The sequence below is a fragment of the Miscanthus floridulus genome, chromosome 17 (genome assembly GCF_019320115.1).
Source record: "Miscanthus floridulus cultivar M001 chromosome 17, ASM1932011v1, whole genome shotgun sequence".
Classification (NCBI taxonomy): Eukaryota; Viridiplantae; Streptophyta; class Magnoliopsida; order Poales; family Poaceae; genus Miscanthus; species Miscanthus floridulus.
This window is the reverse complement of record NC_089596.1, coordinates 13,882,480-14,025,129: the sequence shown is the minus strand read 5'-3', so window position 1 is coordinate 14,025,129 and position 142,650 is coordinate 13,882,480. Positions and strand designations below refer to the sequence as shown.

General features: G+C 45.7%; 7 protein-coding genes and 1 pseudogene across 12 annotated transcripts; 4 read left to right on the top strand and 4 right to left on the bottom strand.

Moving 5' to 3' along the window:
- The first annotated feature begins 5,430 nt into the window (after positions 1–5,430).
- On the top strand, positions 5,431–10,796 carry LOC136516364 (CBL-interacting protein kinase 17-like). 2 transcript variants are annotated; one of them, XM_066509747.1, is made up of 13 exons: positions 5,431–5,510; positions 5,610–5,908; positions 8,409–8,480; positions 8,577–8,684; positions 8,786–8,866; positions 8,958–9,011; positions 9,088–9,213; positions 9,312–9,521; positions 9,622–9,726; positions 9,889–10,005; positions 10,086–10,157; positions 10,247–10,321; positions 10,422–10,796. In XM_066509747.1, the coding sequence occupies exons 2-13, from the start codon at positions 5,672–5,674 to the stop codon at positions 10,545–10,547; spliced, it is 1,383 nt and encodes a 460-aa protein (XP_066365844.1). In that variant the 5' UTR covers positions 5,431–5,510; positions 5,610–5,671; the 3' UTR covers positions 10,548–10,796. The 2 variants fall into 2 exon arrangements, with proteins under 2 accessions (XP_066365844.1, XP_066365843.1); XM_066509746.1 differs by having other exon boundaries at positions 5,475–5,908.
- A 1,506-nt stretch (positions 10,797–12,302) lies between these two features.
- On the top strand, positions 12,303–15,439 carry LOC136518448 (peptide chain release factor 1, mitochondrial-like). Of its 3 annotated transcripts, none has more exons than XM_066512104.1 (11): positions 12,303–12,518; positions 12,696–12,796; positions 12,911–13,009; positions 13,098–13,281; positions 13,383–13,431; positions 13,508–13,586; positions 13,714–13,788; positions 13,871–13,948; positions 14,055–14,213; positions 14,670–14,765; positions 14,841–15,439. In XM_066512104.1, the coding sequence occupies exons 2-11, from the start codon at positions 12,698–12,700 to the stop codon at positions 15,027–15,029; spliced, it is 1,107 nt and encodes a 368-aa protein (XP_066368201.1). In that variant the 5' UTR covers positions 12,303–12,518; positions 12,696–12,697; the 3' UTR covers positions 15,030–15,439. The 3 variants fall into 3 exon arrangements, with proteins under 3 accessions (XP_066368201.1, XP_066368203.1, XP_066368204.1); XM_066512107.1 differs by having other exon boundaries at positions 12,482–12,518; positions 12,907–13,009; XM_066512106.1 differs by lacking the exon at positions 12,911–13,009.
- Positions 15,440–39,430: 23,991 nt separating this feature from the next.
- LOC136517052 (uncharacterized) lies at positions 39,431–43,848 on the bottom strand. 2 transcript variants are annotated; one of them, XR_010774187.1, is made up of 10 exons: positions 43,413–43,848; positions 42,437–42,620; positions 42,081–42,331; positions 41,856–41,970; positions 41,604–41,696; positions 41,086–41,229; positions 40,886–41,000; positions 40,669–40,724; positions 40,081–40,112; positions 39,431–39,768 (listed from the first exon to the last, which is right to left on the bottom strand). XR_010774187.1 is itself a non-coding variant. In XM_066510565.1 (8 exons), exons 1-7 carry the CDS (start codon positions 43,778–43,780, stop codon positions 40,887–40,889), a joined length of 1,269 nt encoding a protein of 422 aa, XP_066366662.1. In that variant the 5' UTR covers positions 43,781–43,848; the 3' UTR covers positions 39,431–39,768; position 40,886. The 2 variants fall into 2 exon arrangements, 1 of the variants encoding a protein (XP_066366662.1); XM_066510565.1 differs by lacking the exons at positions 40,081–40,112; positions 40,669–40,724.
- Positions 43,849–48,433: 4,585 nt separating this feature from the next.
- Positions 48,434–108,412, top strand: LOC136515273 (uncharacterized; annotated as a pseudogene).
- Positions 107,469–113,669, top strand: LOC136518333 (nuclear envelope-associated protein 2-like). 2 transcript variants are annotated; one of them, XM_066511983.1, is made up of 6 exons: positions 107,469–107,770; positions 110,888–111,325; positions 111,401–111,508; positions 111,937–112,404; positions 112,520–112,621; positions 113,107–113,669. In XM_066511983.1, exons 2-6 carry the CDS (start codon positions 111,128–111,130, stop codon positions 113,272–113,274), a joined length of 1,044 nt encoding a protein of 347 aa, XP_066368080.1. In that variant the 5' UTR covers positions 107,469–107,770; positions 110,888–111,127; the 3' UTR covers positions 113,275–113,669. The 2 variants fall into 2 exon arrangements, with proteins under 2 accessions (XP_066368080.1, XP_066368081.1); XM_066511984.1 differs by having other exon boundaries at positions 107,724–107,770; positions 111,180–111,325.
- LOC136516533 (uncharacterized) lies at positions 108,464–109,082 on the bottom strand. The gene has a single exon (XM_066509949.1). The coding sequence runs from the start codon at positions 108,857–108,859 to the stop codon at positions 108,500–108,502; it is 360 nt and encodes a 119-aa protein (XP_066366046.1). The 5' UTR covers positions 108,860–109,082; the 3' UTR covers positions 108,464–108,499.
- Positions 113,670–114,622: 953 nt separating the features above from the next.
- On the bottom strand, positions 114,623–118,351 carry LOC136516784 (pto-interacting protein 1-like). Its single transcript, XM_066510267.1, has 8 exons — positions 118,073–118,351; positions 116,809–116,910; positions 116,440–116,687; positions 116,234–116,360; positions 115,701–115,974; positions 115,485–115,617; positions 115,298–115,384; positions 114,623–114,946 (listed from the first exon to the last, which is right to left on the bottom strand). The coding sequence occupies exons 2-8, from the start codon at positions 116,888–116,890 to the stop codon at positions 114,827–114,829; spliced, it is 1,071 nt and encodes a 356-aa protein (XP_066366364.1). The 5' UTR covers positions 116,891–116,910; positions 118,073–118,351; the 3' UTR covers positions 114,623–114,826.
- Positions 118,352–131,271: 12,920 nt separating this feature from the next.
- Positions 131,272–135,082, bottom strand: LOC136518763 (S-adenosylmethionine synthase 1-like). The gene is given in 3 exon segments (XM_066512454.1): positions 131,272–132,744; positions 134,884–134,957; positions 134,960–135,082. Coding segments are annotated over 3 exon segments (1,383 nt in total). The 5' UTR covers positions 135,068–135,082; the 3' UTR covers positions 131,272–131,543.
- Positions 135,083–142,650: the final 7,568 nt, after the last annotated feature.

The following is a 142,650-nucleotide window of genomic DNA, read 5'->3' as shown; positions in this document are numbered from 1 at the left end:
TCGTTTTTTTCTGGGAGCATTTTCCTTATTATACCTAACAACTGATCGAAACCTTTATCGCTCAATCCGTTTATTGATTTGAACTCTAACAGCATGATGTTGGCTTCTAGTTTGCTCATTGAACAATTCCTATACAATGGTGTTTTGTCATCTTGTCTTATTTTCTCTAGCTTTCTCAGCTGTCTTTCACTAAGACATCCGGTCTCTATATTACGTAGCAGCTAAGAAATGCCATCGTTATCTTCGGTGTCGTCAGCTAGCGTGTTCCTAAACACATTATTAACTATGGCCATAGGTTCTATGTTGACACCGGGTTCCTCGTCAGCATCGTGGATGGCTACGTTAGGCATGTCCACATCATCATCGTTTTCCCATAGAACATTCACACTAACCTCGCCATGCATAGTCCATATCGTATAGTTTGGCATGAACTCCCTGGTAATCAAGTGCGATCGTATAGACTCAATTTGACGAAAGTTCCTATGATTCTTGCAATCTTTGCATGGGCAGAAGATATGGTTCCCATTTCCAGCATGGGCTTTGGCATCGATGATAAACTGGTTGACGTCATACATGTACCGCTTGTCCGTTCAGGACAGATGCATCCACTCTCGATCCATCTCTGTATAAAAAATACTGAGACAGTAATTACAAAGAATTAATAAGAAATCGAGCTTCATGAACAACAATTATAGCTCGAAAGTAATATTTTTTGAAAACATTATTGTACACTAATTATTGAAAAATTGAAATTGGTAGCCCCGGCCCTGTAAATTGAAAATCGTAGTAAAAAATAATTATTGCACAATATTGAAGAACAACTATTCTACTCTACTTCTAAGAACTAATTATAGCATCACATACTAACAATGATGATCTTGACCACCATAAAATAATTAGCTAGGAATTTAAATGTGTTCATAGACACCAACCTTTTAGATGATGGATTCACCATAATTTGAGCCTTGCATAAATGTCTAATTGAAAAAGTACTCTCTAGAACGGAGAAAGAACTAGAATAAGAATCAAGCAATGTAGCCATCAAAACGAAGCTAATTAAGCAACAAAATTAAAGGAGTAGATGTTTGTTACTAACCTTAAAGCAAAAAGATCAAGCCATTGTTCAAAATCCAAACACTAGCTTTATGGTGAAGAACAGCCGCAGCAATCACTACTACAGAATATTTATCCGTGTCGGGCGTTTTGTGTTTTCCGCGGCGGGCAAACCGGTCCGCCGGCGTCGAAAGGCCACGGTAAATCGTGGCTTCCCGCGGCGGACAGCTTTGCCCGCCGCGGTTATTCGATTTACCGCGGCGGCCACATAAGAACGCCCGCCGCGGTTATTCGATTTACCGCGGCGGCCACATAAGAACACCCGCCGCGGCAAATCGTTCAGGAAAAACAAAAAAAAAAGAAAAAAAGCCCAAACGGGCTTGGATCCGGGCCGCACTGAACCTAGATCCCGCCGCCGCCGTCGATTGGATCCGCCGCAGCTCCAACCCGCCGCACCGCCGGAGGGAGAGGAAGGGCCGGGGTGGGCGCCACGCCCACCGGATCTGCGCCGCCGTCGATTGGGTGGGAGGGAGACGACGCCCCGCCGTGGATCCGCCACGCCGCTGCTCGCCACCGTGCGCGGAGGAGCACCCGTCACCCGCTGCTCGCCACCGTCGTCGGGGATCTGCAAGGGTGCGAGTGTGAGAGGGACAAGATCCACCATTGATCTGAGAGAAGAAAGAGGGCTCCACACCTTGCGTCGGATCCGCCGCTGCCACCGGGGCCTCCATGCCGGCGTCGGGGCCTCCACGCCGGCCGGAGGAGGGAGAGGAAGGGGCGCCGTCGGGGCCTCCACCGGCGGCCGAAGGAGGGAGAGGAAGGGGCGCCGTCGGGGCCTCCACCGCCGCCGTCGGGGCGGCCTGACCTGGAGCGCATGGGGAGGAAGAGAGTGGGGAGGAAGAGAGGCCGACTGCGCCTAAGTGTACCTATATATACGTGTAGGGCTTTTCCGTGGCGGGCTTTCAACGTTGTCCGCCACGGTAAATTGATTTACCGTGGCGGACACCTTACGATGTCCGCCACGGTAAATAGGGTATTTACCGCGGCGGGCATCTTAATATGTCCGCCACGGTAAATCGATTTACCGTGGCGGACACCTTACGATGTCCGCCACGGTAAATAGGGGTATTTACCGTGGCGGGCATATTAAGATGCCCGCCACGGTAAATCGATTTACCGTGGCGGGCAAAAGTGACCGCTGCGGTAAATAAAAAATGCCCGCCGCGGTAAATCGTGGGATTTACCGCAGCGGGCAAAAATAGGTGCCCGCCACGGAGTGCAAAAGTGCAACGCTGCGCATATTCGTTTGTGTAGTAGTGAATGGAGGGAAGGGTCCAAACACGCGCCTCTATTCTCGGGATGGAAGATAGGAGAAAGGAGAGGACGGCTGCAGCCTTTTTGTGTTGTAGGCTTATCACCGTCGGTTCTTGGCTAGAACCAACAGTAATAGAGCACAATCACTGTCGGCTCTTGGCTTAAACCGGCAGTGATGAGTGGCCGCAAAAACACTGCCGGTTCAAACCACACACCAGCAGTGATGTGATCCTTCACTGCCGGTTTTAGCCCAACCCTAATCATTTTTTCATTTTCAAGCTCATAACCGGCAATGAAGGTACATCACTGTCGGTTCTCACAAATCTGGCAGTGATGATGCTAGCAGTAATGTGCAAATCTGACGTAGTGGTTGGATAAAGTTTTTTTTTCTAGCCCTAAAAAATAGTACAATGCCCTATTTAAGGTCCCTATTAAAGATGCTCCCAGATCGATCGGAGTAGCTATTTGTTGTCACCGGCATATTATAAACAACAACAAAAGAAAAAAAAGAAGAAGATTCAAGCCAAGGGTTCAAAAATGGTCGGAGCATGGCATATTTTGTCAACTTTCATAATATAACACCAGCATCATCCTTCTGATTACTAGAAATGTGTGTGACTACTACTTAAAGGCAGCGACATTGGATATCGTTGCATCATGGGTACGATACATTTATATATTAGAGCATGTTTCGATACATAACCTATACTATTATAAGTTATTTTGATTTTTTGTATATCTATTTTACTATATATCTAGATATAATAATATGTCTACATACATAGTAAAATGGATGAACAAAAAAGTCAAAGTGACTTATAATTTGGAACGAAGGGGGTAACGAATTAGGTCTAGTACACCAAAACATGAGAGCTAATATATGAGCTAATTTTAGCCAAGTTTTCAACTGGTTGTTAGCCAACTAGTTAGCTAACTATACTTAGTTAGGTTAAATGTTTAGCACTAACTAGTAACTACTCCCTCTATTTCAAATTGTAAATTATTTTGGCTTTTTCTAGATTCATACTTTGATTATGCATCTAACTGTTTGTATCATCTAACTGTTCGTTATTAGTGTCCGCATGAACTAACCGCGCACCTTGGATTATGGTTTAATTTCTGGATGAACCACGCACCTTAATTGGCTTAAATTAGGTTTGACAGGTGACGTGGAAGAATTAGATGTTCTCGTACGAAGCAAGATTCATCTGAAGTAACTTTGATGGAGTCTCTGTCACCTTTTGATCGATTCTCACTGCCTCTTCGATCGTTCTTGGAGCCTGACACGATCGTTGGTTAAACAAAAAAAACTATGTCGTGTGCCAACAAGTACTGTATTTGATTTACACGATCATCTGAACTGTCGACGCGCGATTTCCACAATGGCGCGTCACCCGTCCTAAAGTGGATCGTCCTACGTGGCCGCCTCATCTCGAGCCGCCCAAGCTAGCGGCCGCAGGATTACTAGCTAGTGGATTAGCGGCAGTCCGTGAAAAATAATGTGCGGCGCCGACGCAATCGACACAACCGATGCAGATGCGATGCGATGCGATGCGATGATGCGCACCAGACAAGAGGCATGCAACTTGCTCTTGCTACGTGTGCAATCAAACGGTGACGAGATGGGTGGACTGGTGACACGGGAAAGCCCACCTCTTTCCGGGTAAGAGCCCGGCCGCTCGGATTCGGCCACGTGGGATGTGGGGCTGGACGGCTGCTGGGCCCCGTCGGTGACATCGGCGTCCCGTCCATCTGTTGCTTTCTCCCCCGGAACGCCAAAGCCAAGCTTGCCCGCTTTGGTATGGCTACCCTCATTCACACACAAAAAAAAAAAGAGTGTGTGCTCCTCAACACACGCAGGAATTTTGCTCCGAGTTTTGGTTTTGGAGGATTCTACGGGAATCTGGGGCTGCGTCTAATTGCAAGTATATTTGCTACACGTAAATAGTATCACGAGACAATTCATACACGTAAAAAAAAGTTTTCGTAGACTCTCTGCACTCTCTATCTTCTTCGCTCTTCAAAACTTCTTTACTCGCTCTCGATTATTGGAGAGGCTGCATCGATAGTACTCTCATATTTTTTTTTGGCACAAGAAAATTGCGATGAGATATTGGAGTATAGAGAACAAAAAATTAGAGAGTCGGTCAGAAACAAGAGTATATAAAGAGAAATATTCATGTAAGGGCTCTCGAAATGTTTGGCGGTGTTCGGACTCCTCTCAAAATAGCTCCAGCTTTAGATCCTTCAGAGAAGTGGCTTCTATGGTGGAGAAAAAAGTCCAAATTACTTTCCCTAAATTTGGCCTATGTTCAAATAATCCCACAAACTAACATTTGGTTCAATTTACTCCCTCCAACTATTCCAGTCTGTCCAATTTACACCTTAAAAAAATTCTTTTTTGTTTCTCTATGTATAAATTGTGTTTTAGTTTCAAATTTAGAAAAAAAATATCTTAATTTTATCAACTATTTTGTTAGCTTAGGAAATTTAATAATAAATTAACACTAGAGATACATGTTCCCTTCTAAGAATATGTGTGCCGTCATGTCGTTGTGAGTTAGAAATGGATGTATAAATAATTCAATTTATTTAACGTGTTTCCTCCTTCCCAAAATAAATTCACATCTCGCACTATAAGGAGTCAACAAATTTTAAGTTTAACCAAATAGTACAAAAATCATTAATGTTTATGATTCCAAATAAACATCATTAAATGAATCACATCATATATTTTCATAGTAAATCTATTTAAAGATATAAATATTTTTTAAAAATTTTAGTTAAACTTGAGAATATTTGACTTCTCGAAATGTGAGATATGCACTTATTTTGGTATCGAGGGAGTAAATATAAGGAGATGCACTGCAATGCAATAACATTTCAAAAAGAAAAATACTCAGATTCACTTGGGAGGCATCATGGGGCATGTCCTTGGGTGCACATTGCGCAACTGCACAAGTGGAGTGGATGGGGAACCCAAAAAAAACGCAGAGAAGAGGAGCGAGCACGACGGCTGCAGCCTGCAGGAGGTATAAATACGATGGGGTCGCCGTTTCCCAATCCCCTTCCCCGCCTCCCCTCCACGGCTCCACCTTCAACTCCGACCCGCCCGGCGCGCGGCGCGGCAGATTCCCTGCCCTGTTTTCCATTCCATTCCATTCCAGAGATCAACTGATCGACCATTCCAGAGATCAACTGATCGACCATTCCAACCGTCTGACGGAAGTATCGAGGTCCAGGAATCCCGGCGGGCGAGGTGTCCGCGGAGGCGGCTCCGTCCGATCCCGACCGGCCGCCGGACATGGTGAGCCGCGGCGGCGCGCGCGGGCTGCTGGGCGCGTACGAGCTGGGGCGGACGCTCGGGGAGGGCAACTTCGGGAAGGTGAAGCAGGCGCGGCACCGCGGCAGCGGCGCGCAGTTCGCCGTCAAGATCCTGGACCGCGCCCGCGTCGTGTCGCAGCGCGTCGACGACCAGATACGCCGCGAGATCGCCACGCTCAAGCTGCTCGCGCACCCCAACGTCGTCCGCCTCCACGAGGTCCGTCCGTCCGTCCGTCACACACCACCCCCTCCCCTGCCTGCTCATCTCGTCGATTCGGGTTTTTCTCCGTCTCTAGATGATTCGGTTCAGTTCCGACTTCCGAGCCGAGCGTTTCGTTTCTCCGGCCGGGAAGAAATGGGATTTTCTTCCAGAAGCTACTAGTCCGTATTTACTATTTCAACGGCACGTTCGGGAGACCGTAAACGATCGTGGATTATTTATTACGGGCCGGTTTGGTGTGAGAGAAAAATATTGTTTCTGGCTGAAAATTTACGATCGTTTACGAGCCAGCGAACATGCTCAAATCTCAAATCGATAGTTGCTGATAAGCCTGAAAGCACTGTGTCTGATTTCACGCGAGAGAAAAATATTATTGGTTAGCCGGGCGTTATATATCCTGCGCGCGGTAATTTGCAGCCGCGTTAAGGTAACATAGATTTGTTGCGTGTTCAAACCAAGTACTACTTCACCATTTCTAGATTCCCTTCTCCAAATTCCACCCATTTCTACCCCAGTTCGATCCATTTGAATAAGTAATAAAAGTGCCTGTTCGCCGTGATCCATTTGCCCCGATTCCTTGATTTGCCTCACTCGGTTTGTGTGATCGTTTCTGTGGTTTATAAGTGGACTAACGCTATTTTGTTATGAGAAAAAAAACACTATATCTTAGACTAAGTTGGTATGATCAAGCCAACAGGGTGCTGACCACAGCTGCCGCAACTTGGCCACTGGCCGCTGCGCCCCCTTTCTCTATTGGCTCGCTTGTCTTCTTCATCTACGTCTACCGCACGTGCACGGTGCACCCACCCTCTCACGCACCATTTTCACCGCTAGGGATTTTTGGAACGTGAAAATTGTACTGAAATTTCATGAAAATCTGTTTATATTCAAGGTAAAACGTAGGGGATATGAAAAACCACGCATTCCAAAGTGGGCCTAACTTACCTGCACGATTTTATATTTTACTTGGGCTTTATCATGTAGGAATAGGATTGTAATCAGTTTTTTTTATGAAATATACTGTAGTTCCCATTACAATTGTATTTTTCCTCTGATTTTATTTAGTAATACAAATACGTGCTCGAGATGCCTCAGCCTCGCCTGTACTTACTAATTGGTACTACAGCATGTACAATTTACTTACAAAAATGGTAGATCTCGAGAGTGATAAATAAATTAAGATTTACAGATATTTTAGTACATCAATTTAAACTAAAATTTTCAATGCCTTTCTCTCCGTCTCAAAATAACTACACGATTTCTTAAAATTTAACTCGTATTCAATGAAATATTATCAATATTTATATTTCTAAATAAATTTATTATTAGAACATATCTCATAATTAATCTAATGATACTTATTAATATTAACTATTAGTATTTTTATATTTTTTATTAAACTTAGAAATATTTGTACTAACTACTTTAGTACAATACTCTCTCCGTCCACAAAAGAACGCAATCCTTGAATTTTAAGGAGTCAAACGGTAAATTTTGATTAAAATTATATAAAAATATAATAACACTAATGAAACAAAATAAGTATCACTAGATTAGTTATAAAATATATTTTTATAATAAATTTATTTAGAGATATAAATACTAATACTTTTTGTTAAAAAATTGATCAAATTAAAACTAGTATGACCTGCATGTTTTCTATAATTATATTCTTTCGGCTAGAGTATTTTGGAACGAGTGAGTAGTAGTCAATACTACTGGTATATTCTCCCTACCCATGGGCCCATACGGCCATACCCATGCACACGACAGAGACAGGCTCGTGGGTCCGCCTCGGCCTAGCCCATATATACGGTCTGTTCGGCTGGTGCTGATACGATCGTATACGATCGTGGATTATTACTGCTGGCTGGTTTGGTGTGAGAGAAAAATACTGTTCTGACTGGAAATTTATGATCGCGCGCTGCTCCGGGTCCACCAATTATTGGCACGACCCAAGTACCCACTACCCAACCCTGATGCCCACTACCGCCGCGGTCCCCCGCTTCTTCTACCTGCATGTGAGGCTGAGGTGAACGGCCGCGCCTCAGTAGTCAGCAGAGACAGTGATTGCTTCTTCGGAATGGAAACAAGGCCTACCTTGTTATTTCATCTCTTAACTCCGGCCGTTTCTGCATCTTTGTTGGTTTCTAGAAAGGATGATCTTTTCAGAAAGTATCCGGCTTGCAAGTTGCACCGAGTGTAGTATCTGGGTATGGGGCCTTCGTCTTTTATCCGTCTTGCAACCCGTAGCTTGCATGCCATGGGTTGCTATCGGTGACTGCGACATTCAGTGCCGACTAGCTAGCCGTAGCAGCTCCCCTGTCTTTAGTCTTTACCCAATCCGTGACCTCATTTTTCTTTCCTCCGGAAGTGGGAAAGAATCCTGTAGTTTTCCAAAGGGATTTCCTGATGCGCATGCCTTTAGAACCCAACCTGTTAATCTATGATATGGTGACGTTCCTGATCATGTATTTACTACTACCTCCTGATTCAGATCGCTGCTAGCAAGACCAAGATTTACATGGTGCTTGAGCTCGTGAATGGGGGCGAACTGTTCGACAGGATTGTAAGCCCACGAATGAAACTCTCTCTTTTCTCATGCTGTGACTTCTATAATAGGCATCTGATTCCCCCTGTTGCTTTCTTTGCTGCAACTGAACAGGCCAGTAAGGGAAAACTACCGGAGCCAGAAGCAAGGAGGCTCTTTCAGCAGCTGATTGATGGTGTCAGCTATTGCCATGAAAAGGGCGTCTATCATAGAGACCTCAAGGTGCCAGATGTTTCTCATTCTGTTCCCGTGATGCCACTCCTATCAATTCTGTTTTGTTATTCTGTGGCCCTGTTTTTTTCTAACCCGCTCCAATGTTACAGCCGGAGAACGTTCTTGTTGACCGAAAAGGAAACATCAAGATCTCTGATTTTGGTCTAAGTGCTTTACCGCAACATCTCGGGGTATATGATGGAATAGTTCTTTAAACTGAGCTCTCTCAAATGATTTCCACAAGTTGATCACTCATCGAATTGCATGATATCTAACTTTCAGAATGATGGATTGCTGCATACAACCTGTGGTAGCCCCAATTACATTGCCCCTGAGGTGAAAAGCCTGACTACTCCCAGACGAAACAGTTCCTGTTGTGCAGTTGCTAACTTCATGTGCCAAATGCCTGCAGGTTCTGCAGAACAGAGGATACGATGGATCATTATCGGATATCTGGTCTTGTGGAGTGATTCTTTATATAATGCTCGTAGGTTATCTTCCGTTTGATGACCGAAACATTGTTGTTCTTTATCAGAAGGTACTCATTCAGATAAAAGTGAAGTGATCTTTATAGTTCAGTTCCAGTACTTCTCTAACACCATTTTAACTTTTCTACTTTTACCTTGCCGGGTCTAGATTTTTAAGGGTGATACTCAGATCCTAGAGTGGCTTTCTCCTGGTGTACAAAATCTTCTTCGGAGGATTCTTGAACCCAACCCGATGAAGCGGATCACCATGGCAGAGATCAAGGCACACGAATGGTTTCAGGAGGACTATGTTCCTGCTCTTCCGTACGACAACGATGATGAAGATTCAGAGCTTTATATAGCTCATCAGGTCAAAGAGGTACATACATATGGACAAACTGCCTGAAAAGTAGGAGTATGTATGTCGTGAAAGTAAACACCCATCATTCATATTTGGTTTCCCTTTTTTCCACCTGAAGCAAATCAGTGAAGCACCTGAAGATAAAACTACTCATCAGATCAACGCGTTTCAGTTGATTGGAATGGCATCATCCCTAGATCTTTCAGGTTTTTTTGAGGAAGAGGTATGGGAAACATCTTGGAAATTTCTTTCCAGCACAGTGATTGCCTTGCTCAAAACAATTTAAGGCAAAAAAAGAAGTTTCATCATCACAACTGCAGTAATGATCTACACACTGAATTCTACCTCATGAGCTCAGAGTAATTTTTTTTTAAACTTGCTGCAGGACGTGTCCCAAAGGAAGATCAGGTTCACATCAACACACCCACCTGAGGATTTGTTTGACAAGATCGAAAATTCTGCAAGTGAAATGGGCTTCCATGTTCACAGAGGCCACAGTAAGGTCAGTACAGACTTTCCATCAACCACAACATTATACACATACTGACATTACATTCAACGTTGATGTGTGTGATTTTTCAGCTTAAGATGACGCAAAACTGCAACGGATCAGTGAATCAAAAGAATCCTGTGTCGTTTCTAGTCTGGACTGAGGTAAAATGCAACAAACTGCACTCCTGTTGTCAGGAAAAGTCTCTGACAGGTCGGCTAACAATGAAGTGTTGTGCTATTTGTGATCCCAGGTATTTGAGCTTAGCCCCTCTTTGTACGTCGTAGAGCTCAAGAAGTCCCATGGTGATCCTGCATTGTACAGACAGGTAAAAACAGCTGCACTTGTCACTTTCATGGCTTCATAACCGAACAAACATCAACAGTTCAAGTGACTAAGTGACCCTGCTTCTTGAAATGTGTCTGCAGATCTGTGAGAGGATCTGCAGTGACCTGGGTGTGCTAAAGATGGATCAGATCTTTGGGACGAGACCGATCGCCGATGATCTTGCAAGCTTGGACAAACGATCTGTGAGGCCTTTGGTTGCATTGTGACGAAGGCTGCCCCCCTGACGTGATGTAGCGTGAGATTTAGTGAAGACGAAGCAGTTCAGCTGTAACGCAGCTAGGAACGATTGTATTGTAAGTAGGATCATAATCCACCAGAAATAGAGAAGATAAAAGAGTGTAGCCTTGTAGGATCATACTCCAATGTAAATAAAGTAGTAGTCACCGATGTAAAACAGAATGTAAATTCTAAGAAATAAATTGTTTTCGGTGGCATACACAATCTCCACATTCACTGATTACCGTGGCTCATTTCTTTTTAACGTGGATGCAATGTATGTACTTCCTCTCTTCCAAATTATAAGATGTTCAGTTTTTTTCTGGATACATAGTTTTTACTACGCACCTAGTAGATATATATTTTGTTTAGATACATAGTATTATGTATCTAAAAAGGTCAGAACGTATTATGATTTGAAACGGGGGACTATTTCATCAAGATGGAATACAAAAATAAAATTAACAACGTATTTCATTAATAATGAATGGTGGGTGCACACCTCACAAAAATTGTCTTTGGACTCCTTTGGATGGTAGGATTCTCAATAGGATTTTGGAGAATTCTAACCCTTAGGAAATTTTCCCTTAAATGAAGAGCCCTTTCGAACAAATGAGCATGGTTGTCAAATTCCTATGAAATTTCTATTTAGTGACTTGTTTCATACGAATTTTAGAGGATTCCTAACAGGATGCCCAACCTCTTGGGAACTTCCCATTGTGTCTATCTCTTGCCAACCCTATATTAGGTATAGTTTTCTTGTGCTTTTCCATTTGCATTAGATCCAATACTATTTTTCCTATCCATTTGTTTTTGAGAATCATAGGTTCTAAAGAAACCCTTGTCTGAAAAAAGTATATTTTGTTACCCGACTAATCTCTCTGTCCGTAGATGTTACTAGTTCATAGCAGCCCTGTGTTTTTCTTATTAACTTGTTCTAAGAATCATTCGTTCAAAAAAACTTATCTAAAATAGATGAATTAAAATTTTAACACCTCAATAATATCTTAGCTTGTTTCACCGTGAACAAAATTTGGACTCAATTTTACTCCCCTTAATTATTTAAATCGGTCTTTAAGAATTTTTCATTCGCTCATACCTTAGTGTGAAACTAGCATAGAAGTGCTCCTAACATATGAAAATACACCCACAAAAAACATGCTATATTTTTGTAGTAATGACAACATGCCATCGGTGAACTGCTGTGAATTGAACCTAGCTCAGCTAGTTAGGTTTCTTATGTTGGAACCTGTCTATCCGGGTAAGTCATCGACTTGGCACAAGTGCTTGTATTTTTCTATTTCAGAATTTAATGGCGTTGTGCTTTAAGTGGTAGGCGACGTTTCCGTCGATAACGAGGCGTGTGTGGTGATTTCGTCAATCTCGAAATGTGTCGGCACAATATTTCGGAGGTGCTCATAGGGGTAGAATTTACATACGTGTGTTCGTAAGGGTGAGTGTGCGTACGTGTTGAGCATCTGCATCTATACTTGTGGAATTAAAAAAATGCCCTCTACCATCCTAAAAAACTGAACTTAAATTTCAACTATATGAGGAGAAACAAAAACAAAACAGAAAATTTTCTTTGAAGACATATTAGATTAGTTCAAATAATTGGGTAAAATGATCCAAAGTTTGTTAGTGTCAAACCCAAAATTATATTATTTGTATTATAAAATGAATGTTTTACCGTTTTAATAACAAAAACCATGACCAACAGTAGAAATACCAACAGAAGGCGGGATTTGAGAAATTCGTAAACATCAGGTAAGAGGCGCTTTCTAGCGCTTTACTCAAACGGCCGGACCCGAAGGCAACAAGCACTGGTTGTCACACTTCCGCCGCCGCCGCCTGCCCCCGTCGCCTGCGACGGCTCTGCCACAACGCTTCCTCTGCCGCAGCGTCGCCTCCTGCGGCCTGGAGGCGCCCCTGCCCTACTCCCCGGCTATACTCCACCGCCGGTGAGCACATCACCTCTCCCTCCTTGCTTCATCCCCTCTTTCAGCTTCGAGTTCGGGGGAGATAGTATGATTGCGCTGTTTATCACTTGATAACTTGGCTATTTAAAAAAAAAATGCTGCAAGAAGAGCAGAACGCTCTGGAAATCTTGATTCAGTCCCCTTGTTTTTTTGCATCAGAGATGAGCCAGCAGTTGCCTGCGAACCTAGTGGGGATCATGGAGCAGAGAATGAAGTTGATCGAGCAGAGGAGCGCGTACCTCCAGGAGCAAATCAACCAGGTAATTTCAGATGGGCAAAGCTTCTCTTTGAGAATGGCATGGTTTACCATTGTGTAAGAATTAAGATAGCCTTGCTGCAATATCCTTGATGTGAGTTGGTGTTAATGAAGACAGCCAGCCGCCTCGCCCGAAGAGTACTCGAGGGCTAACAAGGAGTTCCGCAAGCTGGAGAGCACCATGGAGTTGATCAAGGAGCTGAGATCGAAACAGGAGGTTGTAATCTTGTTACATTTTTGCAAGACACAACCTATTGTATGAACTATCAAGGATTTAGAGGAGTCTATATATGTTTGTATTGTAGGAAATTGAGGGTCTCAAATCTTTGGTAACAAATGCTCGTGAAGAGAAAGACATGCGTGAGATGGCAGATGAGGAGCTTCTTGAGGCTGTCGAGGAGGAGAAACGATTGCAGCATGAGCTGTTTAGATCAATGCTTCCAAAAGATGAAGCAGATGAAAGGGATTGTATATTGGAGGTGCGGGCAGGTAAACCAGATCTTGCCCTTGCACACACATGAGCACAATTCACCTTCCAGTTTTACTCTGTTATTGGACAACAAGTGATTGACGTGGTGTCGTATTTGCAGGAACTGGAGGAGAAGAGGCATCTTTGTTTGCAATGGATATATTTAGAATGTTGGTTATCTTGCTCTGCAGTAAGTGTATGTGATCCTCAGTCAGTGTTGCTAAACTCGATTCTTCTATGTTATAGGTACGAGAAATATGCTCAGATGAATGGGTGGAAATTTGATGTCATTGACATTATGGAGTCTGCTGTGAAAGGATACAAGGTACAACCTTTGTTTGGATATATGCACATGGTTTTTCACTGTAGCCAAGATATTGTCACTATTTTAAGATTTGGAAGCTCAGAAACTCTTAATTCATATTTTCCTATTGTTATTCATTTGTATGAAGGAAGCTAGTGGAACTATATCAGGTCCTGGGGCGTTTGGCAAACTAAAGTTTGAGAGTGGCATTCATAGAGTTCAGGTACAATAATGGACCCACTTACCATATCAATCATATTAACCTATTTGGACATTTTATAATTGGACCTGTCTACTCATGGCAGCGAGTGCCAGTGACTGAGAAATCTGGACGAGTGCACACTAGTGCTGTATCAGTTGCTGTTCTTCCGCAAGCTGATGAGGTTGCGATACGATACAACTTTTTTTTGGCATATTCCTCTCAAGTTTGTTCATCTGGACAGTTGCATGACTATAACAGTTATAAAATCGTTTCTTCTGAAAATGCAGGTTGATGTCCAGCTGCAGAATGAGGACCTGAGAATTGATACCTACAGATCAGGTGGCTCTGGAGGTCAGTCTGTCAATACAACCGATAGTGCTGTTAGGATAACTCATATTCCAACCGGAACAGTGGTTGCAATCCAAGATGAGAGATCACAGCACATGGTAAGGGTCTCGGTTTTACAAAGTTCATGAAAGAATTTTTTTTATGTGCACATTGAATGCCATGAAGGGCAGGCCTGGTGCAGTGGTGAGAGCTGTCTCACTGAGTCACCAGGTCACGGGTTCGAAGCAGCCTCTCCGCAGATTTTGCGGGGGGAGGCTTGCCTCGTTTTTTCCCTTCCCTAGACCCCACTCATATAGGAGCCTCCGACACTGGGTCTACCCTTTTTTATTAAATGCCATATCTTTGGGTTTCCCTTTTAAAACCTGGAAAGCAGTAGTTCCTAGAGCTCATTTCACGCATTCTCACTCATGTTTCATCCATATTTACTAGTTTATTCATAGCCTTGTTGTCATTAGTACAATCGCATTATTCGTAGCTTTCAAGTCCAATGAACTTAGTCTGCGCAAGTCCCCTGCCCATTATAAAGAAACTAACGTGCTAATCTATCCCTATAGAACAAGGCCAAAGCTCTGAAAGTTCTCCGAGCGCGACTGTATGAGTTGGAGAGGCATAGACTCCATATGGACCGATCAAAGCTTCGATCAGAACAGGTAATCTAAAATCGAAATTTCTATCTCACATGTTAGTTGTTAGCTACTGGCTTCCTGGGCCTAACTTTTTAGCAGATTGGAAGTGGTGACAGGTCTGAGCGAATCAGAACATACAACTTTCCACAGGGCCGTGTCACCGATCATCGTGTTGGAATCACACACCACTCCATAGCAGATGTCATGGAGGGGGAGAGCCTGGACGTATTCGTTGATGCACTCCTGCTTCAAGAAGAGATGGACGCCATTGCTTCATTTGGCGCATAACTAGATCAAACCTTGCAACAATGAACCATGTCATGAACAAAGTAGAGGTCAATGAAAACAATACTGAGTAGTCCACACTCCACAAGCAAAGACAAGATGAACTTCCGGATTTGCCTGTGCATCGTGTCCTGTTTTGGCGTCTGCTAGTTTTACATAATGCTGAATTTTAATGTAGGCCTATGTTGTAGTTGTAGCCCATAAGTGTGTCGCTCATCCAATTCTTTCCAAACTACAGCTGTGCTGGCAAAGTTTGGTTCTTCATTCTTTCCAAACTACAGTTGTGCTGGCATATAGTTTTGTTATTCATAAACATGGTGCGCCTGACTTATCTATGGGCAAACATGTTTATAAGTGATCCTCACTTCAGCTTCAGTAAGATGTTCTGGGATATACATGACATGTTGACATTTGACGTGCTGTTTGGTTGGTTAAGTAACGGAAAAAAGGGTGTACTCAGTGCAGAGAGTTAAAACGTATATCCCGCCGGTAACGTCCGCAGCTTATTATCATTTACGTTTGCGTTACATTTCTCAACACCAAACAGCTAGTGAGTTCTGTTGGAAAATGGAGATCTCCATTGTGATAATATGGCACTGAACCATCAAATCTCCATTGTGATAATATGGCAATGAACCATCAAATTTCTTTATGGGACTTGGTAGCAGCGCTTGACATGTAGAATGTGGTTAACGAGAACGGATCCATTCTGATGTAAATTCTCTCTGTTGTCTAAGACTGCAAGCTTTAGGGTAAGAACAGAGATTTTGAACAGCACAGTATATACAAGTGGCACATTGAAATGGGAGATCTGTATGCCCACACAATTGCATTCCACGAATAACATCAAGCTCTGTTTTCTTAACAAAGCAGTGAGCTCCAACAAAACTGGCATATACCGAATGGGTGGGATATCTGCATAACACACAATTGTGTTCCATGAATACGATCAATCTCACTTTTCATGACACTTTTAACAATGCAATGAGCTCTAGCATTCACTTATGAAGGAGATTTGTTTGAAGGTAACTTGAGAGCCCCATGGACCAATCAACCAAGCACTTGTTCCAATCCACAGTGCAACAAGAACGGATGAGCAATAGGGATGTTCGTCGTTCTAAAACCCTGCTGCCCGACTAGAGCATAGCGTTTGAGTGTCCCTCCTGAACCTAGCTCCGTCGGTAAACAACCAAAGCCATCAGTGACACAGTTTCGAAGCTGGAGAACCTGGTTGCATTTCGTCTTGCAAAATATATCTGCCAGCAGAACATTTCACTACAAATGAGAGAACAAATCGGAATACAGGATGCAGAACAGCTACGATGGAAGGATCATCTAGCATGTCAAAGAGTAGGATTTACGGTGAGGAGACTCTGAAATGGGGATCCTAACACTCTGCAAGACCACTACACTAAGAAATTTCAGTCTCTCCTCGGATTGTTTCGCTGCACAGAATCGCAATGGAATAGGGGACCAAGAAGCAGATTACAGCACCAACAATCTCACGATTGCAAGGTCCCAAACAGCGGGGGGCGATCCTTATCCTCCCTCGGTGCTGGCGCAGAACCTGCAGGAATGTCACAGCAATCAGTAAACAGAGAGTAACAGATTGGCTTCCCATCTACAGTGTTCAAAGTCGCCCACCTTGCGCTTCCTGTTTCACGACAGGCTGCTTCTCCTCCTTGAATGAGGGCGTAGGCAATGGCACCGAGGTGGCTGCTGCCGCAGCAGCAGCAGCCGCGGCGAACGCCAGCGCAGGCTGCTGCATGGCGTTGAGCTTGAGCAGCTTGTCCCTGTCCCTATTGGCCTCGGGCTTCTTCTTGGGGGGCGGGGGCGGGGGCAGGTTGGCCTCGGGCTTCTTCTTCGGGGGTGGTGGCGGCTGGGCGGCCGCGGCGGGCTTCATCTTGGCGTCCCTGGCCTCCGCCTCGAGCGCGCGGAAGGCGGCGTCGAGCATCTCGCGGGAGCGCTTCCTGGCCGCAGCGGCCTCGGCGACGCGGCGCTCCGCTTCCTCGCGGGCGGCGGCCGCGGCGCGGCTGACGGAGTCGTGCGCGAGGCGCGCGGCGACGAGGAGGACCCGCGCGTCGCGCTCCTGGAGCGGGAGGCGGCCGGGCGCCGGCGCGAAGGAGAAGGCCCTGCCCTCGGCGGTGGCGGCGCAGGGCGGGCAGACGAAGGGGTGACGGTCCGCCCCCGGGACGCAGGAGAGGTGCGCGACGGAGACGCCGCAGGCGGAGCAGGGCGCGGTGGGCCCGGGCGCGGCGACGGCGGGGTCGCCCGGGGGAGCGGTGGCGGCGGCCGGGGAGGAGGAGAGGATGTGGAGGCAGGCGGCGCAGAAGGCGGACGGGCTGTAGAGGAGCACGCAGGAGGAGCAGAGGAGGCAGAAGACCCCCTCGTGCCGGAAGTGGTGGAGCGGCCAGGCGTCGCGGCCGGAGGCGCAGCGGTCGCCGCCGCAGCCGCCCTTGGCGGACGGGGCGGGCGCGGACGGGCGGAAGGGGGTCGCCATGGCGATGGCGGCTTCGAGGGGAGGGGGAGGGGGAGGGGGAGGGAGGGGACGAGGATTAGGGTTTCTCTGATGGGTGGAGACGCGACCAAACGGCTCGCTCGACGATCAGAGGTTTCCTTCAGCTATCGACAGGATTCGACATTGTGGGGAAAAAAAATCGAGCGAGCGAGCGAGACAGAGAATTCCAAGAAGAGAACATTTCTCTTTTATAGTTGTTCAGCGCATACATAAAAGTACAGTGTTTATTTTTATGAACTGGTTCCAGTTTTACTAGCCGTTTTGTTGATTTTTGTAGTATGGAGTAAACATAGAACAGGTAATTTCACACTGATTTGAGGTAATATTCAGAAACCAATTCTATTCTAAATTTGAAAAAAAAAATTATCCAATACTGAAAACCATACTCCCTTCGTCCAAAAGAGTGTGCATCTAGATTTGGTCCAAACCAAACTATGTAAAATTTAACTGAGTTCATGAAAACAGTATTGATAATTATGATTCTAGATAGAAATACTAAGAAAATATGTTTCTTGGTGAATCTAAAAAAAAGTATGCCTCTATTACAAATTATAAGATATTTTAGTTTTCTAGATATAATGTTTTTTTTATCTAGACATAATGCATACCTAAGTACATAGCATAAGGGCAGTCCCAACCTATAGCTTTCATAGATAGTTTCTAGGGAAGAAATAGAACAATTAATATCTAGTAGAAACTATTCTTTCTAACCCATGATTTCCATAGCAGTTTCTATATATAGAACAAAAACATAAACGCACAAAAAAGAGGTTCATCGTGCTAAAAAAAAGAGAGGTTCATCGGTTGTGACAAGCAACCAGCAAAATACTAGATTTCACAAGATCATCGACAATGAAATTAATTTCTCGTAAACTATCAAATCTCTCCGAGGAACTAGGTTTTGAAGAAAACAAGGGGGCCATACCAATCCGTTCTCCTAGGGGACGAATCACACATGAATGAGGTGGTATTTGACAACAGTACACGATTTCAAACAGGAGCAGGAGCGCCGCCCAAATTCTTACTTGGCGCCGACGCACACGCGAGGACGCCGGCAAAATCCAAAGGGAAGAGGCGGGTGATGGGCGGGATGGTCGGTGGCATGATCGCTGCGGGCCGAGGCGGTGGAGAAGGAGGCGACGATTAGGGTTTTAGATTTTTAGGGGAGCCTCCCATGGCCAGCAGGATTAGAAAAGGGAAGAGCCCGACAGCGGCGACCGCCTAGGTGATGGTGGCGGATTGAGGGGCGAAGAGCGAGACGGCAGCGGCGCCGCCGAGCGGGCGGTAGGAGACAACCGGATTGCGCGGTGCCGGCGGCGGGGCGAGGAGTCGCCGACGAATTGTCCGATTGAGATTAGAGAAAGGCGGGATGGTCCCGTGTCGGTGGTCAAGGCGATGAGAGGAAGGAGGAACATGGGTACGAGGAAGGGAGGAGGAAGACGATGGGGGGAATAAAGTAGGAATACAATAGGTGTGTTGCGTGCGATGCTATCCATCCTGACGTGCCCGTGTATTTAAGGGAGTCAAAGCACCGCAAGCTTCACGCAATGGGTGCAGATGCAACTAGACCTGAGCAAATTGAGCCCGGCCCTCAGGCTCGACCAAAGCCCGATGGGTTTTGGCCCGTCCACGAACCTTACTGGACAGGGCCTGAGCACAGTTCCATTGTCTAGGGAAAAAAATTATTGGCCTAAACCCCGCTCGAAAAGTTGCTTTTAGCTATTTTACACTGTAAAAATACGTGGGTGGCCCGTCCAGACCCAGCCCTGGTCCAAAAAAATGAGGTCCGACTTGCCTAGGTCAGACTGGGTAGTGTGGTTCATGTTCTGGTACCGAGGTGGGACAAATGCAGCTTGCGGCAGACAGCAGACCGCTAGCTCTTGTGTGGTGCTACCGGTCTCCTGCGGACCAAGAACGCTGGTGTCAGGTTTGGCCCAACTCTATTCACGATCCACCTGGGAGTTCGCTCATGTTCTATCTCATGTTGAGACTCATGATTCTTATCGCTAATAGTTAGCTGGCTAATAGCTCATATTTTATGTTAGCTAGCTAATTATTAGATATCTATTAGCTAGAGAGTGGATGCACAGCTAATAAAAAATGTTACTAAGGTCCGGTTTGGATCCCTTTAGACGATAATAACTATCTACTAATAATTGTCTCTTTTGAATCCAAATAGATGAAGCTATTAACATAGCTAATTGTTAGCTGGACCTCTAGATAATAACTATCTTACTAGTTGACCAAATAAGATAATAGCAACTAATAGTTATGTTAATAGCATTTTTTATTAGCTGTGTATCCAAACACTCTCCACCTAATAGGTAGCTAACAGTTAGCTAGCTAATGTTAGATATGAGCTATTAGCCAGCTAATTATTAGCAGATAATGAATTCAAATAGGGTCGAAGATAACTATTAGGTGTTATTATCTCATTTGGTTCAACTAGTGTGATTGTTATTATCTATAGGTCCAACTAACAATTAGCTATTTTATTAGCCGCACCTGTTTAGATTTAATAGAGATAACTATTATCTACATGCATGTCGTTAGCATTTCTTTCCTTTTCCATCTTGTTTTAAAAGAATTTGGATTCTAAAGTAAATAATGAAAATCAAAACAAATATTCTCTAATCGTTTTTTCTAAAAAAAAATAGGCATTGAATAAGTTTACCATACCTCATGTTCTGTGGATTTGTACCATCTTATGTAGTTGGTTTGTGGCCACCAAAAACATGAAGTCGTTAGTCTTGACTCTTGACCACGTTGTTTAGTGTTCCGGATTTAAATTATCAGTTCTCAACCATTACAGACACGTTTCTGACCATATTATTTCGTTTTTTTATTTCTCGATATAACCGTTTCCGTTTCTCGACCGGAATTTCCATTTCGTTTCCGTTTTCACGTAAAAATATGAAATATTATATTAAAAGTAGTTCAAAGGTTTTTCCTGACTATTCCCGACCATTTTCATCCCTGCACTGATGCAGTGTTGTTACTCATACGTACAATAGTACAATACAATGTACACCTCGCTACACGACACTGTCGAAAGCCCTCTATCGAGCCTGCACTAGGCATTAGTACTCGTGACATGGCTACCTAGGTGGCTAGGCACTGGGCGACTGCTGTTACAGTTTCGCGTCAGCTCCTCCCCCAGAAAACATGGCCACGTCGCTCTAAATTCGTTCGTCCGTCGGATCTTCGAATCAATGGCTCAGATCTCTTGAGGCCGATTCCCCGGGAGCAGCTCCTCCTGCTTCTCATGCACTTCTCCGGCTTCGTCTTCGAATCCGGTGAAACAAATATATATCGTGGCTCCAACTTCTCCTTCCAGCTCCTTCCCCTTCTTGACCTCGACACCCTCCTCCTCTCCGCTCGCTCGCTCTCTGCCTCTCTCGATCCATGTGGCCAGGGCGACGGCAGACGGAGCGCACGGGCGGGGCGGCACAGCTGCGGCCGCCCTCCTCCTCCTCCCCCTCCCCCACCTCTCTTTCCTCTCCGCTCGCTCCCTCTCTCTCCTGATGTGGCCAGGGCGACGGCAGCCAGTGCGCGCAAGTGGGGCGACGCGGCTGTGGCCGTAATCCTCCTCCACCCCCGTCATGTCGGTCGGGCAAGCATCGCCGGCATGGCTGCCTCCCCAACGTCGCCTCCTCCCTCTGCTCCGTGTGTGATGTTGTGCTACAGGAACCCCTAGGTTCCTGTTGTGATTGGAGCGGTGCCTTCATGGTTGCAGCGGCACGAACAGAAAATGTTCGAGTTTTTTTTGCATTCATCTATTAAGAGATTTATTAGTTTTACAATAAGATATTGGTCTTCCCTGATTTACTACTTCACCAAGTAGGATATTGGTCTTCTCTGATTTGCAATTCTAAAGCTAAGTATATTACTCACATGCATCGTTTGCTTTAGTTTCATCATGTACATATGTTAATTCAGACAAATAGGATATTGGTCTTCCCTGATCTGCAGTTCTGAAGCGAAGTAGATTGCTCACATGCATCGTTTGATTTAGTTTCAGCATGTGCTGAAATGTATTCCCCCCCCCCTCACGCTGTTGTGGTCATATGTGTTTACTAGAGTACGATTCATGCTGCACCACGTCAGATTTTGCTCAGCGAGCTTTCTACGAAATTAAACCCCTTTAACTTTGTTCCTAGATTTGTGCAGGTTGTCACTGAGTTCTGAATCATTTTTTGTTTAGTAAATAAAGCCCCTGCCTCTGGCTCCATGTGTGGTACTCTACCCTTTCTTGGCTTGCTAATTTCTATTCCGGATCTTCCTTATAATGATATAGTTGAACCTATTAGCATAATTTTTTGGGCCTTTTGCATCTGTCGATGTTTCACCACCGATAGCCTACCACGGGGGTACCCGGGGCAGTATGTTCGGGTTTCAGCGTATGCAGAACTCGACGGTAAACGTAAGAGACAGTTGATTTATCCTGGTTCAGGCCCTCGATCGTAGATCGAGTAATAGCCCTACGTCCAGTCGGTGTTAGCCTTTGCGTTGGATTGATTGTGGAGTGCTGTGTCCTACAATTGTTCTGTTGAACTCCCAATCTAAGGAGCCCTGCCCTCCTTTATATAGTCAGAAGGTCAGAGTCCTAGTTGGTTTACAATGAGAATTCCTAGTAGAATTACAGAGTAACACTGCTACTAAGATTACATGGGAAGAATCCTAATTAGACTAGGTCTTCTCCCTTCCTTGCGGGGTATCCCATAGGTCCCGCTCCGACAAGCCTCCGAGCACTTCATGGTTGAGTTCTGGAAGCCTCGTCTTGTTCCTTCAAGCCTTGTTGAGTAGGAACAAGCGTCGTCCGAGTGCTTTCTTAAGCGAAACCGTGCAGCGCTCTGTGAGATCTTTGCGTGGTTGTGCATCTTTTTGAAGAAAAAAGTACTCCCATATGGATATAACCCCTGAGCCTCTTGTTGTTTGGTACAAGGAGCTTGAGGGCCTTTTCTTGTAACCTTCCTGATTCTTTGTCGAAAGGCTCCCCGGCTTCTTTGTTGAAAAGGGCTCTGATTTAGCTGTGTTCGGGTTCTTTTTGTCTTGTGGCCCTAACGCCGTCTGTCTTGAAGAAGCATTCTGAGTGGTGTGCGCTTTTTTGGAGAAAAAAGTGCACTCACTGAGTGTAGCCCCCGAGCCTCTTGCTATTTGGAACAAAAAGTTGGTGGGTCTTGAATCTGAGTTGTTTGATAGAACTGTATACCTCTTCTTTTGCAGCCCCCGAGCATATATCTAGGTTGTTTTGTTCAGGAAGAACTCGGAAGCAGGGTTTTGGCATATTCTTTGATGGTCTGCTGTTGTCAGATGTAGTTGTATGGTGGTGGTTGAGTGTGAATGCCTTTTGTTCACGGGTTGTACTGTGTCGGTATATTCTTCCGAATATGCCCGTCTTCGAGTACTGTTCCCTCTCGCCTGAGTCTTCCGTTATTGAGTCCTATCTTTTCACTGTGTCCTTTGTTAGGCTTATTTTGTTGGTACTCCTAGTCCATGTGCACCGCTCCTTTGATCTATAAATGCCCTTCTTAGAGTGTTTGTTTTTATCCATTGAATATTCTGTTGAAACCTTTGTGGTCATGAACATGGTAGTTTATGAAGTAGAGCAGCCCCCGGGCGTGTTTTGTAGTTCCTGTGTGTCTTGTCGTAGCTGGAGGAAGTCTTGTGATAGGGATTAGAGATAGGCTAATCCCGCAGCAGTATTGTACCAGGATGTACGTGGCGGTAGTTGGAGGAAGTCTTGTGATGTGGACTTTATTCCTTCATCTGACAGTTCTGGGTTGATCCTCGTCGCCTATCTTGAGACTGTCCGGTGCAGATCAACACCATATCCAGCATCACATCGGTCTTGGGTAGACAGATGCCTGCCGGCCTTCTCTACTCCATGTTGTCCTGCCGTGCTGCTGATTTCCACCTTGGATGCACTGCGTCCATCCTTTGAAGAAAACAGTGTAGCCGATGGTGGTTTGTCCTTCCGAGTAGCAATTTGGGACACGTAGTCATTCTAGAGCCTAGCCATGCCCGTGTTCTTTGCTACTTTGCTTTTCGTGGTACCGAGTATGTTGGGTCTTGTAAGATTTGTAATCTTCTATTTTTGAAGTCGCTTGTAATGGAAAGAATCTTGTCTTCTGAGTTGTTATTTACTTTTCTGCTGTAGTTCTGGTTGTTTATGATATTCCCGAGTTCTTTCCGTAAGAACCGAGTTCTTATGTTCCTTGTGAAGTTGCCCTTCTTTTCTTCTTTGTTGACGGGTTGTTCTTGCAGTTATCTGATAACTCCGCAGTAGTGCTGGATGGATGAGTCTGAAATCTGCCCATTGAATTGTACCGTTGTGTGGATTTGTGCCCTCCGTCATTTTAGTTGTGTCGGTAAATGGACCATTGCGTTTTCACACGGTGCTTTAACGGGCCTGGTGGGCCGTTTTTATCACTGTAAAAATCTATTTAAGGACCTTTCATCTTCTTTTTCTTTACTGCCCTTCTCATGTCTTCAAACCCTAGCTCTCAGTCATCCGCCATCGCTATTGCTGCCACCGTCTTTAGCGCCGTTGTCTAGGCTTTCTTTTCCCCTAATTGCTTTTTGCCTCCGTTAGTTCATGGGTAAGAAGAAAACCGCAAGTAAGTCCTAGTCTTCTTTCGTGGACGAGGATTAGTATGCTGAAATAGCAGGGTTTAACCGATTTTGGTATTGTCTCGAGTTTTCTTTGTCACCAAGTTTAGCCTTTGAAGGAGCGAGAGCACCTCGGCTTCGAGTACTCTAGGGCTGAGGATCCTTCATGCATGGTTCGAGCTCTTGAGCTAACTGATGAGGAGGTACTCGAACGTCTTCAGAAGATGCTGAAAGGAGCAAGCGTTGTCCCGCTTACTGTCTCTGAGTTCTCTGCCAGCAACCCGCCTCCAGCTGTAAGTTGTTTTTCTCTTTGTTTGGGTGCTTTATGTATTCTTGTTGTATCCATTTTTGTTTAACTTTTCCCTGTCTTGTTGTTTTATTCTTTTTCGTAGGAGCTTGGGCGCAACTTTGTTGACCCGATCCCTCTTGATGTTCTCCCTGCCGTGGCGAAAACTGGGGAGAAACTTGCTGGAGCTTCTGTAACCAGTAAGTTCCCAATCTCCACAGTGCTTCCTAGAGTTTCTTCTAGATTTGTTGATGTATATGAAGAATATGTTCCTTGTCTAGTCCCCCGCGGTCCTCATAGTGTCTCGAAGAGGGGGCGAATGGATGGGTCTTCATCTGGCCTTCCTGCTTCCAAGAAGTCTTATAAGCCAAGTACTCTTCTAGGTACTCCAGTTGTAGCTAGCATGCTCTTAGGTGAGCATATTTTATACTCTCTGTCCCTTTGTTTTCTTGTTTTTATCTTGAACCGAGTACTTTTATTCTTTTTTCAGCGGGTGCTTTGGTGGCCTTGGTTGAGACCAAGGGGGAAGAGGATGATGAAGTACACCTCATCATGCGGCGGTGAGTTGTTTTCATATTCCCCTTCCATTGAATTTCTCCTCTTTGTCTTGACTTTTAGTCTTGATCTTTCTAAAGTAACCGGACGTCGGGTATGGGTTCTTCTGAGGCTCCCGCGTTGGCTTCTTCTGAAGCCCCGGTGTTGAGTTCTTTGGTAGCTTTGGTACCGAGCTCTTCTGCACCTCCGGTGCCGAGTTCTTCCATGGCTCTAGCCCTGGCTTCTTCCAGGGCTCCGATATCGGCTATACCGCTCCTGTCGCCAAGTGGCGGGGATGTTTTTGCCGCCGTGGTCCCCCCTACGAGGTCTTCTTTTGGCTTTGCGAGGAAGAAGGTGGATGAGTGAGTAGATTTTGGCTTCATCTTTCTGCTTCTGTTCTCCTTTTTTCTAGTTCTCATCGGTGATTTCTTTTATCAATTTTCAGTCCTTCGTCTTCTCTTGCTTCTTCGTCGACTTCTTCTCAGCCCTCCGTCATGCCACCGAGTACCGAGCCTCAGGACTCGCAGCGTACTATTGGTGAAGTGGCTATGGGGGCGACGAAGCTTTCTGGCGATGGTGCCGCTGTAGACTTGGTCGCCCTGGAGGTGATTGTGGCCATTGCGTCGGGTCCTTCTGAGGGATTGGCATTGGCTTCCTGGGAGGTCGCTCTGGTCGTTCCTTCTTCATCTCGGTCGGCTTCCCCTTCTCCTTCTCTTGCTTCCGGTGGTTCACCTTTTGTCGATGATGTGGTGCAGCAGTTTGATGCCACACATCGGCTATCGGAGTTAACTACAGCCTAGGGAAGCTTGTCTTCCCTTGCGACTTCTTTTGGAGAAAAGCTCCAAGTAAGCTTTTTCACCGTTCCTTCTTTGGATGTTCGCCTTTCTTTGGTCCTCATTTTTTGCTTTTTTGTATCTTTTTTGCTCAGTCCTTCTCTCATGATCATACCGGCTTCTTTTTCTCATCTGAAAACGAGAAAAAGTTGTCTTCAGAAGTGAGCGCCCTAAAAGCTGATCTTGACCTCCTCCGAGCCGAGATGGAGGCTGAGCGTCAAACGCATCAGGATGAAGAAAAATCTCTTCGTGCTCGGGCTGTTGAGATTGAGAAGTAGAGGGATGCTGCTCTTCAGGAGGCTCGAAAGAACTTAGAAGCCGTGAAGAACTTGGAGGCCGTGAAGGAGTGCAACGGTATTGAGGGTTCTTTTTGTTTCTTTCTGTATTCAAATTCTCTTTTCTGCTGACTTGTTGTTTGCTATCTCGTTCAGCTCTTTGGGTTGAAAAGCAGAAGCTCTCAGAGGGCGTTGAAGAAATGAAGACTCTTGTTCATACAAGTCACAACAAGGCTGAGGAGGTAATTACTCATGCTGAGGAGGAACTCACGCTTGCTAAGTTGATTAGGCGTGGAGCTGATAGAGATCTTGTGTAGGCCCAAAAAACATTGAAGACTTGTCTGGCAAGTTGGCGACAACTACTGAAAATTGGAAGGCTTTGTGGAAATCCTTTCGTTCAGTAGCCAACGTTCTTTGAACTCCAGCGGATGACGGGCAATCTTGGGCTCAGTTGATTCCTCGAATTTCGACTCGTTTCTAAGAGTTTGTGAAGAGGTGCGCTCAACTGTGTACCAAGAATGTTCGGGCCCAGGTCCGGGTTCTTTCTCCAACGGCTCCTTTGTCCAAGATAGCAGAGGAAGCTGATAGTCAAGAGTACATTGATGCCGTTGAGAGGATGGAGCCTGAGGCTGAAGACTTAGCTAGCAGAATAGTAGATAATCTCAACATTGTTCTCTCTTCTCCTAATGATGAGGCTTGATGTATTTGACCTTTAGGCCCGTGCCTTGTAATATGACATTATGCCTCTTTTGAATGAAGATTTTTGTTGAGGGTCTTCTCTGCCCTGATGCCTTGTTTATTCCTTTGGATGATTTGTCGAGTACTTTTCTGTTTAAGTAAACAACTCGTGTTGACGACCTTTCTTGATCTGTCGAGTGCTTGTCCGGCCTTCTCTTGTGCCCTGTAAACAACTCGTTATATGTATGTCTTTGTGTTGATGACCTTTCTTGATCCGTCGAGTTGTAAACAACTCGTTATATGTAGATCTTTGCGTTCTTGGGTATCTCTAGTATAGCCCTCGAGCCTCTTGCTATTTGGTGCAAGTAGTTGGAGGGTCTTGCTTTTGATATTGCTCTGGTCTATGCCCAGGCTTAATTTCAGTTGTTTTGATTTTATTTCGGGTTCTAGCTTGTTAGCTACCCTCATCAGTGAGCTCAAGCATCTTTTCAGCTATTTTGCTCTCGGCCGGGATGCTCAAGCGTATTTTCAGTCATTTTGCAATTTATTTCGGGTGTTAGTTTGTTAACTACCCTCATCGATGGGCTCAAGTGTTTTTTCAACTATTTTGCTCTCGGCCGAGATGCTCAGGCATCTTTTCAGCCATTTTGCATTTTATTTCGGGTGTTAGCTTGTTAGCTACCCTCATCGGCGGGCTCAAGTGTCTTTCCAACTATTTTGCTCTCGGCCGGGATGCTCAGGCGTCTTTTCAGCCATTTTGCATTTTATTTCGGGTGTTAGCTTGTTAGCTACCCCCATCGGCGGGCTCAAGTGTCTTTCCAACTATTTTGCTCTCGGCCGGGATGCTCAGGCGTCTTTTCAGCCATTTTGCATTTTATTTCGAGTGTTAGCTTATTAGCTACCCTCATCGGCGGGCTCAAGTGTCTTTCCAACTATTTTGCTCTCGGCCGGGATGCTCAGGCGTCTTTTCAGCCATTTTGCATTTTATTTCGGGTGTTAGCTTGTTAGCTACCCTCATCGGCAGGCTCAAGTGTCTTTTCAACTATTTTGCTCTCGGCCGGGATGCTCAGGCGTATTTTTAGCCATTTTGCATTTAGGAAACAACTCGGATAGAGCCATGAGACATGTTTGTCGAGAAATAATCATCTTTATTGATCATGAATATTGATGTGTTACAATGATACATTGCGGTATCTTGTTGATCATGAACGTTGACCTCTTGTGTCTTGTATACATATTCTCCCTTGAGTTATTTTTATGCGTAGAATCTTCGTAGCTGACTGATGTGCCATGTATTGTTGACTTCTTTTCCATCTTCAATTATGAGCTTGTATGTGCCTGGTCCGATGACTTTTGCGATGATAAAAGGACCTTCCCATGGACTGAGTAGTTTGTGTCGTCTGTTGGTTTTTTGTATTCTTCTTAGTGCTAGGTCTCCGACTTGTAATGATCGAGACTGTGTATTCTTGTTGTAGTGGCGCCTTAGTCCTTGGAGGTATTTTGCTGATTGCAGGGTAGCGTTTACTCTGACTTCTTCTGTGTTGTTGAGTTCTAATCTTCGGGTGTGTTCTGCTTCTCCTTCGTCGTATTGTTCTATCCTTGGTGACGTCCAGATTAGGTCTGTGGGTAGTACGGCTTTTGATCCATATACCAGCAAGAAAGGTGAGTATCCGCTGGCTCTGCTTATTTGAGTCCGTAGCCCCCATACAACTTTGGGTAATTCTTCGATCCATTTTTGACCCATAGTCTACTAGTTCTTCATACAATCTTAGTTTTAATTTGGCTAGTATGAGTCCATTAGCTCTTTCTACCTGTCTATTGGCTTCTAGATGTGCGACTGATGCGTAATCTATACTGAAGCCACAATCCTGTGCCCAACTTTTGAATTCTATAGCTGTGAAGGGAGAACCCAAATCTATGATGATTCGATTGGGCATGCCGAAGCGGTGCATAATATCTTGGATGAACTCGACCGCTTTGGCTGCGCTGTATTTTACGAGTGGTTTGTATTCGATCCACTTGGTGAACTTGTCGATTGCTACAAAGATGTATTTGAAACCGCCCTTTGCTTTCTTGAGAGGTCCCACTTGATCCAGCCCCCAGCAGGAGAAAGGCCAAGTGGGTGGAATGCAGATGAGGTTGTGGGCTAGCACATGAGCTTGTCTTGCGAACATCTGACAACTTTTGCATCTTCTAACGAGTTCTTCTACGTCTTTCAAAGCGGTTGGCCAGTAGAAACCAGTGCATAATGCTTTGCCGACTAGTGTTCTTGAAGTGGCGTGATTTCCACAGCAGCCTGAGTGTATTTCATCTAGGATTTGTTTGCCTTCTTCAAATGAGACGCATTTTAGGAGTACTCCTGATGATGCGGCTCTTCTGTATAGCTTGTCTCCTACTAGGACGTAATTCTTGCTTCTGTGGACGACTTGTGTGGCTTGCTATTTTTCCTCCAGCAACTTATTCTCTTTGATGTAATCAATAAAAACCTGTGTCCACGAAGTGTTAATCACCAGAATCTGGTTGCCTTTGGCTGTGAGTTCTGTGATTTTCTCACCGGGTTGTTTGATAGAAGGAGCAGATAACTCCTCTATGAATACGCCGGGTGAGACCTCTGCCCTGTCGGATCCAAGCTTGGCAAGAACATCTGTTGTAATGTTGGAATCCCGCAGGACATGTAGAATTTCTAGTCCTTGGAAGTGTCTTTTGAGTTTTTGGATTTCAGCATAGTAAGCACCCATGTTTTCTTTGGTGCAATCCCAATCTTTGTTGACTTGATTGATGACTACTGCTGAATCGCCGTATACGAGTAGTCGCTTAATTCTAAGGGTAATAGCCGCTCTTAGCCCGTGTATGAGAGCTTCATATTCTGCTTCATTGTTGGTGGCTTGCCATAATATCTGAAGGACATACTTTAGTTATCTTCCGTCTAGAGAAATTAGGAGGACGCCTGCACTAGCTCCGCCTAGCTTAAGTGATCCATCAAAGTACATCTTCCAATGATCAAAGATGGCGCTTGATACGGGTTGTTGAATTTCTATCCATTCGGCAACAAAATCAGTAAGGGCTTGAGATTTAATTACTTTCCGCGGGGTGAAATCGATATTGAGAGCACCGAGTTCAACCGCCCACTTGGATATGCATCCTGTTGCGTCTTTGTTGTGTAAGATGTCTCCTAGTGGGAAATCTATCACCACGGTAATCTTGTGGCTTTCAAAATAGTGACAAAGCATGCATGAAGTGATCAGTAGGGCATAGAGTAGTTTTTGCACATGCGGATACTGAATTTTTTATTCTAATAGCACTTCGCTGATATAGTATACTGGGTATTATACTTTATATACGCGCCCTTCTTCTTCCCTTTCCACTACTATTGCTGTGCTGACTACAGTAGTAGTTGCTGCAATGTATAGCATTATGTCCTCGTCTTTCTTTGGAGGTGTGAGGACTGGTGAGGAGGTGAGGTATGCTTTAAGTTTCTTGAAAGCTTCATTGGCTTCTTCCGTCCACTCGAACTTGTCTATCTTCTTTAGTAGTTTAAAGAAAGGCAACCCTTTTTCGCCGAGTCTTGATATGAAACGGTTGAGTGCTACCATGCAGCCTGTTAGTTTTTGTACGTCTTTGATGCTTCGAGGAGGGCCCATCTCTGTTATTGCTCGAATTTGCTTGGTGCTTGCTTCGATTCCACGATGACTGACCAAGAATCCGAGTAGTTGTCCTGAGGGAACTCCAAATACACACTTATTTGGGTTTAATTTCCACCTCCACCTCTTCAGATTCTTGAAGGTTTGTTTTAAGTCTTTAATCAGTGTATCTGGGTTCTTTGTTTTTACAACCACATCATCCACGTATGCTTCTACGTTTTCACCGATCTGATCACCGAGGCATGTTTGGATGGCTCTTTGGTAAGTGGCTCCAGCATTCTTAAGTCCAAACGACATGGTCCTGTAGCAGTATGCGCCGAACGGAGTGATGAAAGATGTCTTGCTTTGGTCCTGTTCTTTTAATGCGATCTAGTGATACCCGGAATAGCAATCAAGAAAAGATAATAGGGTAGATTCTGCTGTTGAATCAACTATCTGATCAATGCGTGGTAGCCTGAACGGATCTTTTGGGCAGTGTTTGTTGAGATCTATGTAGTCAACACACATGCGCCACTCGTCTGTGTTCTTTTTCTGTACCAGAACTGGATTTGCTAGCCAATCCGGATGTAGAATTTCCCTGATGAATCCAGCTACCATTAGTTTTGTAATTTCCTTTTTAATCGCTGCCTTCTTGTTAGGAGAGAATCGTCGTAGTCGTTGCTTCACAGGCTTGGAGCCTTCATTGATATCAATTCCATGCTCAGCCAACTCTCTTGGGACCCCTGGCATATCGGCCAGCTTCCAAGCGAAGATATTCTTGTTGTCCTAAAGAAAATTGGTGAGCGCGAGTTCTTATTTTGCCGATAGGTGGGCACTGATAGTTGCTGTTTTTGTGGGATCACCGGTGCCTAGGTCGATTTACTTCACGTTGGCTTCTTTTGGTGGTGCTAGGATGCTTGATCTCTTAGCCGATATCTCTAGTTCTTCTTGGCTTGTTTCTGCGGCGATAGTGGCTATTTCTTTTCTTCCATCGTTTGCCTATGCCTTTGCTGTAATTTGGATCGCCTATACGTCGCAGTCAAATGCGCGCTTTAAATCGCTCTAAAGAGAAAGAACTCCGTTAGGCCTTGGCATCTTAAGCAATAGGTATAGATAATGCGGTATTGCCATGAATTTTGCTAGTGCTGGGCGCCCAAGAATTGCATGATATGAGGAATCGAAATTTGCGACTTCAAATTTGATGAACTCTGTGCGGTAGTTCGAGGGAGTCCCAAAGGTAACCGGTAGAGTGATTTGTCCAAGTGGCATTGCTGCCTTGCCGGGTACTATGCCTTAAAAAGGTGTGCTTGTTGTTGTGATCATCCCGGCGAGTTGTAGTCCCATCTTCCTTAGAGTTTCTGAAAAGATGATGTTGAGTCCTGCTCCTCCGTCGATTAGTACTTTCGTGACAGTCATGCCGGCGATGGTTGGATCTAGAACCAATGGGTAATGACCTACGTTTCCTACGCTGGTCCACTGGTCTTCTCTTGAGAATTGAATTGGGTACTCTGACCAGTTGAGATATCTTGGAGTAGCGGGTTCTGCGGCCATAATTGTTCGTAGCGCTAGCTTTTCTTGATGTTTGCTTCTGGAGTCTGGAATCTCGGCAAAGATTACTACTACTGTTCCTCTGGATTTTTGGAATCCCTTGTTATCATGGTTGTCTCCTTCTTTTTTCTGATTGTCTTCTTTATTGTTTCCCTTGCTATCTTTTCTAGTGTACCTTTCGTTGAAGGTGTAGCAATTTCCAATGGTGTGCCTCCCATTGGGGTGCAAAGGGCAGCGCATGTTCTCGATGTTGTCATATCTTCTGGGCTTGGTAATTTTCTTTGGTTTGTCAGCCATCGCTACCGTGTTGTCTGGACCTCGCTTTCTTTCCTGATGTCTGTTGTTTCGAGGATTTTGCCTGTCCGGGTTATCTCTGTTGTTCCTTTCCAGGAATCTTTCTCTTGTTTTTTCTTCTGCAGTAATCATCTTTTCTACTGTTCTACTGAATTTTTCGTTATTTCTTGGGTTTTCTTTGTAGAAGTCTTGGAATTGCCACCTAGCCATGATTTCGTGAGAGAAAGCTTAGATTACTTCTCGTTGTGTGATGTCATATACTTGAGCTCGTAGTTCACCAAATCGTCGATAGTAATTTCTGAGACTTTCACCTCCTTTCTGCTTGAGTCCTTTTAATTCTGCGCGGGTGATTGGATGTGTAATAATTCCTGCAAAATTTTCATAGAAAACTCTTTGTAAGTCTTCCCAATTTCTGATTGATCCGGGATTTAATTTGTCAAACCATTGAAGCGGCATGGTTTCTAGGGCCATGGGGAAGAACAAAGTTTTGATGTCATCGTCTCCTCCGGCTAATTCAATCGATTGTGAGTAAATCCTGAGCCATTGCTTCGGTTCGGTCTTGCCATCGTATTTGGAGTGGTTGGACGGTTTGAACTTGTGAGGTAGCCAAATCGAAGCGAGTCTGTTTGCAAAACAGGAAAATCTATCGTGTGTTCTGGCTTCTGTATATTCTGATTCTGCGCCCCCTTCTTGCCAACTGTCGTCTTGGTAAGAGTAGTTTTGTGTGGCTGTCCGAGTAGGTGCTCTGCTTCTGTCCTTTCTTGGTTGCTCGACTCGGTTATTTTGACTGTGATTTCTCTGGCTTTCTCCGTTGTGACTTCCACTTGGTCCTAGTCTTTCGAAAGCAGACTTCCTTTGATTTTGATCTTCCTGTTCATGAGATGTTGTTTTTCCGTCGTTCATTTTAAAGATTGTTGATCGAAGAAAATCTTGAAGCTGTTCTTGTTTCTCATTGGGATGTGAGGTCGTCCTGAGTTCTTTTAGTGCTTCCCGGATCTTATCGTAGGGAGTACTCGCTGCTCGTCCTTCTTCGATTTCTCGTTCTGACTTTCTTCTATTGTACTCGGCTAGGTCTGATTCATATTTGATCCAAGTGTCTTTCCGCTGTTTCGCATGGCGTTGTCGTCCTTGCTTCAATTTGTTCTTTCTTTCTCTTGCTTGTCTGTGGCTCTTAGTCTCACCATCGTATCCCTGGATAAATGGTGATATATTGGACTCGGATTCATCTAAAGACCTTACGTCAGGTGCTTCTGGGGGGATCAATGGTGATCGAGGATGACGAATCATGAGTACTTCTCTAGCATGAGTTGTTCTATCACCGTCGTTGATTTCTGTACTGGCAGAGCTATTGATGACTTTAGTAGAGGTCTCAAAGTCGTAGATGGAATCTCCTTCTTGGTAGGGCAGAATTACTGTTGTCGTGTCATCGACCAGTTGGGCGTCGTCATCCTCAGGAATGGTATCTGTCTAGTGAATGATGCAATCTTGAGATGTTATGGTTAAAATGAGACCTTCCTGGGCTCCCTTCAGTGGCATTCTAAGCATGGGATAAGTGGATCTTTCGTGCCATGTCTGATAGGATGTTGCCATGTTGTGAAGTCCGAACGAAAAAAGACCCGACTTCTTTGAAGTATTCTGGGTGTACTCCGAATAGTATTCTTGATAGGTTGACGTCATGTCCCGGGGCTTTGTCAGAAAAGAACTCAGAAAAGACTTCGTTTCGGAAGCGGAACTTGAGTTTAAATCGGACACGTGAATTTGCAAGAACTGAGTCGGATTGAGCCGTGCGAATCTTCCGGCAAGCTGATCTGTCATTATCGTCGAAATAGGATGGTCCTGATGATGATCTAAATCTTCAAGGAGATGGCCTTGGAGCTTGCCATCGTCGCCTGCCTTGCAGATCCATGAACCGAAGATGAAGGTCGATCCCTTCGAGAAGATCATGTTGTCGAGGTCCATCAAGCTCTCGGATGCAAAGTCGCCGAAACCCCCTACTTGGCATGCCAGCTGTCGATGTTTCACCACCGATAGCCTACCACGGGGGTACCCGGGGCAGTATGTTCGGGTTTTAGCGTATGCAGAACTCGACGGTAAACGCAAGAGACAGTCGATTTATCCTGGTTCAGGCCCTCGATCGCAGATCGAGTAATAGCCCTACGTCTAGTCGGTGTTAGCCTTTGCGTTGGATTGATTGTGGAGTGTTGTGTCATACAATTGTTCTATTGAACTCCCGATCTAAGGAGCCCTGCCCTCCTTTATATAGTCAGGAGGTCAGAGTCCTAGTCGGTTTACAATGAGAATTTCTAGTAGGATTATAGAGTAACACTGCTACTAAGATTACAGGGGAAGAATCCTAATTAGACTAGGTCTTCTCCCTTCCTTGCGGGGTATCTCGTAGGTCCTGCACCGACAGTATCCTCCCTCTAATTATTCATATACTGAGCTCCTTGTAACTTTGTTCTGCCTTCCTTAGTGAAATAGAAGCAAACCTTCTGCTAAAAATGCGCCTCATTAAAAAATAGACTGTTTAATCTCCTATTTATTTCTGAATTTTGATATATTATAGGAGACCTCAATGAGAGTTTCTACATTGGCCCTATTGATGATGGTGATACGCACAATGATGTAAACCAGCGGCCTTTAGAAGGTACTTATTTGCTTTGTCATCTCTTAACAACCGATAGGTTTGCTACCTCTATCAGGATAATTTTTTGGACTTTGTAATTTTGTTCTGCCTTCCTTGATGAAACACAAACGGATCTTCTGCTAAAAATACACCTCATAAAAAATGTTAAATCTCCTATTTACCTTTTGAATTTGGATATATTATAGGAGACCTCAAGGAGAGCTTGTACATTGGCCCTATTGATGATGGCGAAACGATAACGATGTAAACCACTGGCCTTCAGAAGGTAATTATCTGCTTTGTCATCTCTTAACAACCGATAAATTTGCTACCTCTCATCATGCATTATCTAATTGTCTATGGATATCATCAGATTCCATTTTTTTTCTTTGAACAATTGTTTCTTTTTTTCTATCTTTAGAGCACTTGCCATCTTCTAAGGACACAATGAAACTATACATTGCAGCTGTTATGTAAGTATTAGAAGAACATTGATCCCATAACATGAATGAACTTGAAATTTCCTTGCGCAGGTTAGATTGGGTGATTCTACCTGCGAGCAATGAAATACAGAGCTAAAATGCATCAAGGTATTTATTTCTTCTGCCTATTATTCGAATCAGTAATATTTTACATTTTGAACCTCTGATGCCCGTTATCTACTTACTGTTTTAGTGGTTTTTGCACTTACAGGAACTTTAGGTGTGGCACTATACAAAACGTATCTTTCCAACAGAGCTTGCTGCCTATTCTTGACTGATGTTACTTACCTTCCCTCTATTTTTCCAATTTCGTTGTGTGCTTCTGTTGCGCAGGCATACCTACCTTTTCTGGTAACACCTACCCTGATTGGTGCAATTTTACATTTCCAGAGGACCATGCCTTTTTTAACTGTGTTGTCCTTCATCGGTTCACAACGGTCGGTTGGTATGCTGATTCTAGGTTGGCCATCCCAGTCAGCCCCTAAAACTCTTAGTACTTCTTTCAATTCACTTCTTCCTCACTTGCAGCTTCTGTGTAGGTCCATGTGCTTTGTCAGCGCGATTATCCATATTCAGTGTGTTATGAAATATTGCTTCTTCGCGGTTTAGAGTCCCATGTTTTCTTTTCCTCCAAATTCTAAGGGAGCTTCCATCGAGCAACGGGTGTTTGGGCAGGCGAACATTCTTGCCATTATCCCCTACTTTTCATACTTTGTCACTTTTGTTTACTCAGGTGTACACGTGTTGTTTGGGCAGTGGACGTTGTTGGCATTTCCCCCTTTTAGGTATCTTTCTTTAGGTTGGTACTAATCTGAGTTTTCGCACTCATATGAGTCTTCGCCAGGTAATATGCGTTGTAATCGGGTGTTCTGAGATGTGACCCCGACAGGTAAAGGTTGCATCTATTTTTCTTCAGATACAAAAAAGTGTTCATTCTAAATCACTATTTATAGTTACAATCAATGAGATAATTACAAAGGGCACATACTTACAGTCAATGAGATACAATACGACTACTAACTTTAAAATCAGCATATAGTTCTACAGAACTTCTCCAAAGTTCCTAGGCTTCAATTGATTAGAAACTCTTCTTGATCTTCATGTTTCCGATTTTTTTAGACCTCACTTTTTAAGGTATAAAACTATTCATTTCTTTCAACAATGTTTTCTAGATGACCTGCCTATGCCAAATGCCATCTTGAAATTCCTAGATCCTCATATGTACTGTTTTTCTTTTGCTACGTGGGTGGCCAAAGGTCTAAAATATCAGTCCAGATGTTCGTGTGCAGATTTTCGTCTTTTTGGTGTGTGTGTGTGCGCGCGCACATGTGCCTTTTAATTTTGTCATTCTGTTTGTTTACAACTAAGGTAACATGTCTTGCCACTTTAGAATCGAAGCTGCATCTTGAAGTCTGGTGTACAATGGGTGAGGGTGCTAGCCTGGCTTGACGCTTTACAATTATGGCGGCATCTTCTGCCTTGACCTAATAGAAAATCACACGCTAACGGCTGCTTCTTCCTTGGAGGTATGCTAATTTTTTCACTGTTCCTCTATTTGTCCTTTCTTTACTATCCTAAATGTGATTGAAGGTATGTTTGCAAAATATTTATGGTCTGGGAAAGTAATATTTTAATCTAATATAGCTTTGGTTTTCCCTCTCAGTGCCGCTTCATTGAGGGCACCTTGAGAAAGTTCATATCTCAGGATGATTAGTATAGCTGTAGCCTACCTTATTTGTGAAAGACCGAAAAATCTAGATTTTAGCATCCCATCAATTTCAAAGTTGAAAGTCCAATTCAAGATTGGCTATATCACTTGCAGTAAAAAAATCAACAGAATTTAGGTTCCAAACAAATTTGCTTTTCTCTAAAACTATTTTGAGCTGCAGAGGAGTGCCTCCATCCTCATGATAGAATATTGAAATCTCAAACATGTTCAAATTTGTAATAGTTGGTGCCAATAATTTTGTATTGACATTTTCGTATGCCACTAATGGATTTTCAGAAGAAATAGAGGAGAGTGGGTTCCTTTGTTTTCGCTTTGTATAAATATGACTGACATGCCAATGATTCTTTTTCCCTCCTAGGGCGCTCTTGCTCTTGTGCTGTCTTTATAGCACACCATTTTAGATCAGATATAAGTTTAGTTTCATATGTCTTGCCTAAAAAATATAGTTGATGGATAATTGGTAGGACTGCAAAACCCCCGGGTCAAGTGACTACCGACGACATATAGCACTGAGTTAATTTCATTTATAAGGGGTTTACTCAATTTCCATCTCTCAATGTATAGGATGGCATGGTGCTATTTTCTCTTGTGTGTTATATGGATCTACATAGAATTGCCATACTGAATTGGACAAATTCATTTAAGGTACAACTATAGAAATTCATCCTTTCTGTACACTTCTACTAAAAAATTGTATGGACACAGAGGTCATAGTAACCCTTCACTACTATTTTTTCTTTCGCTCTTGGCTTCTCCACCTCAAACCCAGACCTTCAGTACATTGATAGTTTATAACCATTGCTTAATCTGTTATGTAGCCAATCAAGAGCTTCACCGTCTAAGACACCAACAACATGTCCCTTGTGAAAAGCACATCATGTGGTCAGAGCTGGGAGGCAGATCGAAGCTGGAAACTTTATTAGCGGCCGTGACGATCGGTACAAAGCTCAAGAACAGGCACCACCTGCCTTAGCAGATGCATATATATCTGATGCTGTGAACTCTTGCATGCGCTCCCCTATCAACGTGCATCTATCTATGCATAATATCCCGTCTTGTGTTGTCTCACAGACTATCCCTCCTTAGCGTTCAAGGTCTATCTACTATGATTGCTTCTGTGGATTCGTCTGAGAAGCCGGAGGAGCCGAGGAGTAGTGGAGAAGCCGGATAAAGTAACGAGAAGCATGAGATTGTAACGTATCTTTTTATCAGCCTATGCATATAGCCCCATCTATTGGAATTCTTTGTATATTCGACATACTATGAAATTTTCACTGTGCTCATCAACACGCGCGAGGGCGCACGCCCCATACTAGTAAGGCATATTTGAAACTCAGGAATTTTACAGAAATTATGTGAAAATTTTACAGAAACCAATTCATGGACATCAGAAACTTTGCTTCTCTAAGTTAGAGGGGGCAATTCTTAAGAGCCTGAGTCCCGTGACATGTGATGCATACGAGGCTGTTGTGACTGGGATCAGCAAGCTAATGCCAGTAATTAAGACCCTATTTGGATTCATTATCTGTTAATAATTAGCTGACTAATATCTCATATCTAATATTAGCTATCTAACTATTAGCTACCTATTAACTAGAGGGTGATTGGATACACAGCTAATGAAAAATACTACTAAGATAACTATTAGCTGTTGATTTGGTCCAACTAGTGAGATAGTTACTATCTAGTGATCTAGCTAACAATTTGCTATTTTATTAACTGCATCTGTTTGGATCCAAGAGAGAGAACTATTAGCAGATAGCTATTATCTATAATAAGATCCAAAAAGGACCTAAACTTCGGCAAAAAAAAAACAGGGGGGGGGGGGGGGGGGGGGGAGAGATCTTTACCTCCGGTTATACCCTCTAAGTGATGAAAAAAAGTATTTTGAATATGGCTTGAATTGGCCTAATTCTGGCCTACTTTGGATGTACTCCCGGCCATGGCTGCTTCGAATGCTGGAGCAAAAAGGCCACACCTGTCCAACCGTCCCCCGCCGCCAACTGCGTTTATATACTGATGATGATGGATGATTCATCAGGAGCACATTTTATCAGATGGCATCGATCGTTTACATTGTTTCATTCATTGACAGCCCCACTCTTGCTGAATTTAGCTTCATAGACCAACTATTGCTGAATTTAGCTTCATTTACATGTGGCTGCAGACGTACATACACATATATGACTGATTTTAGCTTCATCCTACTGGTAGCATAGAAGCCTGTAGGCTCATTTTAGAAAGCACTTGTGTTGTAAATACGACTGACTGCTAACTCATCCTTTTTGCATCTGCAATAAACAACCAAGAGAGAAGCTCGCAGCTAATACATTGATTTGCTAAGTAATAATTAAAAAAAGGACACTATGTTAGACAATTAGATTCGTGTATTAGGATTTATGTCCCCATTAGGAGTGAGGATCATCAAATACGGAGAAATACAATATGTAGATACAACACTTTTTCCTTCAGGCAATTTTCAGCCATTTAAATTGCCAAACTCAGGGCAAACGGGAACTTCACACATTGAGTTGCACTATATCAGTCACATCCACGTTGATGGCAATGCTCAGAATGTTGTTCATCTTTCCAAACCCTCATGCGTTATTTAAACCTCTTACAGGCCTTGAGGTACTCCCTCAAAACATGGGTTTCAGACAATCACGTCATTTGCTGAAATCCTGACATGAAAGCCTGCATCTTCAACCTGTCACATGCAGAAATCATTATTTACAGATGGAAACAAACTTATTTCAAAATTCATACAAGTAAATTAGCAGTCAACAATATACTCCAGAGCAAGGTAAAGGCAGACAAAATGCTTACAAGACCTTGTATGTGGCTTGGTATGAAAAGAAATAAAAAATATATAAATATTTCACCAAAATCCTTGCGCTCAAATGTGTTTGTAAAGTGATCTATGTGTTGGGTGATTCTAGGATAAGTTCATGTAGTGGGTAATGCTAGAAAATGGACCCCGCATTAGATCCACAACACACAAAACAGCAGTGAGACAGACCTTAGTCGCATTTGCATCTCCTTACGTGCAAGCTTTGCATTGTCCAATGTTTTAAAAAACGCTAGACGCTAGGCGTGCGCTAGCCTAAAGTTTAGAGTTTTGGAAGTTTAAACGAGATTAAACGTGATTAAACGTTTTTGGTTTTTTTTTTATTTTTGTGATTCTGAGAGCAAAATCAGTACTAATAACACAACTTGAAGTAATAACAGTGATCACAGATTAGCCCCCACTCCCAGCCTATATCAGATGATTTCCTCTTTAGGTGGTTGGCAACATCGGCGGCTTCTGGAGCCGGTGCTGCAGTACCAGCAGCAGCTGCAGCTTCGGAAGTCGACATCCTAATCCCAATCCAAGAACAAAAGTAGCATAGTAAGGACCAACAGATCAACGCATCCTAAGGACTAAGGAGCAGTACACATTCAATCTTAACCCTAAAATAAATCCCCAATCCAATTCATCAGTTCAGTGATTGACATGCGTTTAATTGAGGTCAAAGTTTAATTGAGCGTTTACCCCCTAAACGCAACGTTGGGCCAAAGTTTAGCGTTTAAACGGGATTAAACGAAGTTTAATAACGTTTTTTAAAACATTGGCATTGTCATTCATCCGTTGCAAAAGTTTCAATTGATAACAAAGTCCCCTTCCTGAATCCAAACAAACAGCAAATATCGGCACATGTATACTATGTATGAAAGAATCCTATCACAGATGGACGAAAACCTTGAAAAGAGAAATTTCCGAAGACAACAACCAATCAACGGAAGAATTCACAAAACATGAAAAGACATGGATAGTATCCCCTCACCTTAATCTTGCATTTCAACATCAGTGGATTCAAGCTCCATACTGTTTGATTGAATGGAGGCAACCAGATCCTCAATTCTCAGAGGAACATGCCTTGCTGCATACTGGAACAAAACCTGAAGATACAAATGGAAAACATAGGTAGATGTGATGGATAGGAAATTGTTTGGAGTACTAATGCACTCACATGTCAGAACTTACTTTTGAATGGCTGTCAGCAAAAGCACGAGCACGGTTTGGCTTTCCAACAAACTGCAGCTGACCGATCTGCATCTTTCCATCCACAAGTTTCACACTTTCATCTCTAACTGCAAAGCGGAGAAGATTCCCTGGTCGCAGGTTTGACTGTAGAATCATATCATATAAGATTAAGTTTAATGATCCAAACAGTCTCAGATGCAGAAAACAGACAGGTTCATGGATCATGGAGGCAGACAGATTGCAAAGAAATCTAAAACTTCTAGTGTGCAGACTGAGTGTACCAATAATTCATTAATCACTACACACATAGCATAAGAGCATTAAGTGAGCTAAATCTATTGATAAGGACAAACCATCAATATAATCATGCACTAAAGGCACCAACACAAAGCTTCGAGCATCATGTGGAAGCTGCTGTCAGATGCCAAATTGAAGTTTATGGGAAAACACTAAGGTGCATGATTTCATGTAATAATTACCCATTTTTAAAGGAAATAAGATGCATTTCAAAGCAATACCTTCTGTATGAATGCACTGTCCAAGCTACCAAATGCAACAGGAGGATCGTCAGAAGTAACTACCCTTCCATCTTCTAGCAGCTCCAACACAAGCTGATAGCACATGAAGAAACAAATGCAATAAAATTATTAATTATAAAACAGTAGTAAGGAACATGCAATACGTCATGTATCTTATTCTTTTCTTTTTGTTAAGAAAATGGTCAAATGTGTTGGCAATAATATAGCTCAAACAACAGGACACAGACATACATGTTGTTCACTTGGTATTTCTCCCTTGTTGTCCGTATCAATAACATATTGGCTACAATTCTCATCTTTCCATACCAGGGCAAGGGGAGTAATCCCAGCTTGATAATGTGCATGCCTGATAAGAAAAAAAAATTGTGAATCCTCGATTGATGAATGAAGTTAACAAACATATATGTGGACATGATTTGCTAGAACATATTAAAAGAAAGACGATAAGGATTTTACTTGTTGTAGAACAGCAAGCCATCTTTGACATAGGGCATGCTGCCCGAGTATGCTGCTTGGAGACCCTCAAGAGTGCAATCGTATACAGGGAGTGCACTGAATCTATATCTATGGTATGTTGATGGAGGATCACCAGCAGAAGTTTCTGCGATCTTAGAGTTGACCCAGAAAAACCTGAACTCAGCAGTGCAGTCATATAGCGAATAGCCTCTCCAACAGATCATATCAATGATATAGTATGTTTCATTAGGCTGCACCACAAACAGTCACATTAGAAACAGGAGTAAAAGAAACAAATTAGTTTAGAATCAAGAAGCTTGCAGCAGATGGAAAATGAATCTGTTTGTTTAGGGTACCTCATGAAAAATGCAATCGAGAATGGAGTACGAACTCGCTGGGCCAGAAATATCTCTCTTTGATCCGTTCGGTAGAGCCGAAGGGAAGCGATGAAGGATGGACCCATTACGAACCCTGCTGATCGTCATGCCATTGGATGACACAACCAAACATCGTTTGCCAGAAGGTCGGGCAAAAATATGCCTATGTACATGAAAGAAAAAAAAAACCAGCAGTGTCAATCCTCCTATATTGTCAATAAACCCTGGTAATTTTAAAACCCAGTAGTACGACAACATTATGCGAAGACAGAACTGGGATGTTTGCTGACCGCAATTGAACTAGCATTGAATTGAACTCCTATATCGCCAATAAACCCTGGTGCATTGAATTGAACTCCTATGTTGTCAATAAACCATGGTAATTTTAAAACCCAGTAGTACACTAATACTACAACATTATGCGAAGACACAACTGGGGTATTTGCTGACCACAATTGAACTAGCATTGAATTGAACTCCTATATTGTCAATAAGCCCTGGTGCATTGAATTGAACTCCTATATTGTCAATAAACCCTTGTAATTTTAAAACCCAGTAGTACTACAACATTACGCGAAGACAGAACTGGGGTGTTTGCTGACCACAATTGAACTAGCATTGAATTGAATATTAGTGGGCAAGTGAGGAAAGGAGGCACCATTGTGGGAGAATAGAGCAGCAAGCAAATAGTACTGGATTGAATGAATAAAAAGGGCGTACACAGTGCAGAGAGCTCCCGCTCTGTGCGGGGTCTGGGGAAGGGTGTCAGTGGCAAGCCTTACCCTCGCCTGTGCAATGCGAGGAGACCGCGACTCGAACCCGGGACCTTTCGGTCACAGGCGGTAAGACTCTACCGCTTGCACCAGGCCCGCCCTTCACTGGATTGAATGAATGAAATCAACAAATTCACATATGCAGATAGGTAGATTAGACAGAAGCAGAGGTGAGGACAGACCAGTCGGTGGCGAGGTGGGGCGGGGCGTCGACCATCCACTCCGGGAGCATGATCTGACGCGCGAACCACCGGCGCGCGTCGGAGCCGCGGAGCCTGGAGGCGGCCGCCGCCGCGACGCCAGCGACGGTGAGCTCGTGCTCGTGCTCATGCCCCTCCTCATGCTCTTCGTACTCCTCCTCCTCCTCGTGAAGACTGGTGGCTGCGGCAGGGGCCTGGGTGGTGAGGAGGGAAGTGGCGAGGGCGCGGGCGCGCGCCTGGGCGTCGGCGCGCCGGGCGGATTGCGCCTGGAGAGCGAGCTCCCGGCGGCGCTGCTGGTCGGAGATGGCCGGTCGCTTGTACGGGCGGCGGGGCTCCGGCGGCGGTGCCATGGTCCCTGACGCCGTGCGCTCGCACCTGCTCGCCGCCGCCAACGCCGCTAGAGAAGGGTCGGTCGTCTTGTCCGAGGGATGGGGAATTTTTGTGACAGTGGGCTGGGCCGGTCGATGGAAATTGGGCCGTAGTCGCGTGGGCTTCGGCCTTGCAGGTCAGTCAGGAGATCCACGGCAGAAAGAATAACCTTTTGGGCTCGAGAACTGGGCCTTGGCTCTCCGGCCCAATGGACCAGATATCCACGGTGGCGGTGGGTGTGGGATGGTGAGTGAGATGATTAGGAGCTTGGGTACTCCACAGCCATCAGTGGAGAGACTAGTCTCATCTCATCACTCACGCGTTGCTACAGTTGCAATGCAATGCAAAGCAAAGCTTCACGTGAGCCTGAGGTGCCAAGAAAACAGCTACTCTGCTCTCCTAGTCCTACGAAAAAAAAGGGTAGATATAATAACAGTGGCTGCCTGGCTGGGGATTAGTTGTACACAGTCGTGGAGCGACGCGTGATTAGTACAGATGATGCACATGCCACGGTGCCATCGTCGAACCAGCTAACCTCCCTCCTTGGTCGGCCGTCTCTTCTGCTGATTCGGAAATACCGTGGGTGGGTAGGGCGTTCGTTTTTGTCCAGACGCGCGTTGGTGGGCCTCAACACAAACACCCCAACACGGTCATCAGCACGGACGCATCCATCTCGCGTTGCTCAAAATAAAATAAAAAAATATCTGTCACTTTCCTCTCGAATCGCTGTCGTGCCCACACCGCGCCCGAGCGCCGTCGCTTGCCTTCCTATCTCCCCATCGCCACTCACCACTCGCCGCAGAGTTCTTCGAGCCGACGCAGCGTGGGCCACAGCGACTGCTCTGGCATGCGTTCTTCACAGCGCCCAGTTGCTTGCCTGACGCCATCCTCCCTCTCCACTGCACGCGAGCGCCCCTTGCTGGCTACCGCAATTCCCCACCAGGTAGTCTGTGGCCGCCGATGACACCGTGTTTCGAGTGTTTTCAGGTGTTTCACAAGTATATTTTCAAGTGTTTCATTTGGATATTGCCTATATTGCAATGGCAATATACGCATGTTGTAAGCGTATGTTTCAAGTGTTTCATACGTATATTGCAAATGTTTTATCTGTATATTGCAAAAGTAGATCTGGATGTTGCATGCATTTGCAATGACTTTCAAGTGTTTTCTGGTGTTTTAAGTGTTTTCAACTGTTTAGCATGTATATTGCAAGTGTTTCATCTGGATATTGCAAAAGTAGATCCGGTATTGCACATGTTGCAATGGGACCACCTGTTGCAGTCGCCTGCTGCAGTTGCTGGGGTGCCACCGAGCGGCCGCAGAATGTCCCCGCCAGCATGGGCATGGAAAAGCGTACGGGGCATGAGAGATCTCCGCGTGTTGTAGGTCAGGTAGGTGGCGCGTGCGGTCCGGGTGGTGTGGGCCCCGCGTTGATGCAACGGGGTGTAGGCATGAGAAATGAGGTGCTGACACCGGCGTCTGGACGTGGGCGTCCGTTTAGCGTCTGAGCGCTAGCGGTCGCCATTCTGATTCTGACAGGGATATACGCCTGTAGTACGTCTGTGTGAGAAAAAAAAGAGATAAATATATCTTGGTGTGGAACGAGGGCCCGACGGTCGGAAAAGTTGGAGTCTGCCGCGCACCGGTGCATCATGAAACCAAAAAAGGCATGGGTTTTATCCAGAAATTTGGAATTATAATTTGCGTAATTAAAAAAAAGAGTTGTCAAGCGCTCAAGACGAAAACTAGATTGTTCCTATGATCACTAATTAGTGTGTCAACTAAGAAAAATATTGATGTGACATTATAGCTAAAGACAAAAGAGAAGAAAATGGTTTCTTGTATATGAAACTATGTCTACACCACGACCCAGATACAAAGACATATGAGTGGTAGATAATACTAGAGAAAGACAACTGATGGGACAAAATTTAATTTTGAAGAAACTATCCATTAGGAATGTGATTTCTACCGTGTAGTGTCTACTTGACTTTGTAAGAGTATGGAAACCATCTCTAGATATGGTTTATGGGTTGGGGCAAACATTCCTGGCGACGCTGCTAATTGGAGATGGCCGGTCACTTCTATGTGCGCAAGCCTCCAACGACGCCATGGTCCCTGATGTGGTGCGCACCTTTGCACATGCTTGTCGCCGCCGACGCTAGAGAGGGCTGTCGTGTCCAAGGGACGGGGAATTTTTTGTGGCCTGTGGATAGAAATTGGGTTGTAGTTTGGCTATGGAGTTTATCTCTATCTTTATTCTTTATAATACATCACTTCAAATTACCCTACAGTCACCAAACAAATCCTACATCAACAGTCACAACCTAAACTATGTCCACCCCACAAAACACAAATAGAAAAAGACGACATTGAAAACATGCGCACCAGATTAACTCACTCATTTTCTCTCCTTACTCAACAACATCCAACCGTCCTCCTTTGGATGTGCCTTGGCCCCAGCGAACGTCTGCGAGCGTCGCGCGAGACCATGGCAACCCCCCCCCCCGCCCCAGTGATCGCGAGACCGCGGCCCTCCCCTAGTGACCGCACGAGACCACTCACGCTCGCGTCCCCTCTCTCTCGATCACGCTCATGCTTGCGGCAGCTCTCACGATCACGCGGCAGAGATCACGGCCAACAACGCCCGGGAGCAGAGGACGTTGCTGCCTAGCGCCTGGGAGCGGACGACGTCGGTGGTGAAAGAAAGGTCGCGGCGCCTGAAGCCTAAACCCTAGCAGGTTTCACGGTAGCGCAGGCAGGTCATTGGCGACGAACGGCTAGAATACCTCAGCGGCAGCGCCTTATTGCGGTAGAGATCGCGGGCAGCGCCCAGGAGCGGAGGACGTTGCCGCCCAGTGCTCGGTAATGGACGACGACGTCAGCGACATGCCTGAACCCTAAACCTCGCTGAACGGGTACGACGCGGTGGCACACCTGACGGAGGAGACAAAAAAATGCCGACGAGAACGGCCCCATCGCTATCCTCTCCAGCATCGGCATCATCTCCGTCTTCGGCTGGGCATACATCCTGGCCCTCATCTTCAGCATCCAGGTACTTGCTTGCTGAGGAAATTAACACACGTGCAATGCATTGCAGTCAGCTGTCGATTCCTCTCACAAATGTCATCCCATGTCAGATTAATTGATTAAGAAAAAAATATTCTATAATATTTGAAACTGCACAGAGAAGGTAGCAATGCGGATGTGGTAGCTGGATAGAGATAGCAACGCAACGTCCTGATATTTGCATCTTTCAGATTCCTACGGATCTACATGAATTCTACTGTGGTTAATTAAAAACAAAAAAAGCCTTGTCAAACTAGAAAGTAGATCACAGTGCTTTAGATGACATAACATACAACAACATAGGTACGAGCGCTTTCTGGGCTGTGGCGGAGTTACTTTCGATATTTTTATAACCTTCTCAGTTTTAGTTCGACCACCCATGGATGAGGTTGAGCGGAAGAGGGAAGAGAGGAATAGAAAACAACGAGAATACCGAGCAAGGATAAAGGCTAACGAAACTGACGAGCAGAGAGAAGAGAGGAATAAAAATCATCAGGAACAACGAGTGTTGAAGAGGACAGAGTCATCGACCTCGCATACTATAGGGCCTGATCATGGTATTGCTTTTTTTAATAATGCTTCCTTTCTTTTTTCAATGTTGATCTTACTCCTTGATTGATGATAGGTCAACAAGCACCATATGGAGTGTGTTCAGGTATTCTCCAAGCATCAGATGCAGAGGACAAGGAAAATGTGTGCCCAGAAAACAACACGAATTGGCTACATAAAAATTATAATTATGTCCGTACAAGACAACCGACCTCTGATACTTCTTGTGTGCCCAACAACCTGACAAGCCACAATCTATTCAATGCAACGGCAACTCCAGGTGCCATCCTTGTATTTTTTTCATTTCTGCAATCCATGTTGCAACTTCGACAATGACAATGTTTTCTACCCAATGGTGACCAGTTACTAGCTCAAATAGGCAAAGGGCCCTCGCAAAACGAGAGATGTACAATAATATGGATGAACACAACAAGGAAAACATGTTGCAAAGAAATAGAGACTACAAGAAAAAGATGAGGACACAGTCAGTCGGTGACTTGGCAAAGGAAACATTGCATACAATACAAAATGATATAGAATATGATGGTGCCTTGTTCGAGCCTATAAACAATCAATCTGATGAAGGTGTGTCCATTTTCTTTTTTTCCAACAAAAAAACACATTTATTTTATTTTGATAACACACTCAGTCAATGTGTTCTATACCAAATTGTTGGACCAAACATCATGCAGAGGACCATCTGGAGGCACCTCGTGCTTTGGATATTGATGATCTTCTTGATGACAAAGAGACCAGGCAATACGTTGGTGAAGGTAAATTTATTTTGTGTGGTGCCTTCGAGTAAATTAATTTTTGGTGAAGGTAAATTTATTAATGTTGTGTAATGATGGCCAATGCTTGCTTTCATAGCAGATGGTGCCTTCGAGTCCTATCGTGTCAGTGTCAATGGTGTTGATCTGAATAACAATGAAAATCCTTACGATTATGTCTACCAAAATTTTCCTGATAGGCACCATGTTCTGAGAAAGGTGCCTAACTGCTTGTACTATGGAGCAATGAGATTTCAATATGAACCACCTGGATTCTATTGCAGGAAAGGAAAGATAAAAGTACATGTTCCACAAGTTGAAAGGTCCTCGTGTAGTTTTGGTAATTGAGTGACAACCTAGGTGGACTAATTGTGTTTATATGAGACACACATGTAATTAGTCCACAGGTACATGTGTGTGAGCAACATATGCCATGAAGGTGAAAATGGCTTGGAGATGTTGCAAAGCTCACATGTGTGATGATGAAGGAGCTCATTGCATATGAGACATGACATTGAGTCATGTGATCAAGGTGGAGAAGATCAAGACAAGACTTGGCTTGATGGACCGATTGAAAGCGTGAAGGACAAGTCGGAGGCTTTGGAGTGATGGACCGTGTGGCGGTGAAGCTTGAGAAAGACTTGGCGCCGATGGACGATGGCAACGGTGAAAAGCAAGTGAAGTCAAGATTGATGAACCAATATGATCACGTGATGATATGAAGTGAATCATATCATTGTTGATCATGTTGATGCATGTGTTGCATCAACATTGGAGGAGATGGAATGGAATGCGTAAGGCAAAGGTATAACCTAGGGCATTTCATTTCACCGGTCATAGGTGTGTAGAGAAGTTGATGACTGGGTTTAGGATAGATGGTCGGACTATCAAGAGGGGCAAACTTGTTTACATATCGGTCATCTAGTGCCACTCGAGTGATCTAACTTTGCATCATCGCTAGGATTGAGTAGCGTGGCAAGTTGAGTGGCTAATCCTTTGGGAAATGTCTGTGAAAAGCTAATACACATACACATGGTGGTGTACACTTGGTGGTGTTGGCACATTTGCAAAGGAGAAGAAGTTGGAGTTGATGTGGATCAACATGGTCATGTAACGGAGGCAAGAGGGTTTTGAAACTCCACCGATGGAGTGTCCGCCCGTAGAGTGCGGATAGTCCAACGGTGCCACCAGCGCCCTATATAGAAAAGAGAGGTCCCATAGAGTGGACTGGACTCTAGTCATGCAGTGACCAGACGCTGGGTTCCAGCGTCCGGTCAGTGATGGCAGACAGCGTGCAGGCGTCGGTCATCGACCGGACGCTGGCGCTGGAAGTGACCGGACGCTGACTGTGTGTGTCTGGTCAGGGTGACATGTAATGACGCAGGCAGAGCAAAGAAGCTAGAAGTGACCGGACGCTGGTGCTGCGTCCGATCGCGACCGACCGAACGTGTCCGGTCATGTCTGGTACCTTACTAGAAACGACCGGACGCTGGGGTTGCTGTGTCCGGTCAGTTCAAGCTGCTGCGTCCGGTCGACAGATGACCATTGAGATCGGGTGAATAGTATTTGAAGCAGGGGACACGTGGCGTGCATCGCACGACCGGACGCTGAGGTCCAGCGTCCGGTCGATCGGACCAGAGCGTCCGGTTGTCTCGACTTTTGCCCAGTGAAGGGGTAACAGCTCTATTTGTTCATGGGGTTATAAATAGAAGCCATGGTCAGCCTTGGGCCAGCAGCTGAGCACACTAGAGCCTTGGTGGCTTGTGTAGTAGTGCTTGGGAGCCCTCCATCTCACATATACTTGATAATGATCATTCGATTGTGTGAGAGAGCGATTCTAGTGCAATTGCATAGTGAGGTTGCATCGAGTGGCACTAGGTGATCGAGTTGCAAGCTGGTGGTGCTTGTTACTCTTGGAGGTTGCCACCTCCTAGATGGCTTGGTGGTGGTCTCCATTAAAGCCCGCAAGAAGCTTGTGCGGTGCTCTGGAGAAGAGCTTTTTGTGAGGGGCATTGTGCTCGCCCCGTGGGAGCCACAAAAAGCAACTCTAGTTGAGCGTGTCATTGAGCTACCCTCACTTTCGGGGTAGGTTCTTGCGGTGCCCGACGTGCGGGCTTGGCAGGTGATGCTAATTAGCCGCCGAACCACCAAGTGAGCGGTCAACACAATGGGGACTAGCGTGTTGGCAAACACGTGAACCTCGGGAGAAAAATCACCGTGTCAACCTTGTTCTTCCTATTGGTTTGCATCCTCGTTACACAAGCTTGTAATTACTTTTGCATACATTGAGCTTGTGTAGCTTACTAGTTACCTTCTTGCCTATGTAGCATAGAAGTAGCTCCCTTGCGTGGCTAATTTGGTTTGTGTAACCTTGTTAGTCACATTACTTAGTTTGTGTAGCTAAGTAATTGCGCTCTCTAATTTGGCATTGGTTGCCTTGTTATTGAGCATTGTTAGTGAGCATTAGGTGGCTTTGTGCTTTTGCTTACTAGCATGTGTAGGAGCTCCCCTGTTGCTTAAAGTACTAGTGGCATAGGTTTGTGTGACTTTTGTCGATGAAATATGGTCGGTAGTCTACCTAGGGGTATGCCCAAGGTAGTAGATTGTCGACAGACAGATGCGCAAGCCACAAACAAGATGGTGACGCAAGACAGACATGAGGTTTTATCCAGGTTCGGCCGCCAAGAAGACGTAATACCTACGTCCTGCGTCTGATTGTATTGCTGTATGTCAATGAGAGATGTTTTTTAGAAGGGTCCCCTGCCTGCCTTATATAGTCCGGGGGGTAGGGTTATAGATCTGGAAACTAATACTAGTCAGTTATAATTGTCATAGATGACCGGATAAGGATTCCTATTCTAACCGACCAAGATCTTGTTTGATCGCCAAATCTGTCTTGACTCCTTGCGCGGGACTCCGAATAGGTTGGTCGGGCCACGCATCATCTTATGGTGGACCGGACCCACTAATCCAGGCTGGCCCAATCTTAGCCGTAAAGGTATAGGGGTTAATACCCCCATAGCTAGTCCCCAAGCACCATGTATTATGTTGCGACACGCCATTTTAACCTTCTCCGAATAGTAAGGCTTGAGTCCTTGACATTTCTGACCACCATTGCCGTCGGTGAAGTAAGTTGTCCGAAGAATGTATGGTGCTCTTAAGAAAAAAGAAAAAGATTTTCATCCTGTGAAGTGTACCCACTTGTATTTCTAAAAAGAAATGTAAGTGAATCTTAAAGCGTAGCATCCTTGATCATCAGAGGCGTAGGGGTCGAAAAACAAACACATTCACCACAAGGTGAAGTGTGCCCACTTAGTCCCCGAGCCTGGTAGTAGGTGACGTAGGCACATGGTGCCAGGGTCTAAAAAGAATTCCTAGTGGAGTTAAGAATCCAATCATCGTACAGGTGATACGAGATGCACCGGTAGGTGCATCGTACCGATGTAGTCCCCGAGCTTGCTGGAAGGCGAAGTATGAGCCTTGTAGCAAGGTCTAAATAAATGTCTCTCAACTGTATGTGAGTATAAATTACATGTAGCCGAGGAGAGCTGTCTCCGAGTAGTGGTCGGGACAGTCCCCGAGCACACTAGTGGTTGGAGCAGCCCCCGAGCACGGTAGTGGTCATAGCAGTCCCCGAGCATGGCAGTGGTCTGGGCAGTCCCTGAGCACGGTAGTGGTCTAGGCAGTCCCCGAGCACGGCAGTGGTCTAGACCATCCTTGACCACAAGACATGCAACGAAAAAACGAACGTCGCTTGTACTATTATTTGGTGTATTTATTTATCTTCTTATTCTATCAAGTCCAATCGTACATGTCTGGTCAAAAAAGCAGACAGGTACAGCATGTCATACTATCTTCTTGTCCTTTCTAGTAAACAGTCGCTTGGCACTTGTAAAGAGGTGCATCAGTGTGGGCCCTCTCACACTAGCAACGAAGAGGCGCGTACACTGGTAACGAAAGGGCGTGTTTATTGGTGTAGATCTCGAGGTTGTGTAAACAAACGTCTGCGGCGCGTGCGCACGTCTCCCAAGAATCTCGGGCGGGCAAAACGACAGAACTCTTGGTTATTTATAATATAGAACTAGTAAGTTATTTTTTACTGATCCCCATTGTCATTCGCCACCGTAGCCTTCTTCTTCCTCTTGCCAAACCCTATACCTCCGAAATCATCACCAATCACCCCTCCACCGTATCCACCCCTTTAGCAAGGATAGATTAATGGCAAAGAGGGACGCCTAGAAGAAAGTTAGAGTCATGGCGAAGGAGTGGTGGAAGTCAAGGAGCAATGAGCAGACCATCGAAGACCTCATCACCATGGGAGTGCTCCACAACAAGGCACTCGTGGGATGGCGCGTGCCGGAAGGAGAAAGCTTCCCCGATCCACAACCAGGTGAGATTGTGGTGTTCGAGGATTTCTTCAAGCGGGGTTTTGGGGTTCTAGTGCACCCTTTCCTTCAGGGGCTCTGTTTGTATTATGAGATTGGGATTTGCAATCTGCATCCCAACTCGATTCTTCTTGTCTCCACCTTCATCCATCTTTGCGAAGCATATGGTGGCTTTCAGCCCCATTTTGACCTCTTCCGCCATCTGTTCTATCTGCGCAAGAAAGGAAGCGGTGGCTCGAAGATAGCCAGAGGCGTATACCTCAATCTGCATGATGGGATGAAGGCCCAGTACTTGCACTGCCCTTGGAACACATCACTGGACGACTGGTACAAGAAGTGGTTCTACATCCGTGAAGAGCTGAACACGATCACCCTGTGCGACATGGGGTTCATCTCGGAGAAGAAGAATAGCTGGTCGGAGAAGCCCGAGCACTTGGAGCAGATCGCAGAACTACTTGGGATGATCCCGTGGGGGAAACTGGATGGTCCAAGCGTGGTCGGGAACTTCATCAGCCGAAGGATCTAGCCCTGCCAGAGGAGGGTACATCCTAGCTACGAATACCAGGGTAGCACAGATCCAACGAGGACCAGGAAAGAGGCGCTGGACAAGATAGAAATCAAAGCCAAGATTGGAGAGCTATTCAACTTAGCTAATTCGAATTATGTCAGGTTAAGCGACATCGAGCACGCCTTCAAGCTAGCCCGACCTCCCCCAAAGGTAGATTATGTTTCCTTATACCTGCAGAGTTATGCTGTAACAGAAATTGACTATGTTGTCGCCTTTATGTTTCCCAGAGTAATGGTCGTGATAGGGCAGCAGGGTTCGTGTCTCCACCCCCTGGTGTGGATTAGCCGCAAGTTGCCAGCCCAACCGCCCAGACCAGTGCCAGGGCCGAAGACGTCGACTGGGCCATACTCGGGGTTGGGGAGGAGGCCACGGCCAGGGCTGCTGGCAAGCGGCTGGTGGCCAGCAAATGTCATCAGGCCATCTTCCCACTGTCAGATGATGAAACAGAGGATGCAGACATCTTCTGACTCATCCCTCGAAAGAGGAGGAGACAACTAGAGTCGATAGAGCAGGGTGTCTCCTCCGTGCCTGCGGGGATCGCATCACCGACCCCTGCAACGCAGAAGACAAGCGGCAAAGGGGTCGAGCACCAAGCCCCGGCACCGGTACTGGTCGTGGAAAAAGACCCGGTGGAACCCGCCGAGCACGTGGAGCGAGCACGGTCGAAGAGACGCTCCTTCGCCATGTCATTCCGTGCTTCCAAGCTATAAGTATTTGTAACCTTGATGTAAGCTTACAATTTGTATTGGATACTGTTGTCTTTTCAACTTATCTCTGATATATTAGGTCGACGTCCACCGAAAATCCCGACCAGCTAGCTAGGTGCGGCATGGCTTCGCCAACAATGGCGGAGAGAACTGCCCAGCAGCCGGCTATGGAGGAACCTATAGAAGAAAATCCACCAGAACCTCAGCAGACGAGCGGCCAAACGACAGTCCCCGAGCAGCTAGTCGAGAAGAGAGCCGAGACAAGTACAAGTGCTCCGAGCACTAACTCTGCTGAGGGGGATACTTCGGCGCCAAGGGGACTAGACCAAGCCAAGGAGCAGCAGCCGAAGGTGGCACAGAGCACGCTTGCCGATTCCACGGCTCGTGGGAAAGCCATAGTGGTCGCAGAGACTACAAACTCTAGACCAGCACCGCTTCCTGAACAAGAGGCCAAAGAGGACGAAGTAGAAGAGGTCCTGGGCCATCCCCAAGATAAATGACAACATGTATATGTGTCGCGCTGGCGGAACGACCAGTGGGTTATGCATGAGGAGATCCCAGAGGTCGAAGAGACCCTAAAAGTTGAACGAGCGACAAAATGTCTAGTGACGGAAGTCCAGGTATGTTTGGCTTAATGACTTGATCCTACTATTCAGTCAAACTGTCTGACTTAGCTTGTTTACATGCAGGACTTGATGAAGACCGCAAAGTACCGGAAAAAGTGCTTCGACCAAATTGAGGGGATCACGGCAAGCAATAGAGAACTGGCGGCCAAGGTGGAACGCTTGTGCCACCAACTTGAAGCCGCCGACCAGGAGAGGACGGAGCAAGAGGCACAAAACTAGAACCTGGTCGTCCAGCTCAGTAACAAAGACCAGGAGAGGACGGAGCAAGTAAGTTGTCATTTTTTTGCATAGTTGGTAGTAACGGCTGTAGTGCAGGCTTAGAAGCTAAAGTAGTCTGTCTCCAAGAGGAGAATAGCCGTGTGGCCATAGAGTATGGTTGCCTGAAGGAAGAAAACAAGAAACTGGTGCATGACCAGTCACAACTCCAGGACTGCACAACCAAGATGAAGGAGGAACTAAAAAGTAAGTGTTCTAGACCACCTTGGTCACTGTGTTGCCCGCCTTATCCTATCATGGCGTAACATTTTGGATGTCTTGTGTGTGTGATAGTTTTAAAAGTCAATGCCAAGAAGCATCTGGAAGCTGTGATGAAAGATCGTGACGGCTGGAAGGCGCGATGCCTAGAGATCACCGAGGATCGAGACACATGGAAGAACCAGTGCTAGGAGGTGGCAACTGGCATTTTGCCCGTCCTCGACCTTATCGACCCAGCGCTTACGGAGGAAGTGCCAAGGATGCCGCAGCTTGGACTAGTCAAGAGATGCCGAAAGGCATGGGGATGGTTCCAAGAGTTCATGAAGGAGGCGGGCGAGTACACAGGTGCACATGTGCTAAGCATGGTGCATGCCCACTACCCCTTGATCGATCTCAAGTGCCTGGAGGCTGGGTACCCGAAGGAGGTAGACCCAGACAAGGCTGAGGAGCTTCGGATGACCCAGCTAGACCTGTCATCAAAGATAATTGGCGACATTAACCTGTGTGGAGGTGGAACAGCACCTGTACAGGGTACGCCATCGACAAGTCAGCTAGAAACGCCATCAGTTCTGAGCCAACCGACGAAACCTACGGTCTCGACCAGCCAGGCATCGGCGGGGCCATCCCCTTTAGCTCGACCAGTACAAGAGTCCCCAAGACTCGAGTAGGATATCGAAAGCAGCGAGCAGCGGGTGCTGTGTGTCCCGACCAGCCAATAGAATAGGCTAGAGCTGTAGAAGAGGGACGTAGTTGTGTTATTGTAAACTTGGGCCTCTTCAGGCAAGCTTGTAATAACGTAACTGTATATCATCATAAGCTTGTTTGCTTTGTATAAAACATATTTAAGCTTGAAACTCATTTTGGTGTAACTAAGTGAGAACATGTTAACGTTATGTTTAGTTGTACCATTTTACTTGACACGTCATCCCAAAAAGTTTGTGCGGCCCTAGTTTGCCATGTGGTCGGAGTGTGAGGTGTGTGACCTGTGCACACGTAGACGTGGACAAGTCAAACCAGGGGGGACCTACCGATCACCCATAGCGTAGAGAGCGGATCTCATGCACGCGTTGCGAGGAACCGGAGACAGGGCCTGCTCCGAAAACCGTAGAAGGAATGGTGGTCAACTTTTACTGGCTAAGTTAGAATAACCATAAAATTTGAAGTGACACATTAGAGTGGTCGGAGAAATCATAATAGCTTTATTGAAGTAAATCGAAAGTACAAGAGGAGTACATATCTCAGTAGTTAAGCATAGAAACGTCTAAGCTTGTCGATATGCCATGAATTTGGTATGTCCGTACCGTCCAGGTGAGCTAACCTATAGGACGTTGGTCGTGTGACTTCCTTGATCATGAAGGGCCCCTCCCATGGGGTTGCAAGTTTATGGACACCAGCCTGATTCGTCTTCCACTTCAGGACCAGGTCCCCGACCACGAAGAACCGCTCTTTAACATTCTTGTTGTAGTACCTGCACAAAATAGCAAGGTATTTGGCTGTACGTACACAAGAATCGAGCCGCCTCTCTTCTGCACTATTCACTTCTAGCTCCCGTACTTCATTGACCTTGCCCTCATCGAAGTTCTCTACCCATGCTGATCTGAAAGCTATATCTGCTAGGAGGACTGGCTCAGCGCCATAAACCATAAAGTATGGTGAGACATCGGTGTTACGACTGGGCTGAGTTCTGAGGCCCCAGACCATGGCTGGCAACTCTTTGAGCCATCTTTTGGGAGCTTTGTCATTTTCTATGTACATCCTCTTCTTCAATGCGTCCAAGATCATGCCGTCTGCCCGCTCGACTTGCCCATTAGCTCTAGGGTGCGCCACCGAGATGTATTTTACTACTATGCTCCTTTCATCGCAGAAGTCCCAAAAAGCGTTCCCGGTGAACTAAGTACCCAGATCAGTGATGATGCTGTTGGGTATGCCGAAATGGTGGATGACCTGGTCGAGGAACATGACAGCCTTTTTTGAGGATGCCTATACCAGAGGCATGTATTCTATCCACTTAGAAAATTTGTCGATTAGCACAAAGATGCATGTAAATTTCCCAGGAGCCGGTTTGAAGGTCCTGATCATATCCAATCCCCAGCTTGCGAAGGGCCAAGAGGCTAGTATTGTCTAGATCTCATGTGCCAGTACGTGAATTCTCTTGGCGAAGAACTAACAACCCTCACAGTGGCGGACTAGCTTCTCTATGTCGGCTACTGCTGACGGCCAATAGAACCCTACTCGGAAAGCCTTACCGACCAGCGTTCTTGAGGCCACGTGGTTGTCGTAAGAGCCAGAGTGGATTTGGTCTAGGAGATGTTCACCATCCTTCTAGGTTATACACTTCATAAGATTTCCTCCTTTGCGTTCTTGCACCATAACTTGCCATCGACGAGCAGGTACTGCTTACTGCGACGCATCAGGCGCTCGTTTTCTATTCGATTAGTGTATCCGCTACCATCTGTTAGGTACTTGATGAAAGGTATTCTCCAGTCGGGCTCATGAGTGGTCAGAGGCGGCTCGGTGGTGCTCGACGCTGGAACCGTAGCCACCAATTGTTGGTCTGGAGGCTTGTCGACCATAGAATCTTCCTCTTCGATGAAAGGCGTGAGCAGGTCTTGGACGAATACGCAATGTGGGACCTTGGCTCGGGATGATTCTAACTTTGATAGTGCATCTGCTGCTTGATTTTTGTCCTGGACCACGTGTATGTACTCAATGCCATAGAACCTGCCTTCCAGCTTTCTGATCAATTTGCCGTATGCATCCATCTTTTTGCTGCTCGTATCCCAGTCCTTGTTGAGTTGGTTGATGACTAGAGCCAAGTCTCCGTAGACATAGAGATGTTTAACGCCAAGCTCAACCGCAATGCACAAACCATGTAGGCATGCTTCGTACTCGGCGGCATTATTAGATGCTGGGAAATAAATCCTGAGGACATACCGGAGCTGCTCCTTGGATGGTGACACGAAAAGGACTCCTGCTCCCAAACCATCAATGTTGAGAGAGCCGTCGAAGTACATCGTCCAATACTCGTCGGATCTCGGAGAGGCAGGCGTGCTTAAGTCTGTCCACTCGATGATGAAATCGACGAGTGCCTGAGACTTGATTGTAGTACAGCTTGCAAATTCCAAGGAGAAGGGGCATAGCTCCATTGCCCATTTGACGATGCTCCCGTTCGCATCCTCGTTGCTAATGATGTCTCGCAGAGGGTACTCAGTCATGACCACCACACGATATCCATCAAAGTAGTGTTTCAACTTTTGGGATGTTATCAGTATGGCGTAGATCAACTTCTGAATCTATGGGTACCTGGTCTTGGACTCATTGAGTACCTCACTAATGAAATAGATTGGTCGCTGTACCTTGTAGACGTGGTTGGGTTCATCACGCTCGACCACCATGGCCGTGGAGACCACTTGATTAGTAGCCACAATGTAAAGCAGGAGTGTTTCGTCCTCTCTAGGAGCAGTGAGGACTGGAGGTGACGTAAGGTATTGTTTCAGCTGTGTGAAGGCAGCGTCTGCTTCCTCCGACCACTCAAACTTTTTGGATGCTTTGAGCAGTTTAAAGAACGGTAATCCTTTTTTGCCTAATCTTGATATGAAATGGCTGAGGGCGGCCATGCACCCGGTAAGCTTCTGAACATCCTTCACCTTTTTGAGCGGCTTCATGTCCAAGACAGCTTTGACTTTCTCTGGGTTAGGGCATATGCCGTCGTGACTGACGACGTTGCCAAGTAGTATGCCAGAAGGAACACCAAAGATGCACTTTTTTGGGTTTAATTTCCACTAGAATGTGTTAAGAGCTGCAAAGGTGCGTTCCAGGTTGTCAACAAGGGTATGTGCTTCCTTGGTTTTGATAACTATATCATCAACATAAGCCTCGATGAGGTCGTATTTTATCTCTTCTTTGAGGCAAGCCTGTATAGCGCGTTGGTAGGTAGCCTTGGCGTTCTTGAGCCCGAATGACATGGTCATGTAGCAGTAGGCGCCGAAAGGCGTAATAAAAGATGTCTTGATCTGGTCGTCCCTTTTGAGAGCAATCTGGTGATAACCAGAGTAGTAATCGAGAAAGGATAGCAGCTCGCAACTGGTGATTGAATCTACGACCTTGTCTATGCGAGGTAAACCGAAGGGGTTCTTAGGGCAGTGTTTGTTGAGATCAGTGTAATCAATGCACATTCTCCATTCATTATTCTTTTTGCGTACAAGAACCGGGTTGGCTAACCACTCTAGATGATACACTTCTTTGATAAATCCGGCTGCCAAAAGTCGTGTAACTTCTACCCTAATCGCCTCCTTTTTGTCGCGAGTGAACCATCGTAGCTTCTGCTTGATAGGTTTGGCCTTGCCATTGACATTCAAGGAGTGCTCGATCAAGTTTCAAGGTACACCGGGCATGTCAGCAGGTTTCCATGCGAACACATCCACGTTGCTCCTCAAGAACCTGACGAGCGCGTCTTCCTATTTGGGATCCAGGTTGGCCCTGATAAGGTCTGTTTTGCTAGGATCACCGTCGACCAGCTGGATCACCTTGTGCTCCTTGGACTTGATGTTCTTGCATGGAGCCTCGAGCTCTGGGATCTCTAGGTGGTCGGCGGAGGTCTTCTTGGTGTCGAGAATGGTCTCGGCCATGCGAATAGAGAGGTCGTGAGACTCTGCTATTTTGAAGCTGTCGTCCTCACAAGTATAAGTTGCGTATATGTTGCCCCTGTGGGTTAGAACTCCTTTCGCGGTGGACATCTTGAGCACCAGATACCTGTAATGAGGTATGGCCATGAACTTGGTGAGCGATGGTCGACCAAGAATAGCATGGTAGGTGCCGTCGAAGTCAGCGACCACGAAGTTGACATAGTCGGTGCGGAAGTGGTCCGGGGTCCCAAATTGTACAGGTAGCGTGATCTGCCCAAGAGGTGTAGAGCTCTGTCCGGGGAGAACACCCTAGAACTGTGCCTCGTATGGCTTGAGATCTGCCTGGGTTATCTTCAGGGCATGTAGACTGTTCTTGAACAGTATATCGATGGAGCTGCCGCCATTGATCAGCACTCTGTCGAACTAAACCTTGTTGATGAAAGGATCGAGGACCAGGGGAAAACGTCCTGGCTCAGGTATTGCGGCCCATTGGTCCTTTCTACTGAAGGAGATCTCGCGATGAGACCATGGAGGGAGTCATGGATCGGCGAGGAGGTTATCAGTGTTGGCCACGTTCAAGCAAGCGCAGGCGAGCAGCTTGCGTTCTCGTTTGGTCTCGATGGACACTTTGCCTCCGATGATGGTGTGGACGCGATCGGTTGGCTTGATGTACTTGTGATGGGGATCTGCGTCTTCATCATCGTTGTCCTCATTGCGCTGTTCCCCTACGTCGTTAGGCTTGTCGGATGTATCCGGAGCCTGTTGACGTGTGGAGATAGACTTGAGAACGCGGCAATTCTCCATAGTATGGTTTGACTTGGGATAGAGCTGGCAGGGCCCTTTCAATGCTTTGGAGTAGTCATCTTCGTAGTTATGACGTCCGCCACCTTTTTTAATGGTATTGACCTCACCGTCGTCTTCCCAAGCACGCTTGCCCCTGTAATCATCATGGTGGTTATGCCGCTGATTACGTTGGTCACGGTGGTCGCGGGAGTCATTGCGTTGGGTGCGGCGGTCAAAATTGTCGTTCTGACCACGGTTGCTACGGTAGTCATCGCAGTGTCAGGGGTGGTCGGGGCATGGAACCCTTGCTGCTTCTTCGATAATTATCTTTTTAGCATCGTCGGCGTCCGCATATTTCTTAGCGGTGGCCAGGAGCGCTGTGACCGATTTAGGTCTCTTGCAGAGGAGCTTGTCCCTTAGGGCGTCATGGAAGCGGAGGCCAGTGATGAAAGCCTCAATTGCCTCGTTGTTGGAGATTGATGGGACCTTGATGCGCATCTCCGAGAAACACCGGACATACTCGCATAGTGGCTCATCTTTTCGATCTCGAATCCGTTGCAGATCATATTTGTTGCCGGGTTGTTCGCAAGTAGCAATGAAGTTGTCGATGAAGGCTTGCTTGAGCTCTTGCCAAGAATCAAAGTAGTTCGCCGACAAGCTGACCAGCCATTGGTGACCTGCATGGCCAACAGCGACTAGGAAGTAGTTAGACATGACGTGCTCGTCAGCCATGGCTGATCTGCATGCAGTTTCATAGAGCATGACCCTTGCCGTCATACTTCTAAAGTTTCTCGAGCTTGAAGTTTTTGGGCCATATGACTTGGCGAAGGTGCGGAGTAAACTGCTTCAGACCCGGCGGGCCGTGGGCAGTGTCATATTCCATACGGCGATAACTTTCGTGGGATGCTCGATCATTGGCTCTCTGGTTGATGCGATCGCACAGATCGCATTCCCTGAGGTAGCGGCGGAGATCGTTATTGCCATCATGGCGATCCCGGTTGCCATCCTGATTAACCCTATGACCATGGCGATTATCGTGGTTATCTCAGCGGTTGTCATCCCAAACGTCACGGCGGTTGTCCTCCTGACGGCGATTGCCGTCCCGACCACCATCATGACCACTGTTTCCGCCTTGATGGTTGTCTGATGGGTCGTTGTTGCATGAGCCACGTTGGTTGAGTGGCTATGAGCGACTTGAGTATTGGCGGCTATGGCTTGATTCGACTGAAATGGATGGAGCCTGGGCTTGATTCACCATCTCTGCGGTCTGAGCCATAGCTGTCGTCAGATAAGCTTGTATATCATCGCGAACTGCCTAGGTTTCGAGGGTGTTGGGTAGCCATTGCATTGTCGCCATGGCGACGGCTACGTTGGCACTTGGAGTCCTAAAGACCTATTTGTCCCCCACCTTGTCGAAAGCATTGTTGAGGTCACATGGCTGGACCCTTATGCGTCGTGCCTCCTCTTCTGCTTCAGCTTCGATTTGCCAGCGATTAAACAGGTCAATATTGCGTGCCTTGCATGCAATTCTCTCTTGTTCTGTTTCACCAACTGCTAGCGGTTCGTCATTGCTAACAACATTGATCAGACCCCCTCGCCTTGGCGGGAAAGACGGGAATTGCGGGAACCCCGGGGCGTGGTCTGGGATATCCAAATCATATTCGACGCCTTCATCGTCGTGATGCTGGAGCTCAGTGTGGATGGAGGCATTAGATGCGATGACAGACGAGGAGCTGGAGTCACCTTCTTGGACCGTGTGGACGGATCCTTCTTGATAATCCTTAATCTGGATCATGTTGACAAAGTTGCTTGGCCTCGGTCGAGGCTGATGTACAAAACACGGATCTAAGCAGCGTTGTATGTTATATGCGTAGATGGAGGTAGCATTTCGCATGCCGTAGGGTTGGGCCTAGTAGTTCTCCATTGAGGCTTCGTACTCGGAGAGCCGGAAACCTGTCGCGGAGGCTGGCCGGCGACGAGCGGAGCGCCCTTCAGGAGTAGATATGACCATGAGATCTGTACCAAGTCGTGCAGGACGACTGGCCTGAGCTGGTCGGATAGATCTATTGTGGGGAGCGGTTACCTGCTCATTAGGTTGACTTTGAATTGTACTTACCAGAGCTAGGGTTTGAGCGAGTTTGGTGCCAACCCGATCAATGGAATCGAGTAGGTCGATGTTGTCGGTCTACTTCCCTTTGTAGCGGGGAAGCGGGTGACAGGTTGTCGGCATGGCTGAAGATGATGCAGGCATGGTCGGAGCTAGATGTACCATGGCTAGAGCCAGATCCATTGTGGTCGGAGCTGTATCCACCGTGGTCGAAGCCGTGTCCACCATGGTCGGAGCCGTAGCCGATGCAGGTGAAGCAGTGGTCGACGCAGATTGAATCTGCGCTTCCTCCGTGGTCATGATGATGAAGTCATCGGAGCCAGTGGTCTAGGTGATCTGGCCAACGGTGAACGTGAGACCGTTCGGTGTAGCCACAGAGCCGGAGATGATGACCATCTTATTTGCTTGGAGAGCAGTACGCACACCCCCTACCTGGCACGCCACTATCGATGAAATATGGTCGGCAATCTACCTAGGGGTATGCCCAAGGTAGTAGATTGTCGGTAGACAGATGCGCAAGCCACAAATAAGACGGTGACGCAAGACAGACACGAGGTTTTATCCAGGTTCGGCCGCCAAGAAGGCATAATACATACGTCCTGCGTCTGATTGTATTGATATATGTCAATGAGAGATGTTTTTAGAGGGGTCCCCTGCCCGCCTTATATAGTCCGGGGGGCAGGGTTACAGATCTGGAAACTAATTCTAGTCAGTTACAATTGCCATAGATGACCGGATAAGGATTCCTATTCTAACCGACCAAGATCTTACTTGATCGCCAAATCTGTCTTGACTCCTTGCGTGGGACTCTGAACAGGTTGGCCGGGCCACGCGTCGTCTTATGGTGGACCGGACCCACTGATCCGGGCCGGCCCAATCTTAGCCGTAAGGGTATAGGGGTTAATACCCCCACAACCTTACTTCTAAAATTGGTTAGGTGAGCTCTAGCTAGCCGGGCACCTTTGTTGCTAAATTAGTATCTTTGGAAGGTGCTAGAGAACATAGATAGAGGGGTATAGTCTTGGCTAGACCGATAGTCTTAATTCCGCACTTATTTCGGTTAGCTGACGTAATTAATTTTAGAAAGGACTATTTACCCCCCTCTAGTCCGCCATCTCGACCCTACACAAGTGCCTGATGAGTTAAAAAGGTTATTCACAAGTCAGGCAGATAATGATGCAAAATATTTTAGGAAAAACATCTGGTGCTTCAATTCTCATTTCTCTTTCACGAGCCTTGGAGTAACCATGGATTGAGAAGTTGCCACTGCAGCAGGGACAGGTATATATACATTTCGTGTGCATGGGGTCTTGTACCATCGCCTGGACCATTTGGTTCTAGGTTCTAAAGGGCCTCGCCACTTGCAACTCTACTTTTATGATATGGAGGATGACAGTTTGGCGCATAGAAAAAAGAGATCGCCTGACCTAGATATCAATATTGTCAGAACTGTGATGCATAGGATGATAGCTAGACACTTGGTATGTTTTTCAAGGAATGCTAGTACCTTGCTTTTAATGTTGATCTCACAAGGTATCTAGTGCTTTTATTTTCAAGTGATATCTAGCTAACCATGGTGCTAAGGATGAACTTAAAGGTGCAACTCTGATTGGTACACGCTTCAAAGGTTTATTCTATACACCTTAGCATCATTTAGTAGTAATTACTCTCCCATAATTTTAATCTATGCATATGTGCAAGCTTCAAAATCAAACACTCTAGCACATATGTAGGGGGAGCAAATACTACCATTTTGGGTTTGTGGTACTTGTCCAAAATTATTTTCACATAGAAAAATTGCTTGGGCAAGCAACATGAATCCAAAAGAGCTTAATTTCCATATCTTTATAGAGTTGTCAACAATTACCAAAAAGGGGGAGATTGAAAGGTCCTCGTGTGGTTTTGGTAATTGAGTGACAACCTAGGTGGACTAATTGTGTTTATATGAGATACACAGGTAATTAGTCTATAGGTACATGTGTGTGAGCAACATATGCCATGAAGGTGAAAATGGCTTGGAGATGTTGCAAAGCTCACACATGTGATGATGAAGGAGCTCATTGCACATGAGACATGACATTGAGTCATGTGATCAAGGTGGAGAAGATCAAGACAAGACTTGGCTTGATAGACCGATTGAAAGCGTGAAGGGCAAGTCGGAGGCTTTGGAGTGATGGACCGCGTGGCGGTGAAGCTTGAGCAAGACTTGGCGCTGATGGATGATGGCAATGGTGAAAAGCAAGTGAAGTCAAGATTGATGAACCAATATGATCACGTGATGATATAAAGTGAATCATATCATTGTTGATCATGTTGATGCATGTGTTGCATCAACATTGGAGGAGATGGAATGGAATGCACAAGGCAAAGGTATAACCTAGGGCATTTCATTTCACTGGTCATAGGTGTGTAGAGAAGTTGATGACTGGGTTTAGGATAGATGGCCATACTATCAAGAGGGGCAAACTTGTTTGCATATCGGTCATCTAGTGCCACTCGAGTGATCTAACTTTGCATCATTGCTAGAATTGAGTGGCGTGGCAAATTGAGTGGCTAATCCTTTGGGAAATGTCTATGAAAAGCTAACACACATACACATGGTGGTGTACACTTGGTGGTGTTGGCACATTTGCAAAGGAGAAGAAGTTGGAGTTGATGTGGATCAACATGGTCATGTAACGGAGGCGAGAGGGGTTTGAAACTCCACCGGTGCCCTATATAGAAAAGAGAGGTCCCACAGAGTGGACCAGACTCTGGTCACGCAGTGACCGGATGCTGGGTTCCAGCGTTCGGTCAGTGATGGCAGACAGCGTGCAGGCGTCTGTCATCGATCGGACGCTAGCACTAGAAGTGACCGGACGCTAACTATGTGCGTTCGGTCAGGGTGACGTGTGATGACGCTGGCAGAGTAGAGAAGCTAGAAGTGACCGGACGCTGGTGCTGCGTCCGATCACGACCGACCGAACGTGTCCGGTCATGTCTGGTACCTTACTGGAAACGACCGGACGCTGGGGTTATTGTGTCCGGTCAGTTCAAGCTGCTGCATCCGGTTGATAGATGACCATTGAGATTGGGCAAATAGTATTTGAAGCAGGGGACACGTGGCATGCATCGCACGATCGAATGCTAAGGTCCAGCGTCCGGTCGATCGGACCGGAGCGTCCGGTCGTCCTGACTTTCGCCCAGTGGAGGGGTAACGGCTCTATTTGTTCATAGGGTTATAAATAGAAGCCATGGTCAGCCTTGGACCAGCAGCTGAGCACACTAGAGCCTTGGTGGCTTGTGTAGTAGTGCTTGGGAGCCCTCCATCTCACATATACTTGATAGTGATCATTCGATTGTGTGAGAGAGCGATTCTAGTGTGATTGCATCGTAAGGTTGCATCGAGTGGCACTAGGTGATCGAGTTGCAAGCCGGTGGTGCTTGTTACTCTTGAAGGTTGCCACCTCCTAGATGGCTTGGTGGTGGTCTCCGTTGAAGCCCGCAAGAAGCTTGTGCGGTCCTCCAGAGAAGAGCTTTGTGAGGGGCATTGTGCTCACCCCATGGGAGCCGGGAAGAGCAACTCTAGTTGAGCGTGTCGTTGAGCTACCCTCACTTTCGGGGTAGGTTCTTACAGTGCCCAACGTGCGGGCTTGGCGGGTGATGCCAATTAGCCGCCGAACCACCAAGTGAGCGGTCGATACAACGAGGACTAGCGTGTTGGCAAACACGTGAACCTCAGGAGAAAAATCACCATGTCAACCTTGTTCTTCCCATTGGCTTGCATCCTCATTACACAAGCTTGTAATTACTTTTACATACATTGAGCTTGTGTAGCTTACTAGTTACCTTCTTGCCTGTGTAGCATAGAAGTAGCTCCCTTGCGTGGCTAATTTAGTTTGTGTAACCTTGTTAGTCACATTACTTAGTTTGTGTAGCGAAGTAATTGCGCTCTCTAATTTGGCATTGGTTGCTTGTTATTGAGCATTGTTAGTGAGCATTAGGTGGCTTTGTGCTTTTGCTTACTAGCATGTGTAGGAGCTCCCCTGTTGCTTAAAGTACTAGTGGCATAGGTTTGTGTGACCTTGCTTCTAAAATTGGTTAGGTGAGCTCTAGCTAGCCGGGCACCTTTGTTGATTAATTAGTATCTTTGGAAGGTGCTAGAGAACATAGATAGAGGGGTGTAGTCTTGGCTAGACCGATAGTCTTAATTCCACACTTATTTCAGTTAGCCGACGTAATTAATTTTAGGAAGGACTATTCACCCCCCTCTAGTCCGCCATCTCGACCCTACAAGTGGTATCAGAGCTAGGTCTCTCATTTGTGGTCTTCACTGACCCGAGAGGATGGCGGACTTTGGGCTAGAAGTTGTTTGTGACACACACATTTTTTTATGGCACACACTATGCACGGTGGAAACGTCATATGCTTGATCATTTTCATGATTTGGGTCCCAAGGCATGGTGGATCATTGTTGTTGGTTTTTCTCATGATGCTTTGGATAAGGACAACCTAACCCAAGCACAAGAGGATTGCTTACAGCTTGATCATCGTGCTCTTTATTATTTAACATGTGCTTTACATGATGATGCTTTTAGACGTGTGTGGGACTTGGAGAGTGCTCATGATATGTGGATGGCACTCCAAGCCTTCTATGGTGATTCCTCCACATGGGATGATGGCAAATTCAAAAAGGAGGATGAGCCTAAGAAGGAGGTGCATGAGTGTGTTGAGCATGACCACAACTTGGTGATTGTGGAAGATTGCTCCACCTCATGGTCAAGTGATGACAATGATGATCGATCTACCGCAAGTTCACTTGACAAGGTTGATGATGACGCCACAAGTGTTGCACATGAAGATTCTACCTCAAGCACACTTGATGGTGACCTTGATGATGATGGTTCATGTTCGGGCCATGATTGTGATGCTACTACAAGCTCTTCTCCATCACGACATTGCTTCATGTCACAAGGTGACACCAAGGTATCAAATGATAATGTGGTTGATCATGTTGATTCATATGATGAGCTTATTAGTAGACTTGCTAGCATGACCATGTCTTTAGAAAATGAGAAAGCTAAAACATTGAAATTGGAAAATGAAAACTCATTTCTAAAGAACTCTTGTGAAGAACATAAGAAATTACTTGATGCTTTTAAATCTTCACATGATGAGCTAAACTTGAATCATGAGACACTACTTGTATCTCATGATGAATTATTAGAACAACATGCTTCTCTCATTAAAATGTTTACAAAGAAACTTAAAAATAATGAGAGCTCATCACATGGGTCAATTAATCAATCACATATTGTTGCTAACCCTTGTGATGTAGGCAAGAAGCATGTATCCATCTCTTGTGATGATTTATTAGAAATGCCATGCTCTTCACATATAGATGCTTGTTCTACTTCTATGTCTTGTGAGACTAACCTTTTGAAGGAGAACAATGAGCTCAATGAACAAGTGAAGAAATTGAGCAACAAGTTAGAGAGGTGCTACAACTCTCAAGTCACCTTTGAGCATATGTTGAAGACTCAAAGAAACTTTGGTGACAAGAGTGGAGTCGGCTTTAAGACTAGCAAAGTCAATCATCAAGAAAGCCGCAATGACACAAGTGGCATTGGCTTCAACAAGAGCAAGATCAAGGGCAAAAGATGGGGCAAGAGAAGATATAAAAGAGAAATAAAGAAGCAAGAACAAGAGAAGCTCTCTCATTTCATGTGCTTCAAGTGCCATGAAGTGGGACATCTTGCAAATGGTTGCCCCAATGAACAAAAGCTTAAGTTGAAGAAAGAAGAAGAGAGGCTAAGGCATGTGAAGTGCTTCAAGTGCCGCACTTGGGGTCACCTTACCTCAATGTGCCCAACCAAGCAATTGGTGAAGCAACTAAAAGAGCCTCAACCAAAGCCACAAGTTGAGCAAGAGAAGACACCCCAAGAGCAAATCAAGATCAATCATAAAGATGGTGGTGACTTGATGATGAAGAAGAAGAAAACAAGAAGGGGTGGAAAGGCAATGCATCCAATGCAAACTCAAGATGCCAAGATGATGAGCAAGAATGAAGATGAGAATAAAGATTATGCTCACAGCAAATGCTTCAAGTGTGGAAGTATGGGACACTTTGCCTCTAAGTGTCCTACCAAGCTTGAGAAGAAGGTTCAAGCAATTCATGAGAGGCAAGGCAATGAGAAGCATCACATGAGCAAAGAAGAGAAGGCTCAAGCAAAGAGAAAGTGCTACTCATGCCGGGAAAGGGGACACATGGCACATTCATGTCCCCTAGGTGATATTTCTAAGCCTATTTCAATTGTTGATAATAATATGCTTAGAAAGTATGGTAATGGTACCTCTATGGTTGTTATTGCAAAATATCCCGCTACTCATACTAAGGCATTGCCTAAGTATGTTGCTCCTAACTTGAGAGGACCCAAACTTGTTTGGTACCATCAAAAAGTGGATGATTGTTTGTAGGTACCATCGGCATTGAAAACTTGATTCAATTGATCTCACATTGTTCATCATATGTTGAATCAAGTTATGAAGCTTAGTGCTAATCCAAACCCAATACCAAGTGAAAATTGAGTGAAGTCCAAATGCTATCAACATACAAGTGCTATAATTCAAGTTGTTGGTAATTCATTGGATATATTTGATGACTTGCAAGTGATTGTGTTGAAGCTTGCTAGTTAGATGATCATGAGCTAACCAAGGTATATCTCTTGTTGATCATTTTATTTGGGTGCATATGAGTTGATTGAATTGGATAAATATGCAATGTTGCTTGCTATGAGATGATTGAATGGATAATTGATTAGTAGTCAAGTTGGGATTGATTTGTATTGGATAAGTTCATAAGATAACATTTAGTAAGTGGTTTGAATGGATATATGTCTTATGAAAGTATTCAAACAAGTTAGCTTCAAGTTTGATTCATATTTGATGAAGTATAGCTCAATTGTTGAAATATGTCCTATATTGCAAAATCTGAGCTAGCTGTGATCTTAGCCATGTTTGAGCAATCAACACTTACTGGATTGGCATAAAAATTGGTGTACATGCTCTAGACTTATGGTATAAGATGCTGTAAAATTTTCATGAGAATTAGATAAGAAATGCTTCAGTTTTGGAGTGGATCTTGTCAGCTATAGTGCAACAGTTTTCAGCACGTAGCAGTGGTGGAAGAATTGAAATATGGCAGCAATCTAGAAGTCAAATGAAGATCAAATTTTTACAGCTGCTAGATAACTTAGTAGAGAATATATCCACCAAATTTTGTGGTATTTGGATTTGTACTTTGGAAAATATGTTCATTCCTTTGAAGGGTACAAAATCTGTCAAAAAAGTAACAAATGTTGGATTGATCTAGAGTCACTTTGATTGAAAGGTCCTCAAGTTGGAAACATGTTTACAAGTGTTTGAGGTACCTAAATTTGATTTTGAGATGATCTAGAAGCATGACAAGCAAAGAGTACAAGGCTATTTGATTGTGGAGTGTACTTTGCACACATTCGGTACTCAAATTAAAAGATCAAGATCAAACTCAAGGTGAAGTTGAAGTTTAAGTTCTAGTGACTGTTGGAAATCATTTGGTAGAAAGAAAATGACTTAAACAAGAAGAAAGAAAAGGACTTAAAGAAGGAATCAAGGTTACTCACCAAGTTAAGTCCATCACTTGGATCAATCAATCAAGTCATTTCAAGTGAGTATCAAGAATGATTTTTGGAGAGAGGTCACTTCTCCCTAGTGTAGGGGGTTGCCGCCTATGGTGATCCGAGAAACATTTGAGATGCTTAGTTGAAGCAATCAAAAGGGTTGATCAAGAAAAGCAAGCAACACCCAAAAGAGAGCTAGTCATGATATTTTAAGTGGTATTCTCAAATTGATGCTCTCATGCAAGCAAAGATCAAAAGATAAAGCAAGCCAACCACAACAAGAAAGTGCACTTGATCATAAGTGGTATTCATTTCATATGGGTGAAGAATAAAATTCAACATGGTATCTATTGGTCTTCACCAAGCTTATAATTGGACTCCATATTGCTATTGGAGTAATGAATTGGAATCTATGTGACTATCCTCTACTCCAACATAGCAAAGGTATCATTGTAATGTGCATGATCATTTCATCCCTTACTAGTATACGGTTAGTGCATATAGTACATGCTTTATAGGATCATGCATAACAAATAAAATGCTTAAATTCATAGCCTACCACTATTATTTGAATGATTACTTGATCTAGTGGTTAGTACATGAATTTGTTCATGAGCTAGTGAACCCAAGTACTTGACTCAATTTGGATTGCTAACAAGTGACAAGTACAACATTGGCAAGATAACCCTTGCAAGAGGTGTGAAGAAGCTTGTCATTGGTTTAAACCAGACTTGGAAGCTTAGGCAAATCAATTTAGTTCAAGTCAATCATAGAAGCTCATGATAGTGATAAGAGTACAAGCACAAGACAACAATGCAAATGGATATCTAGTTTGTTTGTTTCAAATGGTATCTAGACTCAAGTATTTTATCAAGAATCTACAAATGATGTCTAGATCAACTCACAAGTGATATCCTATAAGTGGTACTCATGAAGATAGCAAATGTTCAAGAAATGGTTTTTATTGAAAAACCCAACAAGTGGTTCCATACTAGAAGATTCTTTCAAATGATATCACATCTACACATAATATCAATCATGCAAGAAAATGGTTCCACAAGTGATCCTCAACTTTAAGTGATCATCAAATGAAGAATGCATCCCTCACCTACAAGAGCTCAAGTGTATCAAATGGATGACCCATGCTATGACATAGGGGGAGGTGTCACACAAATTGGTATCAAAATCAAAGATCCTATGTGTGGTATCTCAAGAAGCCTTACACATGATACAAGTGGTATGAATTACAAGTGGTATTTACAAATGGTGGCATTCCAACAATCAAGTGATGTCCATAAAAAATGCAAGATTCAAGCCTCAACCATCTACCCCAAACGTATACCTTTGCATCAATGAGAAGCTCACCTTTTATGGAAATTGATGATAAAGGGGGAGAGATTGTATAAAGATATGAAAGCTTCGAGATTGAGACTGTACAAGGGGGAGAGATAAGATATAAAAGCTCAAATAAGTAGAGGTTGGACATGGACATGGACAAAGAGGGAGCAACATTGAAGAAAAGAGAAGGATCAAAATTCTTGGACAAGAGAAGCACACAAGTAGGGCGAGCAAGCTCATGAACTTTGATTGATTGCATTTGATATGTGCATATTCATGTGCTTGCTTGCATTGCATAAGCTTTCAAATTCAATATGCATGCTTGTGTGGTGTATGCTAGTTGTAGAACTTGAATGATGATTTGATAACTAGCATGCATAGGATGATAGCTAGACACTTGGTATGTTTTTCAAGTAATGCTAGTACCTTGCTTTTAATGTTGATCTCACAAGGTATCTAGTGCTTTTATTTTCAAGTGATATCTAGCTAACCATGGTGCTAAGGATAAACTTAAAGGTGCAACTCCGATTGGTACACGCTTCAAAGGTTTATTCTATACACCTTAGCATCATTTAGTAGTAATTACTCTCCCATAATTTTAATCTATGCATATGTGCGAGCTTCAAAATCAAACACTCTAGCACATATGTAGGGGGAGCAAATACTACCATTTTGGGCTTGTGGTACTTGTCCAAAATCATTTTCATATGGTAAAATTGCTTGGGCAAGCAACATGAATCCAAAAGAGCTTAATTTCCATATCTTTGTAGAGTTGTCAACAATTACCAAAAAGGGGGAGATTGAAAGGTCCTCATGTGGTTTTGGTAATTGAGTAACAACCTAGGTGGATTAATTGTGTTTATATGAGATACACAGGTAATTAGTCCACAGGTACATGTGTGTGAGCAACATATGCCATGAAGGTGAAAATGGCTTAGAGATATTGCAAAGCTCACACATGTGATGATGAGGGAGCTCATTGCACATGAGACATGACATTGAGTCATGTGATCAAGGTGGAGAAGATCAAGACAAGACTTGGCTTGATGGATCGGTTGAAAGCGTGAAGGGCAAGTCAGAGGCTTTGGAGTGATGGATCGTGTGGCGGTGAAGCTTGAGCAAGACTTGGCGCCGATGGACGATGGCAACGGTGAAAAGCAAGTGAAGTCAAGATTGATGAACCAATATGATCACGTGATGATATGAAGTGAATCATATCATTGTTGATCATGTTGATGCATGTGTTGCATCAACATTGGAGGAGATGGAATGGAATGTGCAAGGCAAAGGTATAACCTAGGGCATTTCATTTCACCGGTCATAGGTGTGTAGAGAAGTTGATGACCGGGTTTAGGATAGATGGCCGTACTATCAAGAGGGGCAAACTTGTTTGCATATCGGACATCTAGTGCCACTCGAGTGATCTAACTTTGCATCAGCGCTAGGATTGAGTGGCGTGGCAAGTTGAGTGGCTAATCCTTTGGGAAATGTCTGTGAAAAGCTAACACACATACACATGGTGGTGTACACTTGGTGGCGTTGGCATATTTGCAAAGGAGAAGTTAGAGTTGATGTGGATCAACATGGTCATGTAACGAAGGCGAGAGGGGTTTGAAACTCCACCGGCGCCCTATATAGAAAAGAGAGGTCCCACAGAGTGGACCAGACTCTGGTCACACAGTGACCGGACGCTGGGTTCCAGCGTCCGGTCAGTGATGGCAGACAGCATGTAGGCGCAGCATTCGGTCAGTGATGGCAGACAGCATGTAGGCGTCGGTCATTGACCGGATGCTGGCGCTGGAAGTGATCGGACACTGACTGTGTGCGTCCGATCAGGGTGACGTGTGATGACGCAGGCAGAGCAGAGAAGCTAGAAGTGACCGGACGCTGGTGTTGCGTCCGATCGCGACCGACCGGACACGTCTGGTCATGTCTGGTACCTTACTAGAAACGACCGGACGCTGGGGTTGCTGTGTCTGGTCAGTTCAAGCTATTGCGTCTAGTCGATAGATGACCATTTAGATCAAGCAAATAGTATTTGAAGCAGGGGACACGTGGCGTGCATCGCATGACCAGACACTGAGGTCCAGCGTCCGGTCGATCGGACCGGAGCGTCTGGTCATCCCGACTTTTACCCAGTGAAGGGGTAACGGCTCTATTTGTTCATGGGGTGATAAATAGAAGCCATGGTCGGCCTTGGGCCGACAGCTGAGCACACTAGAGCCTTGGTGGCTTGTGTAGTTGTGCTTGGGAGCCCTCCATCTCACATATACTTGATAGTGATCATTCGATTGTGTGAGAGAGCGATTCTAGTGCGATTGCATCGTGAGGTTGCATCGAGTGGCACTAGGTGATCGAGTTGCAAGCCGGTGGTGCTTGTTACTCTTGGAGGTTGCCACCTCCTAGACGGCTTGGTGGTGGTCTCCATTGAAGCCCGCAAGAAGCTTGTGCGGTACTCCGGAGAAGATCTTTGTGAGGGGCATTATGCTCGCCCTGCGGGAGCCGCGAAGAGCAACTCTAGTTGAGCGTGTCATTGAGCTACCCTCACTTTCGGGGTAGGTTCTTGCAGTGCCTGACGTGCGGGCTTGGCGGGTGATGCCAATTAGCCGCCAAACCACCAAGTGAGCGGTCGACACAACGGGGACTAGCGTGTTGGCAAACCCGTGAACCTCGGGAGAAAAATCACCGTGTCAACCTTGTTCTTCCCATTGGTTTGCATCCTCGTTACACAAGCTTGTAATTACTTTTGCATACATTGAGCTTGTGTAGCTTACTAGTTACCTTCTTGCCTATGTAGCATAGAAGTAGCTCCCTTGCGTGGCTAATTTGGTTTGTGTAACCTTGTTAGTCACATTACTTAGTTTGTGTAGCTAAGTAATTGCGCTCTCTAATTTAACATTGGTTGCCTTGTTATTGAGCATTGCTAGTGAGCATTAGGTGGCTTTGTGCTTTTGCTTACTAGCATGTGTAGGAGCTCCCCTGTTGCTTAAAGTACTAGTGGCATAGGTTTGTGTGACCTTGCTTCTAAAATTGGTTAGGTGAGCTCTAGCTAGCCGGGCACATTTGTTGCTTAATTAGTATCTTTGGAAGGTGCTAGAGAACATAGATAGAGGGGTGTAGTCTTGGCTAGACCGATAGTCTTAATTCCGTACTTATTTCGGTTAGCCGACGCAATTAATTTTAGAAAGGACTATTCACCCCTCTCTAGTCCGCCATCTCAACCCTACACAAGTGCCTGATGAGTTAAAAAGGTTATTCACAAGTCAGGCAGATAATGATGCAAAATATTTTAGGAAAAACATCTGGTACTTCAACTCTCATTTCTCTTTCACGAGCCTTGGAGTAACCGTGGATTGAAAAGTTGCCACTACAGCAGGGACAGGTATATATACATTTCGTGTGCATGGAGTCTTGTACCATCGCTTGGACCATTTGGTTCTAGGTTCTAAAGGGCCTCGCCACTTGCAACTCTACTTTTATGATATGGAGGATGATAGTTTGGCGCATAGAAAAAAGAGATCTCCTGACCTAGATATCAATATTGTCAGAACTGTGATGCGAATCATGGAAGGCCACCCATATGTAGAGACCTTTAACGGAGTTGGAGCAATTTCAAATCTTGATGACTATGTAATTGAGCTCAATACTAATGTCACGCCAGACGAGCGAAGGTACACATGTTCAGAAATATGTTTGTGTATTACTAAATGTTTTTATTCTACACAAAATATTTGATTTATTTATATTACTAAATGTATATAATATATGTTCCTTTGCTGAAAACAAGGTACAATGCACCCACGACATCACAGGTGGCAGCTATCTGGTCAAATGGCAATGATCCCCAAAGATGTTTTGATAGAAGTGTGCTTGTGTATGCTAGAGGGGATCGCCCGAGCTATATCAAAGCATATCATGGATGCTATGATCCATTGGCATATCCGTTATTTAACCCTAAGGGGGAAACTGGCTGCAATAAATTTATGCTATACAATGATACTGTCGGTGCAGAAAGTGACCAACAAGTAAATATTTGTAGTTTTACCGTACGTTGTGATTGGAGGTGGCCTATCACTCAATGACACAGAGTTTATACTGGTTCAGGCAACGTGCCCTACGTCTAGTTTGAGTCGGTCGGTGACTTTATTCCTGAGCCCAGGTGCTCGAAGTTTACAGTGGGGTTACAAACGAGAAGGAGAAAGATGGGGTGCACGAGAGGTCCAGTCAGCTCCGGTCGGAAGGGCCAAGAGTGATAGGAGCTCCTCTATGAGCTAAGTGTTCAAGCGTGTGCTTGAGGTCCAAACCTAGCGGTTATGTGGTTGTGAGCTAGTGAACTTGATCAATCTGGATTAACTCGTATGAACTTGAATCAACTTAGTCTCTTGGGAGAGAGCGCATCCCTTTTTATAGATAAAGGGGATGGCCTTACAAGTGAGAGGGAGAGAGTTCGTATGCTTCTAAGTCTTGTTGCCCACACCGGCAGGTATAGGAGGATGGTAGGCACCCACAACACTGTTGGATGTCGGTTGTATGTGTGAGGTTACGTCGTCTTGTTTCGAGTATGGCAGATGTCGGCACCTGCATATACTGTTGATGCTCAGAGGCATGTGAGGAGTCTCACCATGTTCACTTGGTACGATAAATTCTGGCGCCCGCAACACTGTAGAGGAAAATGTCGGTGCCTACAATACTGTTTGTATCAAGGCGGTTACAGAGTATTGTTCCTATAGGTGATAGGGTACGGTCCTTGGTATCATGGTTTGACTTGAGCGCCTTGCCTTGCATTGTCCGTTCGTTCCCTGATCCGTTCTGGGCGGGCGTCCCCGGTCGGTTGGTCCTAGTCGGCTCTGGTTGTGCCAGTCGGAGAAGAGCAGTGAGTAGGGTCTTTGCATACCTTGGTCGGAGACATGGGGTCGGAGTCGGATGTAGTGCTTTGCTAGGCCTTCCGGTCGGAGAGACCGTCTAGAGGCGCTGGAGACCGAAGTGAGCACTCCGATCGGAGAGGTGGGCCAGAGTCGACAAGTGGGCGCTGTTCCTCCTCGGCCTGACCTTCCGATCGGTGACTGGACCGCCAGCCCATGAGTTGTGCGCTGGCCGAGCCTTTGCGGGGAAGCCGGTCAGCGTGGGACTCCGGGTTTATGAACCCGACAGGAGCACCCGAGCCCCTGGGTGATTCGGGCATAATCGTCTAGGGTTTTTTGTCTCAACGGCGTGTGCGCGCGAGCGTACCTGCGGGTGTAGTCCCCGGGCGGTTTGGGTAGAATCGTCTAGGGGTGTTTGTTTAGCGGGCGTGTGTGCGTGTTTTTCAGTCAAGACGAAGTCATCGACCAAGGCATCGTTGCGCAGTCGAGGCGGTTAGTTTCGAGGGATTGGGTGAGACAGAGCTTGCGGGTCCTGGCGTCGGTGCGCGCCATGGGACCAGGTGAGGCAGTTAGTCTTAGGGATCGGATGAGGTAGAGCTCGTGGATCCTAGCGTCGGTGCGCGCCATGGGATCGGTCGAGTCGGAGTCGTGGATCCTGGCCCTGGTGCAGCCCACGTAGCCGAGGCAGTTATTTTTTGGGATCGGGCGAGGCGACAAGGCGGTGCTCGTGGATCCTAGCATCGGTGCAGCCCACGCAGCCGAGGCAGTTAGTTAGTTAGTTTAGGGATCGGGCGAGGCGGCAAGGTGGTGCTCGCAGATCCTAGCATCGGTGTAGCCCGCGTAGCCGAGGCAGTTAATTAGTTAGTTTAGGGATCGGGCAAGGCGGTGCTCGCGGATCCTAGCGTCGGTGCAGCCCGCGCAGCCGAGGTAGTTAGTTTAGGGATTGGGTGAGGCGGCAAGGCGCTGCTCGCGGATCCTAGTGTCGGTGAAGCCCGCGCAGCCGAGGCAGTTAGTTAGTTTAGGGATTGAGCGAGACGACAAGGCGGTGCTCATGGATCCTGGCGTCGGTGCAGCCCACGCAGCCGAGGCAGTTAGTTAGTTAGTTTAGGGATCGGGCGAGGCGGAGCTCGCTGATCCTGGCGTCGGTGCGCGCCGTGGGATCGGGCGATTCAGAGTCGTGGATCCTGATGGGGCGAGTTCGGGGTCGCAGACCCAGGCGTTTTGTGTCTTGAGCCCCCGAGCCCCGTTGGGCTTTAGTAGGGGTCGGTTTGAGTTGTGTGCGTTACCCTGTCCTCGGTTCCTCACAACCGGAGGAGCTGAGTTTTGTCGCTTGTCCCGATCGCTCGGGCTCGAGTGACGCGCTCGATGAGTTCGCTAACGGGTATGATCGAGTGAGAATCCGAGTCTGTCATTCATGATGGGGTCGGCATAGCCCTCTTGTGACATTCCACTGCTCCTTTACCTGCAACCCGGCAGATGCCTGGGTCGTTCCGGAGACCGACCCGGGTGGCCTAATGGCCTCCCCTCGATGGAGATTCTATGGGCTTGGCGAGAGGTTCAGGATCGAATGAGAAGGTTGAGATGACCCTATCTGCTAGACTGGGCGAGGGCCGCACGTGGCTCATCTACGTTTTTCTCCCCTGGCTCTTTTGTTGCTCATGTCGAATGAGGCAACTGCCGCTTCGTGACGCAACACGGAGCGTTGTGATGCATTTCGCTGCACGTGCGATGCTTAGTTCCCGAGCCCCCGGGCGGTTCAGGGCCCAAATCGTCCGGAAGACAGGCGTATGGAATGAATGCGTGTATGGATGTATGAAATGATTATAAAGAAATAGAGGGGGTATGCCAACACCGCGCGGCGAGTGGATGGCGTGGTGGAGTCCGCGGACGACGAGGTGGATGCGGCCACGACCGCGGTCTGGTGAGGTGCCGATTCAGAGTGAGTGAGGAGTGGGGAAAACTGTTCCCTGGGTGCCTGGGCCGCCCGTCCGCAGGCCCAGCGAGGAGGCCGCCGGACGCGCGCGGATCGGCCGGACGTCCTCACCCAATCAATATCGAACTACCAAAAGAGGTGCGGGAACTGAACGAGGTTAGCAAGTATGCCAACTATCCAGACAGCGCCACGCACTAGCTCGTCACTGCGATCACACACACAGTGCACAAGTTCTTTCTAATCCTGCAGCATGCCCATGCATGCCGTATGCATCTTGGTTGAGGGGCTCACGGCGTACACGTGAGCACAATGAATACGTGTACCTCGAGTTCGTGCATACGGATGGCATGCACTGGGTCACGAGACGAGATAACTACTCTACCTACCTACCTCCAGCATAGGATGTGGCCATGGCATATTTGCATGGCACTATGGCAGGGGCTTGGCTTCACGTACCAATGTAGGAGAGGAGTAGGAGTACCATGTACCTGTGAGTGGGCGCGCAATCCAGTAGATGGCATCGCTGGCAGAACTTAACGAACCATCCGTGTTCTTTTACCACCACACCATCGCAGCCGCAGCATAAGACAAGATTACATCACAGTAATTACTTGTTGAGTTTTAGCTAGGGCCCTTTGGAGTGGAGGATAAATACAAAAAAAAAATCCGTAAGGATTTAGTTCTTGTAGCATCCTTTGATTTATATATAGGATTAGGTCATAGGAAGACTAAGGACCTATTTGGGTGATGCGGTTTTTGAAAACTGTAGTAACACAAAACTGTGGTTTTATAAGCTAAAGACACACAAAACCATAGTTTAAAAAAAAGAGGTCATGAGTGGAGTTTCTAAAATTCTAAAAAGACTAAAGTTTTGACAAAACATTGGTTTTTGAGACCGCAAGATTTGTTGCATCCAAACACCTAGTAGCTTTTAAAAACCAAAGTGTTTTTATAAAACCATAGTATTTCTCCAATACTTCAAAAATACTTTGCATCCAAACAGAGCCTAAAACGTATTTGGTACAGATTCTTGCAAAAGTGTTTTAGGAGATGAATCCAAATATGCTAGAGTCTGATTAATAAGATTTTTTCTTAAAAATTATATTAATAAAAATATGTTTCAAAAAATATATTTTTAGGCAAAGAACAACTTAAATACTCCCTCTATCCTAAAATATAAAAGATCCAATTTTGTCTAAAGTCAAACTATAGTAGCTTTAACCAAGTTTATAGAAAAGAAGAGAAATATGTGACCTCAAATTAGCTTAATTGGATACATTATGAAATGTATTTTTTTCCATATATCTCTTTGATATGGTAGATCTTAGTACTTTTCTTTATAAATTTGGTCAAACTTAATATAGTTTGACATAGGACAAACTTGAATCCCTTATATTTTATTGCACTAAAAATGATTATAACTAAAAAATAAAATTAGTAGCACATACGGGAGGGAAGAGAAACAGAAAAGAATCGGTGTGAAACCACACTCCGGACGATTCAGGAGGCCTGGCAAAATATATGAAACCTTTCTTGGCTGAAACGTTTCGCTCGTAACCCATTTGGCGTCGTTTCACATGATTCTTGGAGAATCAGAATCAATTCGATCTCCTAAAGGAAAATTTCTTTTTCCTCTGTTTTCATAGAACAATACTATCTTTGTCCCTCAATAAATCATTTCATAGACTTATCTTAAGTCAAACTTTTTTATGTTTAATCGAAATTTATAGAAAAAGTATAAAAAAATATGACATCAAATGAGCACATTATAAAAATATAGTTTATGATGTATCTCAATATAATACTAATTTAGTGTCATAAATCTCAATGCTTCTTTTTTTAAAAATTTGGTCAAACCGACTTAAGACAATTTTGGGAATTGATTTATTCAGAGACAAAAGGAGTAGTTGGAAAAAGAATCCACTTATACCTCATGAGAAATAACTTGTGCACAAGAAACAATGACAAGCAATGAATTAATGGCTACAGTTGGCGCCTAATCAAGCAGGTGCTCTCCATCGACATTTTATTAGGGCACCTCAAACAATTAGCTCTAAGCTAAATGTGCCACATGGAGGAGAGAGAGGTCAAAAATCTTTGAGGTAGCGCGAAGAGAAGAGCTAAGTTTTTTTTGTGTATCCTAATGGCTAATGTATAATGTATAATGTGGCAGAACCGCTCGAAATAACACGCTTACGGAGGTGCTCGTCTTCCACCAGACACTAAGCATCCCGAAAGCAACCTACAACGGACGGTATCCGTCGGGCACACCCCAAGAGAGAACCCGAAAGATTCACATTTTTCCCAAGGATCCAATAATGAGAATGACTTACAATATAGGTCCATTTTATACATCAAAGTTTCTTAAAAGTACATTATTACAATACCAAATATCAGAGTGCGTAATGATAAACAGCGGAATTTAAAATAAACATCTAGCGATAAGAACGAGGATCCATCTGAGCCCACCAGAAGAATCCTCCACACAAAGGTACTTCTCATGCATCACCTGCAACAGGGGTAAATAAACCCTGAGTACATAATGTACTCGCAAGACTTATTCGACAAGTGGGAATAATTTCCCGACTCCAAGGAATATGAGAAGTTTTATGGTTTGCTAGTTTTCTTTTAGCGGAAAGCAATACTAATAGTGAGTCCTTATTTATGTTATTATTATCAGCCGTATTAAGTTATTATCTATCCAGTCTATATAAGCACATGTTCTACTTTCAAGCAAGAGTTGAGCAATCAGTTCCATTTCATCATCTTCCATCTTTTAGTTCTTACTACGGTGCTAGACCACAGACAAGCCGTACCGGATTTCCCGACGATTCGCGAACCAATGTGCCCAGCTGGGTGCCCCGAAGACACACACCCCGCTTGTACCCTAGGCACAAGCAGGACCAACCCATCACTCTCCTATCCTAGGTGTCTAGGTCCCCGTCCAAACTTAGACTCTAAGCCCTCACTCCTGAGTCCCGGACTCAGTGCGGTGCAAGGACCTCCACCATATCCGCCTTCAATCAGTCGGTCCAAAAAGAGCCGGATCCACGACAAGAGAGCAATAAGTCTTCCCTGCACCCATACCCAAGTATGTGCTCGGGACAATAGATCTGTGACTTGCCTAGAAACTTATGCAACGACCGGTCCTTAATCGACACAGACAGGGAAAAAGTGTAACCAAGCTATGCCCTGTTGGCCGCAGGACACAACCCTTTACACCCACCAAAACCCAACCATATCCCTGCTCGGTCACCATTTTCCTTTCCACCATTTTATCATGAGTGATCATATTTATCGTCTATTTGTGAGCAACGACAGGTTACCCACGCTACCGACATCCTAAGCATAGCAGCTACTCGACCTATACTAGTAGGACTTATGGGTGGATATATTTATGCACGTAGTTTTCATAAAATGCCTGTAACGTAAATGCACAACACATATATATATATATATCCAGTTATTATTCAAAATAAGGGTTATGCACCGGGGCTTGCCTTGGGCAGGTGGGGTGTCAGCAAAGTCAGCAACTGATGGCCCCGGGACTCCCTCCTGCACGAGAACCTCCTCCTCATACTCCTCGATCACCTCCTCGTACTCCTGCTCGCCCACAGTCACGAACTCTACCAACTCATTATCTACATGCATGAAATAATGATGCAATGCTTGGTAATACGGCAACAACAAGTCTTAAAATAAGAATACATCTACCAAGCTACTAAGCTAACTCTAATGACTAATACACAAAGTTACCTATTATTCCTACTAAACAGGTATGAAACATTTCATGTATTATCTTAGCAACTAAAGGCATCCTTATTGTTAATATCAATTTACTATATATATGATAAAACAAGGTGCACTAGCTACCATATTTATCAACCTATTCTAAGGTGACAAAAATTATAGTGAGCACATGATAATACAATGAACCTACTGTAAAAGAATTCTAGGGCTAGCACTTCTACCAATGCATCACAAAATTTCATTCTCTAAATAACCATAATAATAACAAGCAACCTAGAATTAATAAGTAACCCTAAAACATCGTAGAACCATAGGAACAAAATATACCAACAGATAGATCAGGAATTTAGGAATCGAACAAAAATTATTTCACAATAAATAAATAAATTCAAATGAGATCTAGGAAAGAAGAAGATGATAAGGATGGATAGATCTTGATTTAAATGAATTTAGGAAGAAGAAATAATAGAATCGGAGCTTGGATGAAAGAGATATTGATTTTGCTAGGTGGCCGCTAATTAATGTCGTAAAGGGTGATTAAGGAAAATGATTAGTGGCATTTGGCTAGCTGGTCATGTGAATTGGATTCCACGTGATGGACTTGGAGTGGGTCTTTGGTCATGAGTGAATTAATTCAAATGATGGACTTTGAGTGGTCTTTGGACTTAACGAGCACATCGGGACTAGAGTGTGCTTTGGGCTAAACGTGCTTGGCGGTGGGGTGCTGGCTCATTTATGGAGGTCAAGGAAATATTAGAGAATGAGAAGATTATTTGCAGACTAGCAACCTCAGCTGATTATTGCAGCTCGGGAGAAATCGATAGACGCAGCTTTCACGGGAAAGAACAAAGAAACTTGATTTGGGAGAGCAAGATGGTGAGTAGCGGAGTGGGACGGCTCGGTGGCTCGGCGTGTTCTTTTAAAGACAGGAGATGCAGGGATGGAATTAAGCAAGAGGAGGATAAGGAGGACGATGAGAAGGTTAGGCATGGCTATTGTGAATGAACTAGAGAAGCGTGCAGCAGTGTACCGTTGTACTTGAGACTTTGATAGACGAATGTGGTGTGCAGTAGACCGTGGACCTAGATGTATGTACTAGCTACTGAAGCTTTGCCTTGCCATGTTAGCTCCGGCTGGACAAATGAAGTTTCTCGCCAACCACTCATCAAGTCTCAAATGGGGTCATCGGTCAAGTCTACTTATGTACCCAAATTCAGAACGACGATCGTTTGCCCCGCAGCAGACGCGCCTCTCTATGCTAGCGCGGTCACCAGGTGCAGTGCGCACACGCCCAGATGATCGCCCAGCGTAGAGTACAGCTCAGCAGCGCCCTGACTTAACGCGCAAAGCCGCGGCCAGCAGCAATGCATGCAAGCGGCAGGAGGCGGCCAAGCGTTGTGCGTTGACCTGTTGGTCAAAAGCAGCTGCTTGTGCAAGACGTGCTGCTCGGAAGAACAGTGTTTTTCTACGGTGAACAATGTTTTTCTATGGTGAATAGTGAATAGGGCTTTTGTCGGGTTCATAAACCCGGGGTCCCTCGGGGACCGGCTTCCGTGCCAAGGCTCAGCCCAAGAGTCTAAATACAATAGGTCGAAAGGACGGCCTAGTCGCCGACCAGAAGGTCTAGACCAAAAGGAGCGACGCTCGCTCGTCGACCCCTTCGGACCACCACTCCGATCGGAGCACTCGCTTCGGCCTCCAGACGCCTCCGAACGCCCTCTCCGATCGAAAGGCCTACCCCAAAGCGATACTTCTGACTCTGACCCCGCATCTCTCTGACCGGGGATCATGGGAACCCTGCTCACCATTCTTCTTCAACTGACACACTTAAAGCCGACTAGAGCCATCCGACCGGGGATGCCCGCTCGGTAGGAACCAGGAGACGTGCGGAGAAAAGCAAGGCAAGGCTCACAAGTCAAAAACATATCCGCTCGGTAGGCAAGGAGCAGTAGGATGCCCCATGCGGGTCATGCCAACTCTGTCTTGAACGATGGACCCAGATTTCACTCGAACATATCCAATAAGAGCTCCCCAAACCCATCACTCGAGCCATCGTGATGGGAACGCTACTACGTTTCTTGTCCGAACAACAGAAGACTGGTTCCACCTCGCCCGACCTTCGATGGCTAGGCTCCGCCTCGCCCGATGTCTGAGGGCGGGCTCCACCTCGCCCGATGGCCAAGGGCCTCCTCTGCCTCGCCCGATGAGTACACCCTGTGCCTTCATAAAGATGGGCACATGGTACGACATGACATTCGAGTCAAACGTAGCACCAAGGACTGTGCCCTATGCCACAGTAGGAAAGTACCACCAGGGTACAACGGGATGGGCGCTTTAGACCATTCTAGTATGGCAGAGTCCGAATAGTGTTGTAGGCGCCGCCTTCAGCCCTCGGACACGGAACCTGACATAGACATACGACAACCACTATGGTCTAGGAAGAGACTCGCGCCCTCTATAGTGATAGACGTACTGTCACCGCGCCATTCGCTCCCTATAGGGCCACAGGTCAACACCCTTCTCCAACACGCCACTCGAAGGGGCAGGACGGGATGTGGCCACTTGCTAATCCGATAAGGGCATGGCATCACCAGGACATGGGCACCCGGCAAACGTGCCAATCCCTGACACCATCTGGCCGTGTCAGCAAGGCTGGCTAAGTGGAAAAGGAGGGCCCAACACCTTTGAAGGGGCTTCTCGGCCTCTGGTTTTTCTCCCATCTATAAGCCCTGCCCCCCCTTGATCTATAAAAGGGAGGGCAGGGCCCCCACTAAAGGGATCGACTCCGAACAAATAAGTTCAACACACACACAACACTTCACACATGACTGAGCAGCGATAAAGCTCTCAGCGACCATCAAAGACTTGGGACTCGTCCCTCTCTCAACCATTTATACCCCCTACTACGAACCATTTTTGGTATTAATAACACGAGCAACAGCAGCAAACTAGACGTAGGGACGTTCAGCCCAAACTAGTATAAATCTCGTGTCCTTTAGTGTACCATCCGGGCCTAACATGCAACAATCATAAATTTACTAGCCGGTGTTTGTTCAAAACACCGACAGTTGGCGCGCCAGGTAGGGGCCTTTGCGCGTTCCAAATTAGGCCTCGGATGGCTAACCACGCAATCAGCTGGATCCCGGGCGCACACGTGCATTTTGGGGACCTGGACTTCATCGTCATAGTGGGAGGAGAGTTGGTGTTGGCCCATCTGACCATCCAACCTCTCCCCTCCATCGGCTCCGGCTACCGGAGGCTTGAGGGCTAACCTAGTGTCTCCCTTGGACCCTAGTCATCCAGGGAGGCCCTGCGCCACCTCACCCTCACTCCGGAATGCTCCACATGGAGCGCCTCGATGGTGTTTCTGTTTGGTCTCCGCAACGCCATGGCGACCGTAAGCCACCTTGTGGCCCAGCACGCGACCTCGTCCCACGCGAACAACGAGTTCATGGGGATGATCGAAAGCATCACAGAATCCCTCCATGGCCTCCTCATGGAGGGCCTAGGGTTAGACTCTGGCTCTGACTCTGGTAGGGGGAGCCATCATCCCTCCCGGGAATGCCTCATGGCAGAAACCTTCGAGGGACACGTTGAAAGCGCCTCTGAGGAGGTCACCTCGGCAGGCAACCTCGGCGATGGAACCGAAGGGGGAGCAGCGGCCCCACCTCACATAGGAGTGGAGTAGCTGAGAGCACAAAAGTAGAAAATAGATGAGGCGGACAACAGCTTGTTTGGGAGTACGTGGAGATCGACGAGGAGATCAAGCGCCGCGGAGATGGTGGGCACGCACACGCCGTGGCTCGCAACGTAAACCGAAGGATCATCGCCGATAGTGAAACCCTTCCTCACTTCGTCCGAGCAAGCCAAAACATCGCCGCCGCAACGACCCTACTTCATGGCCTTCCAGAGGCCGCGACGCCCGAGGATCATCGGGTCCACCACAAGATTCACACGCTACTTGAGCGTGTGGCAGCATAGCAGGCGGAGAGCTCACTGTCTCAGCGATGCAAACCTGATGCCAGCCAGCGTACCCCCTCAGAGCGCCCTACTAGGGACACATCAGTGCACCAAGCGCCACAAGGCGATGGGCAGTGCGCTGCAATCCCGGTACATCAATGTCTCGACCACAACCGCGACGCGCGCAGCACCATCGACGCCCGTAGGCACGCCTACGGCGACCTAGGGGAAGGAGCCTACCGCGGCTATCATCCTTGACGCGGCAGATGCTACGACAACGGCGAGGACCGGAGCCCGAGCCCTGGCCTGCTAGGCCCTTAGGCCTTCGGCCGGCACATCCTCAACGCTGCATTCCCACCAAGGTATCAACCACCTACCAACATCCCTAAGTACTCTAGGGCGACAAACCCTAGGCTTTGGCTTGAAGACTATCGGCTTGCCTATCAAGCCGGTGGTGCGGATAATGACAACTTCATTATCCGCAACCTTCCACTATTCCTCACCGATTCGGCACGAGTGTGGTTGGAGCACCTTCCGTCCGACGCCATCTAGGGTTGGGGAGACCTAAGGGAGATCTTTGTGGGGAACTTCTAGGGCACGTACAAACATCCTAGGAACCCTTGGGACCTCAAGAACTGTCGCCAGAAGGCTAGCAAAACCCTCCGTGGGTACATCTGGTGCTTCTCCCAATAGTGTAACAAGCTCCCTAACGTCGTCGATGCTGACGTGATAGGAGCCTTCCTGTCCGAGACAACCTACGAGTCTTTGGTTCACAAGCTAGGACGCAAGGGCCCACGGACCCCAAGGAACTCCTAGACATTGCCACCAGCCATGCCTCAAGAGAAGAGGTGGTCAGAGCAATCTTCGACCGTTCCAACGGCAAGGCGAGGCAGGACGAGGATGCCGGCGAGGGCACCTCCAACTATTCTGCCAAAAGAAAGAATAAGAAGCAACGGTGCGACGACTCGCTCGTGGCCGCTACCGACCGCAAGGGTTGTCGGAAGCCTACGGAGGGCACTCCGAATCACTTCAAAAAATGCTCGAAGGGTCGTGCACCAACCATGACTACCCTATAAAACACCTCTACAAGGACAGCCAGCTCCTCAAGCGCCTGCTGAGGTAAGCTGGCAGGCCAAAGGAAGAAAAAGGCAAGGAAGCATGAAGGGGGTGCAGCGGGAGAGGATCCAAATGACCAAAGGTTGAAGTGATCCGACCGGATGCCTACCGACTGAAGGACAACAAAGACGCCCATCTCTCTGAACTACTGGAACAACTATGTCATTTTTCCCAAAGCTTCAATCTTACCATTATTTACTTAGTATATGCTCCTACAAAAGCTCCCTGACCCAAACACTTTTTGGCCCGGGGCGCTCGGGGGCTTCACTAGGGTACACTACTGTCATTATTCTTAATGACTACCTCCCAGTTTTGTTTACATATGATGGAATTCCTTCCTACCCAACCAACGGGATAGTTTGTTCCTTAGTTTTGCTTTATGTAGCTTTGCTTTAAAAAACATTCCAACCGATCGCACCCCATCTTTCCCTATGGTTACGAGCAGCCGAGCCTCGCAGGCCACGCCCTAGGCTCCCAAGGTCACGGCCTATGGGACAAACGGGCAGGTATGAGAAAGAAAGAATAAAAAACAAAATTATGCTAAGGGAAAACTAAGGAATGAAAGGGAACATGCTCCCCCGAACGGAGCAATTCCATCACAGAAAACAAAACCGACGGTAGTCATTAAGCATACAGTAATATTTACATGGGGCTCCCCCACAAACTTAAACTTCTACCTTCACTAAACTACTTATATTTTGCAAGCTATTAGACCGGCCTGACGGTATCCTTCCCCACACCCTTCTTCCTAGCCTACGGAGCTGAGGCAGTGTTGTCCTCTGACATTGACCACAGCTCTCCAAGAGTGAAGGCTTTTGACCATGACCGAGCCATGGAGGCTCAACAAGATGCGGTCGACCTACTCAAAGAGGCCCGCAAAACGACCGTCATCCGCTCCGCTCGCTACCAACAAACCCTCTGTAGGTACCACGAAAGAAAGATCAGGGGAAGGATACTCAAAGTCAGCGATCTCATGCTCTAGAGGACCCAAGCAACAAGGACCACCACAAGCTCTCCCCACCCTAGGAGGGGTCATATGTCATCGTGGAAATACTCCGCCCAGGCTCCTACAAGTTAAAAACCATCAACGACGAGATCTTCACCAACGCCTGGAACATCGAGCACCACGCTGGCGACTACGGTGCCCCTCCACCGAGGCATCCAAGGACTATGCCATCATCATCAGCCACAACCCTGACAATGGCATCTAGGCGGGGGGCACCTCCCGCCGAAGGAAGGCCACAACACATGACGACAAAGCCGACGATGTTCGGCACCCTCCAGCGCTCCTCTTCCTTCGGCAGCAGTGGCTCCTCCTCAGCATAGGCGACCCACACCATCTCATCTACGTTGGATGACCTCCAGCTCGACATCATGCTGTAGATTCACAAACAAATCTATGAGTTCTTCTCTCCCTAGCATTACCCTCTCTTACTTAGGAACCGCTGCATTCGGTGGAAAGGAAGGAGAAGAGGTGGCGGCTCAGAGGCTGGCAAAGAGTTGAGACGAGAACTCCCCATCTAGGGGGAGCCCAATGGGCCTCCTAGGTCGATCAGGCAGCCTAGGCAAAACAACGAACGAACGACCACTGAAAGATAAGCACATCTGTTTACTTACTTTGAGTGTTAATTTCTTTACTGAGTCTCTGACCCCAGCAACAGCAAAGGCATGGACATTGCTCAGGGGCTGCCGAGGGTGTCTATTTGTTTAGACACCCTCTTCACCCGACCCCTCATTACGTTTAAAAAACCAAAAGCGCGGTGTGTGGGTATAAAACTTTGAATACAACAGGACGAACCGCCAGACCCTACGCCTCAGCGGCTACGGTGTTTTTTGTTCACTAGCATAAATTGAACTCATAGTTCCCTGCACCACAAGCCTCAGCTCCTGCCTTCCCGAGAAGGGTTTGGAGGGGTCCCCCTGTGGAACCTCCTTCGAGGAGAAGCTGTCAGGTCGACTAAATCAATTGAGCGGCTCGAATCACTGCCGAGAGACAAAAATGAAAAATAGCGATGCTTATGCAGGTTATGCCAACCTTGTCGCAAACATCGCGCTCGAACCCCGCATGGACACATCTGGTAGGAGCTTCCCATCACTCATATCGCCAAGGTAATGTTACCAAATCCCACTTTCATTTCAATTAAGTGATACACTAAATCCATACGTCCAAACATTGAATATGCAAATCTCTGCATCTCAACGCTTCGTGTCACGTCATGAAGCGGCAGCCGCCTCATTTAATATGAGCGGTGACCGATCGAGGTTTGAAGGCCGGCCCGCGAAGTGCTCAAGGCTGCCTCGCGTCAAACAGAGCCAGGGGAGAAAAATAGAGAGCGCCCCAGTGGCCTTGCCCAACCCCGCTCAGAAGCGGACAGGGACATTTTGACCTTTCTCGTTTGATTCTAACCCCAAGCCAAACCCACAGAATCTCCATCGAGGAGAGGCCAACGGGCCACCTGAGCCTATCGAATGGCTCGAGCATCTGCCAGGAGGTGGGTTAAGAAGTAGTGAAATGCCACATGATGGCTCTACCGACCCCATCAGCGAATGATGGACCCAGATTTCACACAAACATACCCGTTAGCGAGCTCATTGAGCACGACACTCGAGCCATCGATGCAAGTATTGTCAACTTAGCCCCTCTGGTTGCGGAAACCGAGGACGGGATAACGTGCAAAACATGGCTAGCCCCTATAAGACCCTAAGGGGCTCAGGGGCTCGAGCCGCTCAATCCAAGATCAAGAGACCGAGGTTCGAAGGCTAACCCACGAAGGGTCCGGGGCCACCCCGCATCGAACAAGAGCCAGGGGAGAAAATGCAGATGAGCCTCAGCGGCCTTTGCCCAACCCGCATTGAGGCAGATAGGGTCATCTCAACCTTCTAGTTCAATCCAGCCCCTAGCCGAGCCCATAGAAGCCCTATTGAGGGGGAATCTATTGGAAGGCGCGGCAAGGAGTAACAGGATGCCACCCGAGGGCTTTGCCGACTCTATCGCAAAGCGACGGGATCAGATTCCACCCAAACATTCCCATTAGCAAGCTCATGAAGCACGTCACTCGAGCCATCGAGGCAAGTGACGTCATGTGCGACAATCACAAGACGAACCGACCCTCCAGTTGCCAAAAACTGTGGATGGGGCGACAGTCACAAGACGAACCGACCCTTGACCGAATTCCCACCACGCGCGGGGGCTCGGGGATGGCCGGACCGGCGATAAGACCAAACACACGCCCACCAGAACAACACCCCCCAAGACGGTTCTGCCCAAACCGCCCGAGGGCTCGGGGGCTACACCCGCGGGTGCGCTCGCACGCACCCGCTGACAAAATAGAAAAACCCCCAAATGGTTCCACCCGAACCGCTTGGGGGCTCAGGGGCAACACCCACGGGTGCGCTCATGTGCACCCGTCGGTAAGACAAAAATCCCCCGAATGATTCGACCTGAATCGCCTAGGGGCTCAGGGGCTTCTGTTGGGTTCTGTCGACATAGAATTTCATCCCGTGTCAAGGACACACGTAGCAAGTCGGAAGGGTCCTCTCGATAGAGCAGATCTGACTAGCTTCAGTGCAGGGGTGGTCTATCCTATGCAATCCTCCCAAGGCATGCCAGTCAATTTGACCCTGCAATTGACAAGGAGAGAAAGTTCATCAGTAATTAAGGGTGGAACTTGTTGGTGTTACCAGACAGTCCCGAATGTACGGCTGTGAGAGCCGATATGAAAGGAAATCGGCTAAATAGCCGATTCTAGTATATTCATGAGAATAAGTCAGTTAGAGCTCATGGGGTCATGTGGAGAGAACCGGTTATCATTCAGGATAAACATCATTTAAACGAATATTAATCAATGACAATAAGATATCAATGATGATCGGTCCATACTGAGCCAATGATTACAAGCAACCGAACTCCTTTTTATATAAAGAAGCAATTCAACATCGCTTAATCATTTAATAAAGATAAATCTAATGAACATGTTAGATCTCATCTATCACCATGACTAGTGGGGCATGAGGCAAAATCATGCAGGCCATAGAAACAACAATAGACTCGACAACCCTAACTCATTACTAATATTAGTGGGGCGTGAGGTAGAATCATGCAGGCCATAATATAATAACAAGATCATGGGGCTAACACATCTTTCAACTTATCTCTACTTCAATGATCTCATGATGTGAACTATTCATGAAAGCATTCGATATCGGCTAAACAGCTGATTCAAGCATAGCGCACAGTTAAGGTCATGTCTTCTTAGGAATGGGTCAATCAACCAACGATCCCCACTCCACGGTGCCAACAGTGGGGTGAGAGGTAGAATCCCACAGGCCATGATGATGGGCCATGAAACGGTTCTCACTAATCGATAGATCTACTCAAGATCGAACATGCCTTAACCGCACGCTATGCACGATTTGGATTGACGCAAAATAGCCGATAAAAACATAACTCATCGCTTAAGATGTAGATTAGATTAGTTTTAGATTAGCAAACGATGAGTTAAACAAGATATAAGGCTGATCTAGATCAATCTCAATCAAGCAGAGTGATATTACTGTAATTAGATAAGCAATGAAAGCAATAAGCAATGTCGATAACTTAATGAATCTACCAAAGACTGTCACTCTAAGATAGAGACGATAACTTAACCTTGATCCAATTCAAGCAGTGGGGTGTGAGGCAGAATCACACAGGCCATACTTGAATTAGGCAAGAGTCGATAACTAGCTTATACCAGAGCCATAGTGGGGGTCGACCGGATCGATGCAGCCATACGGACAGAGGTATAAACCATGACGGTACTTACAACAAGCAGTGGAGGTCGACCGGATCGATGTAGCCATACTTGCTAAAGAACTCGTCGAGATCTACTCTACTCCTACTCCTAAGGGGTGGCCAGATCCAAAAAAAGTAATTGACTTGTATTTGATTGATTGATTGATTTTACAATAGCCAGGGTTTGGTATTTATACCCGAAGCCTAAACACGAGTCCTACCCGAGCATGATTTGTTTACAACCTTTGGCATAAAATGAAAACATTCCTAATTTAAGATAACTTGGACTCTAATCTTTCCCTTTTTGTAGAGTCCAACACATTTTTGTCCTGGCGTCGAGTGTAGCCTCCGTCGTTATCTGCTGGCGCTGTCCGAAGAAAGCCGATTCCTAGATTTTGCATCTAAATTAGTTGTTTCTAATCCGTCTGATCCCTTCATGATACGATCCTAGGAGCTTCTGGGTCCCTATGACTCTCCTTCCAAATTTTGGTGTAAACACATGCCCCCTAATTTTGGGACAAAAGAAAATTTGTTGCAAAATTACCATGTCCATGCTCCCGATAGGCCCGTAGTCACGGGTAAGGAATCTTGATCTGGGGTCTACTATTCATCGCCGTCCATATCAACTCATGAGCCCATGCTTCAAAACTTTTTCAGAGCATTATTGCTTCATAGGCGTTTTGGATTCATTCTTCCCAGCCGGCTATAAAAATGGCTATCCGACCTTGGAGAAAGCAAACTCAACGATTTAGCCATGTTCTACTTCTATTTGCCTCCTCAGGTGTTTTCGATCCCGCTGGATCCTCTATGGTTTATCCTTCTACTATGTAGATCTTGAGCGGTTAGGAGAATTCTTGTGCATAGGGTGATTGTGTCGCTCATTCTAGCGTCCTGTCGAGCAAGAGGATTAGCTATTACAGTTAAGAGAATTCTTGTGATATCACCTGAGTCTTCTCTCCATGCTCGCAAAGTTGTCCTAGTGTTTGCAAGGGCTAAAATGTGTGAACACCTTCCCCTTATTTACTCCACTGAATGCCCACTGGGAAAGCCATAGGCCTCTTCCCCATAGTTTTCTGATTTATCAAAAAATCGGTTGAATTTATGTTTAGGCGGGCGATTTCCTCTCTCCTTGGGCATAATGTTAGCAATGGGCCAACGTCAACTCGCCTCGCGACGAACTTTGGCCTTGTTGGGGCCCAGACTCCCTTCAATCCAAAATAAACTGGATAGACTGATCTCTGGTAAAATCTCCGAATCTTTTTCAGATCTTTTGTAATTTGAGGAAGCAATAAGTCTGAATCTGTTATTTCTTCGTTATCCCTCTCCTGAACTTCCAGAGTGTCGTTCCGCTTCTGTTTCTGATTCCAATCCACAACTTCAGTGAGAGCTATCTCCTCACCTTCCTGGGCCATATATATACAGGCCACGATTATAGATCTAACAACAACCTGCTTCACCTCAATCTTTGGTATCCCTTAGTACAACTCTTGCTTTTCCATAGGTTCGAGATCATGGAGAACATTAAGAGATCTATTGAGGGGACTCTTGATGGATCTACAACATCATGTCAGCACACCCATCGTCAAGAAAGTGCATCTTGCAATGCTTCCGTAGTTCCACAATAGACGGCTGACTCTGCCTATCCCCTACGGTCATCCTTGGCACCGATTTGTTGCCGGCTCCTGAGAGATAACGACAACCTGATCGCCTCCATTGGCCGGACTGGTGAGAAACTTACTTACTGCCATTCTATTGTGGAATCGGCTCTGGCCATAATTCAGGGCCGATCACCTCCTGAGGCCAACCCGGTGCAGGAGAGGCTTGCCAAAGCTAAAGTAAGAATTTCTAGTGAGATATTTACCATGAGTTTTTGTTTCTCCCTCACTTCGCCTCCAGGATTCTTGATCGTTCCTTTCTTGAATCTCTTAGATTTAATTACTTAGTTGGAGAGTCTTTGGTCAGCTTAAGATCATGTGGCGAGATTCGTTAATGCTAGGGGCGCTGCTCCGGTGATTTGCTTGCATGACATTCTGAATCACGTTAGGGAGGTCGCCCTCCAAGGCGTTCATCGTGGTGCTGCTACAGCATTAGCTGCTGCCCAAGTTCGTTCAGGCCAAGATCGCCGGCCTTCCCCATGACTTTTCGGATGTAGCATATCCTAGGGAACATGAGCGCTTGGTTGAGGATTTTATGAATGTAGCCAATTCTATAGCTTTCAATACTCTGGCTGATGATGTAGTAAGCAAAGTATTCTCTGGCCCGTAGCTTGTAATAGGTGATGTTTAGCAAATAACTTCCCTGTCTTGAGTGATTTGCTATGATTTGTATACATCGCTTTGTCTATGTTTGCCTCGCTTCTATAGGTGATACATCGTATCGGCTCTTACCCCCTTGGGTCCATTTTTGTGCTGGAGGCGATACCTTTCCGACATCGGCTATTAAAAGTCATCGACCGAATCAAATCTCTTGTTAAGTATTGATCCAAACGCTAGGATAATATTTCTTCAAATATTTCCCATTGATTGCTCGACCAAATTCTTCCTTTCCATTCAGTGTTTCCAAAATGTAAGCATTACCAGGTGCACAACGTTTGATTCGATAAGGTCCTTCCCAGTTGGGCGACCATTTGCCGAATTTATTATCCTTTGACCCGATCGGTAATTTCACTTTCCAGACCAAGTCTCCTTCAGAGAATTGCTTAACCTTAACCTTTTTATTGTAATATTTTGGAACCCTCAACTTATTGGCTTTGATGTTTTCGAGAGCGCGCATCCGAAGGCAACTCAAGTCCTCCAAGTTGTCTATCATGAGATTCTTGTATACTTCTGTCGACAAATCATTCTGCAGTGTGACGTGCCTTGATCCTGTCCGAACTTCCCAAGGAAGAACTGCATTATGGTCATACACAAGTTCATAGGGTGATGCTTTAATTGACCCATGGCAGGCCATCCTATATGCCCACAACGCCTCACTTAGCGTCAAATGCCACTTCCTTGGCTTGTTCCTCAATCTTCTTCTTGATCAACTTGATCATAATCTGGTTGGATGCCTCTGCCTGGCCATTAGCCTGAGCATAGTAAGGAGAGGAATTTAGTAGCTTGATACCCATACTGGCAGCAAAGTCCCCGAATTCTTCCGATGTGAACATTGTCCCTTGATCGGTAGTTATAGTTTGAGGGATCCCAAAACGATATACAATGTGTTCCCTAACAAAATTGATCATGTCCTTTGAGGTTACCGTCTTCAAAGGAATTGCCTCAACCCATTTGGTGAAGTAATCTATTGCTACCAATATAAATTTATGCCCTTTGCTCGAAGGAGGAAAAATCTAGCCGATCAGATCAACTCCCCAACCTTCGAAACGGCCATGGCTTAATTATTGGATTCATGGCCGATGCAGGCAATCTCTGGACATTGACAAAGCATTGACAATCCTAGCAGCCCTTGTAATATTCAAAACTAATCTTCCAGCATCGTTGGCCAAAAATATCCTGGCTCTGCGGATAATCCATTTCATCTTATAAGCCGATTGATGAGCTCCACATATCCCTTCATGCACTTCTCCCATCAATACCTTAGCTTCTTCTTGGTTTAAGCATTTGAGCAACACTCCATCGACTATTTTATAATATAACTGCTCATCCAACAAAACATATTTAGTCGACTTATACCTTAGCTTCCTAGTAACTTTCTGAGACGGATCCCTAAGGTAATTGGCTATTTCAACTCTCCAATCATCAATTGAGGCTTCACTACTCAATATTTCCTGAAATACTCGAATACCCTGATGCACTCTGAGCCAGACGGTTAGCTTCTTGGTTTTGCGCTCTCGGGATATGTTGGAAAGAGACATGAAGAAACCCCTTGATTAACTTTTGGCAGCCATCATAGTATTCTTTCAAAGTCTCTTCTTTGCACTCATATAGGCCGATCAACTGATTAATAATTAACTGTGAATCTCCAAATACCTCAATTGCTTCAGGCCTTTACTTCGTGGAGAAGTTGAAGTCCTTTGAGAATAGCCTCATACTCCGCTTGACTGTTAATAACCATTGGTTCAGTTGGGAAAGCAAACTCAAAGCTTGCCCCCCGAGGCGAAATGATAACAATACCAATGCCACCACCCTGCTTGCATGATGATCCATCAAAGAACAGTGTCCTAGGGCATCGACTCTGCATAACTAATGCTTGGCTTGTGATGCTGAGTGATAAAATCGGCCATTACCTGTCCTTTGACTGCTTTAGCCGATTCAGTACTTCAAGTCGAATTCCGATAACACAAGAATCCACTTTCCCATTCTTCCATTTAGTATGAGCATTGATAACATGTGCTTAACCACATCAGCCTTGGAAACAACCGTGCACTCGGCCGATAATAAGTAGTGTCGTAATTTAGTGCAAGAGAAATATAAACATAAGCATAACCTTTCGATGGGAGAATATCTTATTTCTGGATCCAGTAGCCTCCTACTTAGATAGAAAACAACCCTCTCTTTTCCTTTGAATTCTTGCATCAGGGCCTGATCCAATTGTCTTGTCATCAGCCGATATGTACAACTTAAATGGCTTACCTTGCTGAGGAGGGACCAGCATGGGTGGACACTTCATATATTCTTTTATTTCTTCAAATGCCTTCTGTTGTATGTCACCCCATGCGAATTCTTGATTACTTTTCAATCTCAGCAAGGGAGAAAACGGCAGGATCCTTCCCGACAAATTTGAAATGAATCTTCTGATGAAATTAATCTTTCCCAGTAGAGACTGTAACTCTATTTTGGTGGCTGGGGGAACCGCTTTGTCAATTGCCTTTACACTTTTCTGACCAACTTCGATTCCTCTTTCATGAACCATGAATCCCAAAAATTGTCCGGCTGATACTCCAAAAGCACACTTGTTAGGATTCATCTTCAAACCATGCTTCCTCATGCATTCCAAGGTTTCTCGCAAGTCAGCTAGGTGTTCTTTGTATCCCTTGGATTTTACCATCACATCATCGATGTAAATCTCAACAATCCTGCCGATCAACTTATGGAAAATGTAATTCATTGCCCTTTGATAAGTTGCACCAGCATTCTTCAAACCAAAGGTCATTATGACCCATTCAAATAGACTCGATTGCGTCTGGGGCACCTGAAAGCGGTCTTTGCTATGTCTTCCTCAGCCATGAAAATTTGGTTATATCCTGCATTACCGTCCATGAAGCTAATAACCTTGTGTCGGCTGCTGCATCCACTAACATATCAGCTATCAGCATTGGATAACCGTCCATAGGTGTGGCTCTATTCAGATCCCTAAAATCAATGCAAACCCTCAATTTCCCATTCTTCTTATATACAGGGACAACATTCGATATCCACTCCGCATATCGACACGGTCGGATAAATCTTGCTTCCAGCAACCTTTTAGTCTCCTTTTTTATATCATCAAGCATGTTCGGGTTGAATCTCCTTGGAGCTTGTTTAAACGGTCGATGTCCAGGTTTCATTAGCAACCGATGTTCGACAATCGATCGGTCCAAACCAGGCATTTCATAGTATTCCCAAGCAAAGCAATCTTTGAATTCCATTAATAAATCAATCAATTCTTGTTTATACTCAGGATCCAACTTAGCACTTACGTACGTCGGCCTAGGTCTATCTCTAGGACCAATATCTATCTCTTCTAATTCATCAGCCGATGTAAAGCCCTGTCCTAGTTTGCCATTTGTGCCATCTATTGGATTATCCAAATTCTCAAAGCCAACTGCTTGGATCGGCTGTTGGCTTTCGCCACTGACTCTAAATTCTGACGGCAACAGAAAAACCATTTGGATATTAGTCGATGGTTGCTTTCTATCGGCTATTTGCTTGGTACGCCACACTTGAGTTTTATCGGGTGCCTGAGCCTGTTCCATCTCTCTGTTCCTTAGGCGCTGCACCCTCCTCTTTTGGCTTCTCGTCAAATCTCCTGGGCACCACTAACCTTCCTGCCACGTGTATCTTCTTTCAGTGCCTTCCTTTTCATGATCAGCCCAGTCCTGTCCAATGACTCTTTTTCCCAACCGATCATGAACACTTTCATTTTTTAAGCACCGATCCATGTTGTTATGATGATATGCAACTTGAGCATGGATAGACCGGTGGTTGGTTCGAGATTGCCTATACTCCCGATATTGATTGCTATATTCTGGACAGTCATATCTGGTAGGCAACTTCAAACCTTCATTCTAGCAATGCCTAAAGAAGGGACAATTCTAATGTAATTCAGCTTGTTTCCTTTCATACCTCTCTTCTTCTAATCGATGCTGGCATGCTTGATCTTTTAACCAACGTTGATAATCCTTTTCCTTCTGCCGCTGCCATTTATTCAACAGAATCCGAGATGTGACCCTGGCTTTGATGTCTCTGCTTTCGAACGTCTTCCTCTGCTCGTATCGGCTCTTTTGTTCAGCACGACGTCTTCTAATCTCTCTGTACTCATTAGCCGATATTTGCATTTTAGGGATCGACTGTCCTAGCTTCTCTCAATTTGGTCGATGTTAGGACCTTGGTTTTTCCTTTGAACAGCCCAGCATCAATCATGTTCTGATCTCCTAGGAAAGGATTATCATCGACTTTCATCTTTCGAGGTGTATCGAATTTGAGCCTCCCTTGCTGAATAGCTCTCTGTATATGCTGCCTGAAGATTCTACATTCATTAGTGGAATGAGAAGTAGCATTATGGAATTTGCAGAACTTCTTATTCTTCAACTGATCAGGGGGCAACATGACATGACCATCGAGCAACTTGATCTGCCCCTTCTCAAGCAAGAAATCGAAGAGCTTGTCCGATTTGGTAACATCAAAGTCATAACTCTCCTCAACTCCTCTTCCCTAAGGATTTGGCACCATTACTATCTTCTTGCCCCAATTCCATTCAGCTGCAGCAACCTTTTCTTCTTCATCTTCATAGCCGTCATCGACTGAATATGGATTGTAAGCTTTGGCCACTGAGGTACTCTTCTGGAATCGAGTATCTCTACGTATGCTCTGGAATTGGCTATTAAGTGCTACCACTTGTTGAGCCAATTGACCCAAGTTGTCAAATTCCTGTCCTAGCTGCTTTTTTTCTACATTGGCAGCATTCCTTGGACGGCTAAAGCAGTTAGTTGATCATCAGCCAAGCTTAATGAGAAACACAGATTCTTAGTCTCTCGGAATCTCTGAAGAAATTCAGTGCCTGATTCATTAGTCCTCTATCTCATGGTTGTTAAATCAGTTATTTTCTTCTCTCCAGTCCTAGTGTAAAAATATGTATGAAACTTCGTCTTTAGGTCAGCCTAATTGGCAATGGAGTTGACTGGTAGTGATGAGAACCAAGTGAAGGCTGGCCCTGATAGGGACAAGGAGAAGAAACGAACTCGATGGGCATCCTCAACTGACGCTTCGCCCAATTGTGTAAGATACCGACTGACATGTTCTATTGTGCTTGTACCAGTCTTGACTAGTGAACTTGGCTGAATTCGGGAGCCTGTAATTTGTAGGAAGGGCGACCAAATCATACCATTCTGGATATGGGCGTTTGTACTAAAAAGTCATTCCTTTTGGCTTCAGACCGAACTGATTCTTCATCATCTCGGTCACCTTGAGCAGCAACTCGTCAGCTTGCGGATTTGGATTTCTCGGTACTTGCTGACCCATCTGTGGATTGAAATCCCGCGTGCCTTGATATCCTAGATTTGGTATCATGTGGAGGGTGTTATAATCCGTGCCATAATGATAGCCTTGTGGAATCTCAATCTGTTGGGTCCTTTGCTAGCTTGCTGCTTGAAGTCTCTGATTATAGACATAAGGATCTATATCTCTACGGATCCTCTGAACGGATGGTGCTATCTTCTGAGCCGACGACGGTATGTGGCCTGATGTGCCAAAATTGATCATCTGGTTTTGACTTTGCCTCATCGACTGCTGCACATGCTGTACTGACGGTCCAGGATTGTATTGTATCTGATTTGTAGCAGTACCCGGAGTTTGTTTAGATGAACCTTGAAATGTCTGGACACCACCATTACTAGTTGGTGCTGCTTCTTAATGACTGGTACCAACTTGATTAGTCCTCTTGGGTTAACGGATCTAGAATATTATAACAAGTCGATCCAACCTGACCAACTGGAATTCCATGAATCGCCTCTTTCATGGCGTCGTAAATGCGTCAACGAAAGCTTCATTGCGGCTTGATAGAGCATCATGAACAGACTTGTCTATGGCTTCCGTAAAGAAACACCTTTCTTCAGCTTTGACAGTATCTGTCTGTCCGTGTAGTAGAACTCTTGGTAGTGGAAATTTCCGAATAATTGTGATGTCACATGTTTTGGTGTAGGACAACAAACACTTCTTCTGAAATTCTTCTGTAGCTTTGTTGATGGTATCCTTATCTTCATCAGGTAGGTCTTCATAATGTACCATAAGGATGTTGTCGTTGTTATGAACCACCATGACGATTGTGGGGTCCCACCGAGCAGTGCTAGAAATGTGTGTCGACATAGAATTTCGTCCTGTGCCGAGGACACACGTAGCAAGCCAGAAGGGTCCGCTCGATGGAGCAGATCCACCTAGCTTCAGCGCAGGAGTGGTCGATCCTGCACAATCCTCCCAAGGTGTGCCAGTCAATTTGACCCTGCAATTGACAAGGAGAGAAAGTTCATCAGTAATTAAGGGTGGAACTTGCTGGTGTTACCAGACAGTCCTGAATATACGGCTGTGAGAGCCGATATGAAAGGAAATCGGCTAAATAGCCGATTCCAGTATATTCATGAGAATAAGTACAGTTAGAGCTCATGGGGTCGTGTGAAGAGAATCGGTTATCATTCAGGATAAACATCATTTAAACGAATATTAATCAATGGCAATAAGATATCAATGATGATCGGTCCATACTGAGCCAATGATTACGAGTAACCGAACTCCTTTTTATATAAAGAAACAATTCAACATCACTTAATCATTTAATAAAGATAAATCTAATGAACATGTTAGATCTCATCTATCACCATGACTAGTGGGGCATGAGGCAGAATCATGCAGGCCGTAGAAACAACAATAGACTCGACGACCCTAACTCATTGCTAATATCAGTGGGGCATGAGGCAGAATCATGCAGGCCGTAATACAATAACAAGATCATGGGGCTAACACATCTTTCAACTTATCTCTACTTCAACGATCTCGTGATGTGAACTGTTCATGAAAGCATTCGATATCGGCTAAACAGCCGATTCAGGCATAGCGCACAGTTAAGGTCATGTCTTCTCAGGAACGGGTCTATCAACCAACGATCCCCACTCCACGGTGCCAACAGTGGGGTGAGAGGCAGAATCCCACAGGCCATGATGACTGGCCATGAAACGGTTCTCAGCTAACCAATAGATCTACTCAAGATCGAACATGCCTTAACCGCACGCTATGCACGATTAGGATTGACGCAAAACAATCGATAAAAACATAACTCATCGCTTAAGATGTAGATTAGATCAATTTTAGATTAGGAAACTGATGAGTTAAACAAGATATAACACCGATCCAGATCAATCTCAATCGGGCAGAGTGATATTGCTGTAATTAGATAAGCAATGAAAGCAATAAGCAATATCGGTAACTTAATGAATCTACCAAAGACTGCCACTCTAAGATAGAGCCGATAACTTGACCTTGATCCAATTCAAGCAGTGGGGTGTGAGGCAGAATCACATAGGCCATACTTGAATTAGGCAAGAGTCGATAACTAGCTTATACCAGAGCCGCAGTGAGGGTCGACCGGATCGATGCAGCCATACGGATAGAGGTATAAACCATGACGGTACTTACAACAAGCAGTGGAGGCTAATCGGATCGATGCTTGCCGAAGAACTCACCGAGATCTACTCTATTCCTACTCCTAAGGGGTGGCCGTAGCCAAAAAAAGTAATTGACTTGTATTTGATTGATTGATTGATTTTACAATAGCTGGGGTTTGGTATTTATACGTGGAGCCTAAACACGAGTCCTACCCGAGCACGATTTGTTTACAACCTTTGGCATAAAATGAAAACATTTCTAATTTAAGATAACTTGGACTCTAATCTTTCCCTTTTTGTAGAGTACAACATGTTTTCGTCCTGGTGTCGAGCGTAGCCTTCGTCGTTATCTATTGGCGCTGTCCGAAGAAAGCCGATTCCTAAATTTTGCATCTAAATCAGCTGTTTCTGATCTACCTGATCCCTTGATGATATGATCCTAGGAGCTTCTGGGTCCCTGTGACTCTCCTTCTAAATTTTGGTGTAAACAGGTTCATAAACCCGGGGTCCCTCGGGGACTGACTTCCGCGCCAAGGTTTGGCCCAAGAGTCTAAATACAACAGGCTGGAAGGACGGTCCAGTCGCCAACCAGAAGGTCTGGACCAAAAGGAGCGGCGCCCGCTCGTCGACCCCTTCGGCCCACCACTCTGATCGGAGCACTCGCTTCGGCCTCCAGACGCCTCCAAACGCCCTCTCTGATCGGAAGGCCTGCCCCAAAGTGATACTTTTGACTCTGACCCTGCGTCTCTCTGACCGAGGCTCGTGGGAACCCTGCTAATCGCTCTTCTTTGATTGGCACACTCAGAGCCGACTAGAGCCATCCGACCGGGGACGCCCGCTTGGTAGGAACCAGGAGACATGCGGAGAAAAGCAAGGCAAGGCTCACAAGTCAAAAACATATCCGCTCGGTAGGAAAGGAGCAGTAGGATGCCCCATGTGGGTCATGCCAACTCCGTCATGAACAATGGACCTAGATTTCACTCGAACATATTCGATAAGAGCTCCCTGAACCCATCACTCGAGCCATCGTGACAAGAACGCTACTACGTTTCTTGTCCGAACGATGGAAGACTGGTTCCACCTCACTCGACCCCCGATGGCTAGGCTCCTCCTCACCCGACGTCCGAGGGCGGGCTTCGCCTCGCCCGACGGCCAAGGGCCTCCTCCGCCTCGCCCAACGAGTACACCCTGTGCCTTCATAAAGATGGGCACATGGTACGACATGACATTTGAGTCAAACGCAGCACCAAGGACCATGCCCTACACCACGGTAGGAATGTATTGCCAGGGTACGATGGGATGGGCGCTTTAGACCATTTCGACATGGCAAAGTCCAAATAGTGTTGTAGGCACCGCCTTTAGCCCTCGGACACGGAACCTGACATAGACATACGACAACCACTATAGCCCAGGAAGAGACTCACGCCCTCTATAGTGACGAACATACTGTCACCGCGCCATCCGCTCCCCACAGGGCCATAGGTCAACACCCTTGTCCAACACGCCACCCGGAGGGGTGGGACGGGACGTGGCCACTTGCTAATCCGGTAAGGGCATGGCGTCGCCAGGACACGGGCACCCGGTGAACGTGCCAATCCCTAACACCGTCTGGCCGTGTCAGCAAGGCTGGCTAAGCGGAAAAGGAGGGCCCAACACCTTCGAAGGGGCTTCTCGGCCTCTGGTTTTTCTCCCATCTGTAAGCCCTGCTCCCCCCTTGATCTATAAAAGGGAGGGCAGGGCCTCCCACTAAAGGGATCGACTCCGAACAAATAAGTTCAACACACACACAACACTTCACACACGACTGAGCAGCGACCAAGCTCTCGGCGACCATCAGAGACTTAGGACTCGTCCCTCTCTCAACCGTTTGTACCCCCTACTACGAACCATTTTCGGTATTAATAACACGAGCAACAGCAGCAAACTGGACATAGGGACGCTCAGCCCGAACCAGTATAAATCTTATGTCCTTTAGTGCACCATCCGGGCCTAACGCGCAACAATCATAAATTTATTGGCCGGTGTTTGTTCGAAACACCGATAGTTTTCTACGGTGAACAGTGCTTTCTACGGTGAACAGTTTTTCCTACGGTGAACAGTCCACGCCGTGCAAGACGCAGTGAACCGTGTTTACTTCATGCTACCATAATTCTGCGTTGCTACAGTGCTGACACGTGGAAAAGGGTGCCTGAGCTGCATTTGCAGAGCAGCGAGCGAGCGGCGTGCTCAGCGGGGCGAGCTTGTGAGTGAGATTAATGTGTAGCGTGTGCGATGTTGTTCTTATGGTCGGTCGTCGCTGTGCGCGTGCTGCGCGGGCTAAGCAAAGCTGTGTACCTTGTGCGCGCTCTGGGAATTAGGAAGAAGATGAATAGCGATAGATGGAGTTGGATCAGGATGACAATAGTGATTTGAGCTATGCTGGAGAGTATTTGGACAAGGAATAAATTAGAGCTCAAATTGAGAATTAGTGCAATCAAATTTAATTTCTCATTTTACCACATGCAATAATACATAAACATGATGCTCATGACATGGTTTTAGCAAAAACTGTACAATGTAACACCGAGGGTGTTACATATAAGAAATATAACTACTCTATCTCTCTTGATAGGATTGAATAAAAAACACCTTACATGTTGGGCATATAGAATGAGATGGTATCTATGAGACGGTACTTAAACTCTTGTTATTGGAGGAGCCCTAAGAGCAGGATACCTAGGTGGAATAAAGGAGTAACATGAATTTGTTCTAAGAGAATGATATCTTTAGAGTTCCATAGTTTTTCCTGTAACCAACCAAACACATAATTCCATACGATTCCTATATTTTCAGTTTCTTAGGTTTACATATGCATTCCTATTATATTAGTATTTTTTTCTATTTTCGTGTTTTCTCGTTCCTGTGTTCTAAAGGGGTGGGGTCTCTTTGAAACATAGGAATAAATCATACAAGAATTTTATTTTTGTTCATAAGTTAAAAGTTATCTTTAGTTGTTGAAATGAAAAAGATAAAATTACAATTGAACAATGCAATATCTGAATTGGAGATGGATCCGAACAATCCTTTTCATATATGATGATATTCGGATCCATACAAATGTTGAAAGTGTGCTATCCAATTTGATAGTTGGCACGATATATGCTAGAAACATTGGTGCCTAATGACAATCGTCCATCTAAGAGCTTGATTGGTTGATAGCCAAATTTTGACTACCAAAACTTAGGCAAGCTAAAATTTTGGCAGCCATTTTGTTTGCTACCAAACTTTACCAACATCTCACAATTAGAATGCCAAATCTTTGGCAAAAATTTTTGTCCTAGTTTTGGCAACTTCTTGTTGCCAAAACTTTGGCATGGCAACTTTTGGTAGCCAACCAATTAGACCCTAAAATCGTGGGTGGTCCTAGAGCTGACCAAGCGCGACATCACATTGTTCTATGTACGACAAGGATGAAGTTGAGCAAAAAAGAAAAACTATAAAACTAAAATGCACTTTGGCATGGCAACTTTTGGTAGCCAACCAATTAGACCCTAAAATCGTGGGTGTTCCTAGAGATGACCAGGCGTGACATCACATTGTTCTATGTACGGCAAGGATGAAGTTGAGCCAAAAAGAAAAGATTTAAAACTAAAATGCAGTTTGGCACTTCATCGACAAAATTGAGCCTCAAAATAAAGTTTAAGGACTAAAACAACCTCTTTAATAGTTTTTAGATAAAATTGGGCCCAAAAGAAACAATTGAGAACTAATATGATCCTTTCGAAAGTTTAAGAACAAAACCGAGCCTTGAGTAATACAAGAAGGACCAATACTCTAACAGGTACTTGCTATGTCAAAATAAGAATGTGCATGTTTTTTCAAGAATTCATTTTAAAAATACTGGATATATAAAAAATGGTAATATTTATGATGTATAATAAGTATCATTAAATTAATACCAAAAATATGTTTATATGATGAACATATCTGGAGATACAAATGTTTATACTATTTTCTATAAATCTAATCTAATCAATAAAAAAGTTTGATACATGGCAAAACGACATGCACTCTTTTTGGGACGACAGTGAGACATATAACAATGGTCCTTCCAGGTTTTCTTGACAAAATGAAAGTTAAAATCTCTAGCTAACTTGCTATCAACGATAATACTCCTCCACGGGTGTCCGTTCCAGGCAACCCATCCGGACGCGTCCTTGGGCCTGCGGACCAGCGGCCTAGTGCCATATTCGTTTGGCTGATAAGCTATGGCTGAAAGTACTGTTGGTTGATTTGTTGTGAGAGAAAAATATTGTTTATTGGCTGAAAAAGTACGGCTTATAAGCCAAGCGAATAGGGCGTAGGCAACCAGCCTGCTTTCTCCCCCAACTCACCTCTCCACTACGCGCATTCTAAAAAAATCTTGACTGCCATTTTCCCCACTCATCCAACCCTGGTCGCGGTCGAGGCCGCCTCCACTGCGCCTTACGCCCGCCGCGGCCACCTTGCCGTGGCCGCCAACCTCGACCTCGACATCCGCCCCGCGCGGCCACTCCACCGCACCGTCTGCTCGCTCCACTCTGTCTCGCCCACCACAGCCATTCCCTGCCGCACTCCATCCCGCGTCATGCTCGCCCCAATCCTGCGCCCTGCTGCGCGGGGTGTTTCCCGTCGCGCCCCCATCCACCTCACCCTTTTGCGGCCATAGCCTGCATCGCGCCAACACCACCCCGGCGCCAACCAAGAGGAGGTCACCGCCGGTAGAGCAATTCCCCACCAGGTAGGCCATAGCCGCTGGCGTCGTCATGTTTTGAGTATTTTAGGCCTATGTTTCAGGTGTTTTAGTTGTTTTCAAATGTTTCATCTAGATGTTTCAAAAGTAGATTGTGCTGTTGCACATGTTGTATTGGCTACATATGCATGTTTCAAGTGTTTCATCTGTTTTCAGATTTATGTTGCAAATAGTCCATCTAGATGTTTTAAAAGTAGATGGAGTGTTGTATGTCGCCGTTCGCTTGCTGCTGCCGGTACGCCGCTGTGGTTCACGTGCCAGAGCCTGAGGCCTGCAGACGCCTCCGCAGCGCGCATTTGCAAGGGGGCAGGTGGGCACTGGTCCCGGTTCCACCGTGCGGGTGTGGGGTGCGTTCCACCGTGCGAGCGTGGGGTGCGTTCCACCGTACAAACGCCGGAGGGGCGTGGGGCACGGCTTATGCCGTGCCGGGGCGTGGGATAGGCGCGGGCCACTGTTTCCTACGCTGGCACTGGTTGGGAACAGGATGGAGCACGTGGAATGCGATGCGCGACGGGAGCGCGAGAGCTAGACATTTGCCCCGTTCGTTGCACTGAAAAAATAAGCCGAAATACTGTTCCGGCTGATTTGTTATGAGAGAAAAATACTATTCCAACTAAAAAACAAGCTGAAAAGTATGGACTATAAAACAAGCGAACATGGCCTTGGCTGCTAGTGATACCGTACTATCAGTCATACAAGTATAAAACTGTGTCTACATATATTTCAGTTGCAACTACTGCGTCTCAATCATACTTGTGCACATCACAGAATGAATAATTCATTCATCCAACGTATACAACCCAAATAAAATTGAAGATCCATACAAACAGATACGATGGTATTCTGAATCCTGACCGCATCGCCCACCTCGGCTCACATACTCCTGGGCGAGGGGCATGCCACGCGGGACGTGTGCTGTCCGTGCCACATAGGATCCATGTCAGCACGTGGCGCACGGGCCCCGGCGAAAAATTTCGGAGCTTGCCGCGCGCCGCACGCGGGGCCCACACGTCAGCACCCGATTTCAAACCCAGCTAGCACACCTCATCATCTCCCCAACAAACAGGCCATTAATTTCCGGGATCCTCGTTTCGTTTCCCTTCCCTTCCCACTCTTCCTCTCTATCAGCGCCGCTGCTGCTCGCCGGCGCCGCCTGGCGCCAAGCCCCGGAATCCGGCGGAATCCGCGGGGGACCGGAAACACTCGCCTGCTCCCCCTGTTTTCCTCGGCCGCCGGAGCGCGTCGTCTCCGGGCAGCAGTAGCAGCAGTCCCTGGTTCCTGGTGGTTCTTGCCTCCTCTCGTCGTCTGGGTGGGTGGTGGAATCGCGTCGTCTTCGCTGGAATCCTTCTGCCTGCTCTTGCTTCGCTCGCGCTGGAGGTGCGTGATTCTTTTCCGCCGCCGCATCCTCTGTTCGTGCTGAGTTGTTCGCCTGCGGCCGTGATTGCCAGCTTTCCTTTGTCTGCATTTGCACCCTTCTTGTTTTTTGGTCCCCTTGGGGGGTAAAATGTTGGGAACTCGGAAGATTTTGAGCGGCGGTAGCGGGTGCTCTCTGATCCATGTTTCTTCCACTTTGCCCGGACGAGTGGACTCGCGTTCCCGGTTTCAATTCTTTTTCGAGGCTTTTAACCGTGTGCTATTAAAAAAAGTTTGTAATTCCAGGGCATTAAAAAAGTCCGCATACAGATGCTACAATTTTAAACTTCTTTGTTCTCCAAGGCATTCCATTCGCATTCCGTTTGTTTTTCACAGTTTAACAGTCCTGACAAGTGGGTCAGGTCAGTCAAAACGTCCATAATACCCCTCTCATCGCTATCCTCTCTCTCCCAAACTCGATCTCTCTTCTCGTGCGTGTGGCCGGGGCGGAGCTCGCCCGCGCCCACGGTGGCTGGCCGGGACCGAGCTCGCCCGCGTGCACCCGCGGCGGCCGGAGCTCACCTCCTCGCGTCACCTCCATGCGTGCTGTGGCAGATCCACGGCGAGGACTGGCTGCGGCAGCTCCACGCGCGCCGCCGACGTTAGGGACGAGGCCGCCTCCCTGCACGCTGAGGCCCTCGCCGTCGCCGTTCGGGGCTCGTGTCGGTGTGCGCGGGGGAGCTCCGCCCTCGGCTACCGCTGGAAGGACGCTGCCGAGAGGGGCACGAACTGGAGGTTCTTGAGCCGCTCGTGCCGCTGCTGCAGCTCCCCTTTGCTCACACTGTCCATCCCCATCATCTCCTTCTTCTTGGCCGCGGCAGTGCGGGAGGCGCGCCTGCATCTCGCCCGGGCACGGAGCGCGCGGCGGCACAGTGCGGCGGGCACGCCCACGGCCGCGAGCACGACGAGCTCCACCACCGCAAAGGGGAAGCAGCAGCACACTGCGGCGCACTCGGCCGTCGCCCTGCCCGCCACCTCCTGGCACCACGGCTGCTCCCGCGCCCTCCGCCGCGCTTCCACGGGTGGGGACCGACGCAGCCGACGCTCCTCCATTGTTGCTGCAGCCGCCGCGGGCAGGGATGGCGACGCCGACCCTAGCCCCCGCCCCGTGGACGTGGACGCGGAGGCAGACGGCGACCGCCGGTGGCTGCGTCGCTGCTTCTGGTGCTTGTGCTTGTGGCGCTGGCCGTCGCGCGCGTGCTCCCCCGCAGGCCTCGGCCATCGTCGTCCCCGTCGCCGCCGTCAAAGACCGCGGCGCGCCGCCATCACCTGGAGATTCGTGCGGGGGAGAGCGAATGGGCGGCCGGCCAGGGGAGGAGACTCTTCTTTTTTTTCAAACCTATTCGGACTGTTCGCCTATTCGGACTGTTCGTGCGCGGAGGGACCCCTCTCGAAATCCTAACAGTAAACAGATTTTCTGGGCTCTGGTGCGGGAAAAACTGGAGTTTTTGGGGTTGTACTAGGAGATCTCTGTTTAGGAGGCAGCACTAGACGGTTCTGTTTTGGGGGTTTAACCAAAGAATCTTCGGAAAATTTGAATTGGTTTTAAATTACAAGATGCTTTTGTCCTCACCTCGTTGCAAGCACTGACGAAGATGCCTTTACTTGATTGGTCCTATATAAGGCCTTGTTTAGATGCCACCAAAATTCCAAGTTTTTTCACTCTCTCTCTATCACATCAATTTTTAGCTGCTTGTATGGAGTATTAAATGTAGGTAAAAAAAATAACTAATTACACAGTTTAGTTGGAAATCACGAGATGAATCTTTTGAGCCTAGTTGGTCCACGATTGGACAATATTTGTCAAATAAGACGAAAGTGGTACTATTCATCGGTTTGAAATTTTTTCAGCATCTAAACGAGGCCTAAGTTATTTTTTTACAGAGCAGTACAGAAAGGGCCATTGTTTAGTCCTCTGGTTCCGTCGCACGCAATTAAGGCCATGTTTAGTTCCACTTCATTTTACCAAATTTTTCAAGATTCTCTGTCCCATCGAATCTTTGGACGCATGCATAAAACATTAAATATAAATAAAAAATAAAACTAATTACACAGTTTAGACGAAATCCACGAGACGAATCTTTTAAGCCTAATTAGACTATGATTGGACACTAATTATCAAATAACAACGAAAAGCGCTACAGTTGCATTTTGCAAAATATTTCGGATCTAAACTGGGCCTAAGGGCCTGTTTAGTTTCCCATTTTTGTCAAAACTTTTGCCGTTTTATCTCATCTTTTGGCAAACCTATATACCGTGGCCTAGTTTAGATTGGGGTTAGAAATCAGTATTTGGTACTGTAGCACTTTCGTTTGTATTTGACAATTATTGTTCAATCATGGCCTAACTAGGCTCAAAAGATTCGTCTCGTAATTTACAATCAAACTGTGTAATTAGTTATTTTTTTATCTACATTTAATACTTCATACATGTGTCCAAAGATTTAATGTGATGAAGAGAAAGTGAAAAAACTTTCAAACTAAATAAGGCCCGTGATGAATCACGTTGACTCTGTGCACCAAAAACATGTTACTCCAAAATTTGCTGCGCAGTGTGCGCAGGTTGACTAGGTATGTCGGCACGTAATTTGATCCCCGTTTTTTCAAGTCTAATAAATGACATGAACAAGTCACTTGCAGCGTGGATAATTTATGTTTCCTTGCTCTGGTTTCCGCTCCGTGTCGATACAATATTTTTGGAGTACTGAAAGCTACGCTTCTGTCATTTCGGCCCCCTTTGGTACCGCTCCGAGACGCTTCAGCTCCCGCACTGTTCATGCACTGTAGCGTGTCAGAGAGAAGCCAGAAATTCGAGCTTCACCGGCTCCGTGAACAGTTGCCGTGCTACAGTGAGAGAAAAAAGGTGGAGAGAGAAAAAACAGCTCTGATCTACAGTGTTGCTACAGTGCGTGAACAGTGCTCCGTGTCAGTGTGCCAGCCGGAGCCGGAGCGGCCTAGAGCCATACCAAACGGCGCCTTCATTGCAAAGACAAGTGCCTGGCTCCACGTGAACTCGTGGCCTCTTGACCTGAAGAAAAATCGTTTCTCTCTCACTCATAGTATTTTTTTTTAATTTTTTCAGCCAAAGCTACTGATTGGCTTGTACTGACTAGCGAAGCCAAAGAAGGATTCTTAGTTGGCAATCAGAGGTGTTTGGTTTGGTCAAACAAAGCTCAGCTCCCTCCTTTTGTCTTGTTCATGGGATGCTTGCTGTGAGCTGCTCTTGTTCATACTTGTTGAGATAATAAAACAGTGTAGCATCTTGCGGTCTTGCCCTTTCTGACTGGAAGAGAAGATAAGACGTGCTGTTTTGTGGCCTGCTATGTCTGTCTCGGAGAAGGTGGTGCCAGCATCATCAGTTTCTTCGTCGTCAGATTTGGATCCGCTGTTGAAGGATCTTACGGAGAAGAAGTTGAGCTTTAGGAGGAACGTGGTATCATTGGCTGCCGAGCTCAAGGATGTGAGGAACAAGCTTGCTTCCCAGGAGCAGCTGTTTGTAAGGGAATCTCAAACTAGAAAGGTTAGTCTGTAGTTTGTAATTGGTACCTTCGGGCTGTCGGTGGAGTTTGTGCTGACTAGGAACAAATCATAACAGGTTGCAGAGACAAAAGCAAGGAGCATGGAAGAGGAAGTAAGCAAGCTGCAGAAATGCTTGCAGGACAAGGATGAGCAACTGTGTTCATCCACAAGTAGCATGGAACAGGTTTAGAGCTTCACGGCAAAATGCACCACTTCTTGCAATTTATTGGAGATATGGCCTTAAAGTGATCTTATATTTGTTTACTCTGAATGTCCTTATGATACATTTAAATAATATGTACAGAGCTCCAAAAATGTTTACTGAAAGACAAGGCCAACGATTTGGAGTCAATATTTTTACTTGCAAAATTGCTTTTTTTGGGGTCATTAAATAAACTTTTTATCTGTCAATAAATTTTAGCTTGCATTACTTTGTTTTCCTGATTTGTTTTTTTTTTACGAATTAACTTGGTTGCATGATCATGGCTACTGAATTCCTGCTCTGAGTGTCACTGTGTCAGTGGCTAATGATTTTGGTTATGCCAAAACATTTCCTTTAATCAGGCAAGCCAAATGCAGTTTCTTAATAATAAGTTTTCTTATTATATACAGTACCTCCATGAGTTGGATGATCTTAGAACACAACTGTCATTTACTCAAGCTACAGCAGAAGCAAGTGCTGCATCAGCCAAGTCAGCTCAGATGCAGTGCTTATCGTTGCTGAAAGAGCTGAATGAGAAGGACATCTCGCTCAAAGAGCACGAACTTCGAGTGAACAAGCTTGGTGAGCAGCTTGATCTTCTCCAGAAGGATCTGCAGGCAAGGGAGCTCTCACAAATGCAACTTAAAGATGAAGTTATAAGAATTGAGACCGACATCATGGACGCAGTTGCCAAAGCTGGGTCTAGGTCTGACAAAGATAATGAGCTGTTAAAGATCTTATCTGATGTTTCACCAAGGAATGTCAAGAACCTCAACAACCTTTTGAATGCTAAGGATACAGAAATTGCGAGGTTGAGAGAGGAAATCAGAATATTGTCTGCTCACTGGACGAACAAAACCAAGGAACTTGAATCACAGGTATACTATATTTCTTTTATCCATAAAAGACCTCCATAATTTGGTTACAAATACTTTGTTTCCTATAACGCTGAACTGAAGTATATTTACATGAGATTTATTGATTTTGGAGCAGTTAGAAAAGCACCGGAGAACTGATCAGGAGCTGAAGAAGAGGGTTCTGAAGCTTGAATTTTGCCTTCAAGAATCTCAGTCTCAGATGCGAAAATTAAAGAGGGTATGCTCCTTCCGGTTCCATAAAGGGATCAGTTTAATTTTATGTTATAGTTGATAGTTGATTGTCAGCATATTCTCCTTCCGGTTCCATAATTGTAGTCATTTCCTTTGCTTGTTAGCATACAGCTAGAGGGAGTATATATGTGTTGATTCGACCAATATTTTCTATTATAATATAAACGAACATCCTAAAAAAAGTATATTTCAAGACAAATCTCTGCATATGATCTTCAAGTTTGTAAACTAAATACCATAAAGTTATTTGTAATCAAAGTTTCAAAAAGTTTGACTCAAACCTTATCCAAAATGGCAATTGTTTGCAAACCGGAGGGAGTTCCTGAATTGGTGATGGGACTCAACATTTTAGATGTGTTGCCTTAAACATGTGAACCAACCATCCTTGCTAATGCAGTTTGCCATAATTGTGCGTGGAAAATATTCATATTCATATCAAATGGTCTGATCTTGTTTACATTTATTCTGCAGATGGGGGAGAAAAGAGACAAGGCTCTCAAGGAGCTCATGGACCAGGTGGCCATGAAGCAGCCCAACAGTATGTGCCATGGCAACAAGGAGAATTTTTGGGAGAGCCAGGGATTCAAGTTCATTGCCTCTATGTCGATGCTGGCACTAGTGATCCTCGCAAAGCGATGAAGCAGCATCGTAAACACAATCTCGTGTAAAGAAGTTAGAGATTCCATCCATCGTTAGGTGAGCAACTAGCTCATAGTTTAAGCAGATGGCAATGTAGGCGTTTACATTAGTTTGTAGGCTTGGGCAGCTGTGCATACTGCATGGTCAGATGCCTAGACCAAAATTTGCCGACATCCAATCCTAGTTTGTAGACTATAATAGCTGTAGTCTGTAATCCGTAGTGCAGTTTCTGCTGGTTCATGTAAACTCAGAAGCTGTCTTGTAGTCACAGCTAGTTCATGTCAGCTCATGAGCAGTCATATAGTCATGAATCTACATTTTATAATTTCAGAGTAGCTTCAGCAGTTGTCACAGCTAAATCTAATTAGCTATAGTGAGGCCTGTGACCTTTTATATCTTGGGGTAAGCTGGTAACTCCAGCATGAGTATTGCACTCCTATGGCTGCGAATTTGCTAAAAGTACATGATGCTTTATGTGCACAAGCGTAGGCTTGGCAGCAATCATTGCAACAGAAGATCAAGGTATGATGCAAGTCCAACTTGAATTAGATTCTATGTCGTTGGTGAACACCCTCAAATCAAATGAATATGATCATTCACCGGAGCCTGGGGGCATTCTGTTTGGAGAAATAAAAAAAAAAGGTGTACCCAGTGCAGAGAGCTCCCGCTTTGTGCGGGGTCTGAGGAAGGGTGTCAGTGGCAAGCCTTATCCTTGCTTGTGCAATGCGCGGAGACCGCGACTAGAAATTAAGGTATTAAATTCCTTTTATCAACACAATTTGCTCAGCTTACTTGTAGGACCTGTTTGGATGACTGCCTGAGCTAGGTAGATCACCCAGGCTGTTGATTTTCAGCACTAGTTATTAGGGCTAGATCTACCTGCCTGGGTGACTCCCAATCCAGGCCACAAAACAAACAGGCCTATATTCCATAGTGTTGGACTGTTGGTGAAGGCCCTCTATTGATTGAAATATGATAATTCACCCGAAGGCATTCTAGCCCGAGAAATAAAATTAATTTCATCCACGAAATTTGCTTCCGGTCAATGCGAGTTATGCTCCGAGTGTGCACATAAATTTGCTCCGCTTGTAAACAATTTAGCACCGAACTTTCAGTGCCATACTTCCACCGTTCTAAATTGTAAGACGTTTTGACTTATTTAGATACATTGTTTTTTTTACAATATAGACATATTGTATATCTAAGTACCATATCAAAAACTATATATCTAAAAAAGTCAAAACATCTATATATCTAAAAAAGTCAAAACATCGTACAATTTTGAATAGAGTAATAAAGTTTGCGAGTTTTTCTTAGGTGACTCTTTAAGAAAAAAAAACGACACCAATAAACAGCTCATCTTGCAACCGATAGAAAGAATCAAATATTGTGGGGATACAAGAATCTTGTTTACAACTCAGGGGAAGAATAATCACAAATGTTACACGCTGCCAGCCACATGTCCGCAAGAACGACATCGACAACTCATATATCTTACTTATCTATCATACAAGAGGCGGGAGAGAAGCGAAGCTTATGACCCAGCATTTTCTCATGGGTTAGTCGACCGCGCATGCGCATTCAGCAGGGGTTGTAGCGCCTTGACAACAATGCTCATGTTTGGCCGGAAGTCTGCTTCGTATTGAACACACAAGGCGGCAACAGCTGCAAACTGTTTCAAAGACAGGAGCACAAACAGGGTTAAAACCTTAGAATGGATCATCGCCAAAGAACACATGAACTCAAGAGCTAACACTTGATAGCACCAGCAGCAAAGGATCAAAGCTTAGCATAATAAACTGATACTGAATGCAAATATGCTTTGAGAACAATGTTCAGTAGCGGGTCATTCTATGAGCGCAACATAAGAATTAGACATTTCAATAACAGAAGACAGATCTATTCTTCTACAACCATCACTTTGTTCTTCATTAACCAGCTTTCTTTGACACTTCGCTAAACAGTTAATAAGGCCAACTTAAAAAGTCATGCATAGTTCGAGAAGAAAGGTTGTTCATGGTACCTTTGCAACAGCTTTCGGAGGATAGTCCCCTCCAAGTCTTGAGTCAACACATTGTCTAACCTTGTCTTCGCTAAGTCTTGGTGTAGCCTGCCAGTGTTGAATAAGTCATTGATTTGATTCACCCAACAGAAAAATACAAGTTAATTTTATCTTATAAGCACAACTGGCATGTGTAGATGGAACTTACCCAAGTCACAAGACTTTGCTGTCCCCTTGGTAATGTATGGTCGACAGGTTTCCTTCCAGTCAATAGCTCAAGAAGAACAACTCCGAAACTATATACATCGCTCTTAGAGCTGAGTTGCCCAGTCATTGCATACCTGACCCAAAAAATGTAAACTTACGTTAAGCTTAATTATCTCAAAAGGTCTGTAGAGCAATAGAAAAGGAAATCAGGACATACTCAGGTGCATGATATCCGAAAGTTCCAAGAACCCTAGTTGAGTGAAGCCGAGCTGCCATGTCAGGAGCTTGGTTTGACAAATCAAAGTCAGCTATCTTAGCTACATCATCATCAAAAAGAAGTACATTGCTAGACTTAATATCTCTGTGTATGATATGGGGTTGTGCTTTCTCATGAAGATACTCGAGGCCTTTTGCTGCCCCAACAGCTATCTTCACACGTTGTGACCATGATAAGACTGGACCGGGTTGAGCCCCTTTAACACCTTTCCTTCCTGTAAAGAGACATATTCCGCATGTGTTAAGCATGGTTTCTTTTTGGGTAATTTCCTTATATGTCACCGAGAAAACTCACAATCCCTGATATGCCATCACTGTGTGTATGACTTATGGGACCCCCACAGTCAGTGGCATATTGGGATTTAAGGTTTAGTCCGTTGCATGTAAGAAATTATTCCTTTCTTTTTTTACTTGGACCATGAGACAGTACAACTCATGCAAAAGATAGAGAAAAAAGATAGCACAAGACAATACCATGAAGCATATCATGAAGAGAGCCCATAGTAGCAAACTCATAAGCAAGGACGCGGAGTGTCCCATCAGCACAGTAACCAAGCAACTCAACAACATTTTCATGTTTCAGCCTTGATACCATAGACACCTGAAGATCAATTTCAGAATGACATCAAACCACAGACTATAAAAGATGCGCTGCATTTCATAAACAGGGAAACACAGACCTGCGCCAAGAATTCTTGGTCTGGCTGCTTATTAGAATCCAACTTTTTGACCGCGGCGCTCCTACCATTTCTCAAAACACCGAAGTATACTCTGCCAAAGGAGCCCTCACCAATCAAGGCTTCATCACCAAAACCCTTAGTCACCTCCCGAATCTCATCTACAGGAATAGCAGGGACTGCAATTGGCTGCATTTTCACAGGCTGAGGACCCTTGGGAGGTTGATCAGTAGGGCGGTATGCATCGGCCCCTGCAGGTCAGTTGGAGTTTATCAGAAAAATACTGACCAAGCATCAAAAGCTAAATATATGGTATGAGAAATGGTGCTCTGCAAAGGATTACAACCAAAAAAAAAAGGTCCATGCTCTTACTTGCTGGATGGTGTCCTGGGTATTGAGTCCTGGAGTCTGGTACTTGGGTATCTTCATCACCGCAGCATGCAAAGCACGACATGTTCTACCCAAAGACAAAACCTGGAAGTTGGAATCAAACGCCTTTGTATTAGAAGCGGCGACGATATAGCATCAGTAAGAAAACAAGAAAAGAAAACAAAATCTGTTAGAAATCGAGCAACCAATTCCATAAGTAATTGATATCCATGACATGCACTCATCGCATCATCCATGGTGTAAACAGGACCATGTATAAATTCTCTCCATCCCCTCTCCCCTGTAGTTCCGCATTCATGTTCTCCACTTACCAACCAAATGTGAGACTAACATAGGCGCACAGCAACCAAATTGACCCACATGTTGCAAACAATTTATGCAAAAGGAAAACTTCAAATATGGAGGTATTTCTGTGTTCTTTGTTGTTTCCCAACTGCCCCAGGTAGATTAAAATATATCTAGCAGGAAGGTACTAACTACTCAGAGTCACACCACTTGCTATGAAGCTGATCAAAGGACAGCTCATTCTGCATGGACAGCCTTGACAATTCTTAATACGCCACAGGTTTCGTGCCACCTTAGCTAGAGACAATAATTATGCACATTGGTTGGAAATCTATTACTACTATTAGATTAAGCATCCACCAGTCAGCTTTGGGGTCATTGCACCACTGGACGAATACTTGCAATTACCCTTCTTTCTGAAAACAAGAACAAATTCCTGAGCCTGAAACCAAACTAGTCACTTCACTTCGCCTACGGATTCATCTCAATCGTGGCTACATTAAAATTTATTGCCGCATCACATGCATTCCATGCACTGCTGCTCCTCCACAGTACCAGCAGTCCAGCACCAAGGGGCCACCTTTCCCCTCATGCCCACAGCTCACAATCATGCCATTCTCACACACGCCAGGTCGGCCAATCCAAAAGGCTAACATCGTGTTCGCTCCGGCTCTTTCCGTAGCCCTGCCAAACCTGCAATTGCTTCTGCAGCAGGGTTCCAAAAAAGCGGAGCGACCGCCTTGGTGGAGCAGCGGCTGCTGGCTCCAGCCTTGGCGAGGGCGCGAGGCGACTGGCGAGAGGCAGGAGGGGGAGCCGCTGACGCCGCCGCAGAGCCTGGGACTGCCCCGCCGTCCGTCGCTACCGACGAATCTCCTCAAAACGCGCAGAGAGAGAGAGAGAGAGAGAGAGAGAGAGAGAGCTGCGAGAGATGGAGGAGCTGGGGAAAAAAAGTAGATCTCACCGGCTCCTTGTCCCTGCTCACGCGGGATGGACGCCGCTGCCCCTGGATCCACGCGCTGCGGCTCCTGCTCCCTCCTCACGCGCGTAGCCGGCGACGGAGAAGAAGCCCGGCGGCCAGGAACGACGGAGCGAGGCGGGGCGGCGATGAGAGGCGAGACGGCGCGGGAGGCGGGGCGGGCGATGCACGGCGGCGCGAGGCAGCGGAGGAGGACGCGGAGGGAAGCGAGTAGGAAGGCAGCTAGTACAGCGGGGTAGGCAGGCCTTCCGAGTTCCGACGGACGGACGGACGGACGGAGCTGGCTGTGCGGTCACCAGCGGTGAGCCGTGAGCTTTATATACAGCTTCTTCAGCGAGTCTACTGTCCTCCGTTCTTCTCCGTGTGTTGTTGGTCGTCTCGTCAGAGCATGCGTGTGTGAGAAAGAGCAAAAGGCAAACCCCCCATGTGCCTCTTCTCATTTTTTCTTTAAAAAAAAAACTCCGACGCTTTCATCTCACGCACGGGGAACTTTCAGTTGACCACGTCCCTCTTTCAACTGGTCAAATCAAATTCCAAAACCTTGGCGATCAGCTTTCAGCAAATCAGCTCGAAACCCTGAAAAATGTTCGGTTTCATATTTAAAAATTAAGGGTGTGGTTGGCTCCCGCCACAGCCCCTGCTGCCATAGCCGTGGCAGCGCCGCGAGTGGGGCGGACGAAACGGTCGTCAGACAGTTGGCGAGCTGCGGCGCGCGCCAAACCTTTCGCCACGTGCGGCGGGAGTGTTTGACAGTTCGGGCGTGTCGCACGTTGGCCACGATTCAAACGTGCCCTAAAGAGCTAAATGAAGACTTTCGTAGAGCTCTCCTGATTTGGAAGAGGGGGAGATGTCAACGAAGCTAAGAAAGAAAATGAGAGAAATAAGCAATAAATTGAACTGAGAGTGATTTAGTTGTAGCAAGCACCGGTTCAATGTCCTCTTCATCTCCTATGAGCGCCAGAATGATGACTTTTCTTCTTCTCTTGAGAATTTTGGATCTAGGTTTAGGGTTTTGGATTTAGATTATAGAAGGGAGTTTTGTGGTTGCAGGATTTAAAGGGAGCTTTGGGGAGGGGGAGGGGGCTTCCAGACTGGCAACAATGTTACGGTGTGCCATGGGTGGGACTGTAGGCAACTATGGAGGAGGCTAGTTAGGGAGGCTCTGTGGCGGGGTGTCCCATTGTGTCGGCAGTAGCACGGTGGTGGATTTGGCATCGCTAGATCCGGAGGGTGGCAGTAGAAGTGGGGGCGCATGAGATGGGGGCATAGGGCTCCCAACGTTGTTGCAATGGTGGTAGTCGCGAGGGTGACGAACTCGGTGACGATGATGCTGTGATCAGGGAGGCGTCGATGAGGGTGAGGGAGCAAGATCCAATTGTGGTGAGGAGAGAAAGGAGATGGAGGTAAAAGGGTGGCCCTCACAGGCATCGGAGGCGACCTCGGCAGGGCGAAAGCTGGTGGTGGGACAGGGTTGGGTGGCGAGCACGCCAAGGAAAAAGGGGTATGTGTGGTGTGAACTCACGAAGGAGGAAGAGGTGGGTGACATTGTATATAGAAGGAGAGAAGAGTCATCTCATGTTTATATTATCGTGAGAGGGTTTTCTGTATATAGATGAGTCCATTTAAGAAGTTTTGAGACAATTTCCAAAAAAAAAAGTTTTAAGACACGTCATCTTGCATTTATTGTCACTCACACTGGCACACTGCTTGCGCTGACTACTATTTTCTCTAGGCAAATAAATATGAAATTTAAGACATTATATGTGACTTGTTTTTTTACCTTTTTGGTTTGTCGATAATATTAGTTGTAGGTAGTAGGTCATTAACACCAATGACTTCACATCTCTACCCCTTCCTTACCACTGTCTCCCACTCTTTCTCACTCCCTCTTTCTCAGCACCACCAACTCTATTGCCATTTTGCCAATAACCTCTTCTTAGAGCAACTTTATGAGCATTTTTATATCTTCCGTACTGATAGATTTTGGTAAAAAAAATTCCCTCAGACAACTTCTTCAACTAAATCTTTAAATATTCTCATCCTCTATTTCTAGTTTCTCGCTCCTCAAAGATAAAGAAGTTGTTGGAGTGTAGAGAGATGTATAGAGAGTTTTTTTTATTCAAATGACACTCTCTAAATAAGGATTTAGAGGGTGGGTTTAAAAAACACCATCGGAGGTGCTCTTAGCCGCCAACCTATGAATCATTGAATTGCTTGCTCTAAAACTAATCTTCCTATCATCCCACATTATGATAAAATGTTTTTGACTTTTTGTAAGATAGTTTCTCAAAGAGCATATGAGACAGAATTTTGGTAGTCAAGTAACCCTCATGAGCTTTCTAAAAAAAAGTAACCCTCATGAGTTTCTTAACATACTTTATAATAGTATGGTTCCTTTTACGCCCATCCGGTTGGTTTCATAATACTCCTTTTATCTCCCATCCGGTTACTACTTCCTAGGTTTCATAATACTGCTACTTATAGCATAGAACTTTATAGTTGTAAACAGGTTTTCACTAGTAGAGAAAGGACTTTCGGTTCAGCATATTAGTCCCGGTTAGAATTTGACCCGGGACTAACATGAGCATTAGTCCCGGTTGATAACACCAACCATTTTTGTGCGCCTAACTTGACCCTGCAGCCTACCCCAGGTTCCCTTTCATTTTCACTAGACTAAAGGTCTCTCACCCGGGACTAAAGGCCTCTCACGGGTAAATTTAAAATGAGAGCGCTCAGGACTTTTGTCACATGTATTGTGTAGTTGAGTTGGTAAGGAAATTATGCACGAGGCAAGAGATCTTGGGTTCAAATCTTACCACAAGAGATATTTCTAGGATTTAAATTATTTTTTTGTCTTGAGGATGGGCTTTAGTCCTGATTGTGCGACCGGGGACTAAAGTCCCGGATCCGTAATCCCGGTTGAGAAAACTAGGACTAAAGGCTATTCCCAATCGAGACTGAAGCCCATGTGTCTACTAGTGTTAAAAAAGGATGTATGCAGGAAATACTATTCACCTTCATTTCCATACCCCCCCCCCCCACCACCCCCACATAATTCTAATTTTGCGTGCACGCCAACCACCTTTCCATGTAGATGTGCCAATAAAATGAACTTTAGTAAAGCACCGAGATTGTTTAGTTATATTACAAGACATATGAGTCTTTTGCAAGTGAGGCGATGCAAGCATCGTCATGAGAGGAAAGGGAATGAAATGGCAGCCATCGAGAAAGAGTCAGTGCTCTTAAATTTTCCATTTTCATTCGGGGACTCTTCGGAATGCAAGATTGTAAAACAAAGGAATGAAAAAAAAACAGGAATAACATATATGAAAAGTAGAAAACTATAGGATATCAAAAAACATAATAGAAACTTTGGGGTGTTTTGATTGCAGGAAATAAAAATGTCGCATGTGCCCAAGAAGCAAAGTTTCAGTCAGAACTCAGAACTTGGTTTCCTTGGATGCTTTTTTTTCATGTGTTTTGTGTTAGTCTTTCATCCGGAATGGAATGCAGATTTTTTCTTGTTCCAAACAGCAAGTTGAGAAAACTTTCCTAAAGAATCCATTTCTCTACTTTTCCTTTGAAAATCCTCCATTCCAGACAAGCCCTCGATGTACAAAGAGATATCATGATGATGGATGCCTCTAAGTTACATTACTTTATTTGAGATGCAATAATATGCAGGCCGATGTCGTTGGGTACTGTTTATATCGTCAAAGAAAATAAAGCCATACCATCATATATAGATAAGGCTGGTTAACGAGGCAACATAGGTTATTATGGTTCGCAACAAGGTGGTTTGGAATAAGCTCGTTTAGCTCACGAGCTAGATTGTTAACAAATGCAAAAACAGTAAGCAGTAACTAGTTCATGAAAATATGATGTCACAAATAACTGAGTACAATATACAGCAGACACCACAAGTCACAACATTAAGTTAATTTGGTACTTTATCTGTGCTATTGACTTGTGATGTTCTCGGCTAAAACGCTGGCTTAGATAATCATCATTAATAAAAAGAAAGAAACAAGCGAGAGAGTCGTCAAGTCATGAGCTTTTAATTTTTTTTCAGCTCTAGACTTGCATACTCCCTCTATTCGAAAAAAAATACAATTCTAGCTACGGTGCTAAGTCAAGCCATCTTCAATTTAAATATTTTCTAGGAAAAATGTATTGATATTTAAGGTATCAAATAAGCATAATGAAATCCATTATAGAATAAGTATCCGAAAATGTATTGACATTTAATATATCAAACAACTGCATGCACCGGGTCAACCATGCATCTGGTGGAGGTCGATCGATCTAACAGTTGAATCGGTCTGATTAAGCTTAGCAACACGGGGAGCGATAGAGCCACACAATGCAAGCATCGTTGCCTCCGTACCAAAGGTGAAGAGAGCCGCTAACTCCTCCTGCCAACAGACCGACCGTCCAAGACCATTTCCATTTGACTTTTGATGCCATGATGAGCAAGCTAGCAGTCGTCAGGGATTTGATACTGACGTGCCATTCATATTATTCATATATAAATATAATGATCCTCTCGAACTGGAAAAAGATAAAGAGGACTGAGAAAAGAATACGTACCATTTTAATTGCATCAGAGAAAGAAGCGAAAAGATCATCATGCCTGAACTGAACTGAATGAAATCAGCGAGGTTTCGACAGACAGACAGACAGAGCGGAAAGAAACCAAAGACCTGGTAGAACAGGGGGTGTGCTTCACTAATGGTGACGTGGCAGGCTGAGCCTTGGCCATTGGAGGAACGGAAGGAGGAGGAGGTAAGCTCACCGGCGTGCGGTGGGCGGGCCCGGAAACGGCGGCCTTATATTTGACTGACCAAACGCGGCGGCGGTCAGGTGGGGTCAGGTCGGCTTGGCAGCTAGCTTGCCTGCCCATGCTCTGCTCACCGAAGACCTGTTCGCTTCATTGAAAAAATAAAATAAAATACTGTTCAGACTAATTTATTGGAAAAGAAAAAACATAGTTTCAACTAAAAAATTAAACTGAAAAGTAGCCGTCTGTCTGTCTCACATGCTGCGCTGCTTCCGTTACCTGTACGGTCTCTAACTCTTGGTCCTCACTGACAGAAAAGCAGAAGAGGTTGAAACTTAGAGCGTGTTTAGTTGTCCAAATTTGAGAATTTGGGCTACTATAGCACTTTCGTTTTTATTTGGCAAATAGTGTTCAATCGTGGACTAATTAGGCTCAAAACGTTCGTCTCGCAATTTCCAACCAAACTGTGCAATTAGTTTTTTTCCGTCTACATTTAATGTTCCATGCATGTATCGCAAGATTCGATGTGATGGGTACTATAGCACTTTTTTGGATTTTGGGTGGGAACTAAACACGCTCTTATAACTAATGCTCTCTGACAGAGTTTCAGACGGTTTTAGTTTATCGTGACAGTATCACGAGAAGCCGAAGTCGGTGGGGAAAAAAAAGCTTCACCAATTTCTAGTTCATTAATTAAACCCTGCCAATGAGAAGAGAGAGAGAGAGAGAAGTGAGGACCTAACTGCCAGTAGAGAGTACTTATGCTATGCAGCATGTCTGTGCCTGTTTTGTTCATACCGCCATCAGACTGAATGGACCGACAGAGGAGCGTTATCTTCAGAAGGAACAGGAACAGGAAACGGTTCCAGCTGTCATCTGCAATCAGGTTTCTCCAGATAGGCAGACTGAGCTGCCAGAGAGTACTGTACATCCCCTCATTCTCCCTTTTCATCAGTTTCGATTGCCACAAAAAAAAAATCTTGAGCGCGTCTGGTGTTTCCACTAGCTGTTCTGAAGAAACAATCTCTCTCTCTCTGCATCACTATATATGCATGCATGACGAAAATCGCATCGCGAATGATGAGGATGCATGGTAGACAGGCATATGAGTTGGCTTGCGGCGCTGCATTCTGCCAACCCAATGATGATCTGCATGTGGTTTAGGCCCTCCAGATCATGATTTCCTACTCCGTATCTTGTTAATCAAAAAATGATCAATGACAACCAGCCTCAGGGGTCAGGGGAATGTTTTTGCTATCAGCCTTGGATTCTCTTGTTCCAGAGCGCAGGCGCGTCCTTCCGGTGATTGTTTTTGTTTTTCCAAAGGAACGACAAACGGTGATTGGATTTCAGCTTTGCCACCATTTGTCATTATTTCCTATCCTGTTAACCATATCAAATTCGAGAAATTCCCATTCCTGCTTCTGCTTGGTGGTTGCAGTATTGTGCTAGCATTTCCAATTAGCGCTTTGGGCAATCATACTGTAAGCAGGAACTACGGTGCTAATGCTCGGTAAAGAAGAAGAAGTATTCGGTAACGACAGGTGCTTGTATAACAGAAAACGTATTAAGGTTTTACAGTTTTCATGACCCTCTCTCTCTATATCTCCATACCTATACTGGTCTACGGTTGCCACATGGGCCCGAGCACCTTGGGATTGGGCTGAACTCGCCTCTTGGGCCTTGGTGAAAGCAGTGCGCTGCCGCGGACGCTGCCTCCAGCAGGGTCGTTGCGGTCAGCGGACGCCGAGACAGAGCCATTGCTGACATTCCCCCCTTCTTGTGAACCGGCGTGTCCCCACGCCGGAGCCCGCGGAAATTGGCGACGAAGCTCCTCGACAGCCTCCCAAGTGGACAGCGAAGCCGGCATATGCGACCACTTGACGAGAACTTGGTGAACAGGTTGATCACCAGGTGTCCAACGCCATTGCAAGAAGCGTTCAGGAACCTGAAATGCAACAAGTTCAGACGGCAAAGAAGAACTGACAGTCTACGAACCTGGAGAGCTCTTGAGCAACGACACATGAAAGACTAGGTGCACTGTCGCTGCTGCTGGAAGGTCCAGGAGATAGGCCACAGCACCAATACGCTTCAGAATGTGGAAAGGCCCAAAGAACTTGAATGACAGCTTGTTGTTCGATCGAGGCGCCACTGACGATTGCACATACGGTTGGAGCTTCAAGAAAACCCAATCACCCACATTGAAAGAGCTACAGAGGCAGCAGAAATCGGATGGCGCAAAGCCACAAAGTGTGCAAACCTGGAGAATTTGTCCACGACCACCATGATAACATTGGCAGAGCCCGAGAGAGGCAACCCTTCGACAAAATCCATGGAGATTACTTCCCAAGAAGATTTGGGGACCGATAATGGTTGTAGGAGACCGGGATAACTGCTGCGGTCCGGTTTTGCCTGAGCACAAATAGAGCAAGACTGTACATATTTAAGAACGGCAGCACTCATACCAGGGCAATAGAACAGTTGGCGGATTCTGGCCAGTGTGGCAGGTGCACCCGAATGCCCTCCGACGGCACTGTCATGAAGAGCTGAAAGCACACGGGTCTGAAGATCAGTATACGAACCCAACCATACTCTGTCCTTGTACATTATAAGCCCTTGGCGCAAGCTGAATGGAGGCTTAGCTGCAGGGTCCAACGAAAGTTGAGTTAACAGACTAGAGGCCTCAGGATCCTGCTGGCACCAGTCCTGCAATGCCGATTTCCAGTCATGGACAGGAGATGACACTGCCAACAGATGCTTAGTAGGAGGCCGGCGGGACAAGGCATCAGCGACGGTATTATCTTCACCGCGGCGGTAGACGATGCGATAGCGGAGGCCCAACAAGCGGGTGAATACCTTTTGCTGCCAAGGCGTGTGGAGCCGCTGCTCATTGAGATGCACAAGGCTTTTCTGGTTTGTGTGGATCACAAACTCTGATTGCAACAAATAATGGCGCCAAGTGTCCACCGCCATAAGAATTGCCAAGTACTCCTTCTTGTAGACTGAGAGGCCCTGATTGCGAGGCCCCAAAGCTTTACTGATATAGGCTAAGGGGTGTCCGCGTTGTTGCAGCACAGCACCAATCCCATAGCCAGAGGCATCAGTCTCAACCTCAAAGGGAATGGAGAAATCTGGGAGAGCCAAAACCGGAGCTGACGACAGAGCTGCCTTGAGTGAGCTGAAAGCTGAATCATGGAGAGAAGTCTAGACAAACAGATTATCTTTCTTTAGCAAGTCATTGAGGGGCTTGGCAATGACACCAAAATGGCGCACAAATTTCCTGTAGTACCCGGCAAGTCCAAGGAATCCGCGAAGAGCACGAACCATGGTTGGTGTTGGCCAGTCCTGAATCGCCTGTACTTTGGTCGGGTCTGTTGCCAAACCAGCATTGCTAATTACATGGCCCAAATATGACACTGAACGTTGAGCAAACTTACACTTGGAGACTTTGAGTTTCCATTGGTCAGCTGCAAGCCACTGGAATACCGCTGCAACATGTTGCACATGCTCTTCAAAAGTGCGACTGTATGTCAATATATCGTCGAAAAAGACAATCACAAAGCGACGGAGCCCGGGAGCCAAGGTGGCATTCATGGCACCCTGAAATGTTCCTGGAGCACCGGTCAAGCCAAACGCCATCACCCTGAACTCATACTGACCCAGATGGGTTTGGAAGGCAGTCTTGTGCTCTTCACCGGCTTCGAGCAAGATTTGATGAAACCCAGCACAGAGGTCCAAATTAGTAAACCAACTGGCCTGGGCGAGCTCGTCATAAGCTCATAGAAGACTGGAACAGGGAATTTGGACTTGGCTGTAAGAGCATTAAGATGGCGGAAATCGACGCAAAACCGGTAGGATCCATCTTTTTTCTTGACGAGGAGCACTGGTGAGGAAAATGGACTAGTGCTTAGCTAAGTAATTCCTTGGGACAGCATGTCATTGACTTGGCGCTCGATCTCGTCCTTCAGTCCCAGTGGATAACGGTATGGCCGAATGAATATCGGACTTGCCCCGGGCAGCAGAGGAATAGAATGATTGCAGGCCCTGGAAGGAGGCAACTCCACAGGTGGGGTAAATAAATCAGGGAATGAATCAATCTGGGCTTGGATTGCTGCTGGCAACAACTGCTGAGAAGATACTTCAGTGGACGAAGTGGACAGGTTGTAGAGTTGCAGCAGTAACGGGGATGGAGGCTCCTCATCGATGCCTTGCAGCAACACGGAGTTGCCATGATAAGGAATGAGCAACCATTTTTTGTGCTAGTGGACTTGCATAGGACTGAAGGCAGATAACCAATCCATGCCCACAATAGCATCAAAAGCTGACAGTGGAAGAATCCTGAAATCAGATGAAAATGTGCACTAATCAATGGTCCATGGCACTTGACTGAGAACTCTTGAACTCTGAAGGAAACCTCCGCCAGCAATTTGCACCTTTGTCGGCTGCGGAATTAGCTGAGCTGTGGACAGCTGAGAGGCCAAGGACTCGCTGACAAAGGAAGTGGAACTACCTGAATCGACAAGAATCACAGCAGGTATGCCAGCCACTGTCCCAGAAAACCTGATAGTACGAGAAGCACTAGAACCCATAGCAGCTACCTTTGAGAGTGCCACACAACACAACTGTTCTGCCACAGGTTCTTCAGCATATGTGGAGTGACAATCTTCAGAAGCATCAAAGGAATCCCACAAGGCCTCTACTGCCAGCAGCACCTCAAGAGGGCATGTGTGATCCTTACTCCACTTGGCACCACATTTGTAACAAAGGCCCAGTGCACGACAATACGCCTTGACTGCCTGGAGCTTGGGATCGGCATTGGAAGAAGAAGTGGCCAGAGCAGAAGCGGCAATGCCCAGTTTAATAGCTGGCTTCTCAGCCTGAGGCGGCAATGGCAATGGCAAGGCCGTCTTGGGTGGCAGCTGAAACTTGGAAGCAGAATGCCAATCTCCAGCACGACCATGCTTGAGGGTTCCGGAAGCCCCAGCTTCTTCCTGCAGTAATGCCAGAACATAAGCAGTATCGAGGTTTTGTGGACGTTGAACCAACACGACAGCTTTAATGTCAGAAAGAGGCCATCAATGAAACACATAGTATAATACACTGGGTTGGTGGAATTGGAATATGCAGACAACTGATCGACCAACTCAGTGAAGCGTTTAACATAGTCAGAGACATTAGTCTGCTGTCGGATGGAGAACAGCTGACGGATCAATAGTTCATGTTGGTCACGATCAAAGCGATTGTGCAACAGCTAACAAAATGTGGACTAAGACGAATTGCGAAGTTGGGATTCGATGGACTGGAACCAACGAGCAGCAGGACCCTCCAGATAATGATCGGACACACTGATCCATAAGGATTCCTCGACACCGTACATGGCGAAATACTTCTCACAGCGACGACGCCACAAACGAGGATTATCACCATCGAATTTTGGAAAGGGCAACTTAGGGAGACGACCAGATGCCGAGGGGTTGTGGTGGTAATCAGGAGGTTTGTGGGGAGGAAGATTGGGCGGAAAAGTGTACGGAGGAGGAAAAACAGGTGGAGCAGACGAAGGATGGGCAAGGATCTATGACATAGAAGGTGGAGGAGCAAAATTTGGTGAAGCTGGATGAGGAGATGAGAAATTGGTAGGACTCATGTGGGTTTGAGAAAATTGAGGGTAAAGCGATGGAGAAGGGTACGACAGATGAAAATTGGGCGGAGCTGATGCTGGAAGGGAAAAATTGGGGGGGCGCTGAAGCCGGAAGGGAAAAATTGGGCGGAGGGGGGAAATTATGTGGGCCTGTTGGTGGAGGAGGAAAATTAGGAGTGGGCAGAGAATAGGGCGGGTAGAAATTGGATGAAATTGGCCAAATCGGAGGACGAGGAGGAACGATGACTGGCGACATGCGATCTGACACCGAAACACAAACACCATATGAAATCGGAAGGTGGGGCGCAGATGTCGTACCGTTGGCCGGGATATGTTCCAGGTCGTGACGACCCCAGAGCCAGTACCCCGTGTATTCGATGCAGTGCAGTGCCCGATGGGCCGTCGGCGTGAGATCCGGCAGTAGGCTGCGCCGACGCCGACGAAGGGGAGGGCTGAAACTCGAGCTGCCGAGAAGACAAGTCGGTCAGTTGCTGGTCCCAGTTGGTGGAGATGCGCTTCACCTCGAGCCGAAGGTCGTCCACCATCGCCTCCACCGTCGGCCTCTAGGTACCGAGATCCGTAGCCGCCACCTCTAGCGCCGTGACTCGATTGTCGCGATCGTCGTTGGCGTGGGCGAGACGAAGGGACTCCAGACCGGAGCATGCAGACTCCAGAGAGGTGAGGCGGGTGTTGAGGGCCGCATCCCGAGCGGCTCGGTCGCGGTCCTGGTCGAAGAAGCGGCGCTCCCACTTCTCATCTTGCTCGTCGAAGCGGCGGTTGAGCGCGTCGAGGACCAACTTCAGGTTGGGATCCATAGCACCGTGGGCGCGGCGAAGCCTGGTGAAGTGCTCGTGCGGCGGCGGCGGAGGAGCGGAGTCCAGATCGACAACGACGTCCGATACCAATTGTAAGCAGGAACTACGGTGCTAATGCTTGGTAAAGAAGAAGTATTCGGTAACGACAAGTGCTTGTATAACAGAAAACATATTAAGGTTTTACAGCTTTCATGACCCTCTCTCTCTCTATCTCCATACTTATACTGGTCTACGGTTGCCACATGGGCCCGAGCACCTTGGGATTGGGCCGAACTCGCCTCCTAGGCCTTGGTGAAAGCAGTGCGCTGCCGCGGACGCTGCCTCCAGTAGGGTCGTTGCGGTCGGCGGACGCCGAGACAGAGCCGTTGCTGACACATACTGTCAAGGGTGCTCCTAATGAAATCTTGGTTGTAATGCATACCATACTCCCCTTCCTCTTAATGAAATTTGGCCTATATGGGCATTTTGTGTGCTAACTGCTAAACAATAAAACCAAGTCAAACCAAATGGATTGGGTCCTCTCTGTCTTCTCGTCCCTTGCACTTGCAGTTAATTTGTCAAGTGTTCTCCCTCCCCAAAACCGGAAAAAAATTGGGTGAAAACTGTATCCATTGTGCCTCCATGCATACATGCTATAAATAGTTGCCACGTGTCTAGTCTCACAGATCCAATGGCGCGTCTATAAGAGTTCCTCGTAGACTCCGCATTCTCCGATCGTGGTCTCCCACGCCGCTGCTTTTCCAACACCGCCATGCGCCGTTGGATTTGTGAGAATGGACACGTGACAACTATTTATAGCATGTACGTAGGGAGGCACGGTGGATACAGTTTCCACCCAATTTTTTTCCTTTCCTGCAGTGATAAATAGATACTCCCACTCACCATTCTCATCGCTGTCAACTCCATTGGTGTGCCCTGCCTTTGAAGGCAAACTAGCTGCTAAAAGCTCCCTAAGGCCACATGTACCTTTGGCATTTGGCTAAACTACCAGCAGATGACTTACCTGACACTTGCATTTGGTCAGTTACATTTGGCAAGTACTCCTACAACTGCAAGTACTTTGTTTATCATCTCTCTGTCGCTCCACCTGCAGTTTCAGTTTGGTGTACATGTGTGGTGTGCAGTACAGTGCCACCTTGCCGAACCTGAGACTGACAGCCGGTTGCATTGCGTTGCATCTTCGGCAATCTGGTTTGGGTCATCTCATCTCCAACATGATGGAACGGAAATCCTCTTGCGCTGTCCTCTCCAAGTTGTGTGATATCCCAATCATCGCAGATTCCTAGTGCTCTGTTCGCTTGCTTGATAAGCCATGACTGAAAGTACTATTGGCTGTTGGCTGATTTGTTGTGAAAAAAAAATACTATTCGTTGGCTGAAAAAGTACGGCTTATAAACAAGTCAACAGCTGCACAGATTTAGGCCCAAACACACCCAAAAGCTGACTCGACATGATCGTCAGAATTCAGATGCAGTACATCAGCAGAGGTTGAGAGGGTGACAGACCAAAAATCACTTTGCTGATGGGCGATGGTCTACCAGAAGAGAAGATTCAGAGTTTCAGTTGAGTTGTCACTGACATGCACAGCTGACCTGCGAATGGGATGCACTCCGGGTTGCTGCGAAAATTGACAGCTCACCTCATCAGACCTAGGAGATATATATTCTGACCGATTAATAGAACTAAACCCCTTCTGGTTCTGGTTGCTCACCAACTACCACCTAATGTCAACAACAGGTGGGCAGCATTACTCTACAGGTCACCAGACACAAGAAAGCGATGTTCAGTTACCAGGCAGGTTGCAGCTTCCACAAACACATACACTAGGCCACTGCAGCTTCACCAAACATTAGCCATTGCAGCTTCAGTGCTTCACTAGTCACATACACGAGGTCCCATTACAGACCAATGCCCAAGGCAATATAATCACACCTCACAGCATTGCAATATATAACCAAAATGCACGAGGTCCCATTACTTATCAAAGTAGCTGTAGCCTGTAGCTTCTTTCATTGTTTTAAGCATTACATAAGCAGTAAAACCAGAAATAATCCTCTAGGTAAATAAGCAGACACAATAAGACCCTCACAAGTACCACTTATTAGGACAGTACAAGTACAAATGATAAGCAAGGGGCAGATCAAGAATCACAACATATAGAAGCCATATAATAAAACATGATAAGCGCAGCAGACCAAAAGATTCTTCTGAAAAAAGGGTGCCTTAGGCAGAAGGCTTCTCCGCCTTGAGGGGCTTCACCACCTCCCAGGTGAAGTCAGGGTCGTCCCTTCCAAAGTGGCCGTAGGCCGCCGTCTTGAGGTAGCGCCCGTTGCCGCCTTTCTTGAGGTCGAGGTTGATGATGATCATGCCAGGCCTGAAGTCAAAGTTCTCCTTCACAATCTTGAGGATCTCCTTGTCAGGGATCGTGCCGGTGCCGTAGGTGTCAACAAACACGGAGAGAGGCTCGGGCACACCAATGGCGTAGGAGACCTGGACGATGGCACGGCGAGCAAGGCCGTTGGCGACAATGCTCTTGGCAGCCTGCCTTGCGACGTAGGCTCCACTGCGGTCGACCTTGGTTGGGTCCTTGCCAGAGAAAGCACCACCACCGTGGGCTCCCCAGCCACCATAGGTGTCAATGATGATCTTCCGGCCAGTAAGACCAGCATCACCGTGAGGTCCACCAATGACAAAGCGACCAGATGGGTTAAGGTGGAAGATGGTCTTCTCGTCAAGGTACTGCTCAGGGATGACAGGCTTGATGACATGCTCCTTCAGGTCAGCAGCAATCTCATCATTGGTGACTGTCTCGTCATGCTGGGTAGAGATGAGGACAGTGTGGACCCGAATGGGGACCATGGCACCACCCTCATTGCGGTACTCAACTGTCACCTGGGTCTTCCCATCAGGCCTGAGCCAGGGGCAGGTTCCATTCTTGCGGACCTCAGTGAGGCGAGCACCAAGCTTGGTGGCAAGGACATGGCTGAGAGGCATCAGCTCAGGGGTCTCATCAGTCGCATACCCAAACATGTGTCCCTGGTCACCAGCTCCAATCTCCTCGGGGCGCTTGGTGAAGTGGCCATGCACACCCTGAGCAATATCAGGAGACTGCTGCTCAATGTTCACGAGCACCTTGCAGTGGTCAGCGTCAAGCCCGACATCGGCTGACACGAAACCAATGTTGCGGCAGGTCTCCCTGACAATCTTCTCGTAGTCGACATTGGCCTTGGTGGTGATCTCACCAAAGACCATGACCATGTTGGTCTTGGTGCAGGTCTCGCAAGCAACCTTGCTGTCAGGGTCCTCAGCAAGGCAAGCGTCAAGAACGGCATCTGAGACCTGGTCGCAGAGCTTGTCAGGGTGTCCCTCGTTCACAGACTCCGAGGTGAAGAGGAAGGTGTCAACTGCGGCCATCTTCTCTGATCTGCAGCAGACAATACAAATGATTAGTTACAGAAAATAAGTAAACAAAATGGCTAAGGCAAAGTGAGAATTCTCATAACCAAACAAATTGCATGACCAACAAGGTTGATGTACTCCTATATAAAGGCAATAACTAAGCGATTTATGGAAATGTTTAGATAGCAACAATTAAGCGATTTATTGTTCACCAATCTGGATTCGCAGGGCGCAAGCAAACACTGTACTCCTTTTGGGCAAAAATGCTTTGTCAGAAATTTTTCCTATTGCTTCATGCAACAAAAGACAACAATAAAAAGTGCTAGGCTACTAATCAAGCACAAAAAGGGCATATTTGTTGGCACATAAGAAGACCACAATTTCTGGTTGAGAGATTCTTCACGCAGAGTCAACTAAGTCCCACTGACAAAAGTTTGGCATTTCTGATCCACTCGTACGAGAATATGCTCCGCATTTGTGTTAGTGGATAAGGCAAGAGGAATCTACCAAGCCTCGACCCGAATCAGCACAAGAATAACAAGTTGTGTAACAAGATTCTAGGAAGAAAACAACCACTCAAATTATATTCTTCCAATACATGTTGCAGGATGGAAAAGTAGTTTCTACTCCCTCTATTCCAAATTATAAGTCATTTTGGCTTTTCTAGGTACATAGCTTTTGCTATGAATCTAGACATAGCAAATATCTAGGTTCATAGCAAAAGCAATGTATTAGAAAAGCCAAAACAACTTATAAATTGGAATTGAGTATAAAGCAACACCATGAGCATAATAAAAGCATAAGCTGGCAGCTAGCTTGTAAAAAGAAACACCCACAAATCCTCTGCTCAGGTAGCAAAAAGAAACGTTGACAAATCCTACACACAGCTGGCCTATTAATAAGTTTTTAGAACATGTGGTTTATTGGTAGAGGATCATTTTTCGCTAACAATTGCTGACAAAGATACTGAGGACCCCTGCCATTTTAGCAGCAACCTTCACACAGGTACAACAAAGCACTCGAAACAACACTACAGAACATGGTAAAAGCAAGAACCAGTAGCTGTAAGTTTGTAGACAGCTTGCAGAAATAATAAATTTTCTGAAATCCCCTGAACCCCGTGCAGCTTGCCTAGCAAAAAGTGTGAAGCATAGTATGTGGTTTCTTTATAGACTAATAAGGCCCCGTTTGGCCGGGCTCCCCGGGGCTCCGGCTCCTGCACTGTAGCCGGGTGTTGGCCGCTGGGTGGCCGACAGGTGCCTACAGGAGCCGGAGCCGCGGAGGCAGAAAAATGAGCTTCTCCGGCTCCGGTTGTGTCAGTGAGAGAGGAAACGAGGATAGAGAAAAACAGCTTCGGTGAACAGTAACCGGGTGTCGGGGCCGGTGGGCGCCCGACAGGCGAGAGCCGGAGCCGCAGGAGCCCTGCCAAAGAGGCCCTAAGACAAAACTAATCGACGGTTCTTCTCCCCAACTATTTTAGAAGAATACAGATGCAATCAGCATCCGTATTATTTCAGCAGCAACCTCCTTTACAATCTACGGTAAACATAGCAGCCCTATGCAGTTCCTGCACACATGTTTCGCCGGCAGAAAATTCGGATTAGCACACGTATGTACATGTTGACCCGAAAGCTCAGATTTTTCCTAACAACACGGACGGTTTTCCAACGAGATCGTCTCGTCCAACCACGTGTGGAGCCTTGCCCTTCTTTCATTTCCCGTCTCGTGGAACGCGACAAGACAAGAACCATCACTACCACTCCGAACAGGCGCGTGTGAAAGAAGGGAGACCCCCCCCCCCCCCCCCCCCCCCCCCCCCCCCCCACCTCCTTGACTATCGGATTATAATTAATTTAAGGGAAAAACAAAACATTTCGCGGCACGAACGAATGAAACCAGGAAACCTATCATGGCAAGCCCCCAACCTGGGCTTTGGCCTTCTTCTTAGACGGCGGCAAGGAATGCGCAAGACGCGTGCCGGAGCCTACTCCAACCATTGCGGGCAGCGGATGAAGAGCCCGCTGCTCCTAGGAACGCCTTGCTACACAACACAGAACAAAACCCTACGGCGAAGGGACAGGAATCAAGCACCGGAACGCAGAGCGCCGGCGCCTGGGCAGGCGGACCGAAGGAGAGTAGAGGGGACGAAGGGATGGATGCTCACCTGCTGCTGCTGCGGCGGCGCGGGGTGGTCGGGCGGATCCGAGTCCGACGAGATCCGGTGGAGGCGGCGGGTGGGTGGAGTGGGATGAGATGGTATCAAGTTCCGGTTGGGGGAGGGGGACTCGTCTCGTCTCAGATCCGACCCGGCCGCAGCGCACGCCGTGCCGGGCCGCGCGCCGGCCCATTTATAGCCCCTGGGCACGGCTGCAGCGGAGGCCCGCCGCCGTCGGATCGGATTTGGTCGGATCCGGCGGACGAGGGGAGGGCAGGGGAGTGACGCCGCTGTAAGCCTGTATAACGGGTGGGTTGGGTTGGGTTGGGTGGGGGACAGCGACCCGTACCCACCAAACACCCCGGGCCTTCCTGCTGAGACTGCCGCTGACTCGTGGGCCCCAAGTCCGGGGGAGGCCGCGTGGTTCGGCCCGCCCCGCTCACCAACCGCCCGTGGGCCCCGCCCCGTTCGCTTCACGCACGCACACCAGTTGGCATGCCCGCACCACGCCAGGCACCAGCAAGGCAGCACGATAGGTTAATGACGCTTGACCGAATTAAGTTCGGTCAATCTCACATAATCATCTCGCCACTATTATATTAGGTCATAGTAGGAGAGTAGCCTTGTAAACAAAACAAAGGGATGATCACTTGGCCCTGTTCGCTTGAACTTATCAACCGACTTATCATCTAGAATCTACAATATTTTATTCTCAGCCGACTTATCAGCTGACTTATGTATCAGCCGAACAAAGGATGATCACCAAAGTTAGCAGCAGTACCGAGTCATGCTGATCAGTGATCTGCTAATCTCAATCCCTGCTCTCCAAATTCATTCCCTCTTTGTAATTTCTTTTTGGTTTCTTATTATATTGTTTGGTTTCAGTGTTCACTGGTCCTGTTGACTTGGTCAAGCTTGCTATTCACTAACAGCTAGCTAGGCTTGTTAGTGATTAGCTGAAATGTGACCAGCTTTAATTTGCATTGGCCTTGCTGGCGGCAGGTTGGGTCAAACACCCATGTCAAAGCATATATGGCTGAGGTACTGGGCATCCTCTCAAATGAGACTCGTAACAAGTCACAAAAAAAAAAAAGAGACTAGTAACACCCAGGGTGGCCCGCAGAAATGGCATATGGCAAGAGCAGCTCAGCCCATATGCAATCACTATCAGGCAATTGATGTTTGGATCCACCCATATAATAAATTAAAACAGGATCAACTAATTAATAGATGAGTTAACTGTTAGCTGGACTCTTAGCTAATAACTACTCCCTCCATTTCAAATTACGAGACGTTTTAACTTTTTTAGATACATTGTTTTTACCATGTATTTAGACATACACTATGTCTAAGTGCATAACAAAATATATGAATCTAGAAAAGCCAAAACATCTTATAATTTTAAAATTGAAGGATTATATCACTAGCTACACCAACCCAGCTAATAATTTGCCAAAATCATTTTTTCTTCTACCTGTATAAGAGTTAAAGATGAAAGGAATTATAGACAAAATCACAATGCATTCGCTTTTAGCTGCTGGATCCAAACAATACGACTAGTATTAGTTATTAACTATTACCCACCGAACTATTTACCTAGATATCCAGACATGACCTTAGTCTATATCATCTTCGCTTGTGTTTGCATGCTCCTCTATAAAATCAATGGTTTCATTCAGGGTTCCAAATTTCAGGATTTTTAGCCCCAAATTTTGGTTAGAGGAAATTAAATAAATTGATTTTATGGTTCTCAAATTTCGAAAAAAGGTCTTATGATTGATGCTTCCACCTTAAGTCCACCTTTAGAAGGTGGAAGGAGAAGCTTTCTACTATGATATATGCTAATTTATGTCTTTTAGTTGACACAGATTCTATCCAACCTCTAAATACTAGTATTTCGAAACAAAATTTTTTCACTCACCTCCAAAAACACTGAAATTCATTAAAACTTCGCTGCTAATCGACCAATATCATTACATTCTAGAATAAATTCAGATAAATGCGAATGCATGTGTCAAGTCGAGAACTTGACCTAGGTAGGTAAAACATCTTCAACCACAAAGAATCTGACTGAGATATGCTAAATTCTTCTAAATTTTAAGAGTCATATAACATATATTCTTATTTTTTTTGCCAAACATTCTAATATGGTAATGATGATAACAACAATAATAATACCAATAACAATTTCCTACAACTAAAAAGAACAAAGCGTGGATATTTTGTGGTGCGACATTTGTTTTGGTTCGTCCGTCTGCCCACGCCTGCGATCCCACGACTTCTCCCGCATGCACATTGATTACAGGTTAATCTTAATTACTGATTGATCATGTCATTCTCCTTAATTGAATATTGCTTGTCATGTGATAGAGGAATCACGATAAAATAGGAAGTAGAAAATTATTGTGCTATCCATATACACATTACATGTTTGCATGCACCAGCATATATGGCAACGAGAAAAATGAAAGAGAATTAACACGGAAGAAAAGAGAATTAAGATAAAAGGAACCTCTTTGCATTTCTGAGAACCTTGCCAAATCTGCCTACATTTAATTACTTCTACTCTTTGTATTTGCAAAAGGGACAGCTTTTTTCTCCTTTCATTTGGTTTCACGCTCACGTGTTCCATCGCCCTCGCTTGCTGTTTCTTACTGAAATTGCCCTTGGGTCTGTTCATTTTGAATCATTTCCTCATATCCCTGTTCCCCAATCCATGGTCCATCACGATAGTAGACACCAGACACCATTTCTTTTTGGATTAAGCTAGGTAGCGTGCCCGTGCGTTGCTACGGGATAACTAACAATTTATACTAAAAACACACGAATCGTACTATAAGATAACAATACTGTAAAAATTAAATACCAACGTTAAAGTAACATTTAATCCAAAAAGTAAAGTTTATAAATTTAACACAGTCATGAAGTGCGTGGCATCGCAGGCTCACAAACTCTACTTTATAGACCTTTCCGTGATGCGGCTAAGATAATATTTTATATTGGCAGGAAGAAATCTTCGATATCCATTTCTTTCATTGTAATCCATTTATCTGGACGTTTGAGGTGAGGGCACAGTTACAGTTTTTAGTAGCTTTGCGATATTGTCCGAAGCTATGAGATGATTAATGTCTTGCAATGATCCTTTCATTAATTTAGTTTTCTATCTATGTTTAATTGTTTATTCAGTCTATTTTATAGGCACGTCGGTAGATAATGGATGACAAAATTCAAGTATCCATAATTTATCTCTTTGACTTTAAGCATGGGTATGCATGAAAAACAAAGATGTCTTTACACTGCAGAAATCTTTCAAAAAGATCATGCATAGATTATTCTTGTATTGAATATTATATATATACAATCACCTAAATATTCTAATTAAACTATAAAATTTTGAATTAGGATACGGGATAAGACATGCAAACAGATATTTCAAAACTACCTGTAGAGTCTACAGAACTTAATAAATAAATCTTTCTGGAGGCAATATAAATTCTCTCTAATCTTTTATTTGGTGTAGTTAGTGTTATCATAGTACCCGCATGTATTCATAGGAAATAAATCATGGACAAAACGTGGACACTTTTTGGTGCGACGTTCTAATATGGGTCCATCGTCCTGCCAAAATCCTTGAGGCAGATCACATAAAGGATGAGAGTCCCTCTATGAGATTGCTCACAAGAGACTCAAACTTATATCTGATCATGGTAATGTTGAATTGCTTTGCATCAAAAGCATCGATAATGATAAACGGGGACATAGGTTTTAGTATGCATAGTGGAGGAAAACCCAACCTTAGCCTTCTCAGTAGTTTTTCTGAGCCTTTGAAGTGCTAACTTGTCCTTACTCAGATAGTCAAGAGGTGCACCATAAAATTATGCACCACTAAGAAAAGTGTCACCATTGGTTGCTTTAACCTAAAAAATATGTCGAAAATAAGAATTACAACACCTAATTCAACATCTTGGAACAGACACTCAAGTAGATACCTTATTCTACAATATATGTCTGTGTGGAATAGTCCTAAAGCCATACATATTTATACGTTGAGTATAATATACTTTGTTTTAAAATTTTATGAGAGATTTTTTAAGACACGCAGTATTATCCATGTGACAGGCACTAATATTTACATATATATACTCGAACCTATGTGTACATGATTATATGGAGATACAGCGGAACTTATTCATGGATTTATTGGCGCATGAAAGAAATGGATATCGGATATCGGAGAATTCTTTCTGCCGATATAAAATATCTTAACCATATCACGAAAAAGTCTATACAGTAGAGTTTGTGAGCCTACGATGCCGCGCTCTCCGTAACTGTGTTAATTTCCCGAACTTTGCTTTTTGAATTAAATGTTACTTTAATGTCGGTATTTAATTTAACAGTATTGTTATCTTATCATGTGATCCGTGTGTTTTTAGTATAAAATATTTAATTGTCCTGTAACAACACACGAACACGTTACCTAGTCACATCGACTGATCGTGGCCATTTGATCTGCAAAAGATTGGGCAAGAAACGATTAGGCACGCCATCGAGAAACCATAGCCCTATCGATGTCGCACGGCTGGCCGTATTGTTGGACTCCTCATCTCACTCTATATCAGCTAGCTAGGTCCCCTGTCTCATCGTCATCTATATGGACACTCTATAGGCCCATACACTTGATCAATGCGACCATGCAGGGAGGAGCCCAGGACGACGACGACGGCACAGATAGACGTCAAATCCATTTCCATGCACGGCCGTATCCATATTATCTATCCTCTTGATTTTCTAGCCTAGTGCTCACTCTTCACTCTGTCCCTGAAATATAGATTTCTCGAGTTGTCAAGTCAAACTTTATAAATTTCAACCAAATTTTCAAAAAACCCGTCAAGATTTATGACATCAAATTAGTATCATTAGATATACCATAGAACATATTTTTATAATGTGCTAATTTTATGTCATAGATATTATTGCTCTTTCCTATAAAATTAGTTAAACTTAAGATAATTTGACCTGTACGGAAAGAAATTAGTTTATTTAGGAACGGAGGGAGTACATAATAGTTCACCAAGACAACCTACACAAAGCAAGGAAATAATTGTCTCTTTCATTTGTCCTAAATCAATCTATTTTAAGTTTGATCAAATTTATAGAAAAGAACAATAATATTTTTACATCATATAAGCTCGGTTAGAAACATTATGGAATGTATTTTTACAACTTACCTTTTTGGTGTGGTAGAAGTTAATATGTTTTCCTATAATGTTAGTCAAACATGAGGTGAGTTGACTTAGGATATATATGAAAATACACTATTTTTTTTTGTGACGGAGAGAATATTTATAGAAAGCAAAATATATCAAATGATTTTGTATCTCCCATGATTAGGGGAATCGGCAGGCATGTTTTTAAAGGAATTCCCCTCCCGTTATTAGGGGATGCGGAAGAAGTATTTTCGTTTTTCTAGATTCTTTAATTTATTAAGTAATTAAAAAATCGAAAGGAATCGCTTCTGTATTCTCCTGTGATTAGGGGAATCGGCATGCATGTTTTCTAGATTTTTTAATTTATTAAGTAATAAACAAAATTCAAAAATTAACAGCTCATATTTATTTGAGATATTACCTTCTACTGTCTCTGTTCTAAATTATAAGTTATTTTGTTTTTTTTGGTACATAGAGTTTGCTATGTATCTAGACATATGTTATATTTAGATGCATAATAAAATAGATGTATAAAAAAGTTAAATCAACTTGTGATTTGGAACGAAGAGTAGCAGGTAAAGGGTGTACCTTAGCGAGATAAACGGCTGCAGCGCACAGCCCCAATTATTTTTTGTGTCTCACCGCGTGGATCCATCATTTGGAATGATTTTCTCCCCGCGTGGATTTGACCACTGACCAACTGTTTGGAGAGATTCGTCAGCGCTGCAACTGCAAGCAAGCAAACAACTGCCCCGTTACGCCCTCATGTTCTTGCTTAGCGTTAGTGCGCATGCTTTTCACGATGATAGTAATAATACGTGCAGTGTGTGTGTCTATATATATATAAAAGGTGATCAGGACATTAATTAAAAAAAGCCATCAGAAACGGGGCACAACTGATGCGTAACAAAAGCAATCGTATGCGTAAGCTAGGCAACTAGCTAGCTGGTGAAAGTGGCCAAGGTTTTCTCCAACCAATTTGTTGCTTGGACTAATGTTGCAAGTTGATGTATGTTGCTATAAATATATATGTATATACGAGCTTTGCAGCCCATGGAGCTCACTGATTGAGCTTGTTAATCTAACAGACCGACCTGCACTTTGAGTTTGATGAATCTCCTTTTCCCCTGCCGTCGTCCCTCTGAATATTGCAGGAGGTGAATGACAGCATAACGAGTCATCGCGCATTACAACTAACCTCCTCGCATCGCATCGGCATGCATGATGGCGATGCTTTTATTTATATATTTGCAGTCGTTCTCTGCTGCATGTGTCTAGGATACCCCGATACTTCACCCAGGTTGCGTATCGGTATCGCGATATGTATCGGATAACTCCGATACGGTATCGGGAAATATCATCAATACTTCTGATATTTTTTGGTACATTCATTCATGATATTTCGGCCCTATTCGGCTGGCTGGAAAAATGACTGATGCTGATGCTGATGCTGATTTGCCGTGAGAGAAAAACACTGTTATTTCGTTGAAATGGTACGGCTGATAAATTCAAGCGAACAGAGCCTTCGTCGATACTTTTGATTTTTTTGGTATATTTATATACTTGCCGTATCTGTGTATCCTTGTTTTTGAAAAATTCCGTATCACACCGTATCCGTATCCGCGTATCAATATCCTGTAATGGTGCATCCTGCTAGGTGTGTATGTGTTCTATAAAAAAAACTCTGTTATACAGTATCAGTTTATGAATTTGCTGGGGGATGCATGCTGCCTTGTTATTTCTCAAAAAAGTATCCAGGCCCAAATATCATTTGGAATCCCGGCCCCTTCTGTTTCCTGTTCACAGAAACTTGCGTTTTTTTTAGGAAACTACAGAAACTTGCGTTGACTGTTCCTTCGGCCGGGTTCTGTTCAATCCAGTTGCCTAGCTCAGAGCTTACAACGGTCGTCGACGGTGCAGCTAGGTCGTCGTCTATGAAATCCTCCGATCCTCCACGCGAAGGCCGATAAGTTTATCGATCCGGCGACCGGTGGCGTGTACCATGTCGAATTGTCGGTGCAGGTTAATGGTTTGGTAGCAGGAGAGAGACATCTTCGGCTGACCACCGTCACCAAACAGTGGTTATAGTACTACTTTCGGCAATAAGAAAAAATACTATTCCGACTGAATTATTATGAGAGAAAAGTATTGTTCTGACTGAAAGACACGGTTCATATGAACAGTGCCCACGTGAGTGGGCTGGCCAGCACCAGCCCAGCCAGCCAACCAGCCGAACATGCGCGAGACTACCCACAGCAACTTCTTCACCTACCAAAACCACACCACCACCACAGGTCCTTTTCTGCACCACCACCACCACCATGTGCTGTACTAACTCTTTACAAAGCTCTGCATTTTCCAGAGCTTTTTTCTGCATGATAGGTTTCATTTCATAGAGAGGTCAAGAACGAAGATGGTGACTTGATGCGGTGGTCACACCTCACAGGAGCACCTACTAAGGCAGTCACCTACTCAACAATAAGCTTGAAGACATCAGCACTCACTCATGGGCTCATGGCCGTGGGAGATATCAGGAGGCCGGGGGATGCAGAGAGATTCTGAATCAGTC

Coding starts and splice junctions, on each gene's coding strand:
- LOC136516364 (XM_066509747.1), top strand. CDS start 5,672: ATGGTGAGCCGCGGCGGCGCGCGCGGGCTGCTGGGCGCGTACGAGCTG. Junction 8,481..8,576: donor GCGAACTGTTCGACAGGATT/GTAAGCCCACGA, acceptor GCAACTGAACAG/GCCAGTAAGGGAAAACTACC. Junction 10,322..10,421: donor ATCCTGCATTGTACAGACAG/GTAAAAACAGCT, acceptor ATGTGTCTGCAG/ATCTGTGAGAGGATCTGCAG.
- LOC136517052 (XM_066510565.1), bottom strand. CDS start 43,780: ATGGCACCGCCGCCGGAGCCCCGCCGCCCGTACAAGCGACCGGCCATC. Junction 41,697..41,855: donor AAATACCAAGTGAACAACAT/GTATGTCTGTGT, acceptor ATGTGCTATCAG/CTTGTGTTGGAGCTGCTAGA. Junction 41,230..41,603: donor ACAGTGCATTCATACAGAAG/GTATTGCTTTGA, acceptor ATGATTCTACAG/TCAAACCTGCGACCAGGGAA.
- LOC136516784 (XM_066510267.1), bottom strand. CDS start 116,890: ATGTCGTGCTTTGCATGCTGCGGTGATGAAGATACCCAAGTACCAGAC. Junction 116,361..116,439: donor ACCAAGAATTCTTGGCGCAG/GTCTGTGTTTCC, acceptor ATTGATCTTCAG/GTGTCTATGGTATCAAGGCT. Junction 115,618..115,700: donor TTCGGATATCATGCACCTGA/GTATGTCCTGAT, acceptor TTTTTGGGTCAG/GTATGCAATGACTGGGCAAC.
- LOC136516533 (XM_066509949.1), bottom strand. CDS start 108,859: ATGGAGGAGCGTCGGCTGCGTCGGTCCCCACCCGTGGAAGCGCGGCGG.
- LOC136518333 (XM_066511983.1), top strand. CDS start 111,128: ATGTCTGTCTCGGAGAAGGTGGTGCCAGCATCATCAGTTTCTTCGTCG. Junction 111,509..111,936: donor CCACAAGTAGCATGGAACAG/GTTTAGAGCTTC, acceptor TATTATATACAG/TACCTCCATGAGTTGGATGA. Junction 112,405..112,519: donor CCAAGGAACTTGAATCACAG/GTATACTATATT, acceptor ATTTTGGAGCAG/TTAGAAAAGCACCGGAGAAC.
- LOC136518448 (XM_066512104.1), top strand. CDS start 12,698: ATGAGCCAGCAGTTGCCTGCGAACCTAGTGGGGATCATGGAGCAGAGA. Junction 13,949..14,054: donor TTCTTCCGCAAGCTGATGAG/GTTGCGATACGA, acceptor CTGAAAATGCAG/GTTGATGTCCAGCTGCAGAA. Junction 14,214..14,669: donor ATGAGAGATCACAGCACATG/GTAAGGGTCTCG, acceptor CTATCCCTATAG/AACAAGGCCAAAGCTCTGAA.